This window comes from Aptenodytes patagonicus, chromosome 1 (genome assembly GCF_965638725.1).
Source record: "Aptenodytes patagonicus chromosome 1, bAptPat1.pri.cur, whole genome shotgun sequence".
Taxonomy (NCBI): domain Eukaryota; kingdom Metazoa; phylum Chordata; class Aves; order Sphenisciformes; family Spheniscidae; genus Aptenodytes; species Aptenodytes patagonicus.
In genome coordinates, this window is record NC_134949.1 from 79,731,049 (window position 1) to 79,875,227 (window position 144,179).

At 41.7% G+C, this 144,179-nt stretch overlaps 2 protein-coding genes across 4 annotated transcripts in view; one reads left to right on the forward strand and one right to left on the reverse strand.

Moving 5' to 3' along the window:
* The window catches only part of NUP50 (nucleoporin 50), a 17,566-nt gene extending 14,373 nt beyond the window's left edge, over positions 1–3,193 (forward strand). For both annotated transcript variants that reach the window (XM_076344157.1, XM_076344166.1), the window contains exon 8: positions 1–3,193. This exon is cut by the window's left edge and continues 935 nt beyond it. The gene's annotated coding sequence lies outside the window, so the exon portion shown is untranslated.
* A 6,180-nt stretch (positions 3,194–9,373) lies between these two features.
* On the reverse strand, positions 9,374–87,324 carry KIAA0930 (KIAA0930 ortholog). 2 transcript variants are annotated; one of them, XM_076344219.1, is made up of 10 exons: positions 86,905–87,324; positions 49,424–49,572; positions 28,393–28,497; positions 27,004–27,081; positions 24,130–24,231; positions 23,548–23,688; positions 21,441–21,635; positions 19,057–19,219; positions 16,100–16,255; positions 9,374–13,669 (listed from the first exon to the last, which is right to left on the reverse strand). In XM_076344219.1, the coding sequence occupies exons 1-10, from the start codon at positions 87,047–87,049 to the stop codon at positions 13,629–13,631; spliced, it is 1,275 nt and encodes a 424-aa protein (XP_076200334.1). In that variant the 5' UTR covers positions 87,050–87,324; the 3' UTR covers positions 9,374–13,628. The 2 variants fall into 2 exon arrangements, with proteins under 2 accessions (XP_076200334.1, XP_076200324.1); XM_076344209.1 differs by having other exon boundaries at positions 28,393–28,500.
* Between the last annotated feature and the right edge of the window lie 56,855 nt (positions 87,325–144,179).

The window sequence follows — 144,179 nt, forward strand, 5'->3', positions numbered from 1 at the left end:
AGCTGGCATTCGGCGACTTCTGACAAGTCAGAGGCAAAGGGTTGCCCTTCCATTATGGTCCCTCCGAGGTATTCTTCTCTAGTCCTGTGGGCTAAAACTGAAACCCAGCAGAGGCGGAGTCGTAAATGTTGTACTTGTCTCGCTACTAGTACTTTTCTGAAGAGAGCTCTTTTCACAAACAAATTTCAGGATTTTTATAGATCTTTATATTGCCTCTGGCCATTACCAAGAATACATGCGTAAGTGTGTGTGCGTGTCAGTAATTATTTTTCCCGTGTGCTAAAACTACAGTGCTTTACTGCATTACATTAAGTAAACCAGTAGTTTGCAGCTTTAGGACAAGCTTTCTGTGGCAAAAGTAGGGAGCACTGGGTTAATCTATAACTTGGCTTTCAGCTGTGTTAGAATTAACCACATGGCAATAATTTGTGGATCAGAACATCATTCTGTTCTTGGTTTCCATCTCAACTTTATCACACCTTGTTTGGTTATTTAATCCTTTTCTTTTGCAAATCTTGTTTGCTGGAAACTCCTTCCCTAATTGTTTTTCTGCTTCACTTCCAGCTCTGGAAACTATCCAAGAGCTAGATGTTAATATTAAACTTGAGCTGCTCCCTGAACTGTCTCACTGACCAGCTCTGGGGAGATGGAAGAAACATGGCAACCTCTCTCTGGCTGATGCGGCACAGAGGAAAAAATCCCGTTCTTTAAAAAAAGCAGCATGATGCAGTTCTCACAGGGGACCTGGAAATCCACAACAGCGGCATCCTGTGGGTGGGGAAAAAGTAGTAGCACCATTTGATTAGATGCAGCACATCCTACCTGCTGCTCTCTGGGGGGGGAACAAACGGCTGCCTTTGGTCCTCATTCACTGCACAATTCAGGTTATGGCCTTTTTTCTCCCTCTTAACTAAAAGGAGGAAAAACTTTATAGGATCTATAGCCCTCTTGACCAAAGTTCAAAAACAAAGGCCTTTGCTCACATCTCAGCTACACTGAGGTCACAGGAATTGCATTTTTAAGACTCAAGTGTAAAGGAAGCTTAGATACGATTTCAAATATTATTTGAAATACAAACTGGTGCCTTTTTTTTTTTTTTTTTTTGCATCTGGCTCAGTACTTAACCATTGAAAGTTGACGTTATGTTCCTCAAAATAATGTGCTTTTCTTTAAAAAAAAAAAAAAAAAAGTCTTGCCGATACCTAAATTGGAGGCCAAAAGCCGAAGGCTTGCATGTTAATTGTGTATGAATGAAAAGCAGAACATTGCCTGAAAGTTTATTACAGGCTTAGGTTTAATATCCAAGGGCTCAGTTAATTTTGCATTTGTCGTTTGACTGTAGTGTCTTAAACGTGTCTCTGTGCAGGAAGGGTTTATAGACTAGAGCGCTGGATGTGGTAAGCGCATTTGTTACGCATCCCACTTCAAGAGCAACTCTGGAGAGATTGTACCGGCGGTCTTGGGTTTGTGTGTGTGTGTTTACTTCCGAAAGCTCACCGATACGTAACTGTTTCTCCATCCATTGAAATGCGGACCAAGTAACTTAAACAAGTGGGAGACAAACTGAACTTCCTGTGGATCCTTAGGATTTGCCTCCGAAGGGAGGCGGCCTGGGGCTTTTGCACGCACGTATTTGGCCCGGTTCTAAAGCTGGCAAACTGAATAACGGCTAGTGCGCCCCCGTCATGTTTTCAAGGGTGGACATCCTGAGGGCGAGCACAGAGCGTAAGGAAAAATAAGTAGAATAATAATAAATTGTGTTGGAAAAACTAAACCTTAGAATACCCATGCTAGCAAGTAACCTCTTCGGTTAGCTGTGGGAAAGACTAATTGAGAGACACCTTAATTCTTTAGCAACGTACGTATTTATCAGTAAAGCTAGGGGAAGGTATGTAATTGGAATCTCGTGTTAATTAGAATGTCAAATATATGCATAAACATACAACTTCAAACATTTCACACGGGGAAAGCTGCCACTAAAAGAAGAGGGAAGAATTTTACTGCAAATTAGAGGTTTTAATCAACATCGTTCATAGTGACCCTGCAATTACCTGGACTATGAAGCAGGAAAAGTCAGCCAGTCATACACTTTTCACTTGGTGTTCAGTTATAAAGCACAACCCTTCTCCGGTACTGTTGCAAAAACAAGTTTTTGATGATGCTTCAGGTTCTAGTTAAGAAATATTAAAATACATAAATACTGTAAGAGGCCAGAGACTATTACATAGAAAAAAAGGCCTAAAATGAGTTCAAAAGTTAGCGGGGAGCATAGAAATCAATATACTAATGCCTTCATAACGAAGTGGCACATGCTATACAAGGAAGGAATTCTGATCAGAATTCCAACTCGATGAGGCGTTCGTTCCTGTATCGTGGTAGATACTGAATATATTTAACAGCTGGATATCAGATACCCGATGTTAAAGATGCAAGTTTCCTCCCTAATTTGAGTTAATGCCTTCACTGTTTCAGCTGTACATAGGTGCTGGAGTGTCTTATGGATCACGCGTTCTTCCCTCTGCTGTAATTTTGAAGTTTCAGCTGCTTAGAAATCTTTCCCTCTCACCTCCCCAAAACAGAAAATCAAGATCTCTGCTTCTTTTAATTATCAGAATCATCTGTAAGGGAGATTATTACAGTTGGTTTGAATTTTATTTTTAAATATTAAATTGCTATATGCAGGGGGTTTTTTTGTAATGTACTTAAAATTATCTTTTTGGGAACACAACAGCGTGTTCCTGTAATCCCTTTTGGTTGATGGATGTGAAAGTTTAAATTAAAATTTACAGTTCAAATGAACATGTTGTAGAACGTAAACCAATTAGGAGGTATGCTTCTCTATTAAGAACTTCAATTCAGCTCCCTTTGCAGCACTGTAACATTTAAAATGTCCTTAAAGACTTTTTTTCTGATGCCTTAACTTATTTGCATTTGCTAAAATTTTGTAGCTGGTGCCTGTGCGCAGAAATTAACTGACATTAAACAATTTAAAGTGGCATGAGCTAGTAAAAATCCAATGAAAATGCTGAATGTGACGATTTGTTAATTGTTAAGAGATTTCAAACTGCTCTGAATTTTTCAGTGGATACTTAAGTTTCACATAACTTGTCACGTAACAATGTTTTCATTAGTTCTAATACATTGAGGAAGTGTACAAAAATCCATGGAAAATGTGAATAAATGAATGGGAGATAAGCGTCTCGTGTGTATCACTTTCACTTTGAGCGTGTAACACTATTAATAAAATGAATTTTACAGTCAGTTGCTTGCAGGTGAACTCCTGCCTAGAAAATCCCGCGCACGGCCTCACTGCTGCTAGAAGGGGGAGTGCGCCTACTCCGCCCCTTCCTCCAGCCGGCTTTGAAGCCTGTCGCGTTGCTACCAGCCAGTTCAGCAAAAATGCTTTCTTCTTGCAAGGCCAGTGAGCTGAATCAGCTCAGAGGGAGGCGCTAGGGCTGCCTTTTACCAGAAAGAGAAGAGCTCGTTCTTACATGCTAAGAGAATGACTGTAGAGATTGATCTCTAAAAATCCCCCTCCACTTGAAAGATTTAAGAGCAGAAGTAATCTGTGTTTGCCTGATGACATATGTAGAACTTATTTTAGATCTAGCCTAAAAGCACTATCCTAAAGCCAGGCCACAAATCGATTCTTCTCTTCATTGGTTTGTGACAGTTTGGTAAATGGGGGGGGGGGAGAGAATAAAATCAAGACAGACTTGTCATGACAAGCGTAAATCATCTTTCCAATGCACCATGAACTGCTGAGATCATGAGAGCGCCTGTCATCCAACTACTTTCTGCTATCGGCCACTACCATGCTGTTTAGCCCTACCTTAATTCTGTTTATAGTTCTGGAGCTAGCCACTTTATGCGCACAAATGGGAGCTACTTCTTGCACGAGGATACAATTAATGGTTACCAAAAATCATCTCAACATCTCCCCATCACCACACCCCCCCAATTACAATGATTGAGAAAACCAAAAGCCTATGTTCCATTTTTAAGGATGCAGTTGCTATCAGTAGAGAGCCACATTTCTACCTAAATTTCCCAGTAATTTAAAAAAAAAAAAAAAAACCACACAACAGCATGCGCTTAGGATGTTGGCATTATTCCACATTTTGGACATCTCTTACTTCCTTCTACTTAAAAAGCCAGCACCGCTTACACAGTCTCCCTAGCTTCCGGCAGCCATAAAGAAAAGAAAGCAGAGTAACAGTTCTCAAGAGCAGAAACGAGCTTCTTTCTTACTCATTTCAGGCTGGGGCAATCGAGAACATCTAATGCTTAATGCTTTGTTAATCCCCAAAGATTTTACCACTTGCACAACGGGAAGGGGCAAAAGTAACAGTGCAGAAGACAGCAAGTCCTGAACATCCAAACGAAGAAAATGCAACGCTCCAAGAACAGTCTGCGTTAATCAAAATCGGTCTCCTTCCTAATCCAGCAGGAAAATGCCCCTCACGGCAGACTAGTTACAGCAACCAAGTCATACAGAAGTCAGAACTGATTCATCTGAAAAGCACATCAGGTGTAAGCTAAAGGCTATGTACACGTCATCGGCTAGAAAAATAGTGAAGATGACAAACGTCAACCATGATCCAAACGATGCATCGACAGACAGGTTACCTGCTGTAATCAATCTCCTGCTAAAGACAAAACTGAAAGCCAGACAAAGAGCAACAGCCAGCCAAGTAATTTTGAGTAACGTAGCCTTACACATGACACAGCATTTGAAGCTGTGAATGAGTTCAGACTCAAAGTTTGGTAAACAGCTTGCTTTGGTAAAATACTTGCGTCATGGAAAGGTCGTAAGACAGACAGACAACTGAAGTTCAGGCGGAGAAGAGCAACAAACTTCTTTGGATATTCAGTAGATGATGACTGGAGTACAAAGCTCTGCACTTCTGCGCAAGTTACAGTATGCGACTGCGTGAGCACCCGTAACTGACTGACCCGCATGAACTACAGGAGGAGAGGCACACAAGAACCAAAGGCTACACAAGTAGAAGAACAACGTACATTGTTTGAAGTAGCCATCAATACACTTACCCAAGTTTCTGTTAGGGTAGTATACCGCTCATTTTTAAGGCATCACACTCGTTTAGAAATTCTTATTTACATCTGAGCATCCTGAATAAGTATTATATTAAAAACAAATACTCACAATCATCAGTTTAGTGGGTATTACTATTAGGAACATCGTAACCTTTACTGAGAGGTAGCGCAGATATGAATCATCTCTGGAAGTCTGCAGAGGCTTCAAAGATATAAATAGAATTTGCCTGCTCAGGCAGTATCACCGAGTATAAAGTCTCTGACTTTGGTTTACTACCTTGTATCATAGATGACATAATACAGTACAAATTTTTTTGTCTAAATTATGGTCAATGCTAGTTTTGGAGCCCTACCTGAACTGGTAGGCACTCGGGGCATTCTTCTTACCTGCAAATGGCAACTCTGTTGACCGCAACTCCAGGGAAAACTTGCAGATGGTTTCTCCATTGTAAAAAGCAAATTCCTAACACTGAAGAGAAAGCGGTAGATCATATACCAAATTTAATTACTTTGGCAGTTTATGAAATAAGTGTTTCCTTACCTTTACAATGAAGTCAGAAATGACTACTGCGAACAATCGGCTATGCTGATCTTCTCCTTATGTGCTGGGCAGGTTAACCATGGAGGTACTTACTGGGAAACACGCAATTCAGAATTCTTGCCGAGAAGGAAACTTGAATAGTAACTCTTCTTGCTCCTTGATGCTACATCTATCACTCTCATTTTCAAAGCAAAACCTAGTCTGACACTTGCAGCGATGAGCAGGGATGGACGAGTGGGTTCTGCCAACCTTCTTGTCCTTCAGGAACAAAGGAATGCCTCTAGACTCGGTGCAGGCTTAAGGCATTCTCCATTTCTAAGTGACATAGGGTTTTGATGAACACAGTGGTTGCATCTGAATTAAAGGTTGAGTATGAGGCTTTGAACAGTCTGTAGATTAGTAAACTGCTTTTGCTGGATTTCCTCGGCAATATTGCTCCAGCAGGAAAAGCAGAACCATAAACATAAACAACACCCTTTTATGTCGGGGGAGATGGGAGGCGGAAGAGCATGGGTTGAGTAACCACATATTGTGAAATACAGTCATGAATCACCGGAATCAACCGAATGTTGGCATGAACAGATGACAGGGAAAACATTAAAGCAGCTGGAACTAACGCTTCGAGACAAAGCTTTTTTTAAATGCAGGTGGTCTCCACTGATCTGTGCAGGGTGACTTGGTCTTTTCGAAAATTATCAGCCAGCTCCATTCATTTCGATAGGGTTTTAAAACTTTATTCCCATCTTCATTTAACCAATTTCTTTGAAGTGAATTCAGAACCATGCGAGTTAACTACTTGCATACTTATTATTCACAAATTTACGTTATTGCCTGAAGTTCAGCATCTTCAGCCGCGCGCTCACACCTCCACAGGCAGCAGCTGCCCCAGTCAGCTTTGTTTCATAGGATGCCTCCTTGCCCTCTCCCACCCCTCATCCACCCTATGCTCCAACAAGGATGTTTTGCCAAAAGATCATTCTTTTTGTGTAGGTGCCATAGGGTATACATTGCATGCAGGTACAACGACAGCTATGTGGTTGGCCCATTTTATCTTCTGCGCTGGAAGTGCAGTAGAGGGAAGAAGTCCACACTCCTCACACATAAGTAAATCCAATTTGCGCGCACAAACACTTCTGTCTTGTCTGAACAAGAAAACGGATCATCTACCTTGGTTTTCACACCACCATCTCAATCCACATTAATCCTACTAGGAAAAGCCAACTAGTTTGACTTGGGGAAGAGTTTTCTGGCTTAACCAATCATAAATTACTTATTTCCCGTTACGAGATCACTAGATCCCATCCTTATCCCTGTGAGGAACCAAGCTGGGGACAGAACTTGAATTAACTCATATTTTCCTTGATATATTTTAATATGTTTTCTTTACTGAGTAGCATCTGCTGCTCCCAGATTCTCACCGACACTGCTAATGGAAAATCGGACCCACAGTCTTCCTGCATTTTACTCCTTTGCTCTCCGCAAACTTTTAATTACAAGCTTCAGGAACCACACTTCTGACAGGAGTACACAAGTAACTATTTGCTAGCAAAGACGCGTATTTTTTCTTCAAGCTCCGAAGTGTGATTTTACTTTGTAAAATCAGACCTTGACAATAGACTTGCGTGCAAAGCAGTATTACGGTATTTCTTGGGAGCGTCTCTCCAGATGAGGACAGGCAAGACACAAAACACTGCAGGACAAAAGGACATGACTTAACTTGGCTCCCCAAAGCAGGGACTCTATTGAACAAGCTATACTGCCACGCTGTTAGAACAGTATTTTTCTTTTAGCATATTCATGAAATTAATTAATTAAAGTTGTGAAAGCTTTTCAAAGATGTACGTGGCAGTCTTCTGTCCCACCAGCATTTGGATTAAAAAACACCACCAAAACAAGCACACCTTTTCCTGTCACTAACTCATGTTGAAAGACTAACTAACCAGGTGAGGTTTATGACCATGATTTGTAAGCTTCTGCTGCTCTTTGCCTTTTGTGCTGTTTTAAATAATGCCTTCTCCACTATGGCTGCTTTCAAAAGCTTTCAATTTAAAGCATTCAAGGAAAATCACACTGTTCCTAAGCCATATTTTAGTCTTTCCCAACCAGTTAAGATTCCTGTCCAGTCGCATTTGCAGGCACAGAACAACACTGCCAACAATCTGCTCAAATATCCATATAAAGAACTAAAACACCCTGTTCTCCTTCCTAAGCTCTGTTTTTAAATTTTGCCTACCATACCACACATCTCCAAGCTATCATGCATGGCTTAGCAGATATGTCGTTACACCACACGTGGGTTCGTAAAACAGTCCCGCTCTGGGATTCGTTGAAATTAAATCATCAGCAAGTCAACTCCTATCTATAGTTGGTAACATTTGTTTGATGAGTGTTTCATTTTAACTAATTTAGATAGAAAAATCCCCCGAAGAAGCCTACTGTGAAATGTTAGTCACAAAAATCAGGTGGAGAGGGAGGACGCAGTGCCTTGCGGGTCTTTAAACCAAAACCAATTCAATGTTGGTATGCACAATTTAAGGCAATATAAGCAGTTAAGAGCTAAAGGGCAGTCTCATTTTTACAACACTGCACAAACCCATAGTGAAGTTCTTCCTGAATTTATCAGGAAGAAATCATTACAGCCATCAGTCTCTCAATATTATACACTGCACAAACCTAAATGTTAATGACGACATAATTAAGTTTAAAACAAAACGCAGATCAGTTTAGAAGAGCTGTTTTGGGGTTTGGTTTTTTTAATGCTAGCGTCTAAAGGAAAAAACAAAAAGCCTTTTTAAACAAATTCAGGAGTACATTGACTTTTGCCTTCTTCCCCTTATACAACGTCAAGTTTTCAGAGGCTGATCATTGAAAGATTCAGCAAGCAGAGTCAGAAGTTGGGCTTCGCTCAAAGTGGAGTAAGAACAAAGAGTAAAGAGGCTACTTTGCCTCACGAGTGTCTATTTGGCAATGCTTAGTGCCACAGAGCATTATCCCGCTGTTCATGCTTGCCACCAGTAAGAAATACATTCAAACTCAAACACTACTAGGCACAGTAGAAAGAAAACACTATTAAGAAAATTCACGGTAGTTTAAGAGGTCTGTTTATTGGCCGCAGGGTCCAACACTTTCTGCGCTGCTGCCATACGCAAAGTCATCTCCATTTTTGGTGCACAAAGGTTCTCCTTGCTCTTTGTTCAAAGGGCTCAGTACAGCGCCAGCATGATTTTCAACCCATCATCTTTTAATCAACACTGATGATCCATGAGGCAAAAAAAGCCCAAACCATGCAACATGTGTTAGTCTGATAAAATTAGGCTGAGAATATTTATATATTTACACAGAGAACGTTCAACATTGTAACCTGCTTGCAGCCTTGTATTATCTTGACCAAGCATCCAAACAGCTACATTCTGGTGTAAAATACTCTTTCATTTAAGGTTCGGTGTAAAAGCTACTTATTTCACAATGCCTTTAATTGGATTCTACCGCACCTATTTTTGACACAGAATTTCTACACACCAGCACCACACACTTCCAGTCATACCTCACAAAACAAGATAAGGCATTCGCAGATATCTGACTGCTGTGATGACAAGAAATCCATTTTCCAGAGCTTTCAGCCACGACCTTAGGAGACCATTAGAGTCTTTCAAACACGAAGGGCGAGTCTGTAGGAGACAGCCAGTTCTTCCGAGAACTATAAACTTGTCATTTCTTGACGCTGCTACACACACCATAGATAGGAAATGAGTAAAGCAGTCTTAAATTCTAAATAAAAATTTGTTCTTAAACCCCACTGGATAACAACAGGGCTTAGGCACTTCTTAAGATTTTATCTTATAGCTATCTTTAATAAGGGGAAGCTTTAGACTACAAAATACAGGACAAGCAATCATCTGGAAAGGGAAAAATTAATGATTGGCAAGAAGCAGGTCAATAGTCTAAAAGTGGAGACTATTTATGTGGACTTCACATCCATACAGAACCTCAGTGACCAGATGGGATTCTGTACACGAGGGTCTGCCAGAAGAAACCTGTCTGCAGAGCCAAGGACTTCACTGTTTAAATTAAAATTTGGTGTAAGAATATACTTTGGGAAAACCATTTTACTGTGAAAAGTCACCCATGCAAACAATTCTCTTTTCAGGAAAGCACACCGTGCCCAGAAATGAAAAACTGAGTAACAGCAATCCAGAGCCCAACATGCTCAAGCCTTGTAAATGATGAAGACCAGGAGAACAAAAAGAGAAGGAACATGAACCCACACAAACTGGATTAGCCAAGACAGCCGAAAGATTTGTGGCGTTTCTAAAAATGGCTGCTTCTTTTACAAGGAGACTTGGAACCCGTCTTGTACTGGCTGGCAATGAGAGAACGCGATTTCACATACACGGTGGTCTCTAAGGCAGAGCAATAATCTGCTAATACAAAATAATTTATTTAAGAGCTTTCTTAAAAAGCAAAGGCTTTTTACTTGTTAAACTGATAGCAGTGAGAAACCTGTTAAGGGCAAAAAGGTTTACAACCTTGCATTTGACATCTATCAATATACATCATCTATGGAGAGTCCAAGCGTAAGCCTCGATCTCCAGAGGGAGTGAACGGGCAGAAGGATGGAAGAAGTTAACTGAGTAATGAGGTATGGTGGGATTCTGTAAATAAATAAAGCTCTTCTGCAAAGCTTCCCGAATTTGTTAACCGTGCTGCATTCTCAAGCATCAACATAACAACTGATGAAAACCACTGTGCTCCAACAGTTAAGACATCGACAGCCATACAGCCTTTATGGCATGCAGAACACGCCGGTTCATTCCTCAGCAATTATTTCAATGGCCAACAGAAGCTCAAAATGGTTTACTGCTTAGGAGCTACAGAATTAAAAACCCCTCCAAATTAAAAGGGTGAGAGGTTCCTATTAACATTCCCTTTCTTTTTTGGTATAGAGCAATAGCATGCTAAGGGCCCAGCTGTGCCATCTTGACCCAAGCAAAACTTTGATCATCTTCCCTGTCAATCTGTCTATACAAGGACAACAAATTACGATTTTCAGGGTTTGTTTAAAAGCAGAACAAAATGCAGAATTTGTTTTCCCCCACTTGATAACAGAAAGTGGGAACCAGGGGCCATACATAAGAAGTCTAAGTCAGTTGTTTAGAGAAGGAATAACTGGGAATCTGCCACATCTACTTGTTTCTGAAAAGCACTATTGACATTCAGTAGACTTTTTGACCTCTGTTTTCTATGGACATCCATCTGGGCATACCTGTAGTCCTTTTCTACTAAAAAAGGTGAGTCTTCAATGTACCTATAACATATCCACTAGCAAGACACAAGAAATAAACTGACTTTTTTTTTTAGGGTGTTTATATTGCAGCCCTTCAAAAACTAGACATTGAAATCCAGCCACATACATGTAACAAAGCAGATGATACCTCCTGCATAATAGCTGTGGGATCTGAACTGTACTTTCTGTAACATTGCCTTTATACTAATGTACTAATTTAGAATCATTCTTCGTTTGCTCTGAAATCTTACGCAGCAAGATTTGTTCAGTCTTTCAGATCACATGAAATTAAGCTACCTAAACGTAATACGTGATACCAAGAAAGCATTACAAATTGCTGTTGACTGAGAAGTATTCAGGCACCTACCACTCGGGTTCCAATCTGGATACATTTCCTTTTCACGTGTTATTCCTCTGGCTGTTTGACTGAAAAGTATCAATTGTCACTAGTAGTGCAAATATTAACCCTCTCTCCCTTCCCTCCCCAATGACTATTTAAAGGAAAACCGAGCACTGATTTGCCCAGCCCAGCAGTATGAACATGCAGAATAAGGAGCATCTTGAGAGGCTTCAGAGTAAGACTGGTCTTCTAGCTGAAGGGCGTTTTAATTCTCAGCATGGGCATAGGGAGAATACTTGTACCGACTGACATTAGGCACAACTACCTAGGGATCTCAGGTAAGCACCTCGGCTGCCTAGCAAGTTCCTTGAGAGGGCACTTCAGCTGCTGATTTAGGACTCCACCTCTCCCCCAGCTCAGGAAGAAAGCCTAGGCACCCAAGTTACATGCCTCAGCTTAGACGCTGCGAACACCCTCACATACACACAACGCACAACCACACGCTCCCACGGAGCAAAGGTCAAAGGCTGCAACATGAAAAGTGGCTGTGCTGGTAATGACAAAGTGAATGTTTTTCTGACACTGTTGCAACACATTTGAAGTAAACTAAAAACTGGTGAGCCGTCCCTGTCATGCACTCATGATGGCATTTCTAACAGCAGCAGCACTCTGCACTAATGCCATCACTTCTTCCAGGCCTAGCCTCAAATAAAAAAAGACCTCCTTAACATGCTGGATTCACCACGTTGGGTTGAATGATAAAGTTAGTCTACCTTTATGCTGAAGTGGAGCTATTCCCATGGAACCTGAACTGAGGAAAAAAAAGCAGAAAGTCCTATTTGAGAGGTTAAGTCACCAGATGCTATTGAGAGAATAACAACAAAGCACTTTGGGAAAGGCTGGGTATGAGGGAGACAAAGGTCCAGGCTCAGAGCACATGCCATTTGGAAACTGTGGCAACAGCATTAAGTTTAGGCGCTCAGAGTCTGAAAAGTGACAAAAATGGCATCTTCGCTCTCCCTCTATGCGTGTACTGGAGTCTCACATGCTCTAAGTGACACGCTACCCCCCCATTGCTGTGCCAGTTATGCAGTCATAAATAAACTGAAGTATCGACTGGCTCCCATATCAAGACAGTGAACCAGACTGCAGTAGTCTCAGTATTCAGTCATTTAGCTTTCAAATGTCAAGGACAGCAGAGTTTTGCTATTTAGAGAAAGCTGCACTTTACCTGTAAACATAAGGCTTTTTTCCTGAGAGCTCCTGACACACAATTTTCAAACCTCCCCCTATGCAATTTTTAGTCACTTTTCAGAGCAGAATTACATTTCAATCTTTTGTCTTTCAAGAAAACTCTCCGTGCTTTGGCATGTAACAGTACTGCGAAACGCCACCAGGAGACGAAGAATCTGGGCAAGCTGCCTGACCAGTAATCATCTCTCACACCCTCCTTGGCTACAAACGCTACTGCAAGGACGACTCTACGTACTCTGAAGTCCAGTGCATGCAGGAGGATGTTGGCTAGTGGTAAGGTTTTTAGGTTTTGGAGCCCGATTACGGCCTCCTGTTTTTCCACTTTAGACTCAAACTTGTATCGACTCAGCTAACAGAGAGATAAGCAGCATTAGTACTGGATATGAACCTCGGCTTTACTATAGCAGCACATTTTTAGCTTTCTTTTCGCTGGCTCATTTTCTTAGCCAGTTCTTGAGGATGAAAATGTTGCTGTTCTTTGGTAGATATGGAAATCTGTCAGCAGAGTTCACCTGTCCTAACACTGACACACGAACAAATGGGAACATTTTCAGCCTCTTTTAAGCTCTGCCCTGACCCGCTGCACATACCAAAATGGCGATGTATCTTTGTAGCATTTTCTTCCTTTTCCTCCCTCAGTAGGAAATTATTTTCCCATCCCTTCAATCCCCACATGCACGCACACGCGCTCACACACACATTAAGCCAAACCGACAAGGAGAGCGTATGGGCGAGAGTCTATGAAACGACGTTCATTAGTACATCATTATGAAATTCTCAGGTTGTTTCTCTCAAAGAATATAAAGTTTAACACATTTTGTACATATTGTTGGTTTCTTAGTTATAAAGTAAACACAGTAACAAACTGTCCATAAAGCGTTGACTCGTTTTAAAGACAGCCCCTTCTCGTTTTATCTTGCTGAAAGTCCTCTTCCAGTCAGAAACACTCAAGCGATGTACTGCAAGTGTGCATATGGTGTTTGACAGCAGAGGAAGGAAGAAAGAGGCACTTTTGATCGGCTGGTATTCTTGGACTTCCCTTTTTCCTGCGGAGGTTTATGTTCCTGACACTAGATGGTAGTGTTAGCACAGAAAACCGCTGTGGTTAGGCACACTTGGCAACAAGGCTCCAAGGCAGTGCCCGCTCTCTGCTATGTCATCAGAATTGGTTTCTGCCGCACTTCCAGGATATCTGGGCAAGGGAGAGAAAACAGAGATACAGCAAACTTAGGAGGCTCCTGAAAGTAGCCGCAGTACCAGAAAGCATGAAGAACCGGAGATGCACTTGTGGACTGCAGCGCAGTCCCCCTGTTACGCCGCTGGAGGAATTTAACACACGAGTATGCGACTTTGCCTATTGAAGTGCAATTTAATTCCTCCCCAGCTGCACCCTAGTTGAGAGATGGTGAGCCACAAATATATCCCATCACATAGAGATGACGGCTAATCTACTAAGTATCATTTATAGTGGAATGAAGCAACATGTGTCAGACACTGAGTGGAGTAATCTTCCAGAGAAACAAGTGGAAGTGCCATGACAGGAGATGCCAAGAGTTTTCCCGTTCTTGAAGGGAGAAACACACCATCCCCAAGACCCTTAAAGGGACTTTTGGCTCTGAAGATGTGGGTACAAATAATTCAACTGTTTCATCCATCCTATACGTCAAAGCCTACATTTCTGCACCCAAAAAGCTGCCACAAAAAACACTCCTTTTGTTGGCTCCTCAGCTCCATATTGTCCAACTGTGACAGAATATGAACCTGTAAAATATCTGTCATAAACATAGGCATCTTTCCAAATGTGGACAGTAAAACCAGCAGGCTGGCATGGCAGTACATAGAAATATCTGGAAACTGGGCTGCTAGGTCCTTTTCAAGGCTACACAGAGAAAAACGAACATGGGAAAAAGGAGCACATGCTTAATTAAGAGGCTGATCACATACAGCTGCACAAAGAGGATGACGTGAGTAAAAATTGATCCACAGCTCTAGAGAGCTCTAGCCACACTTGTAAAGAATGAAACAGTGGAGCGAATCCAGTGAAGGGCCACAAAGATGATTAAGGGATTGGAGCATCTGACATACGAGGAGAGGCTGAGAGAACTGGGATTATGTAGCATGGAGAGAAGGCCCAGTGCGAAGGAAGTCTTATCAGTATGTATAAGCTCCAGACATTTAAAAGTGTACTTTGATGACTATCACCAGGATTTTAATTTCTCAGTACAGGCTTCCTAAACTACCCAAGAGAGATGAGCATCTTTCCCCCTTTACCCTGCCCCACGTGTAATGCTCCCGCTTGCTGGAAAGCGGCCGCTGGCGCAAATGTATTAATTACAAAAAGGCACTGGAAAGGGGCTCCACCTGATGTGCCAAGCTAAAGCAAATGCACGTAGTGAAAAACTGCAGATTAAAATTCTGCCTTACAGCCCAGACATTTCATGTCCTATTTCTGTGCATCTCAATATACACACCGACTCCTGCAACCGTATGTTAAACAAATTAAGTCTCAGAAAGGATGTTCAAGCTCAAAGCAAATATTTGAGCATGGAGGCATTTATGCCACCCACTTGAGCGGGTATTAAATGCCAGCAGGAACAATACATCTTCTGTGAACTCCAAAATGCCTGTGGTGAGAGAGTGAGCGAGCTTGATAACTCCAGCTAACTAGCTGTAAGACTATCAACACAATTAGCATAAGGAATAATTACATATTTTGCCGAAACATTGTTCAAAATCCACCCTTAATTACACAGGATCAATTTTTACTGGAATCCGTAATTTCTTCTAAATTGTAATCAATCCCTATGTACAGTGAAAGGGCAAATGTCAAAACACCTCTTTGCTAAGTATAATTTCCACCTCTACCTTATCACCTACAATTTCCTTCTCTGTAGAGTAAGAGCCAGTGTACTTTTGCAACAGGCTCCGAGATCTCAGCCTGCAAATGAGAAGACTGCAGCTATTACTATTATACTAGCATTGTACAACTGATGACATTAATACCCATACTATCTTCTCATCTCTTTTAGCAGCAGATTAACCTGTTTAACAACAGATTTCCCAACTCCTTTCTTCTTGGCTACCTTTCAGGAAAAGTCTGGAAATAACCAGTGTAATAGATTGGTTTTGTTTTCAGGTGTGTTCTCTTTTTAGACCCAGACAAGAAAAAGCAGGCACTGATCAAAAGCCCACAATCCAGACAAACCTATTCAGAAGTCATCCCATCTGCTGGAGGGGAAGAGAAGAAAAAAGATTAAGTTCTTAGAGGAAGTAACAGTTACAAGAATCTTCCAAGGTTAGAGACAGGACTTTACATTGCTCTGAGATTGTAACTTTATTCTGGTCTAGATTTTGGAGTTGAGCAATAGTTTTGCCTAAGACACTGCTGTGCAGCTGGATCAAACTTTCTTTCTGCCCACCGGCCCAAAGCCAGAGAACAGGTTGACACTATTCCACTTATTCACACAGATTTGCTACTACAGTCAGCAACAAAGGTCTACGAAGTGATGTTCCCTTACAGAGAAATACTTGTTCCTTTATCTTAATAACAAAATCCCACAATGCAGAAGGCTGTTTGGGAACCAAAGGACTCTGTTCATGCGTAATACACATTAAAATTCACCTGTTAAAATTCGATGCAATGGCAAAGTGATGTAAGTTAAGTGTGCATAGAGTAGAAAGTTTTCATCTGTTCTGTTCAGCTTCAGCCACGAGCCCACCAGAGACCGTCCTGTTCCAGATAAGGACCGCGACCTCAGATTTGTCGCATTGTGCAGATCTGTAAAGGTAGAAGACAGCAAGCTTAAAGTGATTGTACCTTCTGCGTTTTATTGGAAGACTTCTCAAAGTCAAAAAAAGGAAAGCCTACTATTCATTGTCTAGAGATAAGTCACATGCAGGACGCTATTCTTACTATTTTTAAAATCAGTCAGATCTTGCCTAGCACATAATTCACTATTTACATTGAAGCTAATGAATTATATTCAGCAGCTGGCAGTAGTAGTAAACCATCATCTGCTACGAGACCAGCCAGGAGTGGGAATGAAGCCTTTGCTACCACACTGCACACGGAGAATCCTAACCCAGCCTTCCCTCATACAGAAAATAATAGAACATTCCTACAATTAAGCAGGTACTCATGCAGAAACGAACAAGTGTAACAGAAGAAAAATTGTGTCTTATGAAGAAAATTGACATCTGCAAGACAGAGGGAGAATCAGCATTAATAAGCCAGTTCACTGCAGATCTCCACACATTCCCCAAGCCCAACTGGGACCCTTCAGCAGTGTCATTCTTCCCATAATTAGAGGTCCACAAATAACTTAGAACAAAAGGATGCTGAATCCACTGTAGACTAGAGGAGGGTTTTATAGCTGCAGGTCTCTCCCACAGCCAGGAATGCATATTCCCCACTTTTTGAGTGTTTCTAAACTTTCCCTCTATTTCCCTATAAAACTCAGCCCTGTCCCACAGTGCTAAAAGCAAATGTTGAAGTGAACGTAACGATTCTGGACCGGACCAGAGTGATCCAAGCTCCGAGACTTACTTGTTTAATTAAAAGTGGGTCCCGATCCAAACAAAGAGGCCTTAGCAAATTAAAAGTAAGTAGCGGCAGCTACTCTAGCAAGATGCATAACAACGTGAGAAAAAAAAAAACCAACCACAAACCAACTTGTTTTCCCTTCTTCCATCTAAATGCGTATAGCCAAGCAGTCTATTCCCTCTCCCCACGCATTACCGCTATGCCAAGAGCACTGTGGTGATCAGGTCAGAAGGACCTGGCTCTGGTAGCTGGAGTAAGTACAATTCTCCTGCTGTGTCATGCTTGCACACAGCAAAAGCAAGTGAAATGGGCCCTCACGGGCTGTTCCTGTCCACAACAGGTCTGTCTGCACTAGGGGCAGGTCTGCAGCAGCACTGGCCAGACCAAGGACACTGCTGATCTTTGGACAACCAAGTTTTCCTCCACCCACAAAGCCAAGATGCACCCAAACATCTCTGCTTCTACAGTTCACACAGTAATGGGCTTTTCGAAGTCAGCTTTTTCCCTCAGAAACAAGAGAATTTCACCACTGCAGCTCCTGAGCAAACACTGGTAAGGATACTCAGGTTTCTGAAATTTGTAAATAAATCTCATTTTAGTTACTTCTCCTTGTAGAAATCTCATCTTTGAATAAATTAAACTTCCTAGCATAAGCTGTTAAAATTTTCCTCTATTTATTTTTAGGACCGGGAACAATAAGGTCAAAACATTTATAACTAAGTGAAACCACACTTCTTGGTATTTTATATGCGTGCTATAAAATGTCTGGAAAACCTGGAATTTGTTCACTTCCATAAATACAGAAGAAGGAAAAGAAAATGAAAATAAGAAAAATGTTCATCATTATGATTATGTATGCTACGATCAGACCCTGCAAAACAATACCGAGCAGACACTACCACCACCTACGAAGGCTGCTGGATAAATGCTTTGAAGTCCATTCTGTCCTGTGCAACCTCCAGGAGAAAGATATCGAAAGCAGGACTCCATCTGGGAAAGCTGCCCTTCTCCCCACACTACGTAGTAATTGACCCAAGCCCTACCCTTTGCCTAGTAAAACATGCTAGAACACATCTCATTTGAAATAACAGATGTTGTGACTAGGCAAATTAAGGAAGAAAGAGGTGAGGAAAGGTTTCTATTGATGGAACCTTGAATTAGTTACAACCAGTTTAAGTTGCACAGAATTTGAATTAAACATTTTTGCTTAAGCTTGCTTTATAATGTGCAATTCGTCATTAGCTAAGCTGATCCAGTACCGCTGATGGGTAATACCTTCACTACTACAAACAGAACTTGCGATCCGGAAATTACCTTTGTGTTTATCTATTAGCATGCCAACAGATAGTGAGATTTTTTGGCTTTTCTACTGAATTGTTTTTAAACATATGAAAAGCAGTTCGGACTTCGACATTTGTGAGTTTCCCGCCTACCTAAACTGCGATATGATTGGATTTATACACTATATTCTGAATCAGACTCAATTTTTTATCTTGTTGGTTGTTTCATACTGAGTAACTAGAATTCAAAGGAAGAGTTCCACAAGGCATTAAACCATTATATAAACAAATTCATTAGGTTTTCTTTTTAGAGAGTTCAAAACTGATCCAAAGCCAGTTGAAGTAAATGCCTTTTCACCAACTTTAACCAACTCTGGATCTAATCAAGGAATTCAGAGAACTTGTCCAAAAGAGCATGCTCTACCTCACTACACTGTGATATCTGGAAGAGTGCCACCTGAGAGTGCGGCATCTGTGAAAGGGGGAGCATCTTTCCTGCTCAAGTTTCTCTCAAATGGGTCTACATAAAAGGGGGAGATAAGTTTTAAACATATGTAGGAATTGTTGGTCTCCAGCCTTCAAAAAGATGCTAAGCCTGTCAATAACTCCATTTTCAGAGTGGCACTGGCGTTGGACTTTCTGTGGAGTTAGGTTTTTCACACTGCAAACCTTTTGGAAAATCCAGCATTGGGATCCCTTTCCACAGCTCTGTGCTCTCTCCAGACAAGTCTGTTTAGCTGATATTACTTCTCTCACCTCCACCACCATCATCTCTGAAAAACTCCTCGCTGTCATTTGCTGAGTGGGATTTTTTCATCTCAGCAATTCGATTTCGGGGCACTTTTCTCTTGAGGGATGGGGAGAAAAAGGATGGGCGATTGTTGCGTTCTGGGGTTGGCGGTGTGCTGAAAGAAGTGACCTGAAAGGGAAATAAAAAAAGCTAGAGAAAGTTTTGTTTAAAAAGTTCTATGCTTCTAGTAAGAAATCATCAGTCTCAAATATGTGCCACGAGGCAGTCATGTGTAAAAATCAGAACCCTGACTGGTGTCTAGCTCTAAGTTTTACCAGAGTGGCCAGAGAACATCTACTGAACAGTTATCTCAGCTTCAAGATGAAAATTTTTTGATATATCACCACCCTCAACTGTTACGTGAATAATGAAAAACGTCTCTCCTCAGCTGATCACTTTTAACAAGGATTTACAGTCATAAAGGAACAAAATACAGATTAATAATTTAAGGCACCAAGAATCTCAATCTTATTTTTGCATGTTGAAAGTCAGAAGACTTAATAGGCTAAGAATGTATTGTTCTGGACATACTAAAATTGTGCATCTTCATTTCTTTGGCAAACAGAAGGTAGTAGTCTCCCCGCTTTGAAGGATGCCACACGGGATTACTGTGAAAGGTCACGGTGTCTCTGTGAAGCAGGGTTACAAGGCAATTACTTAACCCAAGATGCTGACACAAAAGAAGTCAATGTACAATTATATTTATATCATATTTCAATAAGGGCTAGGGAAAAACAAGTTAAGAAGCCCCTGATGATTTGGTCAGTCTAAGTGACAACAAATACAAGGATATAATTGCCTATAGTGAAACACAGGTTAGGGATGAAACTATAGAGACACCCGTCCTTCAGAGCAGTAGTTGCTCTTGCGTAAACCACAATTACAGTCGACCATATCTATTTCAGAAAGAATTGAAATGCAGTGCTTATGTACTGTTTTTGCTAGTAATATTTTAATAGTTTCATTTCAAATGAAAAAAAAATAGGGATAACTACTTTGCTAATGGAGGTGAGCAACTTCTATCTCATCCTTCCTTCTTCACAAAGTTAATTTAATAATCCCATAACTGTTCCTGAGATAAAATCTGATATTGCTCACATCTGTCCATACAAATAAGGAGGGAGGTGACATGTGAGTGAGGATGACAGACAAGCCAGGTTGGTGTTGCACTGCAGAAACACTCACTGTTGTCCCTCTATCATTAATGTTTAAAAAACAAAACAAAACAGAACAGAAGCATTCTACCACCCAACTGATGCTCTCTTTAATGCACTTGATCTCTAATTTGTGCTCGTCTCTATTTTTAATTCTGAAGCCATTTCATATCACACCTGATGGGAAATCCAGAAACAGACAAATCACCATTAAAACCATTAGCAAAAAGCAATGATAATATATTATCACATGTGTTTTGACATTTTCCAGTTGGCACTGGAAGTCTCGGAGCCAAAAGATCAGGAAGTCCCTCTAGGCCTGATTTCTCCAGGCTGTTATCTCCATTGTAGAAAGCATGCACATCCAGTTAACAAGCTCTGTGCTGGCAGCTCATTTTGCCTTTTAGGAAGCCAGAAACAACAGTCACACGGCTCGTGTGGAGACCTTTAGATGCAGTCATGCAGACCTCTGAACTACAGAGGTCAGCTATGTTACACAGGAAACCAGACTAGAAACCATCTGGAACTTCCCAGCCCAGGTCAGGACTCATCTGTGCAGGTATTCTGAAGACATGCTGCCTAATGCCCATTAACTAGGTAAAATGCCTTAATGGAAAACAAGGCTCAGGACTGAGTAAGGGCCAAATCAGCATCTATGGACTGAATCTATTGGTATTTTACTGCACTTGCATTAAAATTAACCATATGCATAAATATGGTACTGCATCTAGATCCGTAATCTTTGCTTTAATATTATATAGGCTTCACGTTGGCAGCATTCATCAGTGGCAAAATCTCCCAACAGTACCATTTCCCACGAGGTTTAGCAAGCAACCTACATAATATACGAATTCCACGTTTCTAGGTAAATCCCATCTTGTACAGAAATGGAATCTATTGATTTTCATAGAAAACAGGCAGAATCATCATTATCCCTGGCATCAACACTGCTGTTGTTTCAACAAAACACTCCTCCAGAAGTATGAATCATCCAGTCATCTCTGTATTCAGTATTTGCTCAAGGCAAACTGTGCTAAAAATCCATCTGCATATACTGAGTATGTTCAAAATATACACAAGCAAACCTAAATTCAGAACCTTGATGTGAGTTAATCCCAGCTTCAGTCCGTCTGCTGGCTTTGGAACAAAACATGTTCATGCTTAACCATAAGTCAGTATTTCTGTCTGCTACTTACTCTCTCATGCACTGGGGAGTCTGGATTTGAATCTTCTTCTGTCCCATACGGTGAAGTGTCACCAGTAGAAACTCTACTCACTGCCATTTCCGCATGTCCTTTCCCTTGTGGCCCTTTCATTCGGACAAACTCCATGTTGTTATACTTATAAAAGCCAAAAGACATTCTTTGAGCCATCTTAGCTGCAACACTCACCTACAATGCATCAAGACAGGAGAGAAAACCATGTTATACCACCTCCATGTTTCAAAAAAATAACGTTCTCTGAAAGCAGTTATCTAAGAATAAGTCAGAAACATAATGATCGTTATCTTGATTCTTAAGAAGCATTTTAAGCCACAATCTGAAGTGATCTCCAAAAGGGAAGCAATTTTTCAGATACAAAAACAGAGGCTCAGAGAAGAATCAACTCCTTCAGCTATCCAAAAGGCAGAGTTACCCAACGGCACGCTGAGATAAAACAAAAGTTTTTTTATCCAGACCCACACAATGTGGCACACCACAGCACAAGCAGGCACGTGCACAACTCAACACAGCCTGTGCAGGGACACTTGTTTGAGTCCAAAAAGCAATAGACACACACGCACGAGATGCTTCAAACTAGCAAAGCGCACTGCACAATTCTGGCACTACTTTGTGGCAAGTCAATTTGGACATCTGTGTGTCCACGCTGTCAAGGCCAAAGCATAAAAGAACCAGCCCCCATGCACAACTAACCTGCATCACATTGCTCACCGCAAAACCCTGACAGCTTTTGAACCCTCTCAACAGACAGAAGGGCTCAATTTCCAGTTAACACAACTGAACTGAAAACTGAACTGAGAACTGAAAAAAGGAACAGACCAATATGAAAACAGTCAAGGTTTTGCCAAGTGAAATAAGTAGGACTTATCCATAAGTTTAAGTGGTTTATCACAACTTTCAGCAGTGATCACCTGAAAGGGCCAAGACGCTCATCATGTAACACAACTCGTATTGTGCTAAGAATTAATACAGACACAACTGAAATCAAGTAACCTTCAGAAGTATAGCGAGATTGCTTCTGTTCTGTTAAAAGGATGGTCAAATTTCAAGTTTTGCCTTCAGCCATCATTGAGTATTTGAAGAGCTAACAATTTTATTTCATCTAACAGATCAATGTAAAGTAGCTGTGTGGTCGAACAGGACGTTCCTATGACCTCCTAGGCTATGAGGTCACTTTACCACATCAAATCTTGTCTTTCCACTGCAAGGCTTTCTTCTTATGTTGTCTTTAGTGATTCTCCATTCCCATGTATTTTAATAACCCACCTGCTGCTTGTGTGAGGCCATAAGGTGATGGTGGGTCAGAAAAACAATCTCAGTTTCACGTTCTCTCGAAAAACTGCTAGAAGAGTATAACTACTCACATTTAAAACAGGGAGAAGGGAAATTATTCACGACCTCTCCTGACAAAAGTAGGAACAAAGGGAAATGAAGTTTACAGTCACAGCAGATAATGTGGGGATTTTTTTTGTTTGTTTTTTAAAATCTCTCAGTACTGTCTTCATAACAAACTGTTTGAGAAGTTTATTGGCTCTTGCACTCTCTTGACTTCAGCACTAAGTACTGAATTTGAAGCTGAAAGTGCTGGCTTTTCATGTTTCTGTAGGAAAGCAAAGAAAGCTGCTTTCTGTGGCAGTGAAACTACAGTGGTCTTTTGAAAATAGCCGTGAGTACAAAACACACTAAAGAAAAACATGTTTTACATATAGCAAGGTAGTTATCAGAGTTCAAGATCTCCCTGCAAAACATGCCTTCTCTGAAGTAACTAGAAATATCTATGACCTTTCAGGAAAATGAAGGGGCTCCCAGAACGCTGTTATTCAGATCCATTCCTGTGTCATGCTCTTGACTACTTATCAACTTCACTCCTTTTGGCAAACACCAGAGTAATATATCCTGATCTGAATATTCTAAACTGTCTGAGCCAAAAGCATTAGCTTTCAGGTAACTTTCAAAACCAAAAAAGACAGACTACGATGCAGATGATCTAACAGGACAAAAAGCTAACAGCCTCAGCAGCAAAGAAAAACTGTGGTCAGAGTATCATTGTTGCAAAGGATGTTGTCTTTCAGAAGCACCTTACCCTGTTGTCATAGACCTTCTTGAGTGCTTCATAGCGGATGGACCCCTGAAAAATCACCCCTTGGAAGGTGTTGCTTTTGTCACTGGCTACCAGCTCCACACAGACCATTTCTCCTTCTCCCACAGTCATGTCACTGAAAACCTGCCAAAGACACAAAATGAAACACTTCAAGGCAAACTGCAGCTGTTAAAGTTCAAATATATTCAGATTCCCATGATTCTCCTTAGGCCCAAGGCAGTTTCAACGTAAATGGCAGAAAGCAAGGGAGCTGTATGCTCCACCCCAGCCCTTCAAAAAAACCCCAGACTTTCAGTGCACACTGCAAATCATGTGTTGAGGTAAGCAGCTCTCACATGAGCCTGTCTTGCTTTAGCCCATCATAAAGACAGGTACCAAAATCCAGCTTTAAGCTCAGATTCCAAATATTAAAGAAAGAGGAAGGTCAAATAAAATAAAATAAAAACTACTAGAAGATAACCCTCAATTAGCCAAGAACATTTGTTCAAAAGGTACAAGAAAACAGCTGATCAGGACATAAGACTAGAACAGGACAGAACTCTACTGCTACAACAAGGAACTCACCTCTTCAAAACTGTCAATCATGAAGAATATGTTGGGGTAGCTGATCTTTGACTCCTCTCCTTTACTGTCCATTGGGTGTTTGCTAGGAGACGCAAACACTTGCTGAGAAAGATATTGGGGAAAAAAAAAAATCTTTGCAGTTAAATGTGCTCAGGAATGGATGCAATGAATACAAGGCAAGCAATACCAAAACACCACAGTCCAACACTGCTCTGTCAGCCAACAATTTCACTTATGCTAGAGATGCTGGACATCCTGCAGGCAAAAGCTGAGCTTGTTTCTGACTACAGCCTGTTTTGCAATAATGACAACACTTGTGAAATCCTTGAGTTTTCACATGCAAGTTATCAAATACTAGTTGCTCCACAGTAAATGTCCCTGTTGTGTACCTGACCTCTCAGCATCCTATGGTACAGCTAAGGTATCCTCCTTTTCATTAACAGAGAAAATCACCTTAAGCTGCCTTTAAGTTACTGCAATGCGCTGCAAAGTAAAAGCACACACAGCAAGAAAGTTACCATGGAGTAGCTGACCTAACACTATTTGCTTGTACAGTTAATTCCATTGTTGTTATTTGCTTAGTACCACGATAAGATCAATATCACTCAGTAATGAGAAGCACGGCCCTCAGGAGGGCAAGCACTTGGTTTCTCATCCTCATCTTCTGCTTCTGTTTCTTTCTCTATCCACTGTGCTTCCTCTTGCATGTTCCTCCCTCTGAAGCAGTTCCTGAATTACTTTGGTCACTTCACTCCTCAAAATGACCTATATTTAAATAGCTAAAGGCTTTAGATTTTATCATTCCAACAAGATTAACAAGCAGGTAAAGAGGGAGAAGAATTCATACCAAGTAGTTTTCTTTGCTTCCACCTCTGTTTACAAACAAAGCTTTGAATTAAAGAAACTTGTCAAATCTTAGCCCACTGTGAACGTGTTGAAAGCTCTGAATCTGCCCAGATTGTCAGGCTTGTGATACTCTTGCTACAAACCATTCAACACAAAACATGACTAAGGGTAGAATATTAGATAATTCATGAGAGGGCTGCTTTTCCTTATTTGTACATGCATGTTTAAATACAGATTATTAAAAAGAAACGTTGCTTCATGACAAGAAATGGCATTAGAAAGTAAGACGACTCCTCAAAGATGACATTTGCACCAATGCCTGAAACAAGGACATCTTCCAGGCATCCTTGTTCTCATGCCATCCAATGTAAAGCAAAAAAACCCCCAAACTCATCTCCAGTCAGACACACCTGAGGAAAATACAGTTTGTAGAGATCTTATTGTCAAGCCAGCAGAGAATCAATGTAGTCTGCAAAAAAATTTAAGGGAAAGTCAGCCGCCTTTACACTGGTTTCATGCCTTAGCTACTCTACTGGTATGAACACAATAGCTTTGTCATAGGTCTGGAGTAGTACAGCAAGTCCTATGCCTGAGCAGGGCTTCTACCTATTCAACATCTGGCTGCTCACTGACAGCAGAATATACGCTTTCTAAAGCAAGAACCATCAGAGCAGTAATACAGATCCAAAAAAGTTGGCTTCTGTTCACTGAAACCTAAGAGCCTCAATGGTGCATGTTACAATGAAATGCCCTACTGCAAGTATGCTTTCCACAGCATATAGAATTGCCTTTTCTCTCTCCATAGATCAATTTCATGATGTTAAAATGTCACTAGTATGTCCTGGTAAGTTTTAATGTGTGCTGAGTTTCTCCTAGAAAAGGGGAGACAAAGAAAAATTTATAAGCAGTCCCACAGTACAAACCTCTAGGAATGAGGGACAGAAAACCTCCTCCTTATTCCAAACACTGCTCACACACAGTGAAGGCAGGTCCCTCATCCTCATCTTCCTAGTTTTCAAATCTTCAAGTAACATTTACAGATTTTTCTCAAAAGAATTTTGCAGAAGTTAACTGGGGGTGAAACTTTGACTAGCAAACAGTGGAAAAAGCAATGAGAAATAAAAGGCTTACATCAGTGGTGTAATGTGGTGCCTCAGCTGCACCAGACGGGAATTATGCACCTAACTAATGCAAACTACAAATACAATAATCAGCGTTGCTAGTTTTGTTTGTAGGCAAAGCAACAATTGTTTTAAAACAGTAAAACAAAATTAGAGGATTAAAAAGCATTGGTTTATTTTAGGTAAAGCCACGCAAGCAGCTGATTGAGCTAAAGAAATGGAATTGCCTGGGAGAAACAGCCTTTTAAAGGCAATAGGAGCCTTTTAAAGAAGAATTTCTGCCAACTAGGAGAAATTGTTGCAAGATCTGCTGCAAATTGAGTGAAGAAGTCTGGGGTTTCTTGTTCCTATCCCCTCCATGCTTATTATTCAGTCTCCTCCACTATGCTAAACCCTGGATTAACTGTGCGCTGCACACAAGCAAGTGACAAAAGCCTTTGGTGTGGAGATGGAAGGAATGAGCAGTTTAAGAGAGAAAAAAAGAATCTCGTAAAACAATAAAAAGATAAATTGGTAATCAGTAAATTGTCTACCATTTAATAGCCCTACATTACAGATTTACCCTGAAGGCTTCTCATAACTCAGTTCTCATACAATTTCAGGTTTACTCTCAGACTGGTTAACAGTTGGGCATACCTCCCCCACCCCAATCCAGTAGGCAAAGATATAAATCTTGAAAGCATGCAGAGGTCTTTACAATTTTTTGAGAGGGGCTATAAAGGACATTTAGATCTCACATTTAGATGACTGGCAGGAAATGTCACTAGACGAAGACTTCAGATGCTTCACAGGGATGCATCTGTCAGACCACAGCCTGAGAACCACTGCCCTGGTTTTGATACAGTTTTTAGGATTAGTTAATACTGGAAGCCAACCTCTTATCCACAGTAATAACATGTAATCTCACCTGAGATTTCTTTTTGTGAATGTGAATATCTCCTCCATCGGAGCGTGTGCACACAGCACATGTCACCACATAATCCAGCTAAAACAGGACACCAGATAGAGAAATAAAGGTTTAGAGTTAGAAAAACAAAACATTCATGTGCATGAAGCAGAACACATCCTGTCTTAATTTTTTTAGCACTCTGGCTAAAAAGTAAGATGTTTTGGTATTGCCGTTTTCTTTATTCTCTTTACTATGCTAAAACGCCTACATTTTTCAAGCCTGTGTTTGTTTATTATCTCAGTAATACCAAAGTCTTTTGCACAGATGCTGAGATGCACAACCTATGGGTAAAGAAACTCCTGACAATATTGTTTAACCCTAGCCTACTGGTCAGCTGGGGGAATAAGCATGACACACACACATAAGCACACTTTAAGGTAGAAATGGAAGAGATATCCTGCCTTCAAAAACAGAAAAATAGAAACACTAATAAAACACAAGCAACACATTAGAAAGGTCAGAAGCCATTAACATAGCCTGCCAAACAACCTGAAAAAACTTGTAAGGAGCAAGCGTGATAGCTCTGGACAGCAATGTTCAGTGGTAACAGCGTCTCTGAATTCTGACTGTAGCAAACGGACTCTGGTTTTATTCAGCATCAAATAAAGGTGGAAACTGCTCTCTGCAGAGAAGTTCTGCAGTGAGACTTTTGGGAGGAAGGAGAGAGAATGAAAACAATTTATTTTCCAGGATGTGTGCAATGAGCCAGCAGTCTCTCATTCTGAGATCATAATCAACAAAACTTTTAAGGGATTTCAAATGACTATAGTAACGTTCAGCTTCCCTAAGCGCCCGTATAACTTACGCAATAACTAAACAACCTATGAGTTAATTAAACAAATAATTTGTGTTAGCTTCGTGTTTCCACCACCAACAACAAAAAAGTTTTATTAAAGTTCTCATGTCAAGAGCAGCAAACTCCCAGTGCAATACATTAACACTTTTACTGCATTTCCACTTAGCAGTTCCCTCTGTTAGCTGCACCAGTATGGTGAACTCTAACAGAAATGTTGTTTGTCTAACAGTCTTGTTCACTTTCAAAAACTATTAAACTCAACAAAGCCTTCCATTTTGCAAAACTTTGTTACAGAGCATAAAATTCAGACCAGCTTCACTAGATATATTTGAAGTTTTTTGAGGAAAGCTATTAGGACTCTACTGAAAAATAAACATCTCAGTTTATGTTCATTTAGACTCTGAAAGGCAAAATTAAAGCCACGTTTTCTTCATATCCTCCAGAAGCGTTCAAATCCCCCAAGCTAGGGAGGAAAGGGGACAGATCAAAGCCTACCCTGAAACCTCTCTAGCATAAATAGCCCATGAAAGTTAGATAAGCATCACTGTTACCTTCTGTAGGATGAGGTTTAAGTAGACGCTCTCTTCCCAGTCAATGTCAGGGTCTCCCAGGCCAGGAAGCTTCTTAGAATCTCTCCGGTAAACCTCAACTTCAACCTGCTAAGAAAATATCACATCTCTTTGAAAAATATTATCTAAAAGGTACCTACATGCATACATAAAACTGACACCAGAAGCTACATGTTGTGTAGCTTCCTGCTGTATTTTCCTGTCAGGTTTGGATTTTGCTGACTGTGGAAGGTCAGCCCTCGTGGAAGGTTTTGCATGGAAGTGAAGCTGGGGGGACAGGGGATGTGAAGGAGAATAGGTGAGAAAGGCAGGTCTATGCAGGGGAATCTTATTAGTTTTGGACAGCAGTTTCATTTATTCCTTATGATGGGTGTCTTTTAGCAAAAATGAAATAGTAAAATTTGCCATCCACTCATGTATATACTTCTCTTAACACAGTCCCTTGGAACCAAACATGTAACCAGACTAATGCTCAACATCGTCTAGCTGGTAGCTGTTGCTTGTTCCCAGGTGTGGTGGGAGACTCTGGGAAGATGAAGTTCACTAATTAATGCCTCACAGGGGACATTTTGGTAACCCCTCTTCTAAATGTTTCACACTGACAGTACTGACTGGACCTAACTACACGTGAGATTTTCAGTGTACTAAAAACAAGCAAATGAAAAATCCCAAATAATCCCAGAAAGCAGAAACAACTCTACCAATGCTAACATATTGAAGCAACTGAGATAAATATAAAGCTTGACTTGATGTAGTACACCGAGTTAAACAGTAGTTTGACACTTTACAAAAAAATCTGCAGCACAGCTTAATCTCTGAACTGGTGTGTAATACAAAATAGGGTGACAAGTCACACTTAACAGACGTCAAAGCTATGTACTACCTTGACAGAATACCTGGAAAAGCATTTGTTTTCTCTTTGTTTGTCAAGTATCTTTTTTTGTTAACACAGTAACAGACTTTAACAGATGTTTAAGAAATATCTGGAATATTGTGACCAGTTGACATCGCTGCAAGCAGGGCAATTCATGAACCTTTTTTTGCTTTGGTTGGGGCCAAGAAAGTAGGGTAGAGCTGATTTGTTAGAAAACAGATTGTCATAAACATCAGGATATGTAAATGAAATCGAACAAAGTAAGATTAAGCCCTATAGTAGCTGTATTTATTTCAACTCCTCTGGGAAGCATAAAGCTACAAGACTGAAATATAGCGAAGAACAGTGAAACAGTACAATATTTCAGGGTTGACACCATCATCAGATAACAGGAAAGCTGAGTGCACTGTTTTCTATCTTTTTTTTTTTTTTTTTTTACTTATAAATACCTTTTAAAAACGCCTATAGACTCATACATCATCATTCCCTTGTTTCGTTTTTATTTTTTCTAAAGCTCTTAACCATGAATTTTTCTACTGGCAATATAATCACACAAACTAATGAGAGTTACTGTAAAACACTAAGACGTTAGCAGCTGAGGGAAATAATCTAATTTAAATTCATCTCCAAATAAACGAAGGTGATATTTGCACTTTCGTGCCTAAAAGCACAGAAACATCACATTTGCAAGATTCCAGAAATACCCTGTGAAACAAAAGCCATCCTGTCTCTGAAGGAAAGATGCAGCGAGAGGACCGGGTGAAGGCAAGACTGAGTAATTGCAGGGTAAAACTCCAGCTCTAACGCACGCCAGGGTAAGCGAAACCAAGTGCTCAGCAGACACCACCTCAGTCTCTTCTGCCTCCATATCCATGGAGCCTTTATTTTAATCCAGGCAGAGTTTAATCATCTCTTAACAATAAAGTTTAAACCGCCCTTTGCAGAAGTCAGCCACTGATTTTTTTTCTGCTACTGAAATTAATTCACACACTGAACTACTTCTCCCCAGCAATCACAAAGCCATTGCACAACAACTTTTTCATGGAATGCCCCCCCAACATTGTCACAGATAACAACAGAAAAAGGGCTTTTCTTTAATCACTTTTCCCCTATGCACTAATTTAAGGTAAGATTCCTGAGCAGTGCAACCTGTGGGTTAGGGCACAGTGGATCACCGCCATGGCTGTTCCCCAAGCCAAGTGCTTAAGCCACACTGTATTCCAAAGGAAGTTAATTTAGGGAATTTAACGAATTAAATTTTTTGCCAGGCAAAAAACTGCACAGAGTATAGATCTCTGTTCAACAGGTCAAACCGGGCAGGACAGGGGCAACCTCCTCCCAGAGAGAAAGGAGCTGTCAGCAGCCAGAAGTGAAAGAGGCAGCACCCATCTGACCTCAGAAAGTGTCCTGGTTTCGGCAGGGGTAGAGTTAATTTCCTTCCTAGTAGCTGGTACAGTGCTGTGTTTTGGATTTAGGAGGAGAACAAAGTTGATAACACACCGATGTTTTAGTTGTTGCTAGGTAGTGCTTACACTAGCCAAGGACTTTTCAGCTTCCCATGCTCTGCCGACTGAGAAGGCTGGAGGTGCACAAGAAGCTGGGAGGGGGCACAGCCAGGACAGCTGACCCAAACTGGCCACAGGGACATTCCATACCATGTGATGTCATGCTCAGTACATAAACTGCGGGGAGTTGGCTGGGGGGCAGCGACCACTGCTCGGGTGGCGAGCAATTGCATTGTGCATCACTTACTTTGTATATTCTTTTATCATCATGATTATTTTCTGTTCCTTTTCTGTCCTATTAAACTGTCCTTATCTCAACCCATTAATTTTGCTTTTTTTTTTTCCTGATTCTCTCCCCCATCCCCTGTGGGTGGGGGAGTGAGTGAACGGCTTGTGTGGTGTTTAGCTACCTGCCAGATTAAACCACAACAGAAAGAGAGAAAATGGACTTCCAAATGCTCTCCACGACGCTGGCATCTGCTGGACATGTTTTGCAGCTCCTGCTTATGCCCAGGCAAGCGTCCTCGGTGAGTGTCAGGGGAATGAACCAGCCCTCCCCAGCGCTAGGGCAGTGGTTACACCAAGAAGCCAGCGTTTGCTACAGCAGCCAGTAGTTTTGGATGGATGCCTTACTTTCTGCACCACCGAAGGATCTGCTTTATAAAACGCAATGAGCCCTTGCCAGGGTGCTATAACAAGCAGCACCACCGCTCCCCGTCTGACTGGTAATACGCTTCACAGTGCGGGCACCCAAATTACAAGTCACTTTTGAAAAAAATCTCACCCCTTATCTCAAACACCTCTATCTGCAACATCTTTTACCCATTTCTAAACAATTCTTCCAGAAATAGCAAAAAGGCGTCCATAAGGCATCTCAGCATACATGGCCAAAATAGACAGCACTTTCAGGGGCTCAATTTCCCATGCAAGTGCTGTAGCTCACAGATTAATCTCAGCTACCCTCTACTGCCACGGTGCTGGACATGGGAAGATGGCCATGCAGTATTATGTGAAATAAATCAACAGGCTCAGTTCAACTCGTAGCAAATGATCTCGCAGTCACTGTGGAGTCTCAGGCAGGACCAAGGACGTAGGAAAAGACTGGGGCTGACTCCACTCAGACCCTGCAGCCACTTGTTCAAGCATTAGCTAATAAAGGAGGCATCCAAATAAATCATTAAAAAAAATTATAAAATTTTTAAAACCTCATACAAAGAACTTTAAACACAAATTTTCCATACATCTTAATCACTATTGTTTAAAATCAGCAATCTAAATTTCTTGGCAGGCTGACCTAATTTGTCCATGTGCCAAGGAAGCCTGCTCAGCATCTGTACGCTTATCTTCCTGGTACTATGTACAAATGGCATATATGACAAAAACGTAAAATCAAAACCTGAAGCCTCAGAAAGCCCCATTACTCAGGCTCCTTATGTGCAAAAGAACTGTAGTTGCAAGATCACATAAATACAGTAGAAGTAGCTACCTTAGCTGTCACCAAGGGATTTTCTTCATTTAAGTCTCAATCCAAAATTCAAGGGGTAAGTACTAACCTTTTATATTTAAGTGAATAATTTCAAGTGAATGTAGACATTTGGAATTGACAGCACGGGAAACAGAAGACCAACGTGTTCGCTGTTCTGACCTCTAAGTACTCAAACATCAACAAATAGGAGTGCTGTCAAAATGTCAATCAGTTCCCAGTAATAGAAACCGTTACGTGAGTTTAGGTAAGTCAGTGTTGCCAGTGCTGAGCACAGCACTTCCTAAATGAAGGGAAACACCTGCCTTACAGAAGTGTTGCCTTATATTTACATAGAAATCACATGGTAAATGTAAGCCTAATTTTATATATATATATAAAAAATAATATATATATAAAAATATATAAATAAAAATAAAATAAATAAAAATAAAAATAAAATTAAAAATAAAATTAATTTCTTCATATACCTTCATATACCTTATGCTTTTAATCAGAACACCATTTTGTGATATTCTAGGCTTGATTCATGTTGTCCTGTCTGGCCTTCCAGACTTAAGAAATGATACGGACTGGAGAACATGCTGGATTTCAGACAGCTGAGTCCTCCCAAGAAAACAAGTCTGTCTCAGCCGGGGATCCAGGAGACACTGGGTCTTTTTCCAGGTCTGCTGCTGATTCACTTGGCCATGCCTCACCTCTATGCTTGTTTATCTGGCTTTAGATTAGATGTGCCTTCCTGCAAGCGTGAAAATTTATTAATAGAATGAACTAAGTAAATACTAATTATTTATTCCCAGTGAAATCCAAAAGCCAAGCTGGATATTTCCTCATTCAAGTCAAGATGATGACCCTTCTACGGTTTCAGCAAACTGAAATCCATTATGCAACCTTTATAAGGTTTTCACAGGGTTACCGAGCTAAGGCTGTAAAGGAGAATTACATCAGCTAGGCTCACCTCCTACGTGTCACAAACATTTTACCCTGTTACTTCTTCACAAAACCCAGTTAATCACATTTGACTAGACAGTGCCTGGGAAAGTACCTTATTTTGAGAACTCATTCCAATGATTAATCATCTTCTTGGCTGAAAGTGTGCAACTTCATTTAATTCAGCTGCTTTCCTTTTGCCAGCCTCTGGTTCTTATCATGTCTATTTCCACTACATTAAGAAACTTGTTTAATACTCAGTTTTGGTTTGGGTGGTTTTTTTTTTTTTTGGTCATTTGTTAATCTTTCAGATAAACCAGACAAAATTCCTTTAGGAGGTCTCCATGCCTTTCAGCAGGGCACCTCTGCAGAACTTGTGCTCCTTTTCCACCCCCTCGGTATTTCACCAGTACTGGAGTTTTCTGGTACCGGCACAGTGCTGGTGTACACAATCTTACTACTCCCTCAGGACTGCACTACTTCTGCACAGCAACACGACTGCATGCTAAATAACTTGCACTCTGTGCCTCGCCTATCCTTTCCAGAGCCTGTGTGCACTCCTGGCACTGAAGTGTTGAACTGTACTAATAAATGGATCCACGTTTCCTACAGATCAGGCTGCGCAGTCCGATGGTCATGCCCTCAAAATTTATGCAGCACCAATATGTGTCATCTGCAAATCTGAATCCACTGTAATTTTATAATCCCTGTCACCGATCCCTGCAGAGCCCCCTTACAAACACCTGAGGTCACTGCCCCCTTCACCCACTCCATTTTACCACTCCTGCTAGCCAAGACCCCCACCATCATCCTGCTTTTCCTCAGCCCATTTCTTTTCCATGCTTGGCAAATGTTCTGGCTACCTTCTTGCACAGCTCTCGCGTACCAGTATGGCCCACCTCTGGGACTTCATGGGCTTCTGTGCCACAATGCTTGTGCCTACTGTGGAGTGACACCAGAGGTCCTGGAGAGCCTCACAGCTACCTCCAGCTGCAGTTACTCCCACCCGCAACACACAGTATCACCGAAACTGTTGTCAGGAGTTATCATCTGCACAAAAAGAACAACCTAAGCGCAAAGGAGCAAAGCGTCTATTAACACTGATGTATTTCAGTCACAGAAATATACCTTTCTGAGATCTATATATTATGGACTGGTTATCTTTACAAAAGAACTCAAGCCATACAAGTTCTTGTACTGGAAGCCAGTTAACACGTGTTAAGTTATACGCTTACAGACAGCTGGAACATTTTTATCACAAAGCCCAGAAAAACCCATCTAAGACACCAGTCTAGGTTTAAAATCTTTGTGTTAAACTGGATACTTTTTCCACCATGCCTATCTGCTCCCCAGAAGTTCTAGAATACGATCAATCTTTTAAATTTATATTAATAATATGAACACTGGGATATTTAGGCCATGTCCCCCCAAAAAAACCTCACTCAGGAGAGAATTAATTCTATATAGTTCCCAAGGCATTACAGTTATTTGATGAAATCCGTGTGAATTGAAAATCACCTTGTTTGCACAGCTTAGCACATAAGCCTTTGAAAAACTCCTGAAAAGAAACTACAATCAAAACCGATACCGGCTGTCAGTTGGGCAGCACGGAAAGCATGGGATAATAAGAATAGGGTTTACAAGAAGCACTATTTTGCTGGCATTCAGAAGCCATCCAAAAAAAGCAGATTCTGGTTTTCTGTTAAAAAGAAGCCTAATGGAATTACAGGTCTATCTAGTAGCAGCACCACTTTTCAGGTTTTTTTCAGACCACATTCACTAAAAAAAAAAATGAAGGGGAGGGGGTTGAACATGAAAAGGGAGAGGAAGAAGATACAGTGAACAAAATTCAAGACTTTTCCCACAGTACAAGTTCAGCGAGGAAATACTCCTACTGTCTCCAGAGCCAGCTGCAATACAGAGACTGAAATTTGATTTTTAGGATTTTACATTGACAGGTTTGGTTCAAAAGATCAGGAAAAACCAGCAAAAGAAAAAAGGTTTCTTTCAAAAACTGGTCCGTCTTCTACAAAAGCAGAATTATCCCCCAGCGTGTGCTCACCAGTGCACAGTTCTAAAAGCCCCCATCAGACAGTGCATCCCACTATTGTGAAGCCTGGTGGCTTTCAACATTAGAAGCATCTTTCTCACATTTATCCAAGTATTTCCTTTTACTAGTCTTCCCTGTAGCAAAAAGGTGTAATTCCAAAACGGTATCTTAAATACTAACAAAATTAAATGGTCTTTCTAAATTCACTGACCAAAGAAACTAATGTCCTTCTCTCCTAAACACAGTCCTAGTTTGTTCTGCTCTTTTCTTGTGTATTATCTGCCAGCCACTTGTTTTACTTCCTCCCACTTTAAGAATCTGTTTTCAGCACTGAGGTACCTTTAAGTAAACAGCGTAACCCAGATGGACATTAACAGAGCAAACTGGTATTACCAGCAGCACAGCACGTCTCCATTTTCTAGACAACACTTTACTCTTGGACACCTAATATTTTGTACCTCCACAGGCACTTATTTAAGCACTAATTACATAGCTGGGATTTTTGTGTGGCATCCTGTCCCCTCACCCCAGCAACCAAACCTACATCAGTAGGAAACCAGATAGCTCTGATAGCAGTACCTATGTAGCTGCAACAGCACGAGCCTGGCACAAGCCAGCAACTGTCAGGCTTTCATGTTCCATTTAAGCAGCTTCACGTGCAGCAGCACCACTACCACGGCGTGAAGTTGGAAGTAAGGAGTTGTTTCACAGTCTGCAGGCAGTCACAGACACACACGTACGCCATCCAGACCCTCTCCGAGCAGATGTGTTGGTTCTCCAGGATTCAGGGCATCAGAAGAGTCCCTCCGTGCAGGTGCGATAATCAGCTGCTTTCCTATCAGACTCGTATATGATTGGTACATACGACGCTTCACACAGCACAAGGCATTTAGTTATAAATTTGGACTGTGAAAAAAAGATTACATTTTTACCAGTATAAACAATCACGATAACATTTTTCTCTTAGGGGAGAAAGATATCTTAAAAAAAAAAATCAGAGAAAATATTTAAAGTACAACAAAGAAGTGGTGCTAAATGCTAAACGCCAGCCATCGAGCAATGTCAGGACAAAAAAAATCAGATTATATTTAACTATAACTGCAATGTTAATATAAGTTCTAGTTATATTCCCAAGCTGGGCAGAACATTAAAACCCCATTTCTTTCTGGATCCTTTGAACACACACATTACAAGTAACTTTAAACACTTCCTATAGCACCAGTAGTGCTACTATAGCAAGACAGTTTATGGATGTGAAGGAGAGAGAATTTGTGACTACAGCAGCTTTTTATAACCAACTGGTTAGACAGCAAGAACAAACCTTAGGGCAGAAGCAGTCATCTTTGGCTCCTTCCGCCACAAAAACTAATCTATTTTTCCCCAACCTATGCAAAGACATCAGTTCTCACTCCCAAACCTCAGCTCTCCAGTAACCTGAAAATACAGTACCTTCAATGGATTCTCAAAATGCAATATACTTGTGAACTTCTGCATCATCTCCATGACTAATGTCACCAAGGCTATCATTGATACAAATGCATTTTGGAGGCAGCAATCAAGCTGTAATAAGCTATTGGAATGCTTAGAAGAGTCCTAAAAAAGGCATTAAAAGAAAAATCCACGTCCTCTGATAGAAGTGGACCTCCATTAGAATGCAAATGACAAAGGGCATTCACTTCCTGTTTTACTTTCACTGTAGCTCTGAAACACTTCAAATCCCAGTAGGCTTGCTCCTAACAATGTTAACTAAAAGAAAAAAAATACATGCACACCCCCTTATAACTTTCAGAATATTATTTAATTTAAAGATGTAGCAACCCTAAGTTTTGAATCAGCCTCACAAATGTTTCAAGCTAATTTAATACACTGGTGATGGGAAAAGGAAGGGTTATATTGATTTCTGCATCTAAAAAAAAAAAATTAAAAAAAAAATCAAATCAATAAGCTCCATGACCCTGATTTAATGCAGAGCACTCTACCCTGGTCTGAACACTTTATGGTATTTTTACCAGAAGGTGTCAGGTCTGAGATTAGCAGATATTAGAAGGTAGATTCAGTCTGAGCCAAAGCTACCCGGTACGAGAAGAGAGGGTTTGTGTGCAGTGATTGCTGTTCAGCTTGCTCTTGGGGAGGGGGTGGAGGTAATTCATAAAAAAAGGAAATGTGGAAAATAAGACTGCTGCCTGAAACCCAGGGGCAATACAGATCTGTGTGACAAATGCTGACATCTTTGCAATGTCTCTGTCTTTAGCACCTCCTCTAGCTCATGAGACCAAGGCTGGCTGCACCAAGACTGACCTGCCAAAAATCTGCCAAAACACGTCCAAACTTTCCCTACAGCGTGGAGCTGCCGTTACAGCAGCGTTTGCTTCTTTGGGCAAAAACTCCCCACCTCCAGACCACCAAGACGCAGGTCACTCCTTGCTTCCTTGCCTATGTACTAGAACATATCAACAACACGATGCAGTTCAGAAGGAAAAGACAGTATCCCAGGAGCTGCCAGGACTCTTGGCACAGAAATAGGGCATTTTCTCAGAACAAGAAATCACCATGAATGGCATGGAGGTCACTACTCTAATCTCCAAAGACTTTGGCCTCACGCGTATTTAACAAGCTGGGAGAAGTCGCAGTAACACAGACCTGTATATGAAGCAGTGTTTTTGTGTTTTGTAACAGGCTGCCAAGCATCATTGTAGAATATACACCCAGTAAGACAACATGAACCGATCCGACCAAGTCACCCATGAATATCCATCTGCTCGCTCATCCGCTCAGCATCGACAGACCTGTCTCTATTAAATGGGAAGAAAATCAAAGAAGTCTGGTATTTTCTGGAGCATGCAGAGAAGCCCGATGGGAAAGGTGCATCCCCAGTCCTGTCACACAGAGAAGGTGCAGAAGGGACAATGACATTGACAACAGATTATGTTATAAGCCTTCCCTAGAATATTTATATCCAAGATAGTATTTAAAAGGGGACAACTGTATTTAACAATGCAACAATGTACTAAAATGAAAAAGAGAGATTCTTTCCGATGTCATACAGAGCTTTCTTCTTAGGATTACAGCTACTGTAATTTTCACTGGCAGTAACTGTAGAGGACAACGAGAAGAAAGCCCTCCAAAACAAAATTCCAATTCCCTTTCCCCGGATACTATTAATTATTTAGAAGTTGCACCTGATCCTCCAGAAACACACTCTGGAACCCACATAAAGGCAGCATAATGCGTAGTAGCTATGGCAACTCGACACCCACCTTAGCTATAAAGCTGAAACAAAGCCCACTGCAATAAAGCGACTGTAAACTGTTTTGTGCAAGAGGCAAAGTTCAGCTACAGACAAAACCATCCATTTTCTAAAAATTTGCTTCAATATTAATTACTTTGAATTCTCTCCCCACAACCACTTTATATCATCAAAAGCCAAACCAACAGAAAGGGCAGTAAATGATCTAAAAAGCTGACTGTAATTTCTAATGTCTTTGAATAAATCAGCACAGCAAGAAGGTATCTCAGACTCCAGTCTTGCAGAGGCTCCTTCAAAGGTCCAAATGGGACAAGATGCGTGCCCAACAGCAGTTGCTCATCTTTTCTGTGATGCAATTACCCAGGAGAGTCTATTCATAGCTTTGGACTCGCTCTTCCATTTGTTGGCATGAGAAATGCTGGGTGACTGTAACTTCTGCTACTCCTTCATGACCTGCAGGTGGGAAACTCTGCAGCCCAGGTCATCCCAAAAGGCAGTATTTATGCCCTACCTCTGCCAACACCATGTTGACGTTTAGCTTCAACATTCAACTTGGAAGATTTACTGCAAATGCTATGTGTATTTGTAGGCAAGGACACGGTAGGGTGTTTGCAGGTGGAATAGGAGCCTTGGAGAATGGCAGTGGATTATCCTCTTTCATCACCCAAGTTGCAGGATGGCTGATGACGCGTGAAAGGTGTTGCTGCTACAGACACCGTTGCTGCAAGAGACACTGCTCCTATGCCAGTCCATGCTAATCAGGAACTGGGGGTTCACAGGTGGTTACCAGCAAACATGCTTTTTAAATTGAAATGTAAACAAACAATTCACTCTGTTTTGTCACACTTACCTGTAAATGGGAGACCCATTTACAGGGTCAAAGTCATCCAGACTAGGTTGCAAGAATAGCTGCAATATTTCCTATCCTAGAGAAGCCGTGTTAGTTTAAAGAAGCAGCTGAACTTGTTGCAAAATGTCTTCTCCCTCCCTGTCCTCTTTCTCACATCTCTTGCATGTATTTAGGACTTCACAACAGCAGGACATCCCAACAGAATGTGGGATTACCAGACAGATGTCATCTTAGAGCAAACTGGCTATATGTATGAAAAGCTGTAGGGTTACTGACGTAATGGTGCACATAATGGAGAAAAAAAATACAACATCTGGTTTAAGAAAACGGGACTTACACAACTGAGTTCCTTCCCACTCCCACCCATCTTTCAAATGCATTGGCCAACTTCAGACAAACCTGACAGAGGTCTCACGGATTGTATCATCGTGACAATCGGCATTCAGACACCTCCACGTTACTACTACTGCTGAAGAAGGGCCAGGGAAGCTCCATCTTTCTCAGACATCATTTGCCATAAACCACCCACAGCACCTTTTGCCTTGGTAGCAACCAAAATGACAGAAAAGGACTACACAGGTTAAGAGGCATGGGACGTTGCCGGAGGGACACTGGGGACAGGGCGGGGAGATGAGCTGTACTTTGGAAGGGCCCAGGGAATACTGCAGGAATGGAGTCACAGCAGACGAGAAGAGAAGCAAGATTAGTCGAAGGGGATTTTTACAAGAGATCAGACATATCCATAGGCCTCCTGGCTGTATTATTCTGCAACTCAGTTTATTTTACCCTCTATATTTAATGAGAATTTAATTTCTTGTCCACTGAAGTGAATGGCAAATTTCTCAGCAACTTCAGAGGAGCTGGGATTTCGCCTCAAGATTTTCCAAGTATTTGTAACTTATACACACATACCTCAAGGTAAATTTGACATTGGTGTATCTACAACAGTCTAGATTGAAATGTTTAAAAACCAGGCAAACCACTGTAACTATGATCAGATTCCAAAGAGGAATAATTACATATAACGTTCATTAATATGAAGATTCACCACACAGGACCTTTTCTTTTGGACCAAAGTAATTTGCTGGATTTATAGACCTATTTGCAGTCCTATCACTAAAAGCCACAGACCTTGTAAGGTTTATTAGTCTTCATGTAAGAAATATATAAAGCAACAATAATGATTATAAACAAAGGTAATGAGTGCTGGGAAAGCTAAAAAGAAAATGTAATTGTATGAAACATTTCTATTTGGTACAAAAATACAAAGGGCAGTAAAATATTGCAGTATAAAAATTTAATTTATATTTTGTTTTCACTTAAAGACTCCACTTGCAATTATGAAACTGCACAGATATGTTTGGGAAAGACAGACATTACAAGGAGAATCATTAGCATGATTTACATGATATGTACTATTATTTTTTTATTCCTGAGGATTGATATTAGTTAAGGAGGTTAAAACAGGGAGTGATTTCACCATATTTGATAAGGTTCAGCATGGCTGCCAATCACTTAAGTTTTAACTTTTATCAGGCAAAGAGCTAGAAGTATGCTTTCTTTTCATAGTTAATTTGGGATTTTAAAGAGACTAAGATGACTAGACTGACTGCTCTCCCTTCTAACAATCAAACAGGACTTAAATCCTTAAGGGAACAAGGCGATCATGAACTAGATGGCTTGGGAACTTTTGCCTGTGCTAACCAAGAGCTTTTAGGGAGAAAGCCTCATACACCTGTGAAAGAGAGCAAAGCAGGGCTTTGTTCCTTGAACAAAGCTTGGAGCAAGATACGCTAAAATTCTAATCTTAGAATCACAGAATCATTAAGGTTGGAAAAGACCTCTAAGATCATCGAGTCCAACCGTCAACCCAACACCACCATGCCCACTAAACCATGTCCCTAAGCGCCTCATCTACACGTCTTTTAAATACCTCCAGGGATGGGGACTCCACCACTTCCCTGGGCAGCCTGTTCCAATGTTTCACCACTCTTTCAGTAAAGACATTTTTCCTCACGTCCAATCTAAACCTCCCCTGGTGCAACTTGAGGCCATTTCCTCTCGTGCTATCGCTAGTTACTTGGGAGAAGAGACCGACACCCACCTCGCTACAACCTCCTTTCAGGTAGTTGTAGAGAGCGATGAGGTCTCCCCTCAGCCTCCTTTTCTCCAGGCTAAACAGCCCCAGTTCCCTCAGCTGCTCCCCATCAGACTTGTGCTCCAGACCCTTCACTGGCTTTGCTGCCCTTCTCTGGACACGCTCCAGCACCTCAACATCCTTCTTGTAGTGAGGGGCCCAAAACTGAACACAGTATTTGAGGTGCGGCCTCACCAGTGCCGAGTACAGGGGCACGATCACTTCCCTGCTCCTGCTGGCCACACTATTTCTGATACAGGCCAGGATGCCATTGGCCTTCTTGGCCGCCTGGGGACACTGCCAGCAATCTTGCACCACTTCATTATACAACCCTCCTGTACCTTCCACAGACTAACGTGCGGTAACGCTGAAAGGCTCAGGCTGGGGCTAAAAGAGGTAACCGTACCCACAGACCGGTTGACACATTGCCCGTTCACTGAACAAGCGCAGTTACAGTCTAAGCTTGAAAACAGCAAAGCCAACTCACACGTGGCCTTTATTCCCTCCCATTTCTTTTCCTCTTGATATTCAGTTCTACAAAGCTATTCCCACTACTCACATGGGTTTCAGTGCTGCTGTAATTCCTTACAACCTAATCTATGTCATCTATTGATCTAGTTGCAGATGACAGCTTAATGACATAAGACTGCCCTAAAGTCAACGTTTTAGTCTACCTTAGAGTGAGAAGTGCTCTGATTTGTGAAGTCCAGCCCCTGAAATTCAAGGTTAGTTATGCTGCTCATCATTCCAACCCCTTTCAGAAAAGATGAGGCATCACTGCAAACATCCCCCAACTTCGATCCGTTGGCATCCTCTCCTTCCACCCAACTGCGCTTTTGGGGGAAGAACACACTTTGGTCTATTGACTAGGTCTGAACTGAATGGTAAACTTTAAGAAGTCAGGCCCCATTTATCTCTAATGAGACAAGAGTAAAAGACACGCAAGGCAATCTATAGCATCAGTTGGCAGCTAGAAACAGCAGCTTCCTCCCTCTTCAAAGATAGAAAACACCCTCCTGTAACCTTTGCACTTCATCAATCTGTAGCAGAAAATACTGTTTGCCCCCTTCATTTGAGGGCACACACCAAACACTAGTTTTTTAGATCCTGCACTGCCTTGAGATTGTGTTTTCTCACTGAATTCTCATTTTCTTTCTTCATTATTACATAAGTTTATATCTCAGTATTAAGGAAATCACCTTAAAATTAATTATAGCTCTTGCAAACGTAATTCTTAATCACAAGGAATTCCTACCAAACGTATTCTGTTTTCTTCTTTTCAATAAGCACAAGACATTCCTTCTGGATCAGCAAGTCACAGTCATAGAAAACAAAGATTTAACAAGCCTACACATCTAACTGTTTCCAGTATCTGCATATTGTACATGAAGAAGCAGAATCTGAAGCGATAAGAAAAACGAGCAAATTATAAGACTGAGAAAAGCTAATGGGACTCTCAGAGTTAAAAGCTGATTTCATCCAACCATAACTGAAATTACTTATGTGAAAAGAAACCAAAAAAGTCTAGTTCTGTCTTTGCAATTCTAGCAATAGCAGAAGAGGTATAAAAGATTAAAAATAAGAAAAATCCAAGTTGTTCCAATTATTGGAACAGTCTGAATGCTTGATGATGCTCAAACAACAAATGAGGGGAAAGCAACAACATGCAAATCATAAAAAACACAGGCTGTGGAAACTTTTCCCCCAGCATAGCTCTGGCACCAAGAACGCCACTGTAACTGTGGCTAAGCAAGACAAGGCTGGGAGTTAAAACATGCTGATCAGTATCAGCAAGGCAAGAAATCACTGTATTTGACAAAGTAATCCTAGCTGCTGCCTGACACTTGTACTCTGTGAATCGCATCAACTTTCATTCCCCAATTCAAATGCTCCAGAAATCTGCTAAATCAGCTTTCAAAAATTGAAAGGATAGATACATGTGTGACTATTTAAGCATTCTCAAACGTGGCCCCAGACCACGGAGTAATCAATATTTTCAGATGTAACAGGTTGCTTACTGTTACCTTATTCCTGTAATATTATTTCTCAGCCTTTCTGATGTCCTCTCTAGAAATCACAAGTGCCTGAAGCAACACGTAGTATGCCTCCTGCAGAATACAGTCAGAAAAACAAGGGGAGGCATGCTACACCAGTAATGAAGGCAGCCGACAAACACATGGGAGAAAAGATTACAGAACGTTAAATCATCGTATTTCAAACCATCTCTGTTGGATGTGGAAATGCATAAACTGGGTTACTGACCAGAAAACGTGGGGGGAAAAAAAACAACTGGTGGATAGACTAGACATTTAAGTTCTAATTACTAGTGTTATTAGAGACTTGATTACGATATTCCAGAGCTTCAATTCAATTGCATATTAATTTCAACACTGAAAACAGACATTTTCATACCTCTAATGAGCAAGCTGACACTGTGTAACCCATAGATCAAACACACAAAGTGCTCTGCTGAACTAGTAGCCTGATGAGGCTTTTAGGGAGCTCCAAGCAGGCACTTTTACCTTTTCCAGGGTGCAAAGCCCAGCCTAGCAGTGCTCTTCTGTCCCTCAACCCCCTCACCCCCCTAACCCCAGTGACTCAGATATGCTGCATTTGCGATACTGAATTATTCATTAGAATTCTATCAGATGGGGGAACTGGGTCTGGGCTTCTTTTCTTCCCAATGAAGTTTCTCTCTGCTGCAGAGAATAGAGCATCTCCGCAGCCACATGACTCAGGGCTGCCATGTTTCAGTGCAATTCATCTTAAATTCACTTCTGATCCTGGCTTTCTTATCACCCTATCTGACTGCTTAAGAAGAGTTCTTCAGAGATTGGAAGCAATAAAAAGCAATTCATTAAAAATGCCCCCGCAGCCCACTGCCCCTTCCCGAGTCAGGAGTTTATCACCTGTGACACCACGAGGATATTTCAGCTGCATGCTCGCTTTGCTTCAGATATGAATTTACTCTGGAAATAGGACAGGATATGAAAGCATCTCCACCCTGAATGTTCGTTAGCCTGCCAGGTGTGTCAAAAGCATATTCCAGGTCACAGACAGCCGGATCCAGTTCTGTGTCGGAAGGAGATGTTCTTGTCACACCTGTGGCAGTATTCTTCTCTTCACTTTTGCCAAGCAGTCTGTCACAGCACACATAGGAAATGGAGATGTTCTTGCAAAAGATGCACCACGAGCAGAGGCTATCAAGTAGCAGCTCCTTTATGTTCATGTATTTAGACAACCAAAGATCAGCAAAATAGCATGAGCACAGGAATTTCTGAGAAGGATAACTGTAAAAGAAAAGCCAAATCTTTGCATTTAAGATGTTGAGCTCCTTACAGAAAATCATAATATCCATCTGATAATGCCAGCGTTCCTTTTTCATGTTTCAAAACGAGAGCAATGTGTTGATGCTGTCCTCTTCTGCAGAAGCCACTGTTCCTACTCACTGCAACACCTCCACAAACTTAGCACAACGGAACAGTTGAGGCAGAACAGCTGTCTCTCTGTACCGACTTGCACATGTTGCAATCATGATTTGTTCCCACATACTATCCATGTACCAGGAGAGAATTTATTTGGCAAAAAAAGATGCATTTTTTGGCCATTTGTTTCTCTCTTGCATTCAGACAGCGATGTGGAACTGCCATGAAGTATACCAAACAGCTCTTCTGGAGACATCCTGTTGGCTTACAATGTTCAAAAAAAAAAAAAAAGCAAAAAAAAAAAAAGCACTGCTCTGAAAGGTACAACAGAGACAGCAACATAAGATTTTTAAAACTTGCATTTCTGCTAGATGCTGAATTCAGGCTGTCAAATCTTCCAGCCAGACAGATGGTGACAGTGAATTAGAGATTCAGCTATGAAAATCCTGAGGTTTTCAGTGGGAGTCACGTGCCTAAAGTCATTTAGCTTTGGAAACTAACTGGTCTCCCACCACAGCCAGTATTTGTTGTGTCACAGGTCCAGATGCACATAAACGTGTAAACCATGGCTCCTGTTCAGTTCTGTTTCTGAAGCTGCAGCCACAACATCAGTAGCTTAAGCTTTTTGAAGACTTTTGAATGACTACCCCATGCATTCGGCAGCAACTCTACTCCTCCACATTTATAGGATGCTGAAGAAAACAGGACCTACTCCAAAATCCAGGCAAGCTCAGAACATATACCAACAGTGTCTTAAATTTATTTTTTTAATTGCTTTGCCCTATAAATACAGCACCCTTTTCAGGTGACAAAGCATGATGCAAGGCTGAAGGGGTTAATACAACCTAGCTCAGCTGGTCTGTCACTGAGGTTTTACCTTAGTTTCCCTACTCGGCAGTTGTCTCTGTTAACACCATACTAGCATCTTCCGTAGTCCCATGAGAAAGTAAAGCTTCTCTCTACAGAAAGATCAGAAACTTGCAGCTGTAACAAAGCATAATCCTTTATAAATGCCTTTTGCACTGGGAAGAGCCAGAGATACTAAATCTTGATCTAATACCATTTTAAAATCAGAATCCCAAGTCCAACCACCTTAGCCTTTTAAAGCTGTAGGTTTTGGCAATGTACAGGACCCTTTGTAAGTGAGGATCAGGGCTTACATTTTCCAGTAGGTCACATCAGCTGGTGTGTGAGGCAGCAGCGAAGGAGTTTTTTGAGTCTTGACTTAACGGTGCATAAAGAGCGACAAGTCAAAGGGATTCCACCTTAAAAAAGCCTTCTAAATCCCTTAACCTTGAGAAAAGCTATGCTCCACAGTTCCCTGCCTGCACAGATCCTGACAGATGGGGAATGTGGTTTCGCTTAAAGACACTGAGAGAAGAAGTATCTTCAAAACTCGCAAGAAAAACTGCAAGAGTGTTATTGTGACATGCCAAGGAAACATGGAGTTGATTGCACTTCTCTGGTATCCAAGAGTCTGTGTAATGGATATAGCCCAGAATTCGATATAGCAGTTCTGCCCTGGCATAGACCGTATTAGCTGTAGTTGCTGTTTCACCCATACATGCGCAGTTTCGAAATTGGTGGGGTGGAAAAGAGAAGCAAATGGAAAGTCGCTTAGACCATGGGGTCTACAGAGTAGATAATTTAAAAGGCCTTTTAAACTAACATTTATGATGGTAGAGAAGTTTACCATCATCACCTACTGATACACCAAATTGTGAGATTTATTACTTCAAGCTGTTGTGACTAAGCTGCATCCAAAGGCCTTCTCATTCAGCCTTAAAATTGAACAGAACCTCTAATCTTGATCCTATCAGTTTTTTTCTGCTTATCCTCTATTACACTTCAACTTAAAATCAAATGCTATTGCTGACACTCTTCAGCTCCAGTAAGCAAAGAAAAAACCCACAAGCAAGAATGACTTTTAATCACACAGGACAGGCTTCAAAACCTGAAAACCGTTTGATAAATTGACACTTGTTTCTCGCTGACATGAATCATCATCACACCATGGCATGCAAATGATGCGAACATGCCACGTGAGCTCATCATCTCAGAAAACAAGCATCACCATTGTCAGCATTCAGAAAAACAGCCCCTCCCCACCCAATCCGTTTTTGTTGTCGTTGTCATCAGTCCTACAGAAGATTACTGTGCTCAAAGCTGTGCAGACCTTATTTTCATGAATATAAACTAATGCTCTGAGATGTCACAGGACAACGATTCACCTCACACGTCACTGCCAGCGTTCTTCAGTCAAAACCTACAATTGCCAGGCAAATGCAGAGCACATATATAGTGTCTATGGAAGAACTACAATGAACTTGCTTCGCTGTATACCCAAGCGACAAAGAGACCCACTTCTACGGTTACCTAATAGTCAACTTCTGCGTGGCCCACGGAGAAATCATCACCAGACTGTTCAGCACAGCCTGGGCACTAGGCAGGAGCCAACAGTGCAGCTCCAGTTCTAGCCCTTCGTGGTCTCAAACAACTCTGAACCTCTCCCCTTCATCCGCCTTTTCAGTCTACCTCTGGGGACGTAAATGAGAGCACACAGTTTGGTGGGTGGCAGGGATGCTTGAAGTTATATTTGGCTTCTATAAATATAAGTCTCTAGCTTCTTCCCCTTTTAATGATATGACTTTGGTATTTTGACACCATCTTTCAAGAAAGAATGGCCAAAACAACAAAGTAAAATAAAAACCCGTCTAGTCATAATTCAAAGAGTAAGGGTAGTTGTTTGGTGTCTCGCTGCATAGGACAGGCTCAAAAATTAGATAGAAGAGGAGCTGGAACTGCAAAGCAGTCAGCTAAAATCAAACAGGAGGAGAGCTGCACAGATACCAAAGAAATCACCAAATTATGAAGTTTCACAAAGCATCTGAAGTACTTCAAAGTCACAGGAAAGGTTCATTTCTCAGAGGCTGAGCGAAAGGCAAACAGTGAAGGGGGAGTTGTAAAATACTGTGTGCGCTATAAGGCACACTCCCCATCTTAGTTGTTACGGCAAGCGATTCACTAATGCTGATTTTGTAATAACTACCACTTACGAAAGCCCCTCACAAATAAAAATTATTTATGATGCTTTTAGGAGGTTTAAATAAAGCTCTGAGAGCAAATGCAAGGGTTTATTTCACTGTCTCCTCTCCATGAGTGGTTCAAACACTTTGAACTGATTAATAAGTTAAACAGAGATTGATCAGGTGTCTGTGAATGAATTGAAGCAACCAGGCTTCCTTGTTGGGAAGGGAAGGACAAGAGGTTAAACCACCCATGCTTTTATTAGGCTGAACAAAGCCACAATATTGTTTGATGTGAAACAGGAATGCAGTTATAGTCATTTAAACAACGATTAGGATGAAAGTTTCCTCCAGAAGTCTTAAAGCTCCAAGTACACTGGTTGAAGACTACTAAACCACTAATCTGACAGAGAAAGAACGGTATTTTGCCATCTTCTCCTTAGTGTCATGATGGAACTTGGAGGGGTGGGGGGGAAGAGAGAAGATAATTCTGCCTGTTTCCTGTATCTCCAACAAAAACGTAGGAAAATCGTCTGGGATCCTCTTCTCAAGTGAGTTGACAACTATGGTTCTTTACGTCACCACATTTAAACCCAAAGAACTCTGCTATACCTGGTTAAAAACACTCTCACATACACCATGCGGGTATATCTGTGATTCAACAACAGTGTAAATTATTTACATATGTCAGGAAGTTAATCCCAGTCTTTTCTTCCTCCATTTATGTTCCTGCTTTTGATCCTCTGCAGCCATCTCCTTAATTCCCAATAAAAGCATCATTCCTCTTGCTTCTGTTTCCCCCACCTAAGATGAAAACTGCCATGAAATGCTGGGAAGTTTCTCAAATCTCTAATGGGAAAATACCTGTGCAGCAGCACTAGGCTCCCAACTATGTGTTTTCAAGAAACAGTCCTTCTATAGGAGGGCATATTGTCTTAAATGTAGATTATGAGAATACAGTCGTTTCTTCACTGTTTGTCACTACTGTATCCCAGATCCAGGAGGCTGCATGTATTCTGCTACTGAGCACCCAATAGGTGTTCATTCTTGATACTCTGGTATCTCAGGAAGGATTCCTCTAGAAGTACTGGAGTGATCATCTTCCTCCGTGTTTTTCCTCCCTTTCTACAAATTTAAACTTTCGATTTATAAAGTATCATCATTGAAAAACAAAACAAAAATCAGCATGGATGTCCTCCCTTTCCCCCTAAATGCAGGCTGACCAACATAAAAGCTTCCCAAAAAAGCATACAAACTCTATGATCTCCTCAAGTCTGTGATAACAAAGCTCACTTATACTGCTGATGATGTTCACAGAGTTAACCACGGTATTTCTCTATGGGCCAATTTTGCGTAACTTCTTGTGGTGGGCAGAGCTGGAGATTCCTTATCCTTGGTTTGTAGTTCCTCAGATGTGTCAGGTACTCCAGAACACCATATCCCACGTTACCTTAAATTTCCCAGGTTAAAATATATCATTACTCACCTTTTTCCCCTCTGTACTATCACCACTGACATAGGACAGTTTTCGACGGACATAGAAGAGCATATCATCTTGCCGGGGGGCCCATTTCTCCATAAAATATGTTGAAAACATCCAAGTCCAGAACACAATACGGTCATCTTTGAAACACCCTAAGAGGCATAAGAGAAAGGAGAAATAAGAGTTGTGGAATCAGCATGTCACATTTGATTGTGCTTAACAAGACACCCAAAGTCTTTGCCACACATGGTGCAGTCAAGCCCAACTGTAGCAGAAATATTCTTGCAGAGCTCAGAGTAAGTTTTTCTACAGTGTAGAGCATAGCCACCATTCCACACGAACCCACAGCCTGTCTTTGGCCATCGCCAACCAAAACCACCTTCTGGCAACCAATCTGCCCCGTGCACAAGCACAGATTAGGGCCCATGAATATACCCTGGCTATGCCTGTGCCACGGAGGAGGACAGGACCAGCACACTGAGCAATAATACGTCAAAGCAGCACTCAAGGAGTAATTTCCAAGGCATGCAGTGCCAATATACGCTCCAGTTAATGATGTGAAGCCATCAACTGCCAACAGGTTTATTATATGCTCTCAGGGAGTATAGCCACTCCTTCAGAAACGAGCAGCTGATACCTTCCTTAAATCAATACACTGGAACAAGAATGTACCTGTGCAGGGGCGACTGTAATTCACCCTCTCTCTGACAAGGAACAAAACCCAGCTCTTCCTCAAGAAAATGAGGAGTTTTGAAGTCCTGAATCCAAATTAAACAAGAAAAAGTAGGGGGAGAAGGGGAAAAATGAGAAGAGGAAGATGCAACAAAGTCTTGTTCAAGGAGACAGACAAATTACATCAGCATCAGCAACAGCATGGCAGTTGGCCTCTCACCAGGAAAAGGAGGCACAGTAGAAGTGACATCACATTTTGTGAACCTCTTCAAAGCACTTAACTATAATAAAACAGCAAAAGGTGCTGCATCTCTTCTGTGCTGTAATGCCTGCACACTGTTAAAGACCAAAATTTATACAGACAAGGAGAGAAGTCACTACTGTGCCTGGTGACAAGGAAGCTGAATTTCTCCACTGCTGCTCAGTCCTACTGGAGGCTCCTTAATGGAGTAATTGCATCCCATCCCCGAAGCCCTACTGTGAGGTAACTGTGGCTGTTAGCCACAGTCTAGCTGTTTTAAAACCTGTGAAGAAAGAAACACTAAAAAATTATATTGCTGAGAAACAGCAAAAACCTGAAACAGATGATGGATAGTAGTGTTATGTACAGGACAGCGAGACAGGTGGGGGGGTGTACGTACACACATGCAGCTGACAACCCGTCCTCCAGAACATCTATCCTTTACAGTGGCTTATTTCCCTAAAAGCTATACATTGGCTGACAGATGGTTACACATGTCGCTCCCCAGCCCTCGGCTACCATTCAGGTTGGTGTGTTTCCCTCCCAGCGGTACACTGCACGTATGAAACAGTTCTGCAGAGAGAAGAATCTTGCATGAGACAGAAGTGACATTTATTTACAGCGATACCTGGATTAAGCTTTAGAAGATTTTCCAGTCAATTGCCAAGAAAGCTGACACATACCATAACAATGAACACGATTTTTCTTAGGCACCGGTGGCTAACTTCAGGGCTTCATAAAGCAATCAATCTTTTAATCCGTAAGTGTAACTCAGCACATTTTCCTACTTCACTGTGTGTGCGATATTTGCAAGACAAATCTTTCTTCCAATCTTTAATTACTGTGGTGGGCAGGAGATTAGACTTTCAAATTTTTTAGCAGACAAATGGGTGACCGAAATCAAAATCTTAGGTCTCTCCAACTAAATCCAAAAGTAATATTGAAAATAAAATGAAATTCCACTGATGGAGTGTGCACAGAATACGTTAATCAACATCAAGTCGGATGGTATTTGAAAATATGTATATAGCTGATTATATTTAAAAAAAAAAAAAATAATGAAAAGGCTGAGAGAGAACAGAAAAAGGCCAAGGTAGTTAGTTCCCAGTGCAGGTTAATTCCAGGCCACGCTGCAATTGCTTTATTTGCATGGCTGCAGAGAAGTCATTTCAATTACTTAAGGCGTCATAGAACATAATGTGCAGTCATGAATAAAATCTGCAATGCACTTAAGTACTATCCAGTTTTTCCAGCAGAGAAAGGGAATCAAGCACTGGGGAGATCAGATACAGGATGCTGGGCATCTGTACCATCTGAACCCCTCCCTCGGGCACAGGTGAACAGCTATATCTGAGAGCCTACCACATAGGAGGGGATTCAAGTGTGTTCAGACTCCCAAAACCAGGCCGAGAAAGGACAGGATTATCATCAGTCAGTATATTCACAGATAAACACCGAGAAGAGAAAAAGAACTACTCAGGTGTAAGGATATAACGCTGGCACAAGGACAAATGGCTCTAAACTACCCACCAACACATATATAGGCTGGAAATTCAAAGCCGATTCCTAAGCATTCAAGCCATGAAGTTCAGGAGCAGCCCCCTCAGTTGGAATAGTGAAGGCAAAAATCTCTACAGCTGTAAAGATAGAGTTCAGCTTGGTTAAGAAGGTTCATGTGGTACTAGTGACAGCGGAGGACACCATGACCCAGTCCCGCCTCTGTATTTAGCAAAGGGTAGAAAACAGGGCATGCATTCATGGTGATTCATTAATGGTCTCAAAGAAGCTTATTAAATCTCATGGGTTTTGAGTACCTGAATTCCCAGCCTTAATTAAATGGGGAGGGGGGAGGAAAGGGGGAAAGAGGATTGACCTGGGTTCATCTGGAGTTCTAGGAAAATCAAAGGAAAAAGAAAAAAAGAATCTATGTTCTGTAAGAAACATCTCTGAAAAAGTTCTAGTGTTCAGAAGGACATCACTTTGGTTTTGCTTCATAAATGAGTAAACAAAATAACCCTAGCCAAGCCGCGCCTGAATTTATATAAGAATGTTTTTCTATCGGGCGGGGGGAAATATTTTTCCCTTATAAAGCAAAAATCATCAAGTTATCTAAACCCATCATTACAAACAAGGCTTAAACCATTTTTAGATTCTGGCAGTACCTGCAAAAAATCTGAGAAGCTGTCATATGAGCTGCTTACACCATCAGATAAGTTTTATGCAATAAAGCACAGGAGTTAATACGCTCTTCTGAGCTACTGATGGGTGGTTATAACAGAGCATTAATACATGCAGGAGAACAGCAGAATGGGGTAAGGTACCAGGACTTTGTGTGTGCTTTTACCCATGCTGGGGAACACAAGACAAACTGATTCAATGTATTCAACATTAGTCTAAACAGAAAACCAGAGGACAGAAGTGCTGCGGCAGTGAAGCTACTTCAGCACTGCAGCATAGTGCAGGGGAGAAAAAAAACCTGAAAACCCTTATAGCAATGTTGGATGGCCATCAATTCAAAACCCCACCTGCAACAGATTAGATGTGAAATTGTCCTCCAAGCTTCAGGGATACTTGCAGACATTGCTGTAATTAAAACCAGCCTGAGGACATTCTAACTGTTCTGACTGCAGTGGCGAAAGGACACTTCTTGAAGCCAAAAAGAGCCAAATCACTGCAACACAGCTGCTTTTATTAAATTTTAGTAGAAGCAGGAAGGATGGGGAACAGCATACAAGATGAATTAGCCTTTAAAATCTACTATTAAATAGAATTAACTTGGAAAGGAGACAAGAAAATTTGTAATTGTAATCCAGACTTCTTAAAACTTGAGAGGGGGAAAAATCTATTCCAATTTCAAGCCAGAAACTGTCAGATCCAATATGTCCACTCAAGCTTGCCTTCAACTACTAGATCCCCAAAAGCACGGCGTACCCTTACAGTTATTTTGCTGGTTTACAGCATCTCACGGGAAGCCTTCCAGCTTTGCCAAGAAGAAACTTGGAAACTGCTTTTAAAATTGTTTTGGGTAATGGTTTTGAAACTGTCAGGCTAACAGCCCAGCAGACAAAGTTATTCTTTTCAACAGACAGAACAAAGCACAAAGCCTTAATTCCTCAGACTTTGCCACAGCACCCTATTGAGGGGCCTCAGCTGCGCTCAAGATGGTAGGGCTCAGAGAGCAGTTCTGTCCCCATTACATGCCACCCACCAAAGAAGCGGACAGACTCAGCTCGCAGTTGGATTGTTGATGACCTTTACCCTCTGCTATTGTACTCCATACTGCTTCTATCCACCTGGCAAGGACTGAGATCAAAAACAGAAGCCAATTTTTCATAACCTGGACAATCATGAGTTGGCAGCAGCTTTCTATCACATTGGTCCATCGCCGTTTGCACAACACTCAGAAGATGTGCACATATACACTACTGTTAAGTTGGAAGGCCCTTAACAAAACACCTGGCACTTAAAAGCCCTTGAAGCTTTGACTTCAGCATTTGGGGAGACCTTTTAAAATGCTAACAGTTTTATTTTTGCCAGAGGAGAATTTGAGCCTTCTGCAACACCAGAATTAGATGATATTTGCAAAGGAATCAAATTCCATCTATAGTTGAGAGCGTGTAGCAAGACAGCTTCCTGAAAACATTCCTCCCCTAGCAAATTCTGCTTCTAAATGAAAAAAATGGAATTAAGAGTTCAGACTATAAATCTTAATACACTAAAAGTTGATTATATAATTATGAGACCTTTGTCATGAATAAATCCTAATTACAACAATTTACTATAATGATTCATTTACATGGATTTTATCCTCATTAGAAGCAAGATTTATGCCAGCTGCTATGTAATAAATGTCTTTCTTTTTACCTATTAGATTTTTATATTGAGCATTCATTTCAGGGAACTGACTCCAGATCTACATAAGAAGTTGTAATTTTTTTTTTTTAATTAATGCTTTCCAAAAAATCAGTGGATAAAGAGAAGTGTCAGCATATTATTTTGCTTCAAAGGAATAGAAGAAAAGATTTCCCATTTGGTGTATAATAATCTTTTCAGCATGTACCACTCAAGCTTAGAGGAACAATAATTTCAGCTAGACAGGGTTTATTCCTGCACTTTTATTCTTCTAGCCTGCCATGAGCTACTCTTAACTGTGAAACATCATAAAACTCATTTCATCCAATTGTGCCACAGTGCTATCGTGTAAAATGAGCATCCTTAGATGTTTGGGGGTTAATTAAATGCTTATGAAGGTCTTTACAGCCTCAACATGGAAAGCAAACTAGAGTTCTGAGCGATTCACACTGTATTTAATTTTTGTTTTGAGTTTAGCAAGTATTCTGCAAGGACAATATGAGAAGGGCTTCACACAGATTAAAGCTACCTTTGCTATTAAAAAGTTATAATTATGACTGTATAAAAGCTGAATGGACATTCCCTGTCCAGTGATAGTTGCCAGCTAGCCAGATCATTAGGAATCTGAAGTTCAGTCTTCATCCCACACCTACATAAAAGGACACCATTTAATCGCTTCAGTTTGACCTTATACAAACACGGGACTTCACCAAACTTTCAGAAGTTCACTGGCAACCAACAATTCGAGAGCAGGCAACACAGAGGGAATGCATTACCAAACGAGAAGCCCTCAGAGCATATCCTCACAGCACATTCCTCTCTCATAAATACCGGGGCTGGGAAAGGAGCACCTCCACTGATGCCAGCTGTAATGACAGAGCACAGCGAGAAGTGTACTTTCGCAAGCACGCAAGTCCTAAATCTGTCAGAAAAGACAACATATACTTTCAACCTAAGTTTTCCTGGCAGAACTCTAGCTAGAAAAGGAAGGCATCATGATAACAGCAGTGACAGGGACAAGACAGATGCCACGGATTAAACATCCTACTCTGCCACAGACACAACCCTCCTCTTTTCCTCGCCCTAAAATGGAGGTAACTGTTCCCCTACCCCATCATGTGTTGCATGCACACATCCATTAACATAACATGAAGAGGATAAGTAGAATACAATTAAAGATGAGAGAACAATTTTATAACAAATGCAGCACACACTTCTTCACTAACAGTAATTTACAAGGAGGATGGATGGAAGCTCATTTGAAGTTGAATGAAGAACAGTCTAAACCAAATAGAAATGTTGCTGCTCTTCCCTTTCTTTTGTGGGCATTTTAAGAATGTGTCCTCTATCATGCTTTCAAACTTGCACACATATATTAGACTTTTTTATAGCAATATAACTGATTTAAACCTTGGCTTCATAGCATATCTATAAAGGAGTCGACAAAGTTTGAGCTTCAAGCATTGAGTCATCAATGTTAAAAAGCCAAGAAAAACATTAGGCCAATTACTCTTACAGCTGCTGTGCCATATTTACTCATTTGCCAACAGATGATACAACCTCTCTCATATTTATCACCTTCCCTAAGCACAACTAAATGGTAGGCACCATCACTAACCCCAGAATCAATATGCAGTTTCAGTACACACCTTAAATTTAAAGCCTGTTCACGCCAGATAATTGACTCACAAAGGCCCAAAATAACATGAGACAGAAGCTGCCGCTTGGATCAAAGACAAATGCGGTCCTCTGTGTGGAGAGGGAAAGATAAACACTTTTCTACGTTCAGGAATAAAGTCTTCCATGAAGGCATGTGAACAATTCCATTAAATAGGTCCAAAACACTTAAGATTCAGAGAAACTGAGCTCATTTTCAACTGATAACTTCCATTTCCTAAAACACAGAAATTACTCAGGGCTGACTAAACAGAAGTTGTGCTTAAGCCTTATGCTGAACTGAACAACAGCGGATAAAATGTAATTCTGTTCTAAAGATCACAGTTTACCCCACCCAGTAATAGTTTCCCTCCTATACCACAGGGCTTTAACTTTGAAACTCTGTGTAAAAGTCAAGCCACAGTTGTAGCTATGCAACTTCATGGTCCGTACTTGTAAAGCACCTGTCAATCACATCACATACCTATCCTCTACTTGCAAAGTGATGGAACTGTATCACTCTGGAAAAAAAGAAGGAAAATGCCACAACGTAAAAACTTTTGATTCTGAGGACCAAAGTATAACCTTCAAGTATATTTGACATTCACTAGTGATGGCTCTCCACGGCCCCATGCTCCTCCTGACCCCTCAGACTGTCCTCTAACCCTAATACAATGCATTTTCATTCGTATAATTAGATACAGACTTTGCCTAGATTCTGAAGTTTTCTCTTTTATCCACAGAGGCTATACAATTAGGGTCAAGGCTGATACATTAAGGGACATCTGTTGCAGAGACGGCTTCTAGGAGGTATAGATTCCCTGCACCATAACCATAGCCCTATCTAGCCACTTGCTCTTTCATGGGATGGGATAGATTTGTGCCATAAATGTTAGACAGAAGGCTTTGGTTCCAATATAGCACAATTTCCAAACATCTAAACAGCAGACACTTCACAGTTTATCTTTGTCACCACGATTTACTACCTTCTTCAACATAGCATGCACATCAACTACGTTGAGTTTCCTGTCTCCCTGGAAAATACGAAATAGTTAATTTATATTGCAGCATCACTTTGGGTATCATAAACAAGCTCTTCTTTTCTGCCTAGGAGAGAAAATTCATGTAAATTAAACTTTCCCAATACCTCCCAAGGTTGTTAGGAGTGCATATTCTTCCCAAGTAAGAATCATCCACGAATAACTTCGATGCCACAAAATGTACCTTATCAAAATATCCAATAGAATGGAGATAGACAAGAATCAGACAACAAAATTTACATCCATCTATCATTTAGTTAAAAGTTCCTTCTTTTGTGAAGGGTCTGCAGAAAATAGTACAAGGTGTATTATACACAGAAGACGTTTCTAATATTGACTGTGTTTGCTTGCATTCCAACAGCAAGAAAAGACAAGGATAACAATTTCCAGAGAAATAATCTGTCCCAAAAATGACACATACTTTGGCCTAAAAGTTAGAGCAACATCCTCCCCATACGACAAACAAAAAGAAAATAGTTTTGTTTCTTTTCTGAACTTTTTTTTTTTTTAGGAAAATATAGTAGTTCCACCATCATCATGTTTCTGGAAAGGGCCTACAGAAACCCATTTTTTAATAGGTATAAATTGAAGGCCAAATCCTGAATTCACTGAACTTAACCACTAAGCTTGTAAGGGTGCAAACTTAGTACTAGTGGTCATTCAGTGCCTTGGCTCTTACCCGTACCAGTAGGACGGGGAAGAAATTCTGCATGTTGAGGGATCAGTTCTCAGTGCTCTAATGCTACTAATTACCCCCGACTGTAAAAAGGAACAATTAACATTATACACACCAACAATCACCAGATGTTCTACACATTTTGGTAAGAAACACTTACTGAAATTAGGCTTCAAAGTGGTACTTTCTGAGCTTTTCAGGTCAAATATTACAATGATGAATTTAGCAGCATACACAGGATGTACATACTGAAGTTACATGATGAAGAGTGATTACTTTATGGATAAGGACCTACAGGTCCAATTAAATAAGTCACTTGAAGATGACAGTGACCAACTTCTCTTACATTACAAAAAATTCTAAAGAAATTCAGATGTTTCAAGACGAATATCACGTAATAATGCACTCCTTTCAGTGAAACCAAAGATACTACTTTTCATACTAGTGTTAAAAAGTGTTTGCCCTCTTGCCAGCAGTATAAAAATAGTATCTGTTAACATGAACAATAACATAAACCACCAGCTCTCCATGTGGGGCATTTGCTTACTGAAGATGAAAAATACTTGCCAATGAAGGAAAAAGAAAAAAAAGGTATCTTGAACCTGAAGAGATCATAGGGAAATACTGTTAAGGAAACACGTGAAGGATAAAATATAAGAACTGCCATTCCAGCTCATGCCTGGCAGACCATGGAGTGCGACATCTTGTTTCTAACAGGGACCAGGAGCCTCAGAAAAAGCGAGAATCATTTCACAACAGGTAGGTGTGGGATAACCTACTGCACACCCAAGTCTCACCCTAACGCTTAGCACCTGGAGCTTGTGCTGCACCTTAAAATACGAAGATTTTTGTCCTTTCCAGAACCTTCGAATTACCCTAATTGGCCTCAATAACTTGGGAAAAAAATCTTATGAATATAGTAACTCCTCTCTGAAACTCAGCAAGTTCTCAGACTTGATTAATTAATTTTGATATAAAAGAGTGGTGTAGTTTTGGTTTGTTGGTTTGGGTTTTTTTTGGGGGTGTGTGTCTTTTGTTGTGGTTTGGGTTTTTTGGGGTTTTTTTGTTTTTTTTTTTTAATATTTCATAACATGCAGAACTAATTTTGATGAGGGGAGTAATAGAAAAAGTGATACTGCTCATGTCAAAACTTCAACTTTGCCACTTCTGGAAAAAACATATTGCAAAACAGCCAGCTAGAGTGTTCCTAGAGGAAGATAAAACTCCTCTTGCAGCTTACAGGAGACGAGTGTATTAGGAATGGATTAGCAATACTAGCTCCTGGTTACTAGTAGCAGGTGATAAATGTATAATTTCCAGGGCAATGACCATGGGCAAACACAACAAATTTTAGAGTACAGCCAAAATACTCTCCAGGTGGTTTTGCTACAGATAGCCATTTCCATATTGACACAAGCAAGTACAATCCGAGCACATACTAGGCTTCTCAGAGACAACAAAATGCACTTAACACAGGAAATAGTAGTATTTTAAAAACACATCTAATTTAGAAATCCAGATCCCATTTCCAAGGAACTGCAAGCACTTGAAGTGTAAGTTCCATGGAAAGTCAAAGGTATTGGGTTTCTAAGTGCCACTTTATGATGTGACATTATTATTGTTATTAATATTATACACATTTCCCTCTGCTCTATCGCCTGGCTTTATTTCAAAATTCCCATTGTATGTTTCCTTCTCCCTGAGAAGATACACAACAAATAGAATAAAATCAGGATATCAAAACAGCTAAGAGACAGTAGATAAATGCATAGAATCTTTTAAAACCTGAATACATTCATGCATGGAATCTGGAAATTAATACTTGCTCCCCTTCCAAAGCCCTGAATTTCTCCATTAAATATGATTTATTTTAAGCTTTTTTCCATAAAAAGAAATGAACAGATTTTTTCTTTTTTTAAATGCAAACAAAAGCATCTGGGATGAAAATGAAGGACTAAATCAAGAGAAAGGAAAGGTTACTGGAAATGCTAACAGATCTACTGAGCCAAGACAAAGCCTACCACAAATGATGCCAGATTTTGCAAGCTGCCATCATTACCAGAATTGGTGTAAATTCTAGCCCTATTCTAGTAGCTACATACTTAAAATATATGTCACTTAAGAACACAAGATAATGACAACTTATCAATATAACAAAAAATAATGCATTTTGAATGCATTACATTTAATATACCTCCTCTGGCTACAAAACAGGAATTTTAAATGGACTGTGATTTGTTGCAAGTGTACATGGAGACTGGGAGTGACGACTGAACGGTAAATACCTACATCACAAGATCAAACTAGAGTTAAGAAATCTTGAATGTTTTATAAAATGTAATGCAAAAGATATGCATGAAATAGCTCTTTCAGTAAACAGGAGTATTTCTTTAAAAAAAAAAAGCACTCACAGGTAGCAAGCAGTAAGAACAGAGAGATATAAACATCCGGGTAGAATAGGATTATATCTTAAAAATCCTTACATTCATACACTCCAGGAGAAAGAAAGGCTAGTTTTAAAGCAAACAGCTAGCTGAAGGCAGCAATTACAATTTTGCTCTCCAATGCTAACAAGAGACCACACAATCTACTTTCAGATGCTAACCTTCAAATCTTACTTTCCTGTTAAAACCAACCATGCAGAAGGAAATAAGCAAGAGCACTTCAAAGCAATAGATGGCACAAAGGAGGACTGCCATCACAGCCAGGACTGCATCACTCACCGATGCTTTGCTTTTGCTTCTGTTGCAGGCTATTTTGGCTACCCTGGGAAGCTGCCCAGTTTCATTTCAGGAGAACGAGGTAAGGGATGCTTTCTCTTGTGGTTGGCTTTGCTTCTTTAAGTTGCAAAAATGCATACAGCTTTTTTTTAATTTTGGTTTTCCTTTTCAAGGCTTTGTATTTCTCCAATGGTCTCTGCATGTATTATTATACTAGTGGAGAATTCAATGAAAGCTATGCTGACTAAAAAACCAAGACGAAACTGAAACGCACCCCATCCCTACTTTGGTCCCATTCTGTAAGCTTTAAGATACTATTTCAAGACCTTATCCAGCCCTTTCTGCTTGACACTTGCATAGATGTGCAGCATCCCCATGTACGCACCCCTTACCTTGGCATGCTTGCATGCTCTGCCATTGGTTGCTGGGACATGTCAGTACTGTTTTCCATTCACAGCATAACAGCGATACCAGAATTACATGCCAGCTCTTCACAGGCTGAAAATACAAAATTCCTTACACTCCGGCTGCAAAGGATAAGAAAGGATATCCTTCCTGACTGTTTTTTTCTTTTTTTTTTTCTTTCTTTCTTCTTTTTAGTATTCGAGCTGTGAGACTGAGCCAGAACCAAGCTTCTTTTCCAAAATTAGTATGAGTAACTGGTCCAACATCTAAATCGTACCGAGATTTTACTGAACACTGCTTGAATGTTACCTGGGCACATTTGAAGCAGGTTATGAATAAAATACAAACTGTGATGACATCATCAACAAGCAGGCAACTGACAGGGAGAGCCCTCAACACAAGCCTGTTTGCCAAGTAGCCAAAGTAGACTACACAGTGCACAGCAACATCTATTTTGTTGATAAGTTGCCCTACAGCCAGTGTAACTTACCCTCAGTGAAAGAAGCAAGATAGGGGTACAACAGAAACAATAAAAAGGAAGGGGAACATGATTAATCTTACGTCTTCTAACTTCATTTTGTTGGTTTTCTCCCCATAAAGCCCAGATTTATGGCACCATCGCAAAGTGAAAACTGCATCCGTTTACCCTCCATGCATACCAACATCCAGCTTCCTCTGCTATTTTTATCACCTGAGACCATGGACCAAACCATGGATGTTCCTGCATGTTTTGGGGAAAATACTGAATCTACCATCAGGCTTTGAACGCCATTTTGACACAAATACTTCTGGCTACATGGAATGAATGAATTTCTTGAGTCAATTATACTTAGCCAAACACCACCAAGATTCAGAACATCTGGAACATCAAAGCAAGAAAAATAACTTAAGGAAGGGAGAATTTAGTATTAAAAGCCATAAATACATAACAATTATTCTACAGCCTTTCAACATAGTTTAGAAATGCCAGGCATTTCCCTGAAAGGCTCGTGCTGAGCAGACAAGAGAAATGAAATATTTCTGGTTTTACTAACAAGGACCCCAACCTTTCCTGCTTCTGGTGAAACAAGAACTTCATTCCATTAGAGAATACAGCTAAGCAAATGTAACTGAGTAAGTGGCTGGTGTTTTGGGCATGTAGGGCAATTGGAAGAAAGAAAAGGAGTATGACAGAGTAGGGATAAAGAGCTTCCGATTTGCTAAAGGGGGAAGAGAGAGAAAAAAGAGTTACCGCTGAGACCCAGCATTTGTACTTCACCAATTAAAAACCTCAATTCATATCTGCTCCCCCATCCAGCTTTCTCTTGTGTAGGAAATCTGACATCTTGATACCTTTGACATATGCATTTCTTTCTGCAGGAAAAAACTGAGGTTTCATCACAGTGTATCAGTTGTCAAGCTGTCAGGATGACTAACGTTCACATCACTGCCACATCACTATTGTTGTCCTGTTTAAGCGCTAAAAGCATTTGTCAGAAATTTTCTGTCAAATTAAAATACAAAAAAGAAAATAGCAGAAATCATTGTGAAAGAGGATTCCCAGCTGGAGAAAGAAAAAAATAAAATCACAAGCTAAATACTAAATTATCTCTCCTCCAAATATTAACATGGATAATTGTAATACCTGGAATAAAAAGTTATTCCTAAACCTGATGTATCAGGACAATAAATTGCCATGAGGAAGACACTTCTGTATGTTAGAATTTTGTACAGTTAGATGAATCTCTTGATTAAAATGTGTAATGAAGAAAAGTGGAAGAAAAACCACAGCCTTCCTCTAGCACAGCACTTACTGAAAATAGCCTAGTGCACTCTATGGATCACAAATTTTCTCCTGAGATGAACTCAAGTTCAAATCCTGAACACTAGCACAAGCAGCCTGGAGATAGGAGGGAACACATGAAAGTATCACCTTTCCACCATGGATGCGCACAAGGCAACTCCAAATACATTTATAGAAAAAATTCAAATGATGTCATCTGTGGCTGACGGTTCCTTCTTCCACCATAAATTGCTGCCCTTGGAGCGGGGACAGCAGAACAGGTGTTGAATTTGTACCTCAACAGCTGTAGTTCAGAGTATTAACATGAACTAACATCGGTTTTTTTTTTTTTTTTTCCCAGTCTGCCAGGCTGTGAGCACCTGAGGAACAGACCCAGTGACCATTCTGCAACCTCTGCTATGGAGGCAATCATCTCCAGCAGACAGCAGGGTGGACACAGCTGGGGCTGGCAGCCTCTCAAATCCTCTCAGCATGAGTCTGCTGATCATCTACTACATGTCTTTCCACATTAATTCCACGTATTTGTTCTCTAGAAGCCTAAGCCAGTAATCTCACAGATAAGTAGTGCTTACAGGGGAGAACTGCCTTCTAGAGCTCATAGAAAAGACAGCAAATTAAACCCACTAAGCTAATAAAATAATTAGACTCAATATTATCCCAGCAAGAAAAACTGAGATCTCTAGCTTAACGCTCATCCAGAAACCAGCTGTAGATGAGCCAAGAAATCCATAAAAGGGTGTGTAACCTGGCTGCAGTCAAGCAACTATTGATTTCAAGGAAATCCACACCTACACACTGTGCTATAGAGCTGTGTAGTTACAAATTCGGGAAGTCACCCCACAGTGTCAGTGATCTCTTGCCAAGTTTGTCGCTCAATACCAATCAAATTATCTGGAGAGAATTAGAATGGGATGAAGCTGTCCCCTCTCTCCTAACAAAAGTGAGAAAGCAATCCGCCCCTCTTCCTCCACTTGAGTCTGGGAAGATGAGCTTCTTTCCTCCTTTTCATTAGCTTCAGAGACAAAAGAACCTCATGGAGGTAAACAGAAAGGAGACTGGCAGAAAGTACCACTACAGAGAAGCAGATACTGAAGAACTCAAAGGGTTCTTCTTATGTTGCTCCACCCAGCAGTAAAAAGACTAAGTGTCTGAAAAAGTAGAAATTGCCTAACCAAAAAGTGTATCAATTGTCTTTCCTTCAGCCTTCAGGTGATTTTCAACGTCCCCCCCATCACCTCCTCTTTGAGATCAGATTCTTTTACTCATCTCCTAGACATCACATCAGAAGCCCTGCCAGATCCCTCTAGCCTCCCAAAACTCCACAAGAACGGCCACAAACTGGCATGTTTGAGCACACACGTTCCTCTCAGATCTATGCATCCACTGTCACCAAAGATTTTCCAGCGCTCTGCCCCACCAGACAGGAATGATACAGTGTCATATGATGCCACCTACATCTTTTCCTGCTCAGGCTGCCAATCCTCTCTCTCCCTGTGGTTCGAGGCATCATAGGCACTTAGGTTCTCAACAATAACGGCAAAACTGTTTCAAAACCTGAGATAAGTTGCATTAAAAGCTTCATAAACAATTGCATGAAATCACTGTAGAAAACACAGATGACATAGCAATGAGGAGCGTACTATACAACAGTTTAAAGTAAATTTACCATCATCATCTGTACTTGAACAAAACAGTTCAGAAAATGTATCATCTCCCCTTTGCCACACCCTTCTCACTAAACACTTTATCCTCAGGTAAGAGAGGAGGTAGGAAAGCCAAGCACTAAAAAAATCTACTTGAAAAGTGGTGGGGTACCCCCGGGGCCTCCCCTGCGCGCCAGAACCAGGGACAGCGGCACCACCCCCGCCCCGCGGCTCCGGCTCCTGCCCGCGCCCCGGGTGACCCCCGGGGGTCAGGGAACCGGCTCCGGCTCTGGTTGGTGCCCCGGGTGACCCCCGGGGGTCAGGGAACCGGCTCCGGCTCTGGCTGGTGCCCCGGGTGACCCCCGGGGGTCAGGGAACCGGCTCCGGCTCCTGCCGGCGCCCCGGGTGACCCCTGGGTTAGGGAAACTTCAAAGCGTCCTGGGCTGAACTCAAAAGGAACCACGCGAAGCACACCGAGCTCGATGTAACATCCCAAGGACGCTGGTTATGTGGCATCTCTAAATGTATCACAAAGCATGAAAAAGCCATACGTTTTCAAAAGAAAAAAGTAACAGTTGGAGCCCACGCATGTTGACTTATAACCCATATATATTAATTTCAATCAATAGCTGTATAAGCAAACTGGGTTATCAAGGATACTGCACTTAGCTGAGTTGTAACATTTTACAGACCTCTTGAAGTCGAAATGCACATTGGAAACTGTTTTAGTACCGTATCTGAAACACAGCACCGTGCAGAAGAAAGTTAACTCCACCCGAGCCAGACCCAGTACACGGGCCTATCTGGTGAGATGACCCATGTGACATCTAGGCCAGAGACCTCCAATATAAGCACAACCGGCAGCAAGCCAGGCTGGGGAAAGGTCCTCCAAAGACACCAGAGGAGACCCACTGGTCGACTCAAGCGCTCAGGGGAGAGAAGTTCAGGAAGCCCCTGCCTTCACCAAGTGCCTGAGGCAGACAACCTGCATGTGGGGGGGGGACTCTGGACCAGAGCCACAGGACAGTCCCACCTGGCCCGCCCCAACAGCGGCAGGACCTCCCCCGCTCACCAGTGGGACCCAGCACAGGAACGCTCCCCTCCTCCTTCCTGCCCCTGCAGCACAGGCCATGCCCAAGAGCCGGAAGCACAGCTACCACGCTGCTGGTCCCTACTTGGGCTGTCATCCTTCTCTTCCACCCACCACCATCAACTCATCGCTCATTGGTTTTACCAGTTAAGCATTAAAAAGCCATTTCTCCACTACTGTGGCAGTACACATCAACTCAGAACCACCACTTAAAATGATCAGTTGCCCAAAGTGCTGCCCAAAGGTAGACCTGCAAATTAGTTAAAAACAAGAGTGCTGTTCTAAAATTCTCGTTTTGAATATGACAGCGACTGAATTACTGCAAATAAGATTGGACTTTCCTGAAGACTGATGTTCACAAAACTCCCTTCAAAACCAAACTAGGGTTATTCCCACCACTTTGTCTTACAGCTCCTCCCTAAGACTGCATCTGAAAAAGCTCTGCTCCCAGTAGATGGGCTGCCACCTTCCCCCCCCACCCCCATGCTGATTTTAAAGATTTACTTGGCCAAGCTTTTGGCTGGGAAATTTCTTTTACTGGTTATTTAACAAACAGATGAATACAACAGGTACCACAAGAACGGTTTCACAGAAAGCAAAGAAGCATTTGTCTATTCATGTCACATAACAAAGAAAATGCACTCTTTTTTTTTTTTTTAAGGTGAAATTAGATACATTCAAAAACTAGACACAAAGAAAAGAAATCGAAGCTAGAATAAACAGGCTCTGCAAAAGGCATTTCCTTCGTCCAGGGGGCTGTCTTCGCCAGGGGGGTTGTATGCGCCAGAGGGGCTGTCTTCACTGTACAGGGCTTGTTCCATCCACGCAGATGAGTGAGAAGTCTCCTCCACCAATTGTCCCTGACGGGTGGCCGGCAATCCTTGCCAATCCACCCATGCTCCACCAAGACACACGGGGAAGCAGTCAATGGACCCGCTGGGGCCGAGAGCTCGGCGGCAGCAGCCTCTCTCCTCTCCCACTCGCGCTCCTCCCGCCAGTCCTTGGTGGGGAGCTGGAACCGGACTTGCTTGGGGCGGCTGTTCCTCTGCCCTTCCCTACGCAGCATGCCTACCAAGGCCACTCGGAGACGCAGATGCCATGCCACAGGACGCGTGGAAGGCGTGGAAGTGCTCCTCCAGCTCCTGGGGTGGGGGAACCGGAGAGCTGCCTCTCCCGCCTCCTCCCACCTCCGCGGTCGCTCCAGGAGGGCGGACAACTGCCAGCCCAGGCCCCTGTGACACACCAGCCCCGCCGATGATGCGCCAGGGAGCAAAGGCTCCTGGGCAATGCCGCAAGCAGCCAATGGGCTTCCACATGCAAATGGGCACGGTGACACCGGCCACCGGCATGGCCTCAGGCCCTGGGCACGGGGCCCCAAGGCCGCCAGCCGGCCCCTTCTCCACGGCCTCTCCTTGCAGAGCCCTCTGCTTCCACGGCCCCCAGACAGGCTCCCAGGAGCACACATCTCCCACCATAACCCCCCCGGCTCCTTCTGAACACTGGGCCCGTTCCAACCACGTCTGGCCGGGGAAGGGAAGGCCCACGGCCAACGCCTACCCGGAAGCACCACGGAAACAGAGGGGCAACGAAGGAACTCTCTGTTCAAGGCCTCTGGTGCACGGCCAGGATGAAGCTTGAACTCACCTTTACAATCCACAGAATCCACCTGGAAAAACAAACACAAAGTACCCACAAGCCCGATTCCCCAAAAGCTAGTCCTGCCTCACCAGTCAAGAGACAAGGGAAGGACCTGGCAGGTGGCATCCCTTCTCCTCTGTGTCACACACAAGTGATCCCTGCCTCGGCCACAGTGCCACTGACTATGGGAGCCTAACACACGAGTGCATGAAACAAAACTGATGAGAGATTATGGTAAAGCAGCACTGTCACTCAAATCCTTGCCCCCAGGGTTGCCTTCCCATACTCAAGCATTACACAAGGGTTTTGTGTAAATCTGCCTTGATTAACAAGAAGCTTGGCTGCAGAACTGAATTACCAAAATCAAATAATTAAAGACAAGGATAGCTGGTGCTAATTGAACACATGTACACAGACTTCCTAATAAATGTAATTATAGTATTTCTGTAACGCACTTTGGGTCTTTCTTTCTTTCTACCTCCTAATTAGCCACTGGCAAGCCGGAAGAGGAGTGCAGACACAATCAATGCCAAGAGATTGGAGAAGGGTTCCTCCGTGAAGCTGCTTTCATCTGACTCAGTACCGCATTAGCAGAAAGGAGACATTTAGGTTTTTGATCTGTCAGTTATTTCTGATTTATTAACAGTATCAGTAATGACCTACCAAATGCAGAGAAAGCACTGACCTCTTCCTCTTTGCAGACTTTTGCAAAAGAAATACTTTGTACAAAGAACAGAAAAAGTGGTAGTACATTTATTCCACCACTTTCTGTTGATTTTGTATAAAAGTGCTTAAGTATAGTCCAGGCACCTAACTATACATGACTATTACTGGGTATAACTAGCTATTATCCTGACTTCCAGAGCAAATTTTTTTGAGAGGTTGTCGTAATTGTTCCATTTAAATGTTTATCACTAGAAAAGTAATTCCTATATTCATCTCATACATCAGGTGCTGTCTTTTGAGTTACTTTGTCTTTTATGTTTAAATAATGTTTTTACCAAAGTTAAAAGAAGTTGGTCTTGCTATCCTACAACCATCTCTAAAACCTACAATCTGTTTTACGATCTCCTACTGTTTTAACCTCTTCTCCTCCTCCTAACAGAAACTGCCTTCTTTCTGTGCCTCTAGACAAAAGTGATACCAGACCACAGCTTCTAGATTCATTAATATAATACCATGCAGTCTTTCTAGATGCTGTATGTTAATACTGTGCATAAGAAGAAAGTGATAGCACTTCTAGTCAAAGATACAAACAGTTAATGCATGCCTAATCCATTCAAGGACTTAATTCAGCCCCAATATTACTACTAGGCTCAAAGACTTTTAGAAAGGGAAGAGGAGGGCACAGGGCAAAGAAAATCCTCAGACACAAGCACCAATTCTACCGTTTGCAGCACTCAGTCTGGGAAAGGGAAGGTCTCGGCAGGTTTTCAACAACAAAATACAGTACTTTGGGATTAAAAAAAAAAGTGTAAGATGTGGCTCTAGCTCACCTGGGAAAGGCCCCAAGGAAGAAAAAAAAGCAACCAAAAGAGGTTCTGGCCTTGCAAACCTCCTGAGGGAGGGAACACAAAGTAGAGGGCAAAGCAGAGAGCAGGGCTTAACAACTCAGCAACTGAAGGGTCTTTTTCAACATTTATTTTAGGGCCCAAAAGTTTAAGTACTTCCTCAGTAGCAAAGTGGGGGGGGGAAAAAGGCACAACACTTCGGCACACCTAAATCATAAGAGAAAAGAGTCTAATCAGAAGGAGATAAAACAGTGGGGAGCAGAGTCAGATAGCTATAAACATAGCACCTGACCATTTCGGGGGAGCTCTTTCACGTATTTAGACACTAAGTTCAAAAAGAAGCATTCCCAAATGATCCTGTTTTGTACAGGAGGCATGAAAACTTAGATGTCCTCACTTTCAGGATTGCCTGCATAACATTACTGAAGATTCAACTTTTGCAAAGTTGACCAAAAAAAAAAATAATCATCCATGGACTTCAAACAAACCTCAAACACGTTAACGGAGGCACTGAATGCAGTATGCTGCCCTTTATATGAATCCAAGATTTTACTGAAAAAGTTAGCATTCCAGAAAAAAGCTCAAGTCAAAAACCACCAGAATAGGGTTGTCTCCCCCCATCACCAACTCTTTTGGTTTGAGTAAGTCACTTAGCAGCTCTCCTTGACTCTATTCCATCTGTCAGGATGAGGCAGTATTTTCATCCTGTCACAGAGACAGATCAGTTCATAAAAAAAAAAATCCTCCAAATATTTCATTTGTAGTTAAAGAAAGATGTGCTTTAAGCTATTATTTGTCAGAAATGCTCTCGGTTTTGTAGATTATCACTCCAAAGTAGCATAAGCATAGATGAGCCTAAGAGCATCAATGGAAACACAGGAAAGATACCAAAGATCTATTTAGGCACCGGTTAGCAACATAATTGTCATCAACTGCCTAGAACTACCACTTTGGGTGTACTGACAAGACACCACAAAATTGCAGTTTAACCTCTTCCTAAACCAACTCCATGCCAGTACCTTGATCTGCCTTGGTTAATTAAACAGTGACACAAAGGGGCTTATTTTTCTTATCTCTTATTAGCTGCCTGGGATTAACACTGGGGTATTATTCTGCAGCACAATTTCTTACATTGGGTTTAATGATCAAAGTTACATATCCAGTAACTCTACAGAGTTACTACAAGAACAGCATAGAAACAGCACAAAGAAGCTAAATTCAGATAACTGAGAACTGTGAAGTATGAAATTAAAGAAAAAATATTTCAAATTCTTTCTGTAGTAAGCCATTACCTAGTGAAATGCTATTACAGGGCATTCCTGATAAGGAAATCACTTGGAGAACATTTTCCTTTCAATTCCAATGACTACAAAACCAGCACGTAAGAACTGTGAGTCAAGACCAAAGGTTGTTTATCCCAGTATTGTGCCTTAAACAGCAAGCAACGTAGATGGACAGGGAGGAGTAGATGATGTAGGTAGGAGCACATTACCTTTCTCCTCAGGACCCTCACAGCCCCCCGTGATTAGCAGGTCAGTGACCTTCTGTGCCAGAGACCTGTGTATGTGGCAGTTCCCATTAGATCTCTGTTCTACTCACCTGTTCATGCTCTCCTTGGACCCACGTAAGCTTTTACAGCCTACAACTGTCTGTCACCATGAACCCCACAGCTTTTACCATACATTGCATGTTTTGAGTTGGGTTTTTTTTTTACTTACCAATTTTATGCAATGGCTTTCTTCACAGGAAGACACAGTGAGCAATTACTGCCTATACACTGTATTCGTGCCACCCACTTTACAAGTCTCCATCACACACAAGACCTGAAGCATCCTTTTTCCAGGTTGAAAAGTCTTAGCCTACCAGTTAACATCCCCTGTATGGAAGCCATCCCCATAGCACCTCTGCTGCCCTTCTTTGAACCTTTTCCAGTCTATAGTATTAAAGATGAGCCTGTGCCATGGAATCATTCTGTGGCAAACCACTGATTTCTACCCCTTCCCTCATAACTTCTAACACCTGACTTCCTCTTTTGACTGCACTGAACAGAGGAACTATTATGGAACTATTACAGCTCCAAAACCAGGTAATACCAACTTGTTCTGTGAACACGATGTTTGTAAATCAGCTAAACCCAGTGGCAGAGTTTCTAATGCAACCAGTTTTTGGGCACGTACATGGCTTTCCACAAAACTATCTCCTCTTCTTCCCTGCTCTTCAAATCTTCTCATTGCAGAGCTCTAGCACGACTAGAAGAAAAGATCTACCCTCACGCACAGCCAGGAACAACGATCAAGATTTCAAACGTGCTCTTGTACAAGAGGACATATTAGCAAGACTAGAAGAGGGTATAATACAGCCCTCAAAGGCAACACTTAAAATACAACCACAGTATGAAATTGCACAGCTTTGTATTAAGGAAATTCAGCCCAGAGCTCTCTGGTTTGAATGCCTCTATCAACAATATGCAACGCAGGAAAAGAGCCCTAACAAAAAGGAAAGCTCAATATTTAATATGTTTTAATTTTTCAAGATTAAATTCATAAAAGCCCACTGCATCAGCAATGGAAACAATTCCACCCACCTGAGGAACACCCTTGGAACTGAAAAGCAAATCAACCAACACACCATGTTTCTCAGTTGCCTTCTTACTCTTAAGATCTTATACAGCTCTTTCTGAATTCAAACGATTCTTTTCTGTTATTTTCTGTTTTATTGAATTTCACCCAAGAGAGAAGTGATTCACAGAAGTTATCCTGAGTGTGGCTTTAGGCATGACTGTAATGTACAATGAAAGGAGAACAATACACAAAGAGAAGTTCTTTCACAGACTGAATTGCTTTTTCTAGGTCAAATTGAGCACCTCCTTATACAGAAAACAGCTAAAACCCAGTAGAACAACTCCCATGAAGAGCTGTTACCTTGTAGGAGAAAGGACATCGTGGTTCAAGTACTAGATTTGGTAAGCGTCCTCTTGTAGTTTTGGGTTTGGGCTTTTTTCCCTTCTTAATTTCTTAACAAACTAAGATTTTTCTGCCCAGTACTCACCTCACCATTCTAGACACCAATAACGCATCTTAGCTACGCCCTCGACTGCTTTCTAAAGTACTTCTGGTCACCTCAGAAAACTTCAGTTTCTGGAACACCAATTTCCGCTTTCTAAACTTCGCATATCACCTGCCACTTTGATCACCTTTATCATATTTTTTTTCTCCCACTGAGAGGAACGCAGAATGACTTTGTAGAGGTCTAGCACAAGTTAATGTATTATTTAACTCCAACTCCTCAAAACATTTTTGTGGAAGTTATGTGAAGAGAATAACTCAGCTGGATCCTGCAACTCATGCTAAAGTATATCCTAAGCATATGAATACCTGTACTTAGCAACACAAACATTAAGGTGAATGCTTATTTTTACATGACAGCCACATAATATCATATATTACAGTGCTGTAATGCATTTTGGAAGCCAGCATCAAATGTAACGGACATACAAATCTTTGTGCAGTATTTCGAAAGACCACTAAAAGTGACAGGGAAAGATGTAACCGAACACGCCTGAGTTTGAACACTAGCCACAAAGTTTGGCTGGGGTTTTAGAGCTTCCTCAAATTTGGACCCTCTTTTGATTCCTCCCATCCTGAAAAAAAAAAATTTTGCTTATTTGTTACTTCATTTCATGCAGGTAATGAGAATATCAAAGAAAAACAACTGTTCGCTTACACAAAAGCATCAAGAAGTCTCAGTGCTTGGACCTTGGGCACTGTGGTTTTCTCCTTTATTTTCCTTGGGATGGTTTCTGTATTACTCAGAAGGGGAAGGTGGGGGAGACCTTACTTTCTTTCATCCACATTTGTTTCAGTTCTCCATTTCCATTTGCACTTGTTCTTCTTCCACTGCAGAAGATTGCTGCATGTCATCATGGCTGAGAACACAAACACAACCTCCTCTAGAAAAAAAGTTGTAAAATGTATTCTTAAAGTTCACACCTCTTCCTGTCAGTCTTCTCTCTTCTATTACTACATACGCTGTAGAAACCATCATTTTAGTTAACACTTGACATTGAATCAAAGCCCACAGGATTTAAAAGCATGAACTACCGTGCACCATCTACAGATATTCACTTTGAAAAAGCGGAATTCAACCTGAACCATAAATAATTTGAGAAATATTTTCCAAGATAGAGCAATCCTAGATGTTAAATTTAGAGACAAATAATTAAATATCCTATGTCAGTATGAAATACCAAATCAAGACAGCATCTTACAGGCATCTGCCAGTTTACTTTAAATATCTAATCATAGCAAGGGTCAACACAATTTACAGGATGCAGTTATCTGCTACTGAACTTCAGTGCACAGAAGTAATAAACTCATTTTCATCCAACAGTCATCAGCTACTTTGTGGTACTTCAGCTTCCCATAGCACATGGTAGTTCAGTTCCTCAGAAGCTGCATCCAAACCTCGCTCAAACCCATGTGCAATTCCATGAGGGACTGAAGCATCACTTCCACAGCTTTAATTTATTCATTAGGATAACACCAGAGGAATCGCCTAGTTATGCCTTTCACATAAGAAACCAGTGCAAAAAGCTTCTGTGTTTCCTAACTGACATAACTGTGGGAATTTAGCGCACGTGTAACCATCCTCCCTTAACAGAGGCAACCTTGATTCCACTGGATGCAATCACTTTAAACCCAGTGGAAGAGGGACAAATGGTTACATGTTCCCTACTGCTGCTTCCAGGACCTACCAGCAACAGTCCCAAACTTTCCAAGACCTAAATCCAATCTGGGAAGATCACTTGGTAACTTATGAAGCATGCTGGCACAGCTGGACTGCAGAAATCTGTCTGTAACAGGACAAGCATGCATTTTCAACACTGTATATACATGCTATTTCTGTTCTCTGCCAAAGCAATCACTCTGATTAAAGACTGCTAGTCCTGTAAATTTATGACATCCAGTGTCTCTATTTTCACACTTAATCAATACCACTGTCAAAGCACTATCTGAGACTATTGTGGTAGATCAGGTACAACCAGCAAATCGCATTTTGGAAGAACTCCAGCCTTACAAAACTACCTAGACTGTGGTTGTTACTGATGTTTTCATGTATATACCTCCCCTAGCAACTTATCTTTGCTGCGGGCTGCTACTTAGCATCACCCTGTCAAGGCAGAAGGAAGGAGTAATTATTGCAACAGCTGTTTGCAGGGAAGCAGAGATATTTCCTACACATGCCTACTATCACACACTGGTGTTTTCCAAATTGAGTTTCTTTGTTCTAAGTAGAAACATTGGCGGCAGCTTTCCGAGCGAGCACTTGGCAACTTCACACTGGAAGCTGTAATTCTCACCTACCTTCTAGACCACAAACCCACTCACTTTTAGAAGCTGACAACCAACACTTTCACCCATCTTGCGGCCAAGATTTAAAAAAAAAAAAACCACACAACAAAAAAACCCCCACCAAAACAAAACTGTTTGACACTGCATCTCTCAACTGGGTGTCCAACTTGACATGCATACATAAGACAACTAATCTACAGAAGGAGGTACTTCTTAAAAAAACAAGCCCTTTAAAAAATCCCACTTCAGGTTGCTTTGCTTTAGCCTGGAGACTTTCGAAAGCGGTACTTAATGTTATATCCAACAAATTGAATGTCTTTGCCAGTGCCTAGATATTTCAGTTAATTAGGCAGCACTCCCTTTAGCATTTCCATTATTATTAACACAGGCTTCTAAGATAACAAATGTAGCTGTTTAGCTAAAAATAAAAATGAAGAGTGTCTGCCCACTCACATACATCCCAGTGAAACCTCCCAGGCCCCTCTCTTTAAACAAACCACATTCATACAAGGAAGAAAAATGTTTCTTCTAACAGCTTATCACTTCACTGTGAAACCATCAAAGGGGCAAGAAACCAGTCCAAAGCCGGCCTGTAGGCACTGCATGGAGCTTGCAGAACTGTAGATCTGGAGACCATCAATCCCCTTGACAGCACACCAGCCTTTTGTGCTGCAGGCATCTCGTATGTGTGAGGAAAGGTATCGTTCCTTGACTGCCTCAAGTAAAGCACAAGATTTTAATTTAGTCCACAACAGAACAACTGAAAACAAGAAAAAATGGCTCTCTGGGGAAACGGTCGTTATTGGTTAAAAGAGAGAAAGGAGGAAAAAAATGAGGAATTTTAGTAACATCCGTGACTTAGTAACTTCAGTCAGAAAGAATCCAAAACAACTGCCCTAAAGCCAGCAGCACCCTACTCCTTAAGACAGAGAACAACTACTGCAAAGCTACTATTCGGTTTAATAAATAGAGGTTTAGCCTACCATTAACATGTTAGCTGCTGAAAACATGCCATCCCTTTCCATTTGTAACCAGCATCACTACTCCCATTTCTCCTCCAAAGAAGAGACTTGCACAGCTACGAATCCCTACAGATCTGGAAGGCTCGCACATGGGTGTACTACAGTGAAGTGGCCCAGGGAACATGATATTGGACAAAATATTTAAGAGACTTCCTGGCATTTTGCCCCCAACCTGCAACCCGACTATGGTTTGACACTTCAGCTCTGTTTCTTCTGCCCTCCCTCCCTCCCTCCCTGGGTCTCTCTCCTACCCACCACAAACACCCTCAACCAGCCACTCTCTCCAGACTAAAAAATCGTTACACAATATGGTTTATAAAACCAGAAACAGTCACAGCCTTTATCTGTTGAGAAATCACTACCCCTATCTCATGACGGTTACAAGGTCTCAAGTAGGAACATGTGAGTTGGTAGAGAAAGGTCTTATTTAGAAAATTCCCCAGCAAAAGCACAGGAAGGCAATGTCTTTTTCTACTTTTCCCCACCATTGGGCTTATAAACACCCTCCCCTGTGATTTTGATCACATAGATTACTACCTTTTGATGTTGCCACTAGAGTGTTGAAGTAAAGAATATAAATCTTAATATTCTTCCATTCAATCATCAAAGCACTGAGGCATAGATCTTACATTTGAAGAGACACATAAAGGCTTCAGATACAGTCACAGAAACTCCGATTTCCCCTCTGTCCTTTTGTTTTCTGTAAATTTTAGAAAATGCCCTCAACCTCAGGTTTCAGAGACAGTGACAAACAAGTACAAGGTAAGCATTAAATTTTTAATTGCTGCATTTTTCACAGCATTTTGCTGAGGAAGAAACATTTGTGACTCCTTTTAAAGTTTCTTGCCAGGAAAGTGGAATGATTGATTTCCCCCTTTTGCCCCACTCAGAACAATACAAGATGAAAAATTTAAACCTGGAGTTTTCTTCATCTCTGGCAGGTACATAGGTACATGGAATAATTCAGGTTGGAAAGGACCTCAGAATTCAAGTTTTGACCCAAAAAACCCACAGACAACTCTGTGTTTACGGTTTTTGTTAATAAAGCAGAATTTATGTTATTTACAGGCATTGCTTTTGTTCAGACAGGGAACAAAGCCATTAAATCACTTAATATTGCAATATATGAACTGTCAGTCTTCTGCTTCCCTTGCTATTCTCATTTGCTCAATCTTTCTGCCAAACCAGCGAGCTCAGGACTGAAGAGGACAGTCCGTGCTGGACGGACCCACGCTTTCTCTGGTGCACTCCACTGTGGCTATGCTATTCCACTCTTCTGGGATGTTGCTTACAGAGGGAACTCTCAGCTCCCACTCACCCTTTGTCCCTAAGATATTAGTTGAGTTTTTAACCATAGGAGAGTTTTCCCTCTGAGGTAACAGCTTATTATTTCCCAATACCAGATGGGGAACACAGGTGCATAGAGTCCCAGCAACTTGCCCAAAATCACAAAAGAAATCCACAGAAGAACAGACACTAAATCCAGATCTCTGAAGTTCAGCATTAATGGTTGGTACATTCCTCCCTCAGTGCGTGCATGCAGGGTTATAGACTTCAACTGTGTTCCAGTTTAGAGAGTGACTCATTCCTCCCCCTTCTTCTGTAGTGCCAGGAACATCCAGTAAAAAGAACTATGAACGGTAAAACCTCAGGTTGACAAAAGTCTCAAGCAAGCATCAGATGGATGACAGCCTTCTATACCTTGGCAACACCTGAAAATTTTCGTGACAGTACAATATCACCAGCTGAAGGTGGTGCTCCTGGCCGTGCTACAGTACGGATGCAAGGCAGACTGCCTCTCGTGCAGAGGATTGCAGAGCTTCCAGAAACGGGACACCAGTCTTCTCAGAGTGCAACACCTACATTGCTAGTACCATCTACAAAAGTCAAATCATAAAGCCTCAGAGCAAAACATTAGAGTGAGCTTCAAGACAGGATTCCAAGCAAGTCCAAACTTTTTAATCTCTTTATATTGGCGATACCTAGAGATGTTGTTTTAGAAATAAATGCAAAACAGCAAAATTTTAAAAGTAGCCAACAGCATACTTTGGATCTTACATTTTGCTTGCTTTTTTACTTTTTCATGTTAGGCTCACAATCACTTTTTCCCCATTGGCTTCTAGGAGCAACTGGGCACACTCAAACATGGAACAAGTACTAAAGGCATCATTCTTCCATTAAAAAAAGTTTTATCTTGTCATAGGATCAATACATTGGATTAAATATATATAGATGTGTGTGTGTATATATATATAAAAACAAATGAGTTAGCCTGACATTGTTGAGCAGAAGAAAGTGAAAAATTTCACGATAACTATTCTGATCCTAGAACATTTTTAAAGCACCTGCATCCCCAAAGCACCTCATGTACACCTTTACATCTGTTTCTTTTTTAACTGAAAGGAAAAAAAGTCGCTTAAGAAACACAATCCAGTATGAATCTGAGTCAGACTAAAGAACACTGCATAATGTAATCTATGCTTGCAATATCAAAGATCAAAGAGGATGAAATTAGTTCCCCTTTATTCACGTAAAACATGGCCTACTAACAATTCACATGACGCTTTGACTAGAGTTTAGTCACCCTTGTTATGAAAGACATGGGTCATCCATTCAGATCTTCATTATTTAGGCAGAATTAAACTTCTCATTAAAAACAAGAAAAAAAAAGTATTTAAGCATTCCTATGAAGTAAATAAAAAGCTAGATCATGACTATTTAGGAAGCCACTGGGCTTACACAGAGCTTTACCTCCAAGCGATGAGCTTACTGCTTTGTTTCTGAAAAGATGAGCTCAGGCAATAACTAAGCAGAAGTGACCCTTACGAGGCAATAAACTCATCTCCTCAGGACCGATTACTTAAATCACACTAAACATCCTGTGTATTATTATGGAGCGCTGAGTTTTATGGAAATTTAAAATCCACCTCTTAAGGTCCTTCAAGGCAGGTAAGTAAACATGCTCCTTATTGAAAATACAGCATTGCTAGACATTCAAGAAACCCTGTATTTGTTCTCTGAAAAAGCAGAGGAATAAATTTCTGGTGAAATCTTTCACAGCTCTTAGCAGAATACTATAAATCCATTTCAAAACACTTCCCTCACCTTGATGATGTTTCAGCATCTCAAGGCAATTAAATCAAACTCTTCACAGTGCAAAGACAGCTCAAGTTTCACTGGTATTTTAATCCATCTCTCAAGTTCCTGCTGATCACACGAAGCCCTGTGAGACAGGACCAAGAACTCCCCACTCACTCCTTTTTATCCAAGCTTGGTAGTCAGACATGCAAACAGAGATTGGAGCTACAAGTACCTCTATTACTTCCAGATATAGATAATCAGAAGTAATACATCTTCCACATCCATTTGATCACGGGAAACACCATCCAAGTGTTCAAAGGCTAAGTGCTGCCAATCTTCCTACAGAAGACCCTACACGCTGCAGCCCCAATGGATTGACAAAGTGGTAGCAACACCTAATGCAAATTTCCTGAAACTGAGAATCCAGGCATGGAGGCAGCCTCTGGCAATTACTGAATAGAGGGCCTCTCTCCTCTGCATCATAGCTTACAAAAAGCTAGGTCGCTATTGAGCCATAAAGATTTTCATCACCCCAACACTAACATCAAAACCAGGGGCAGCCTTAGCCCGACTCACTGAGCACATCCTGATTAAAGAGGAGAGACAAAGTCCAGCGATGCAATTTCTCACGAGGGAAACCAGACACAGTACAACAGATTAGGTGGCCTCAAATGCACTTCTGAATGTCCAGCACACCGTTGTACCTGGAAACAGCCTGGAATGCTTCGAAGTTGGTCCTAACATGAAGGACTATTGACTGCCTGCCATGTGCTATGTCTTCTGACAGATCCAGTTGTAAGAAAGAAAATTATGCAAAGAATATTTTCTAACACCGGATACAGCCTAAATACCAGCACCAGTAGCCGTTTCCTCATTCTGCAGTGGCAGGAAGGACATGGCCCCAAAAGGAATCGCTCTTCGTGTCACAACACCCCATCTGCCTGCAAAACAATACATTCACCTCAAAGGGATTCAACTTTGAGACCCCTAATGAAATATGTTTAAGGAACCCCCAGAGAAGGAAGATAAAGAATATTACTGTTTTCAGGGTTCAACTTCTGCGTAGTACTAGCACACAGTCAGCACTACAGTACTAGAGATCAGGCAAACCAAAATGACAAGAACTTCAGTTTTAAAGCCTTGTTTCTAAAATGGGATTGCAGAAAACCCTATAAATCCTTACATGTAGTATTCATGCCTTAAACAGTAAGAATTCAGGGAAAAAATTACTTAGGACTGTTGCTGCATCTGATTAACTTCAGTCAACAGAACTGCTGTTGAAGTGTGCCCAGGTTACCGCAACTCCTCTACAGGAGCGGTATGATGCTGTATCTGGTGTTTCTGTATTCTGACTGTATTTTATTTCCTGCATCGAGAAAAGTAATCAATACATTCTTTGGGATCACACACACGGAAAAAGAGCAACTTTGACTCTTTGACATTCACCCTGTTTAGCCCAAGGGGCTGCAAACAGACCAAAAGCAGTTTGTTTCACGTTCTTTTGAATATCGACTGGAAGAAAGTAGCTTCACTATTCAGTGGGCTCCTGAGACCATGAATTGATTTTGTACAGACTTTTTCCTTACACCTTATCATTCACTTCATGGTAATACTTTCAATGTCAGTGAGCTGCTACCCTGATCCTACTTAGCCCATTTACAAGGATAAGTAGATGCAACAATCATTACTAACTACTTAATTGCAGGGTTTTGTTTTTCCCCAAAATGTAGCTGGAACACAAAACACACCGTATTTCAACTGTTGAAAAGTTTGCATCCTCTGAGCTTTTTCTATTGATCAACATCCTGAACACAGACGGTGAGAGTGGAAACCAACATACTTCATACTTCAGGAAATTCAATTTTTCATTTCTTTGGAAAGAATCCAACCAGATATACTGTTAAACCCTTAGAAGATCCATCCTGAACTGTAAAGGTAAGCTGTATTTTTATTCCTAAGACAGACCTCCCATCCATCTTAAAGTTCAAAACAGAACCCAGACTTCAAAATGGATTTGCGACTAGTACCCTATTAAAGATTTAGAGAGTATACTGCTAGAACAACAAAACCAACCAAACAGTTAAGGTATCAACTAGAACTACAGTATTACATACATAAGAGATGGGTGTTTTAAAATACCCTGACTATTTCCCATTGTCAGGCTTACAGATTCATAATTCAGCCCTGAGGGACTCTCATTTTCAAAAAATTGGGTATACAGCAACTTCTGCTAGCATCCAACAATGAACAGCAGCATGCCTCCTTTTAAAAACTAAACTGCTTATTTAGTTGAGGCAACAATGTTCTGAAGGGTATTTGGGTTTTTTTTTTTGTTGGGGTGGGGTTTTGGGGTTTTTTCTGTTGTTTTTTAAAAAAATCTTGCCTCGTTACTTTGACATGTCCAGTCTGACTCTTATAATTTGAACATGAATACTCTTCAGCAGGACATGAAAATCCCGTAAAGCTTCATCTCCATTAAAAAGAAAGAATAAACTAATAACCTAGCTGCTCAAAAAACATGTAAAAGCTGTAATAAAAGAAAGACCACATTGTATTATCGATCTGGGATGATGTCTGTCAAGCTCCTGACAGAAGTTAACCTTTATAGCCAAATTACAAATCCCCTGAAAACACTGGTGTGTAATGGAAAGCCTGACAGGCCATTAGTGACAGCAGCATGAACAAGGTTCTAATAAACAACGAAAATGGAAATTTAAATGAACGACCATAAAAAAAAAAAGGTATTTACCCTGGAGGGCTGCAGCCTTAGAGTTTACCCCAGGTTGCCATTCTCCATGACTTGATCCTACACAGATATTCCTACATATCCTATGCTTGACTGCAGAAGTGGCAGGATGGGATCCTAGGGCAAAAGATCTCAATGCTCCTTCTGACACCAGTTATTTTCTCTTCAGCCTTAACATTAAAGATCATTATTTGCCTCTGGCTGTAATCCTACACAATCCTATCCCAACCTCACAAGGTCTCCCAGTCCCAGTGTGAGATTCTCATTTGTCCCCCCGCTCAGTTCCTACCACCACAGCACAGAAACACACCACAGCAAAATCACAGCCTCTCTTCTGCTCTGTCATACCAACAGAAAGAAATCTCATCAACAAAAAGCATGCCATCTAGCACAGCCCTGCCAGAAAGGAAGTTTCCTAGCAGCCGCCTTCAACTACTTTGTTCTCACTGATGCATTACAGCAAGAGACATTACCTTAAAAATTGGCGTGGCACCCTGGTTTTAAGATTACCCGCTCCAGCCCCGATACAAGCATCCAAAATTACCCTCCATCGGACTTGCCTGAGCCTGTTGTCCTTGGAGTACAAACAGTACTCCTTGCATGAGTACTGTTTGCTGAGGCCCAGACCAGCACCGCAAGCTCCTCTCTCCCACCCAGCTCTCTAGCACGGCCAGCCCTGCTCCTTGCCCCTGGGCCTTGCTGGGATAGAAAGCAAAACAGATCCCTCACAGGACCTAGTGAGCACGTTCCTCAACCCCATCGGTCCCACACACAGGGCTGCTGGACAAGCAGAAACACATTCCCATCCCATGACCAAACCCACTGGGTCTCAGAATTGGCTCCAGCTGCCCTTTCTCCTACACCTGTGGTTTCTCCAGCACCACCCTATCCAAGCACTCAACTACGCATCAAATGTCTATACGCACGCTTGATTTCAGAAATTTCTCCCAGGTAGTTTTCCATGCCAGGCAAAAAAAAAAAAGCAGCTTTAAAATCATCTTCCCCTTCTACCTCTAAAAAAAAAAAAAAAAAAAAATGATGTTATACCCATTTTCACACTGGAATTGCTTTGCTATTTGCTCATCTTTTTCCAACACAAATCTGAGGTTCGATACCCAGGGTGAGCTGGTTAAACCACTTTGACTTCAAAGTACCTACTTCAACTCTGATTTAAATAATCTGTTCTGATCTTGCTTTGCAGTTGTACTTTCTAGAACTTTTCCTGGAAAGAAATACAGATTCTTCCTGGCTGGAACGCTGTGATTTTTTTTTACTGATTAGGAAGCTACTCTATAAACATTTTTTTTATTTTACTATAAGTTACTTATATTAGTATCTTTTTTTTCCTCTTCAGTATTTGACTATTCATTTTTTATTAAACATTTCATATTCATTAGCTGTAAAACGTTTTATAAATAGGACAAAAGTACTTGTACAAATATTAAGGCACAAGTAATAAAACCTGTATTTTAAACTCAAATTAAATCCTTCTAAATGTGTTGAATGAAAAGAAAGTAAATTTATCAACATATTTTTATATTAAACTAACTCATTACAGGGGACATTACCTGTAGTTAGTGAATTCGGTTGTATATGTTCCTCAAGTTTTTGTTAGGACAGACGTGATTTTTGTACCTTCTTGTTATTCATAGATTGAAAGAAAACAAAGCTTCCCAGCTTCTGTAGTTTCTCACCTTTGACTGAGCACTCAGTGAACCAGCTCCAGGAAGAACCACAAAAGAAGAATATGTTTTCTTTCTGCATGAAAGCTACTCCTGTCAAACCAGTTCTGTACTGCAGCAAATATCAGCAGACACTTCCACCTACTCAGTGGCTACACTTTCTTCAAAGTTTCAGAAGCAAATATATCCTTCTTGAATATTATAATTTAATTAAAAGTTATTACACTATGATAGAGTTAAGGCCTGAATCTAGTACTTTCAAATCCAAATTATTCATTCTTCTTTTTAATTCTTCATCTCAACCTCTTTTGCTTTCCAAAAATTTCTTCCACCGTTCTTCATACTTCTACCTACGTTTTCCCACTTGGATCTTTATGTTTCCATCATATTTTAACAACACGCACGAGCACTTACTGTATGCCACCTTACCTTTCCTTCTCTCAGGAGGCCTAGAGACCTATTTATTTCCAGGCTTTATTCATCAAGATAATTTGGCACATGAATCATCCCACTGTCTTTACTCACATGACAAGCCCTGAGGTGCACTGCTGCGCAAACAAGTCCAAGCAATCTTCAGACTTTGAGGATGAATGTTCCTCCTTCTGCTGTCCCTATGCCAAGTACACCCTCCTCTGTCCTCCTCTCATCAACAGTCGGTCAAATATGAGAACACCTCCTCTACCACCAGGAAACCAAACAGAAGAGACATTTCATTACTGATAAGGCTATCAGGCCTTCTGCAGGGTCCGACCTCTCCATCAGCACCTGTGACCACCACCATAACAAGACCTTCAGTGCCTGGTGGCAGCAGTTTTCCACTGCTTGTTTACTCCTGATTTCCTGCAGCCCACAGGGCAGCCACCTGCTTCTCAGGATCCTTATGACTTCTCCACCTTTCGCCTGGCTACGCATCTCCATTACCGATCAGCCACAGTTCAAGACATTATTCAGCTCTACCTATTTATTTTTTCTTACTCATTATAATTCCAGTATGCACAAAGTCACACCTCCACCCAAGCACTAAAGGCAGGGCAATTTGTTACTGGAGGACAGAAGGACACAGGGAAATTAAGCATCTGACAACATTACACGGCAGTTTCAGGCACAACCGAAAAGAAAACCCTCCCAGTTCAGGGCTTTGGCCAAAAAGGTAACTTCAGAGCCTTATGCGCAGCCTGGCTGAGGAGACATACAGCAAGTCTGTCATTCCCCCACACAGGAGAACTATTTTGCCAGAGAAACATTCTAACAAACAGCATTTCAGAGCAAGCTTTGCGCACAACACCAGTGTAATACTCTGCACACAATTGGATGACACTAACATCCAGCCAAGACTTCTTCTCAGAGAAGCATCATCCTTCCTCCTAAGCAGCTTGGTAAGGAGTCACACATGAGTCATTATTTTGAAGCACGATGTCAGATTTGCTATATTTTCTACATTACACAAACAGGACAATACGGAAAATCCCATGCAAGGGGATTTCTATTTTTGGACAATACTTGTCCAAATGCTCATGTGATATTCCTGAAATAAAGCAATTCCTCTCACCAAAACCCAGTGTCAGCAAAAATAGCAATTTCCTCCTTAGGCTAGGGACTAGGGGCTCATTTAAAGGAAATACACAAAAGGAGAGAGGCTGGCCAAATTATGACCCAGTGAGTCCCATTTTACTGTTGAGGGGTTAACAGCACTCAGGGAAAAACCAGAATTGAGCGTGGTCAAAGTCTTTGCCAGCTGATTTCAAGAGAACTCAGAAAAACTCACAACAGGTTTAACCTACTGACACAGCTGAAAAGGATTTGGCCATTACAAAAAGAAACACCACTAATATAAAACCAGCTGTGGGTATGCTCCTCCTGCAGCCCAATGGGTGACATGCCACAGGTTGCATCATTGGGACTGTTTTGAATAACAGCACCCAGGCACAAAGAGCAGGCAAAACCTCTGTGTTAGCCAACCCAAACCCATACGGGACTGTGACTACTTCCGTGAGTACTCAACTCAAGGAAAAGCCTTTACATCTGTTGTGCTGCTAGTGCCCAGCATAGCTGGATTACGGCTATTCCGATCTATGCTGCGTGCCCTGCCACAGCATTTGCTACTGCAGTCCAGACATGCATAAATTTAAGCTGTGGGATTACACCTGATAACCTTCTGTCCATCTACAATACAATTTCTAGTGAGCACCACTCCAAAAGCTCAGTGTTTTTCCTAAGAGAAGTATTTAAACTATTTACTTCCCTAGTAATAAATCACAAAATAGGGAAAAAAAGCACTCATTCACTGGGAGTGACAATGTTATATATCAAGTAACATGCAGCACTCAATGAAATGAAGATCTTAGAAAATCCTTCAATATACAAAAGTGGAGATTTATAGCACAGTGAAATTCTCTGTCTCCTAGGCCTTAAGGAAGCTTCCCAATATGTTCCTCCCAAACTTTAAGTAATAATATGTATAGATTTTAAAAAAACGGTCAGATGCTGTGACAATTTAAATGTCCCTATGGCAACCTGAGTTTGCAATCTCTAATCCTGAGAGGGGTCCCACTTTGTGACTCTGCAATGCTTGGGGATTAGCAAGGGGAGTGCCAGCAGGAACTGATACTCAGCAACTGCGCTCAGAAATAGCCACCGTAAAACAGATTCTCGCTGCATTAAAATCTCCATGCTGTCCCACAACCACCGCAGCTGAAGGTCCATCACACCCGTAGCTGCCCTGGGCAGAGAGATCTATGGCACTTCTCCACCTGCAGGACACTGCACTCGTGGGAAAGGCATAACAGCTTGGCAAACTGCAGTGTTTTCAGCTAAAAGTTCAGCTCCGTTCCCTGGATATAAAAACTGAATATCCGAGGCACTCCTGTGGTGACCTACAACCCATTTCCACACAGGTACAGACATACACAGGCAAATCTCCACAGCCAGGATCAGCCCCTCAGTGCAACAAGCTGAGCAGTTCTCCTGAGGTTTTCCTTTCAGCCTTCATCTGGTAGAAGAGAGGTGCAATGCTGTCCTATTACTTGCGCGTTTATCCCAAAGTTACACAGCAGGACTTCTCGTGATGAGCTATTGTGGATGTGTTCAAACACAAGTGGAGAGGAAGCATTTCTACATTCTTACCAGCCAACACAGTTTTTCCCTCTTCCAATTCCTGTGAGTCTTTATTTTCATTCAAACATGATATGGCCAAACATGAGCTGACAACAGCTTTTCAATGAGTGCAATCTCACAGGCATTGAGATTTTGTGGGTTTTTTCTGTTTTGTTTACAGTTTCTTTGCCACAAAACTTTATTTGGCCCTGTAATGTTTTTACACTACAGTAAAACCCAGAGATCCAATTCCATTAGAAAAAAGCATAAAGAAACAAGAAAGACTCATCATTTCTCTTTGTTTGCACAAGCTTTCATTATATGCAAGGCAAAAATAAAGAAGGGAGAGCCCATTCCTCCCTGTGGAGACCACAGTAAGCACTGGCAGACAAACTGATGCACAAAGGTCAGACAGAACTGGAGAGATTTCCCATGCCACCACATCACAAAACCAGTAAAACTCGAATAAAAAGTCATTCTGAGTTTTTAAGGAAGACTCAGAAACAAAGACTTTTAGGACCTTATAAATGAGCTGAGGAAGGATGAGCCATTAATAAAGGCCACATGGAAGAAACAAGAGAAGCACTGCACATCAATTTTCACAATTTAATGGCCTGACCCTACAAAGACTTCTGGGCATTCATCCCCTTAGAGGACAGGTCCAGTCCAGGATATACAGAAGTTTTGAATAAGGTAGAAACCACTCCTCACATCAAAAACTTCTATCTATGATCTCTACTGTTGCACATAAAAATGCATTATTTCTATTCATTAGCCTAGCCAGCAAAGTTTCCTGATGTGAAGGATTTTGGTTAAGGGAGATATCGTACCACTCTGCCACCCAAAGTCAACTGCATTTCAACTTCAAACTTTTACTTTGCAATGCATAGACCTTGCCAAAAGCTAAATAAAGATGTCGTGTAAAATTTGCACCAATCAAGATGTAAATAAACAAGATAGCCAGAAAGCGGAAGAAAACCTCCACAATTTAAAAAACCAACTGACCACCAAGAGCCACAACGTTATCTGTTTACTAGAGCATGGCAAGCAGCGTGAAGTCATTTACTCAGAGAAGGGAGGTGTCTGACTCAGAAGAGGGAAAAAATCTACAGACATCATTTGAAAGCCATATGACTGCACGCACTGGCAAGAGTAACAAAAAATTTGTTCTGTTTGTATTCCAAAACACACGATACATAGCTTATACTTCAAAGAAATATCGCCTTATACGCGTGGTGCCTTCTGACCGTTTTTCTCCAAGGGCATTTCAGACAATGGAGCAGACAGCTGCTCTCTCCGGTTCTGGGGGACTTCGGAAGGAAAAAGGGCCCACCCCCGCGACAGCAGCACAGCCCGGCGGCACCCAACAGGTTTCCAGGCCACCGCCACCGGCTGCACACGGCGAACCGGGAGACTGAACCCGGGGAACCGGGAGACTGAACCCGGCGAACCAGCCCGCAGCCGCGGAGGGGCGAGGGGGTTCCCGCTCCCGCCGAGGGCCGCCCGGCCCCGGGGCTCCGCGCCCGCCCCTCCGCTCCCCCTCCCGCCCAGCCCGGCGGGGAGGCCCCGGCCGCCGACTCACCGAGGCCGCTGATCTCCTGGCGGAGGCCGGCGCGGCTCCGCTCCTCCGCTATCGCCCGCAGCATCTGCTGCAGGGAGCGGTCCAGGTCGCCGTTGGCCTCCTCGTCCCTCGGCCCGGCGCGGACGCCGCTCCTGGCAGAGGCCATGCTGCCGCTGCCGCCGCCGGCGATGATCTCATGTCAGGCCGCCCCGCGGAGGCGGCCGCGGCACCCGGCGCTGCCGCCCCCGCCGCCCGCACGGCTCTCCCGGCAGCGGCGGGCGGAGCCGGGGGCTGCCCGGTGGCGACGACGAGAAACCCTCCCGCCCCGCTTCACTCCGGTTCGGCGAGGGGCGCGACCCTACCCGGTTCCCCCTACAGAAAGTTTCACCGGGCGTCGCCGGCAGCCCCCCGGGACGCCGCGATCGTTTCCACAGGCGCTGCCCGGCCGCGCTCCGCCGCTTCCTGCTACAGCGGCCACGGGGGCGGCCCCGCCGGCTCCTGGCCCCGCCCCCGCCCCGCCCCTAAGGGCGGGGCGGGGGCGGGGCCAGGAGCCGGCGGGGCCGCCCCTTTTCCCACGGCGGGCGCCTCGTTGTCCCCTAAGCAGGGTTTTCCTGGCGGTAACTGGATATAAACCTAAAATATTTATGCGGGCCTTTTGCGACTCAAACCTGCTGGAGAGCTGGCTCCTTGCTGCACAAACACACCTTCGGCTGTAGGGGTTAGGAAGGAAAAACTTCCTCTGGAAGCTGTAAACAGAGTAAGAAAAAACAGAGCGGTACCATCTTTGGGTTGGTCTTCTGAGGACATCAGCAAGAGCCCTCTCACCCAGGATAAACCCCCTGCTCGTTCCCCCATGCTCCCACCCACAAGTATTGCTTTTCACGTGCTACGTTGGTGAAAAATACCTTTTCCTGTAGGAAGAACCGAGCATGTCCAAGCAGAAAATGCAAAACAGTATTCCAGGTGGTCTGTAACCCCACCAGGACAAGCAGAAAGATAAGAAAATCCACCGGCAGGCAAGCTCTGCGAGGAGAGCAGAGCCACATGCTTGACTGTCATCCAGGGCAGCCCACGCACTTCTGCGTCCCTCTCATCTAAAGACCTTCTGTTTCCCGTCAGGCTGTCTGGACACCTTCTTTCCCATCCTTCCCTCTCACTGTGTCCCACAGATTTGCCCCCAGATTCTTGCCACTGCACGCAGAGCTCTCCTGCCTGCCCCACTGACGCCAAATCTCCTGAGTTGCTCCTTCCTTCTTGCTCGCTTGTCCCCCGCCAGCTGTAACCAGACGTGTACAGCACTATGGGGACAAAACCCAACCTAAGGCATCCCCCGAAGCATCTACCAAGAGCTGGGTCACCCCTCCCTTAGCATTGGCACGTCTTGCTAGTGAGGTCTAATGTAAATCAGGAATGGGTGATCTCAGGGAATAAACCAGCTTGTGCTGCAGAGATTGGACCTCAAGCCCCGCTGCTGTTGCTGCTGGTTGTCCCCAGCAGATGCCAACAATGGCCAAACCTTCCTCAGCTCATAAATTAAGGATTTGCTAAGCCACAGATGGAGAGCAATACAACTGCATGCCCAGTTCTTCTGCAAACAATTTGCTCAACATTTTTTTGTTTATAATATTACTTTATGCTCTTCTCAGTTCCTAAAAATTAGGTTTATGCAGCCTTCTCTCTGAAGTCCTATTTGAAACTTAGCAGGCCTTCAAGGTGGTGATGGGAATGAGAGAAGGGGACAGAGGACTTAAGACTTGAGTTGACATCATTTGAGAGCTGGACTTTTTGCTATGGCTTAATAAGAAAGAAAAGTTTTCAAATGCTTCATGATCATTCTGCAAAATAGCATACATTTACACTGTGTTTCCAATTTCTGTTTCATGTCAACTTCTGACACCGATAAACTAACAATCAGACATCTGCTGAATGCTATTTACGACCATATACTGATTTCCCATTACAGAGGAATAGACAAGAATATTTTTTATGGAAGGCCCCTGTGCTGAATTGGATGCATGAGAGAAATTTGAAGTCGACGCAGCATTTTGCTAGTAAAATATCTAGTTTTTTACAAAGCAATGGAAAGTGTGGACATACAATCACAGGACTTAAGCACCTCTGACAGTTAAACCTGATAGTTCTGTTTCTCGGAGGGAAGGAAGGCTTGCAGTCACATGCTGGCCGTGTAAATGCATGCTTTAGAGTTATTTATCCCACAGGCTTACAAAGGGGAAGAGCAGCAGAAGACTGTCCTGTGCTGTTAGCCTCCAAGTTATTCCTGACATTGCCAAGATATGACACTTGAGACAGGAGGAAGGAATCTCTCTGCTGCCAGAGGAGCTCGTGGTCTCATTTACCTCGCGTCATGCTGTACTAGCTAAGGATCGGGCATTTTTCACCAGTAGATTACTGCTTGATCCCAACACCACTATCATGTTAGGGGTACGTGGAAATACTTGACACTTGTTGTGTGACCAGCCAGTAGACATCCCTGCAGTTTCTCCAGAGCCTCCAGCAGTTCAGCCCCTCTGCTGAGCCCTGAACACTCACCCTAAAGTTCCAGCAACCCTGCTTAAAAAAAGCAATTAAGCAAACCTTCTGCTGCCCCATCCAGGCCTTTTGTATAACAAAATGATATTCCCGCCCCTATTCAGTTCCTAGCCCTACCTTCAACTTTCTCTGGCTTCTACCAAAACAGGCCCACGGACGAAATCCTCAGTTGTTTTTCTTCTCGTAGGCCTCCCTAGCCAAGCGCACCTCCTAGTAAATCACAGCTCTTGATCAAAAGATAGAAGGATAAAGTCTGTTTTCTTAAAGGGGCTATTGATTAAGTACCCTTAGGATTGGTTAGAAATCTGAAATGCTAATTGATTTTGGTTTTCGAATATCCCATGGCACATTTTAAAACAACAAACCCCTCTGTCTAGCCAAACTCTCGATGGAGAGGGGGGATTGTATTCTATCTTTACGTACTGCTCCTAAAGGTCTTCTTCACCGACACTTAGCACCATGTTATCACTATAATGGGTATCAGGAGCCCTATCCTCCCATGTGTGCTCTCACTGAACTCAGTTACATACAAAATAATAAATTCTTTATCTTGCAAAGGGGTAATGGGTGTTAGGGCCCTGGGGGCACTCATAGGCCTTAATGGCCCTGACCAGCCTCACCTGCGGCCTCCACACACACTCAGGCTGGGGACTATTTAATCTCAGCTCTGAGGCTCTGCCTGAGCTATGGTGAAGGAGTGTTGGTCTTTGGTTCTGCTACAGCTGTGTCTATGTTTGGCTATGGATGCTGTTGATCTGGACCCTGACCTACAGGCTGACTTCTCAGCTTGGCCATGCCTCGTGACCGTGGAGGTGCCTTTTGGCCTAGGCTCTGATTCACCCTGTTCTTTTGCTTGGGTTCTGTAGTGCCGAGCTGTGGCCCTGCCAATCTGGGAGTCTCCCCCAGTTCCCTGGCCCCCAGGGAGCTTCCAGCCTGCATGGTGCCCTGACAATAGATCCCTGTGCTTTCTTATATAATAATGCACTTTGTGTCCTGATGTAAAATATGTATATTGATCAACAGGATGGATAGGCTGTGGATCAGAGGATAGGCTGGATGTATCTTTTTAGCTTAGGATGTGTTCTACACAGCAGAAACCTGAAACAATACAAAAGCTCAAGTTTGTTGTAAGTAACCATCTGACTTAACGTTGTGAGGTATGTCTTTTGAATTAGTAAATAACCTTTGCTACGCTTAAACAAAAGTCAATCAAGTTATTTATAAAAGGTTATATTTTCCCTACTATATTTATTTTGGTAGCAGCTAATAGTGATAGTCTGCAGTGCATGTTTATAAGACCACATTTACATGGCGTGTAAATATCTAACAATTAAAATGAGTTTGCAAGGTAGCAGATACGAGCTTATTTAATGCATTTGAATGTATTTCTAATGGATGAGTCCTATACTGTATATGCCTCACAGTAGTGACCCTATCAAAACTTGTGTAGCTACTTATAGTCTGTCAGAGAACAGCATTACTTATATGCTTCTGTATGTGCATAAACTTTTGCAGGAATAGACTTTGTAATTCTGAAGCTTTGAAAGTCCTTTTCTACCCATTACAAGCATGCAAAGTACCCTCATTTTTTTAATGTCTTTCTTTACTGATAATAATGGATTCAGATTTATAACAGCTACACGTGGCAAATGAAAGTTATATCCACTTTAAAGATACAGGGCATGAAATGCAGTTTTGTGCCGAAGAGATTAAGCAATTTGCTTAAAAAAATCTAATCATATTTTTGCCATAAATCGGGCTATCTCCATCTTCAGCAGTCTGCTGCTTTCTGCTGAAGGCATGCTCATGGGTCAGTGGGTCATCTGGTGAATTTATATGCAAAAATTAATTCTGCAATTTTTACTTAATTGCCTCCCTAACTGCATCAAGGCATTTTGACTTAGGACACAGCAGTTTTTGGCCTCTCGTTATAAACTGTGTTAAATTGGTCAGCTTGAAAGATAATTCAAAGTTACTTCTGGAACTTTCCAGTGTTCAGCACAGGACTAATTCTCCTCCCAAGATTAAACCTACAATTAAAGCTTCTGAAAATTCTATCTCTAGAACGTTACAAGATTTTTTCAACTAAAATTATCCTTTGTAGTTACTCAAGGCACAGCAGAGTACTTAAGGTCATGTATTTCTGAAGTTAGAGGTGTTCTTCCTGTTTAGCTTTCTTCTGTCCTTCCCCCTTTCTTTGTACTACTCTTGTCATCCCTGTCACTACTTTCATCAGTCAATTGCCATGGGATATGCTGAATGGAAGCCAGAGATGCTCAGTCTTGCATTGTAGGAGTAGAAACGTATGTCTGAACTTGTATGAATAGCTTTCAGTCCAGCCTGATCCCTCTCTTCTGCAGCCAAAACCACTGAGCCTTCTGCACCTGAGCCTTTTATCCTAGGTTGCTCCTGTGCTGTTCCTGAAAGTGCAATTATCTTAATAGGATTGAGATGTGAGCTGCAGCCTTTGTGGTAACAGGTTCCTGGGTTTTATAAGCCACTTGCACAGAACCCATGTTTCATTGTTTTCTTTGAACTGTACTTGTATTGTATCCAGAAACACCTAACCACTTATGAACCCACCCCAAGCCCTCCATCAGCTCAGCAAATTTGAAGTCCAAGTAGGAATTCTTTTTTTTTTATTATATAGCTAAGCTCTTGCCTAAGAGGAAATTGAGCAGTCCCTTGGTAAAGGCAAGCCCATTGCAGGAAGGCAGCCCCTGCCAGTCTGGGTATGGCTTTGCATTCAGGGTCCAAGATTTTGCTGAAAAAACAGAACTGGCTGGGAAGCTGTCAGTAATTTCAGCAGTAATTTCTAAATACCTATATTGGAATTTGGAAATGAGATTTTAAACTCCTGAATTTTTGTGTACACTTGTAGAAATGTAGGGGCAAAATGAAATTTGAGAATGAGTAACAATTGTATGAATGCAAGTAGTAATGACTGAATCTTTTATTTTTTAGAAATATCTAACCAAAAGGGTATTTGAAAAGCTTACAATTTTTGTAATAGAATAGTCTTTTTATTTTACTGTTTTTAATATTATGTTCATTATACTATATTGTATAGTTACGTTAGTATTTCAGTATTAATTTTAATGAACATTAGTTAATATTTTAAATAACAGGCAAAATAAGAAAGAACCTGTGAGCAGAGAGCAAAAGAAATCGTACTCTCCAGGAGATTTGCTTTTATAGGCTGCGTTGCTCTAATAAATGGCACAAGCAGCAGCTCTAGATAAAGAACTCAGTATGGTGGGTTTTCTTTGGATTCATAGTTACTTAAGCAAACATTCAGATTGGGTCAACCACATTCAAGACAATTCAGGTAATTTTCAACACTTTACCTCTAGGACAAAGGTTTTCTCTACAGATCACTTGGCTGAACTCTGCTCAGACCCTCTTCTTTCACTGACATCTAATCAGAATATTTCTTCACCTTTGCAAAATATTCTGGTACTCATACGAATATATGTAATATAATATAATACATCAATTAGGGAAATCAAGTTTCAAATTAGGGAAATTCTTTCCTGCTTGGAAAAAATGATTTTATTGTCAGGAAGATCTTGGGTAAAATTTGGCCTTACTGACTCAAGTTTGTAAAAGGAAGATGCCAGTGGGTGTCAGTGAGGTTGGGACTTCATCTTGTGATTTTTAAGCTTACTCAATACTTTTTCTCTATGCCTCTGTAGAATGTAGATAGTAAATGTCTCTTACAAAAGCATCAAGTCATTTATGTGTGCAAGGAGCTCAATCTCTAATTTTGTGATGGAGAAGTTGTGTTCAACTTGTAAAGCAAAACAAAGAAGCTGAAGGCTCAAGGTACTATTAATGCTTAAAGGAAAGTGTATGAAATGTTGCCTTTTTCTCTCAAGAGTGAAAACATAGTGATCTTTATTTTGGTCAGAGGTGGGGGGAAGGAAACCTGTGACAACAGGAATTTTTTTTTTAAGATGGATCTCCAACTGTTACGGTATGTTGGTGATTTTGAGTATCTTATTCATGATGACATTATGCATTTTTCTCCACACTAGCTCAAGGTCAGATGCTAAGGTATTAAGCCCACTCAGTTGTCTCCACGAGATCTTCCTTTTCCACCAGTGCTAATGACTCAGCAGTGGTGAACTGAGGAAATGCAGTTAGCTAGGGTAGCTCTAGCCTTAAGCTGTGAAAATGGTCTCAATCGTTTAGTGGCTTGTAAAGCATTTATTAGTGCCCAGAGTGTTTATTACTTCTGAGAACTCTTAGCCATACTCCTTTCAATAAATGTTTTTATAAATCATGGGATCTGCTATTCTTGCAGAAAATTATAGAAATTATACCTGTGTGTATTTCTTAAACTGGTACCCATCTAGTGAGTTCACAACAACAATTGTGACCACTTCAAATAATCCTAACTTTTGTTCATCCAGTTTCATTACAATTACCTCCTAAGTTTCAGACTATATATCTTGACAGTCACACATTGTACTTTTAGTGTATTATACAGTAAGTTTTATGTACAGCAATGCCTGGAAAATTATGCCTTGTATTTGAATCAACTGTACCTCTGAAAATGAACATATATTTAACAAAATTAAGCAAGTTCATCCTCACAAGGTGAAACATAAGAAAATAGATAAATAAGACTTAAATGCTGGTAAGGCCTGGATATTTCAAGAAGCCTTGTACCTTACTAACCCAAGCAGAGTATACACCTGCAAAAAGCTGGTCCTTACTAAACACAACACTTAACAGAGTGAGAAGGGAAACTGCAGCAGAGGGAAGGACAGTGACTTTTTGAGGCCAGGGAAGGTCCAGAACCAAGAACTTGCTTTGCCAGAAGGCCAGCACCTAGCCTCCCAGATCAGTACATTTCACAAATGTGTCTCTAATGAGACCATGCGCTAGTTCTTAAATTATTGCTTAGCCAAGCCTCTAGCTGGTATAATTTTGGTTTTTTACATGGACACAGGAATTGGTATGTCACTTAAACTATCGTATTAGTCTGGATTACTTTAGACTAATTTTGCCTCAGTGATTGGCACTAAATCCATAAGGTGTGAAAGTGCAAGAAGCTTTATGCTGGCCTCAGTGGCACAAATTGCCTATCAGTTTGGCTTATTCTGAGGCAGAAAGATAACTTATTTCGATGGAAAAATATTCTGAAATTCTAGTAATGGCTATAAAAGAAACCTTGACTAAAAGTTAAGTCAGCCTTTATGAAGACCACCTACATATAGTAAAAAGAATCTGAAGAGTAGTCGGTGTATTTCAGCATAGACCTTAGTTATTTACACAGGTGTAATTAGTGACACTGAAGGACATAAGCTGTATGAAAGAGCTAGAACGGTGGACTGGAAGGCAAAAAGTATAAGGACTCTTGCATTTTGTCACTGACATACCACATGTCTGCACAAATCATAATGACAAGAGTGTTTAGTGCTACCCACCTTTTTTGGAGCCCTGAGTTCCCCATCCATGTAAGTGTGTGGTGTTACTAATTGAATACTTCATTAACAGTTGCTGGCATTTTGAAATTCTCATCAGAAGCAGGCTATTGAGAGAAATGAAATATTTGAAAAAAAAAAATAATTCTGAACTTAGCAGAAGCAAACAGTCAGTGTCAATTGAACTAGATTTGCATGACCTGTTGCATGACCTCTTAACTTTTCCTAGCCTATTGATATGAACGGATTAAGCTAAGTTCCTAGTATTTCCTATCAGCCTGGTATTTACAGCTGGGGGCAACACCAAGCTCAGATTTTCTGAAACAGCTTATCTTTAAATGTATGCTGCGTACGCAGCCAAACTTCTCAGTGGAGTTGGAGTGGAACTAATGCTTTCAGGATCTATTAAAATGTCTGGTTTTCAACATTTTCACATTCAATAAATGTCCAGACTGCTAAAGTTGCTATCCTAAATCATGAAAGTTAGAGTAATGAAATTAATGGCTGGCTTATATCTTTGTCACCTTTCTTTGTCTACTGATGTTCCAGAGGAACCTACAGGAAAGTGTTTTTAAATATAAAGATAATCTTTGGTTTCATTTCTTCCTCTCACTCCCTGTGCTTCTCTCAAGCCATCACTGAAATCCATCTTCCTTATGGTCTCCATTTTACTTCTTTTACCCTGGCCTTTTACTCTTCAGTAATATTGCTCCCTCTTTTGAAAGCCACATGCTTCCAACTCCTCAAACCCCGCATCTTCTATCAGTGCATCATTTCTTTCTTTCTTTCCAAGACACTGTTCTTTTCTCACTCCCTCTTCTTGAACGTGACTGTCCTGGGTCCCTTTGCCCTAGGGCCCCTGTTCTGCATACGCTTTCCCAGGTGCTTAACTTTAGTCATCAAGTACTAAACAATGACCAGGCTAAAGTGACAAATTTTGAGTAATATTGGCTTATTTCATCTACATATGGTGCACATGAGCATGGTCACTTGATTGGTAAACGTGTTCACCACAAGGATGCTTTGATGGGTAGGACAGGCTAAAACTGGAGATATAAATAACGGGTATCTGCTGAACAGGCAGAGAACTTGCTCTTCTTCTTTGTTCACCTTGCTGTTCTATAGTTATAGGTTTAGCAACATACAGAGGTTTAAGGACAAAATGGTCCAATAGTTCATCTCATTGTATTGTCTACACATCAGAGGCCATTACGCTTCATGCAATAAACACTGCACTAAGCTCAATAAAACCAAAGGAGGATGCTAATCGTTTCAATAGACTTTTTAAAAGCATGTTGATAAAAGCATAAGTCTGGAATATATAATGTCTCATCCAAGGGTCCACCAATCTGAACTGTAGTGGAATTAGTTTAGTTTTCCATTTTTCTATAGGCATGTTGGTAGTTTACATAAACCACAAGTTATTTGAAATACAGTAGGGCTTTCTGTGGCTGGACACTATGGTTTTACTTCTGAAGGGTGTATGTGTGTTTTCCTATGTTGTTTAGACATTGCCTCCTGTTAAAGGCAATTTATATATACGTATAAATCTTAACTGGGCTTGTAGCCTCCTTTCACAATGCATAAAGAATTCCCCAAATGATATTTTAGAGGGATTGTGTGTCTTAGAAGTAAAAGTTTCTTTACTGTTTGTAGACAAGCTTACTCTCTGCTGTAAGGCATCTGGATCATACCAGGAGTAAAGAGTTGAAACATTTGAAGACTTGAGGTGTCTAGTGCTCTTTCTGTTAGTGGCAGGTTGTGCACTGGCCAGCTGCACACTCCCAGACTTCCCTAGGGAATGCTGGACTTGAACGAGTTATCCTATTCTAGGAATTATGTGTCAAGATTATTTTGCCAGGGTTAATAGCAAAAGCAAATAACTACAAGTTAATTGTTATCAGAGATGAGATGCCCTGCTTTCCCACAGCCATGACTGTTGTGAAACTTTAACACTTTGTGTCCATCTCTGCTTGCTACTAGTGCTGAGGAGCAAGGCTGATGTCAGACCGAAGCAGTCAGAACAGGAAGAAATGGTTGACATCATCAGCAGAGTCTAAGGCCATTCATAGTTTTCTGGGTTTCCCCCAGCACACTACTCTTTCATGTAGTGGTGTTCTTCCTTAGCCAAATATTTTAGATTAAAAAAAAGTGCTCCTGAGATCAGCTTAAAAGGTAGAGACACCTGTTAGATTTAGGGAGCCGCTTACGCGCTTATCAGGCAGAAGGCTATGGGATTTCTTTTCCTGATGCAGTGTAATGGAAAAACAGGCAGTTAAGGAGCTTCAGGAGGCAAGATGCCTCCTTCCACTGAAAAAAGGCTTCTCTTAGCATATTTAACGTAAATAAGCTGAAGAACATCAATTTGAATTTCACAGTTCTAATTACTTGTAGAGCATTGAATGATTACTTGATGTCATGAATTCAGGCAGAAACTTTTCACTCTTGAAACATGAATTTGATTCCTAAGGCCAAAAGCAACAGTGTATTTCAAATGTCTCTTCCTCTTTCACAGATGTGTTTTTCAATCCACCCAAAGTGTGGTTGTCAGCTTCTCTCCTGGAAAATCCTTTATTTAATGTGTTGCATGTCAGGAGCGCCAAGGGGTGCTGCTATGGCTGCTTTGAGTCGAAGACTTTACTATGCATGCCAGCTCTTACGTCTAGTCCTAGCTGCTTACAGGGACTGCTGAAGCTTTATGAATGTCAGATGCCAAACGAACAGAAGTATTTCCTGTGTCTTACTAGCTCTTTGTGGAAACGTTAGGGGAGAAAAGCAATTTCCTGTCAGGAAGAGCTAATGTCTCTAAGTGCAAGCATTAAGTCCCTGCAGAACGGTGGCTTCACATGCTGTATCTACTTGCCAAACTCAATCAAGTAAATGGAAAGACTTGGTGGGTAATTAGCTAGTGTTTCATTGTCTGTTCATGGATGCCCGGCTGTATATTAGCTCTGACAAATGCTTTCATTCAACAGTGTAATTGATAACTGCCAGAGTTTCTCTCAATGAGCTGGTTTGATGTCATGCTTTATTATAGTGGCTTGCTTGCACCTTTGCAGATAAGCTTGGGCCAGGACTCCCATTGTAAGGCCCATATCTTCAGAGGTGTAAACGCAGCTGTAGATGTTTGCAATAGGTAGAAAGGGACAATTCCACTTAGGAAGATCATATTCATTTGTTGGGCAGTATGAAAAGAATAAGGGTAATATTTTCAAATTAAAAGAAAAATGTCATGCATACAGCTTTGAATGCTCCAGTCTCCCATGCAACATCTAGACCCACTACCTAGCACGTAATATTTGAGAGCAAAGAAAGTACTGATAATTCTAGTGCAGTTATGTTCAGGAAACAGTGTGGTAGTGGAATTAATTTGTCCTAACAGGCCTATGAAGATACAGCATCTTTAACGCATAGTATCTACTATATTTAAGAAATCAAGCCAGTCATAGGACTACTTTAAAGGTGACATTAAACAACAGAGAATTTAATGTGGCTCCTGAGCCCATAAAGTTCTGTAGATAGCAGAAATGGTCCTCAGCCCTTACCTTGTCAAATGTACATTGCTATAATCAACTGGGTCTAAGTAGAATGATGCTAGACGTAGAACTTCTAACAGTCATTGTAGTGTTTTCAATTACATGCTTCAGTGTTTTAAATGAGTGATTGAACCTGTGACAAATCCTGAAAGTTCAAGGGATAGAAAGAGGCTAAGAACAGGAGAGCTTGTTGACTGTGCAAATATGAAATCAGAAAAGCTGAGTGACTTGAATCCATCAGTAGGATGAGTAATTAGAAGAAAGTGGCAGAAAAACCCACTGAAGAGCAGTCATTTATTTTTCCCTCATACAGGAAAAAGCAGCAAGGACTAGAGTTCACCTGGCTCTGACCAAAGAAAAGTGAAACAGCTCCTTTTGTGCCCTTCAGAGATCCAACCCAAAGTCCCTTGTTAGTGATGGTGATAGTCTGAATAGAGCCTCTAGTGCACAACCACACAAAATTACCATTCAAACACCTGTGAATTTAGCGGTGTTTAAGGACATTGGTTTCATGGTTTCCTCATGAAAAGGGCCAGAGAATATATGCAATACCACAGTGTGACTCCTGAAAGCGAGCAAAAATCCTCCTGTGCTTCTAACTTCAAATGCTTGGTTTGTATCAAGAAAAAGAAACATACCATGAAATATTTGTCTTGCCATTCAAACATGGGCACTTCCAAATTTCCCTGCTAGGAATAATGTCCGAGCTGCGTTAACTTGCTTGTGATGTCCGAGGGATCACTGTTGGTCTGGGCTGAAAGCATACAAATGACTGTGCTAACAATTTAATTGTACGGACAATTGTGTGCCAGTGCTCGGGGCTATATCCTCATCCTATATACATACTGTCCATATGAATGTTACTGTTCCTAGCCAGTCCAGGCTATGGATTTCTGTGCCTGTTCAGTATGTTTCTGTGGAAATATGAGGTGTAGAAGGAGAAGATAGAATTACGTAGGACGATCAACATCCTAAACTTGGGAGGAAATCAAGTTTCTGACTGGTTGTGATTTGTACATGAAGTTTACACCAGTACAGCCAGGCATTGCACAGCACACTGCTTAAACCATCGTTTGGGCAGGATGTTCAAGGTAGCTCAATGCCCACAGCTAAGTGGGGTTTTCAAAAGTACTCCATACATCTGGCAGTGATTTGTTTTGAAAAAATGATGACAAGTATCATAAGTGTTAGTTGTGATTGCTGAACTCTGAAAAATGTAAAGAGTTGCTGGTGTTGGTCAGATAAAACTCTGATCTTTCAGCATTTTTGAAAATCTGGTTACATTTTGAAGGGCTTACTGAGACTTCTACTGATTCATAGACATAAGAACCTTTCTACAGAGAAGTAAATATCCTGTGTGCAAAAATATGAAGTAATTGGTTTTCTGTTCTTCAGTGAAATGGTACAGTAGATATAGAATCATAGAATCATTGAGGTTGGAAAAGACCTCTAAGATCATCGAGTCCAACCATCAACCCAACACCACCATGTCCACTCAACCATGTCCCTAAGTGCCGCATCTACACGTCTTTTAAATACTTCCAGGGATGGTGACTCAACCACTTCCCTGGGCAGCCTGTTCCAATGTTTAACCACTCTTTCAGTAAAGAAATTTTTCCTCACGTCCAATCTAAACCTCCCCTGGTGCAACTTGAGGCCATTTCCTCTCGTCCTATCGCTAGTTACTTGGGAGAAGAGACCGACACCCACCTCGCTACAACCTCCTTTCAGGTAGTTGTAGAGAGCGATGAGGTCTCCCCTCAGCCTCCTTTTCTCCAGGCTAAACAACCCCAGTTCCCTCAGCTGCTCCCCATCAGACTTGTTCTCCAGACCCCTCACCAGCCTCGTTGCCCTTCTCTGGACACGCTCCAGCACCTCAACGTCCTTCTTGTAGTGAGGGGCCCAAAACTGAACACAGTAGTCGAGGTGCGGCCTCACCAGGGCCGAGTACAGGGGCACGATCACTTCCGTGCTCCTGCTGGCCACACTATTTCTGATACAGGCCAGGATGCCATTGGCCTTCTTGGCCGCCTGGGCACACTGCCGGCTCATGTTCAGCCGGCTGTCGACCGACACCCCCAGGTCCTTTTCCGCTGGGCATCTTTCCAGCCACTCTTCCCCAAGCCTGTAGCACTGCATGGGGTTGTTGTGACCCAAGTGCAGGACCCGGCACTTGGCCTTGTTGAATCTCATACAGTTGGCCTGAGCCCATCGATCCAGCCTGTCCAGGTCCCTCTGCAGAGCCTTCCTACCCTCGAGCAGATCAACACTCCTGCCCAACTTGGTGTCGTCTGCAAACTGACTGAGGGTGCACTCGATCCCCTCATCCAGATCATTGATAAAGATATTGAACAAGACTGGCCCCAAAACTGAGCCCTGGGGAACACCGCTCGTGACCGGCCGCCAACTGGATTTAACTCCATTCACCACAACTCTCTGGGCCCAGCCGTCCAGCCAGTTTTTTACCCAGTGAAGAGTACACCTGTCTAAGCTGTGAGCTGCCAGCTTCTCTAGGAGAATGCTGTGGGAGACGGTGTCAAAGGCCTTGCTGAAGTCCCGGTAGACCACATCCACAGCCTTTCCCTCATCCACTAGGCGGGTCACCTGGTCATAGAAGGAGATCAGGTTGGTCAAGCAGGACCTGCCTCTCATGAACCCGTGCTGGCTGGGCCTGATCCTCTGGTTGTCCTGCATGTTTTTCCTTAGTCTCTATGCTATAATATACTCATGTATTTTATTATGGTAATGAAATAAATTAGAAAGATGCTAATAGCTGCCATTAGGTGAATCTGATGCAAAGATTATAGCAAACCTAATCAAAGTAAATGGATATACTAAGAGGCAAAAAGAAAGAAAAAATATTTCCTTCTCCATGGAAGACTGTTGCACACAGTGGAAGGTCTGCTGAAGACAGTGTTGTGTGGATTGTAGAAAATGTTAAGATATTTTATATACGCGCTGCTATAAAGTAGGCTATGAAAGTCAGCAGAAATCAGCAGAAAGCTTGGGAAAGTATTGATAAGAGCATGAGAAAACACGGAGAAGCACATTTGATGTTCTTCCTGATCAAAGAAATGTTTATCTATTGTTTTCTTTCACAGACTTTTAGATGAATTTTGGTGAATAAACAAAATTCCTCAAAAAATATACATTCCTTATGACATCAATATTTGATTCAAATGGAAATAAACCTGCAATTCTGAATTTTGGTTAACTATTTGGGAAACAGTAATTTCCTGTATGTGGAGAGACAAATGTATGATGGTTTGTGGTTTCCAAACAACTGAAAGAATCCAAGACATAACTTATCATCTCTTTGCATGTTTTTTCATTATGGAAGGTTGACAGAAAATAGCAACAAATCAAAATGGCTGCATTATTTATTTTGCACTGGTTAAGTAACTATACAAGAACAGTGCTGAACCTGGCTTATAGTTCTAGCTCCAAGAATTTCATGTCTACAATGTATAATGTGTAGAAATATCACAAGTAGCTTGAAATAAGCTAGTTCAGACTTGACGGCATTAGCAGGAAACTCTGCCTAGGCAAGTTCACCCAAACTTTATGCTAGGTTGGAAGCTGCTCTGCCACGTGTTTCACTGAAAAACGTAGCCAGACCTGTACAACTGAGAACTGTTCAGACTCAGACAGCATTTATTTTGCTAAAGGGGACAATGGCTCTGCACGTTTTCTCATATTAGCTGCTTATCAAACCAGAATTTACAACGTGGCAAGATTACCAAGAATTGAGATCCTGAGTTGACCAAATTTATTCTCTGGATAAGTACATTTTACAGGGATAATTTTCATCTTTTCCTACTCTGTATCAGTCAAAGAAAACTGAAGTTAACGGCTCTCTTGGCACTGAAGTTGAAGTCAGAACGCTAACTCTTCCACTGTCATCTGTATCCAGCTTCAATCTGTGGCTGCCTTCCAGTGATGGTTCAGCATTTGTCTCACATCTTAACAGGATATTATAAGCTTAGCCTGTGGGCAGCGCAGGAAGTGCTTCTTCCTGCTCTGATATCATGGGTATGATAAGCAGCCCAGAGCAGTATATAATTGCCTAATGATATGCATACTGCACTCTAAGCATGGCTTTAAAGGAATTACAGTACATAGCTCTGCAGCAGTTCAGCTATTACTAGCCTGACACAATTAAGGCAGAAAATTAGTCATGCTGGGCTTTGGTTTTGTGTTGTTTTTTTTACATCTGTCTCTGCAACACAATGAACCTTAACAACAAAGCCAGAGCTTTTCATTTTAGAGGTATTAAAATTGTTCAGTGGCAAGATGCCATATGTATTCCTGTACCTTCTTTTTATTGACATTGGTTTTAATTTTAGAACAGTCAATATCTTAGCTGGACAGCAGAAAAAAGGTAAATTATTTAATGCAATGTCTTTGAAATGATTGCTTTAAAGTTATAATGTAACGTGTAGAATGACTGAGTTTTAGGAAAAGTCAATGAAAAGATACAAAAATCTTTTAAACATACACTCAGACATGTACATGCACACATGCATACTCACTCCTTGTTGTCTTTGTTATCCAGCTTAAGATTTCTCTCCTGCTTCTGCTTGGTTTCCTGGTTATATACGCATTTTGTTAGTAGTAAATGACTCTCAAAAACTTTAGCTGTTCAGTTTGGGTGACAACCCTAAAGGCGGGATGATGCTTTTATTTAAAGGCTACATCAATTTTCCTAAGCTTTGGAAAGTGGGCTGCAGTTTGAGTAGTGACAGACCTTAGTCTGACCAGGGTTCCACCGAAGTACCAAAATGGACTTGAAGGTACAGAAATCACACAGATGTAGCAATTGTCATTATCTTTGCCTGTTAGCAAATTATAAGGAATATCTTTCTGCTGGTCTTGAGCAACTGGAGGAACAAAATGAGAAATGCCAGGATTGCTGAATGAACATGAGCAGACGGGCTGCCTGTGATTGCAAGGGCATATTGTCTTCCATGTGGGTCCTACTCCTTTCATTCCTTTTGTTCCACTGTCTGTCAACAAATACTGTTGAACCTACCATGAAAGAGCAGTATTATCCTGCCGACTGCAGGTCTGTATGAGGGGTGGCCACTGACTACAGTGGTGATCCTCCTTCCAGGTGAAGTGGCAGAGCACTTTGCAGCATATCAAGATGTTCTAAACCTGATGATGACTTGTGAGTATAAAAACTATGTAGTTATATTGATGGGTTTTGGTCATCGTTTTAAATCATTTTGGTGAACATTTCTAAAATGTTGGGGATGATAGCATAAAAAAAGGCATGAGAAAAAACAAAGTAGCACAACTCAAGTGCTCAGAAGTTCTGCAATGCCTGTGTTAACACAATTTGTACAACCTGAAAGTAGCCTTTGTCACTTTATGCATCTATTTCTAACACTTGACCCCCAACCTGGAGCTGCTCTTGGGTTGATTTAGGATTGTCTAAAGAACTAGCTTGTCTACAATATCTCTGCTTCAGATGTTGCAGAAACTAAGAATGCATCTAGTAAATATGGTCTCCTGAATATCAGCTCGGTTGAAACTGAAGTCCATGCTTTTTGTGCCTAGAACAAATGACACAAAATGCAATAGAGATGAAAAAACATATAGTTCTTGCTTTCTCATATGGGGTACTCCAGACGAGTGTAATTTTTTACTTGATTATTTCTGTGCTTTGACCTTCCAATGTTAAATGAATATTTATCACTCTCACATAAATTGTATGAAAATGCAGTTATTGGTTTTGAAATAATCAGATACAGTTATGATGAAAACTGAAAGAATATCTGTAAGATTATTGATTATTCCATGGTAGAATGAGTTAGAATTCATCATAGTAAGACAGAGGGTCAGGCAATGATTACTGAAGATACAACAAGGTATCAGTAGTCATTCCATTTACTGGTCATAATCCATCTTCTATGAATTAACTTAGGACCCAAGTTAAAATGAAAATAAGATATAATGAAAGACTGACTTTGCAATCTGAACATTTCTGTATATTTTTGCAATTAAAATGCATTCTCCTGCTATAAATAAACTTTGAGAATGCAACTATAATAAACTAATCAAATGCAAAACCATCACATACATTTTGTTTCATACAAAAACACATAAAAGGAGGGCTTTCCCTTTGATAAAAAAATAGGCAAAAAAATGACAGGAAGAAGAAACAAACCTTCTTTAAATTTATAGCAACTGTTCTATGACTGTTCTTGGGATAAGATTTTGAAGGTTGGCTTCTCAGCTGGGATGTATTGCCTATGTACCAGTGGAGCTGTGCCAGTCTACAAGTGCTAAGGATATGGCCATGTGTTGGTAATATTAAAGATTTATGATATTTACTATCTTGGATAGACTATCTGCTTTTCATAGCATGCAGTGTACTTGGGTTTTGGTTGTTAATGAAAGTGGAGTGAAATTTCACAGCTGATTTTCTAAGAGGCTTATGAAAGTCAAAACTGAAAGGACAGCTATAAAATAATACACTATTTCAGAAATGAAGCTCACATTCTACTGTAATTGCCTTTTTCTTTTTGTGGTTTTCTGATCTATATCATTCCTAATAGGATCCCCTACACTGTAATACTATACTGCAGTGGTCTGCCTGTACCATAGTAAAACTCAGCAAATATACTCATAAATCAAAGTAATGTCTACTGAGGAGTGCACATATACACACACACAAACACAATGGTTTTGAAAACTAGGTGAGGTCATTTCTCTCAGCCAGTCCCTTGCTTTACATTTCCCCAAAAAGATCATGCAGGACTTGGCTTTTGAAGTGCTTTCCAATCAGCAAAGTGGTTTGTATAATTCTGCCTTCCCACAGGCTGATGCACTCAGTGTGGGAAGCCCTCCCCTCCCTGTTGGCTCAGAGCTGGTGGTGCTGCAGGATGGCTAAGGACAGCCAGGTCTCATGGTGCAGCTTGTCCCACTGGTTACTCGTTCACAGGTCGCAGCAGAACGGGGCTTCTAAGCTGTGAAGCAGTTTGAGATTGTCTGAAATGGATGTGGCTAGGGAGCTGCACAGACTCCTTCTGGTCTGTATGAGGATCCAGCAGCCCAGTATGTATCCTTGTACTGTGTTTTTTTATTGTCACAGTCTAGGCTCATTAATGACCAAGAGAAATGCTTCCTTATAGTTGTCACCCTACATGGCCGTCTCATCTCCTTTGTGTATCAGGGAATCTGTGACTGAGAGAGAGACTTAAGCCATTGAACACCAGAGCAGCGCTTCATCTTCTTGCCCCTTTACTGCAAGTAAAGACCTTCACAGACCTTCAACACATCTCACTCCCCACCCCCTCCAGTCCCACTTACACCAAGTATTAAAATCCTGTTTGATCCCTACCCTCTGAACTGGCATGGGGAAGCACCAGGGTCTGGTGAACTAGATACCAGACTGCCAGTCTGGGGAGCTAGACCTGAGCTCTGGCCGCCACTGATGCAACATGTGGTGTTGGTCAAATGACTTCACTTCTCTGTGAGCTTTCACTAAGCTTTAAGGACTGTTTCCTCTCTGCCAGGCAAAGCTACAGTGTATCAAACCAGTCAAAGACAAACCTCACGATGTATTCAGTTCTTGCATGAAACTACTAAACCTTTGCTAAAATTAGGAACCGCAAGAAAAGCTGATTCTAGCATGACTTACACTAAGCAATGCAAGGTACAGAACAGTCGGGAAAAAAGTGACGTTGCTCAGCTTTCACAATGTGTGGTTAAATGTAGGCATCACTTTGATTTATGGATACACCTGTGGTACTCTAATCTTGGAATACATTCTTGGAGTTTTTACAGGGGGCGAGCCATGACTGAACATGCCCTGTGACGTTATCATCACTATTGCAGGAATCCCAGTTCTGGCCTCTGCCTGGCCATGCTCGACCCACTAATGACTCAGACTGTATGAGTATGTCTGTGTTTGTGTCTATACAAGAGTCTACGTGTGTGCTTGCATGGGGGGCAAGGTCTTTTTTATGAACAATATTCACTCTTTTTCTTATGTGCCTATCTGATAATGAACAGTATTAGGGTGGGATACTTTCCTATGTGGGCTTTATTGCTTTTTCTTGATGACCAGTAAGAACTCCATAACTGCAACAGATTTTTCCTTTCTGAGATGAGATTCAAAGTGTTATAGTGATTTCTCAGTCATACCCAGTGGAAGAAGAAAGACTTGGTTTTCACTTTCATGACTGTAAGGATGGAATTAAATGACTGGAGAAGTGATAACATAAAACCAGTCAAACCCTCAGTTCTCTCCAAGAAATAAAAGCAGTGTCTAGGAGTCATATTTCAAGATAAGATCTGGCTGGGTATGTGCTCCCTTTTCATTTGGAAAGAAATTCCCAGATAGTGCTCTTTCCATGCAGCTTGAGAAATGCACTCAGCCTGCTGCTGTTCAGCTTTTTGGATGATTTCAGTTTCTATAAAAAGAAGATGATCTCATCTTCAGTACTTAAAGATGTATCACCCTATATTTTCCCCTTGCCCAGCACGAAGGGGGAATTTGAATTTATGAAGCCTGAAGCCTGGTGTAACTATAAAAGGATTGACCTGAATGACAGAAAGGCATTAGCTTTAAGCCCTTCCCCACTTCCAGCCTATACATGCTTGTGTCCTGGCAGGAATAACAGTCACTTAAAGCAGCCGGGAATTGAGATTCACGCAAAGTTTGTATGGTGGGCTGCAGAGATGCTGCATTTCTCCATTGCAGACAGCATTGCTCCCTCTAAGCTACAGTATCGCTGACCTGTGGCAATACCTGGATACAGACAGTGTGCAGCGTGCTCAGCTCTAGAAAAGGAGATTGGGATAGATCACCCAGTGCATTCCCTGGATGGACTGTGAGAGCACTGGTAGCCTCCCAGAAAAGAGATATTCTATATTACAGGTATTTATCAACATTTTCAAAAACAGGAATGTACAGTTTGAACCCTGAAGTCATATTTTGGCATGCCCACTATGATTTGATTTTTCAAAGGACCTATGGCACATATTTAAGTCAGTGAGAAATGCTTAAGGTGCTTAGGGCTTCAAGGACCAAGCTATTCATTCAGGGGCCAGATACTAAAAGGTCTTTAGGCTCCAGAAACTTCTTGATGCTAACTTTAAACTAAGGATTTAAGAACCTAACTCAAAACATTTTGGCCTGGGGGGGTGGGTTGGCCCATATGTATGCAACCAGGCTGATTGCAGAGTAGCCATTTCACCTTAGCTACCTGCTTGCATGTTCGTAACACAAGGGTGCTTTTTTGCAGGGTCATTTAGTAAACTTAGTCTAATTCCAAAAAGAATTTTAAAAAAAGTAGAAGGGACATATAACTGTGTTGACAAAAAATTTTGCACAGAATACCTCTTGCATCCAATGTTCAGACCTTTGTGCATTCTACAGTAGTTTCCCATGAAGACAAGGCGCAAGAGGAGGTGGACTGTAATGCAGAAATGGTCAACCGTACTGTACTCATTGCATTTCCCAGCTAAATATTCAACTCTTCATATCTTATCATTACTTTGTTCCTGGCTATCACCGACAGCACATACCTCAAACTGCAATCCAGCCCTATGTTTACATTTCAATTCCTTCTATTGCATTGCTTCTTAAGAAACTCCTTAATAACTTCATCCAGTAGTTTTAAAATAGGCCAAAACAGATGCTGAATTGTCCTGAACACAATAGGTGTACTAACAAGAAAGAAAGTTTCCAATATCCTGAAGTGTCTTTTTTTTCTTTGTTTTTCCCCTGAAAAACATGAATCTTTCAAACTGGTTCTGATCAATACAGTTTAGTCATCTCAATTTACCTCAGTCAGCACCACGCACAGAAAGGTTGCTCTATATCAAAATGCATTTTCTACTGCCTTCAAGCCAAGGCTCAGATCCATGTGCAGCACTTCTCATTAGTGGTATCACTGTTAATTTATTACGACAGAAGAGACAGCTTACATGGAAGCACTGTAAAAAAGGGTGATTTCAAAATAATTTATTTTATACTGTGAGCAGTAGATGTTGATGTTATGATTTTGTTTGGAGGGGAAAGAGAGAGCAGCTGTGGATCGCGCTTGCACAAAGCCCGCTTTCCCTTAGGTTTCTTATTACCCATTCCTCAGTCCTGTCACAAACACGGTTCAGAAGCTTTTCAAGCACTCTATAAATGATTGCATTTCACATACTAGAGAAATACATAGAGCAATAAAAAGGTACTCAAACAATAACAATTATGAATAAAAATACTTAATGTTTGTGTAATGTCTTTCAACAAGACCTTTCAAAAAACCTTTTTTAGCATTAATGAAGCCTTGAATATCTCTTAAAGGAAAATGAAAACTGTATCACCAGTATGTGGTTACTGGTAAAATACAGCTGCTGTCAGGGTGCAAAAAACCAGCGATGTAATAACTTACTGTAACATTACAGTTCAGAAAGGGAGGTGTAAGGATTCTGCAACTGAAAACATAGGCTGAATTACTAGGAGCAAAATACAGAATGATCTCAGCTGAAAGTTGGCCAGAGCTCCAGAAATTACAGTTCTGTGAGGTCTTCAGTGACTGACAACAGTGAGCAGGCAGGAGTCTTGTTCTGTGTTACAGCCTAACTGGGACATTGCTAACACTATAGTAAAACAATAGATCCCTTCAGATTCTGAGTAAGGTGATCCTACTGAACCCTTTCTAACAACAGTACTATCACCAGAAGGGAACAGATACTTTATTAAAACATAGCTACACATTTCCTTTTATGACAAAAAAAGTATGTTTACAGAGAATAAACCCACTATTAGACCCTACTTTTGGGCTTGAAGTCTTGAAGTTTGGATTTTTACATGACTTCTGCTACAAACACCAAAATCCAAACTAAAAGTGGATTCTTCCCTGACAAGCATCCTAGAAAGTTTGCTTTGGGAGTGTCTGGCAAAAAATTTACTAAGAAATAAACTCTGAAGCAGCAAACTTTGTTCAAGTTTGAAAAAAGATATAGAAATAAGTGAAAAAAACCCAATGAATAGTCAAAAGTTGAATTTGCAGTAAACTGTCCAAATTAGAATGCTATATTACTTAAATATTATTCATTGAATGTTGTTTTGTCAAGAGATGCTTGGACCTATGAAGAATTTGGACTTCATCTGCAAATGGATCTTCTCCTTTTATACTAAAGCCAAAACCTCTGTTCAGAGCACTTCCCATTTATGGATTGCTAAAAATCTAGATGTAGATACCTTGAGACAGGATGCCCCTTAAAACTGGCATCTCATTTTACTGTGCAAATGTGGTCCCCCTGAAATGTCAGTAAACCAGAGGGCAACTGAAACTGCTACACAATAAAAAACCCCCACATTTATCATGTGATTTGTGAAATATATTAGAGTAAGTCTATTACTCAGAAGGCTTCCTAAAAGAAAAGATAAACATGAGGAGAGGAATGGGCTTCCTGAATTATCCCTCTACCATTCAAAGGCAGTCATTCTCAGGTAAGCTTAAGGGCATTCTGGCAGCAATCTCTCAGATGTCTAAGGCAGCACCTCAGGAGAGGTCCTCTGCAAACAGGGGATTTTTGTGGTGGACTTTGAAACATCATTGACATTCAAGAGCAATCGGGAAACCTGGCATATAAATGGAGATGGGAAGGTAGCCTTGGGCAGCACCCTCAAGGCTGAGTTCTGTTGGGTCAAGCCCTGGTGACTGCAGCTAAGAGGTGCCTTGGACAACCCCAGACCAAAGCCTAAGGCTATGCATACTCAAAGCCTATCTTTCTTGCTTTTATGCTTTTATTTCCAGTTTTAAATGAAAATTTAACTCTGTCTTGTTTGAATAAACCTCATTGTTTTAATTTTGTGTTTCTTTGCCATTTAAAATGTATTCCACTGATCCTGACAAATTAGGGATGCTTTCAATTTCTCTAGAGATACATACTCAAATGAAGTCAAAGCAATGCTGCAGATAAATGAGGTGGGCATTCGAGGAACTGGGGTATACCTTCACCAAAGCTGAAATGCCAGTGTGAGGCAGGTAGTGTCAAGGGCTGGAGGGAAGAAGTCATCCCCATGAACTAGGAGAAAGACAACCAACAGCTTCAGAAAATCTCAGATTATTTAATGCAGTTTGCAGTTGACCCTGAATCAGCATTATTATTATTGGCAGTATTTGTTTGCCATGAACAAAAAAAAAGGGTTCTTTTCCCCCTTTCTTCTCAGCTTTTTCTCCTTTATCACAAAGAAAGAATGATACTGATGCATTTTTGAAACTCATTATTACCTTGTGAGCTAGAATCCCCAGATGAGGCTGCTGGAAGTATGCAGCCTAAGGATCAATGAACTAAAGTGAAAGACACTAACACAGAGTTATTCAAGTGACATTTTAGTGGTAGCAGTTTTCTCTAATTGCAGAATCTCTAGAATACATTATGTTACATTACCTGAACAATGATTTTTTTTAATAATTGTGAGTCACACCATAAAAATATGAGTACATAATAAGTCTGTTCTATTGCCAGTTGAATAGAGAGCATGAAATGGCATGAAATACACAGAAGTTTTAAAGAGAAAGAACTATTTAGATCCATGAGAAGTACAGTTTTAAGTAGTCATGAGCTCTCACTTATATTAACTGAAAATACAGCTACCCCACACTTCTGAGAATTAGTTCTTAGTCATCTAGTTCTGATCAAAAGTAATCCATTATCAAAACAATATTTGCAAATATTTACCTAGTTTTCATTTCATGAAAGAAGACTATCGTCAGAAATTTGATGGATAGAAAAATACATTTAGTATAGTAATAAGTCTAGCATCTCTGTGTTTAATGTCTCCATTAATGATCTGGATGATGGGGCAGAGTGAACCCTTGGCAAGTTTGCAGATGACATGAAACTGGGAGGAATGGCTGATACACTACAGGGTCATGCTGCCATCCAGAGGGACCTTGACAGGCTGCGGAAATGGGCCAACAGGAACCTCATGAAGTTCAACAAGAAGTGCAAAGTCCTGCACCTGGGGAGGAAGAAGCCCAGGCACCAGTACATGCTGGGGGCCAGCCAGCTGGGAAGCAGCTTGGCAGAAAAGGACCTCCTGTGTGTCCCGGTGGACACCAGGTTGAACATGAGCCAGCAGTGTGCCCTTGCAGCAAGGCAGGTGAATGGCATGCTGGGCTGCATTAGACAAAGTATTGCCAGCAGGTCGAGGGAGGTGATCCTTTCCCTCTACTCGGCCCTGGTGAGGCCACACCCAGAGTGGTGTGTCCATGAATGTGCTGAAGGGACTGAAGCATCTCTCCTATGAGGCGAGGCTGAGAGATCTGGGACTGTTTAGCCTGGAGAAGAGAAGATTTGGGGGGATCTTTATCAATGGATAGAAGTACCTGAAGAGGGGAGGGTGCAAAGAGGATGGAGCCAGGGTCTTTTCAGTGGTGCCCAGTGCCCGGACCAGAGGCAATGGGTACAACCTGGAACACAGGAGGTTCCCTCTGAACATCAGGAAACACTTTTTTTTCCCTGTGAGGGTGACGGAGCACTGGCAGAGGTTGCCCAGGGAGGTTGTGGAGTCTCCCTTCTTGGAGATACTCAAAAGTCATCTGGACGTGGTCCTGGGCAACTGGCTTTAGGTGGTCCTTCTCGAGCAGGGGGGTAGGACCAGATGACTTCCAGAGGTCCCTTCCAACCTCCACCATTCTGTGATTCAGTGATCACTTTTAGCAGCCCTCCCCTTTCTTGGCCTTTGCACTCGTACAGTGTTGCTTGAGGTTTTTTTGCCTGCTCTAGGTTCTAAAGAGTGCCTGTGTGTGTCTAAGTTCTGCTGAAGCCTTTACAGCTACACCTTCCCCATCCCAAGCACGTTTAGGCAGTCCTGCTGAGAGGAAGGTGTTTGCCCTGAAAAGCCAAGAAACTGTACCTGCTGTACCTGACCCTTGTTTCACCACCAGTAACCTAACGCTTATGTCTCGTAAACCTTGATCCTTTTTCTTAAACTCCATGACGCAAGGGAAATCCAGCTCCTGTTGAGTGAGGACAGTCACTGGCTCTTCCCCAGTGGCTAATCCTGCTGTAGACAGCACAGGCAGGCTGAGCTGACAGTCCTGGGAAGGAGTTTCCAAGCGCAATTCCTCACTTTAATCCAGGCTCCCCCTCTGCTTCCTTGCCCAGCTGTTGGATGGTGTGCTTTTTACACGTCGGGTTGTTTTGGACTGTGCAGTTATGACTTGTTTCTGAGGTTGACTTAATTTGTGATGCCACTGATGGGGACAGAGGTTGCGTGCATGAGGGCTCTGCAAGGAGAGGCCGTGGAGAAGGGGCCGGCTGGCGGCCTTGGGGCCCCGTGCCCAGGGCCTGAGGCCATGCCGGTGGCCGGTGTCACCGTGCCCATTTGCATGTGGAAGCCCATTGGCTGCTTGCGGCATTGCCCAGGAGCCTTTGCTCCCTGGCGCATCATCGGCGGGGCTGGTGTGTCACAGGGGCCTGGGCTGGCAGTTGTCCGCCCTCCTGGAGCGACCGCGGAGGTGGGAGGAGGCGGGAGAGGCAGCTCTCCGGTTCCCCCACCCCAGGAGCTGGAGGAGCACTTCCACGCCTTCCACGCGTCCTGTGGCATGGCATCTGCGTCTCCGAGTGGCCTTGGTAGGCATGCTGCGTAGGGAAGGGCAGAGGAACAGCCGCCCCAAGCAAGTCCGGTTCCAGCTCCCCACCAAGGACTGGCGGGAGGAGCGCGAGTGGGAGAGGAGAGAGGCTGCTGCCGCCGAGCTCTCGGCCCCAGCGGGTCCATTGACTGCTTCCCCGTGTGTCTTGGTGGAGCATGGGTGGATTGGCAAGGATGGCCGGCCACCCGTCAGGTGGAGTTGGAGGAGGAGGCGGCTTCTCGCTCGTCTGCATGGATGGGATGAACCCTGTAGAGCAAAGGCAGATCCCCCGATGCAGGCAGGTCCCCCGACGCAGGCAGATCCCCTGGAGCCGACAGATTCCCCGGAGCAGACAGATCCCCCGGCGAAGGAAACGCCGTTTGCACAGCCTGTTAATTCTTACTTTGTTTTGACTTGTGTTTGTCTAGTTCTCTAATGTTTGTAATTTCACCCTTAAAAAAAACGGTAGTTCTGTTGCTGTCATGTTCAAAGCAAGCATTTTAAAACTCCCCTCTGTTGTGTTTTTTGAAAGTAAAAGGCAAGCCTACCTACCAAATGTGTGTCGCTTTGTTTTTTGGTGATGAAACTGGATGATTGCCAGTCATCCTCGGTTTTGGTGGGTAATGGGTGGGTATAAGGGTGCAACCTTCAGAGAATGCCTGTTTGTTCACACTGTTTCTGCTTTCGGGAAAGCAGCCTATGCTCTTCAGCATTGGAAGGAGACAACGGGTAGAGCATCATCTTTCCAATGGGTTAGTCCTCCAAGTCTGTAGCTGCTTAGTGTTGAATTGGAAAGAAACCAAGGTGTCCGAAGAAAAAACTCAGAGCTGTTTTTAAGATGGGTTAGAAACAAGGGGAGTCTTGTAGGCTTCATTTCTCGTAGTATCTGGTAGGATCTGATGCTGCCATTTCTCCCCGTCCCCAGAGGTTCTGCTTTCAAGAGCATCTTCCCCCTGCTCTCCTTTTCCACCGTTTCTGCTTGCCAGAGCAGTAGCAGGATTTTGTGTGTTGCCCGAGGATGGTGAAAGACTTTGAACCTTCTGTGGAGTGTGGCTTGTGTTTGGAGTTGGTGGAGTTTCACCAAGGACGATTTTCTGGTACCCGGAAGTGAAATAAAAGAAAATGGGCAACTTTGAGAGACAAGGATTAGCTTGGTGTGTGGCAGGAAAACTCTGACTCCAGTTCCAGTGCTGATGGATTCATTTTGTGAGGAGCTTTGAAGGGCAATAAACTTGTGCATGGCTAATGGCACATGCCCAGGGACCGGACTTGGTTTTCTTAACGTGGCTTTTGCTTCCCTACAGAAAGCTGAGCTTGACCATTGCAAACGTGCATGAGGCAGGGGGAGGTGGGAAGTGAATCTGCATGAATGAGGTAATAGGTGTCAAGAGAAGTCCCAGTGTTGTTCTCAGCTGGCTTTGTGGTGTGAAAGCCTCCAAGTTCAGGGTTGGATTGGAGAGGACTTTTCCAGGGTTTTGGTCCCCACTTGGGCTTTACTGCTCTCTGTCAAGTGTTTGGTTCTGCCCACTACCTTTCTCACATCTTGGCCGTGCATAAGTCGAAGAGAGTCATGTTTTCTGAAAGTGTATTTTGGTACACTTGACTATCTCTCTTTCTGGCAAAGTAGCACTGTTGGGCTTCTGTGACTGGTGCCAAGGGATTTGAAGAGGTACTTAATGGTCTCTGCCTCCAAAGTTTAAAGCCTAAGGCTCTCTAAGACCTCTTTGTTGGACCTGCCTTTTGTCTGATGCTTTTGCTCCAAGCAAAAATTGAGGCACAAACCAGTAAGAAAAATGTAGATCTGCCAGTATGGATCCTCTGGGAAATACGGTTGAGGAACCAGGACCTTTGTTCTGATTTGCAAGGTGCGTAAGGAAGGTTAGCTGGTGTCCCACAGTGTTAGTGACCCTGTTTCTACTTGCTGTTACATCATTTTGTTTGTTTGTTTGTTTTTCTCTTAGCCTGGCATTTCCTGGAGTTGATTTCATCTTGCAGCATCCCTGCTGTTGTGGTAGATGAAGTGTTTTGGTGGTTTCTTGGAGGCAGTGATGGTAGTTCCATCCTGCTTGAATAGTGGGTCTAGCTGGACTTCAGTAGGGCCTTTGACATAGTCTCTTGCAAGATCCTCATAGAGAAGCTATTGATGTACAAGCTGGATGAGCAGAGAGTGAGGAGGATTGGAAACGGGCTGAATGTCCAGGCCCAGAGGGTGGTGATTATCAGTGCAGAGTCATCTAGTTGGAGGCCAGTAACTAGTGGTGTAGCCCAGGGGTGAGTCCTGGGCCCAGTCCTGTTTAAGATCTTCCTTAATGATCTGGATGATGGGGCAGAGTGGACCCTCAGCAAGTTTGCTGATGACACCCAACTGGCTGATATGGCGGTGGGCCTCAACAGGCTGGAGACACGGGCGAACAGGAACCTTGTGAAATTCAACAAGTGCATGAAGTGCAAAGTCCTGCACCTGGGGAGGAAGAAGCCCAGGCACCAGTACATGCTGGGGGCCAGCCAGCTAGGAAGAAGCTTGGCAGAAAAGGACCTCCTGTGTGTCCCGGTGGACACCAGGTTGAACATGAGCCAGCAGCGTGCCCTTGCAGCAAAGGCAGCCAATGGTATCCTGGGCTGCATTAGACAAAGTATTGCTGGCAGGTCGAGGGAGGTGATCCTTTCCCTCTACTCAGCCCTGGTGAGGCCACACCTGGAGTGCTGTGTCCAGTTCTGGGCTCCCATTACAAGAGAGACATGGACATACTGGAGAGAGTCCAATGAAGGGCCACAGGGATGATGCAGGGACTGGAGCACCTCACATGTGTGGAAAGGCTGAGAGAGCTGGGACTGTTTAGCCTAGGGAAGAGATGGCCTGGGGGGATCTTATTAATGTATATAAATACCTGAAGGGAGGGTGCAAAGAGGAGGGAGCCAGGGTCTTTTCAGTGGTGCCCAGTGCCCGGACCAGAGGCAATGGGCACAAACTGAAACACAGGACATTCCCTCTGAACATCAGGAAACATTTTTTACTGTGAGGCTGACTGAGCACTGGCAGAGGTTGTCCAGGAAGGTTGTGGAGTCTCCATCCTTGGAGATATTAAAAACATATCTGGGCACGGTCCTGGGTAACCAGGTCGAGGTGGCCCTGCTTGAGCAGGGGGATTGGACAAGATGATCTCCAGAGGTCCCTGCCAACCTCAACCATTCTGTGATTCTGTGTTAATGTTGGGCAGAGAGTTTAAAAAAAAAAGCTTTCACATGTCAAGCCTACTGACTGGTAGTGATTAATTCCATGAATCCCATAGAACTGATTCCCTATTTGTGAGCTGGCTGAGTTCATCTTGGATAGCCAGCAGAATTAGGAGAAGCTATTCTGAGTTTGTCTGCTGTGGAGAAACTATGGGGCAACCCTTTCTTGAAAGTCTTTTGCTTATTTTCTACACTGCAAAATTGAAGTCTACACTCATCACGTAGTGATGTTGACCTAGAAAAAATATTAGTCCACTTTATTTTCACATTCAAGGCTTGATTTCTCTTCTGTTAAAATCAGAAGCAGTAAGGAGTACCATGAGTACCCTAATCTGACACTTAAGTGTGAGGTCCAAGGCTGTTCTTAGTCCAACTCTCCAATTACCCACACTGTTTGCATGGAGAAGTCCAAGTATGTTTAGCACATATTGGAGGCCTAACCTCTCCTTCATGTAGTCTCAACAGTTGTGTTCATATGTTCACATAAATACCAAGGGAACAGCTGATGTTTTGGTTTTAAAGTATATTGTAGACCTAGCTATGGGAATGTGTATATATTGCATTATTAAACAAATAAGTAATTATTTGCTCAGCAAATTAAGGGACATTCCTAAGATAATCAGGTTGAAAAGTATCTTGCCTCCCAGGTCCTCCTCTCTAGCCCTTTCTCAATTTCATTTAGCTCAGGTTACTCAGGAAGCCAATGTGTGACTTTTCAGGTGGAATGTATTTCTCAAGCCTGTAAATATATTATTTCACTGTAATGAATATGAAATGCAAGTTCATCATTCAGTATGCAATGTACACATCATAAGTGTTACCCAGGGATGAATAGGTTTTATTGAGCAGATAGAGCTCTGAATGGATACTGCTTTTGATATGCCCACAAATCCAAACAGTATTAAGCTGTAAGTGTTTAAGCCGGGGAAAGCTGTTGTTGTCTTGCCTAATTAAACCTCTTCTGGTAACACCTTTATCACTGTTGATGACATCTTTCAGAAAATTTGAACTGAAAGTTGGTGAGTTCTCCCTAGATTTTTGTCATTGCTAATTATTAAGGCTGTCTTTTTGCTTACTGTTGGACAAGCTCTTTTATAACGATGATGGTAGGTTGGTCACAGTATCATCAGCAAAATCTAAATCAAGCTTACTGTTGTTAAGCTATCTGGTGCTATATAAAACAAATGTTAAATACTTTCTCATATAATTACCCATTCTAAGAATGAAGCAAGTGATTCCATAAAGGTGAAACAAGAGAAGACATTTTCATTTGTCACTGAGTTCTATGTTAAACTGTTCACTGAAGCTATGTTTGCTTAAAATATAAAGCTAAGTCTTGCTATAAAAGTTTTGATGTCTATTATTTTCATTGGATATCATAACACTTCAAGATGTTCCAGAATGACATTGATGATGAAGCCTGTCAAAAGCTTTCTTAAAATATGTGAAGTTTGTGAGTGGCTTTTGCTATTCAATTATCTCTTTGATGACTATTCTCAGGGTAAAAATCTGGTGGGCACATGGTTTTCTGGAAAGAAATATGTCTTGCTCTTTCTTTACTTTTTCCTTAGCTCTTTAATTCTGTTTAAGTCAGTACTGTCTTTGTCTGTGGAAGACTGAAGGGACCCTAAAGCCTGCATAGTTGTTGCATACGCTTAGGTCATCTTTGGCATTTTGAATGAAATGCTGTTTTCACATTGATGTAAAAGCTTCTCCTGATCTCATAGGTTTTTTTAACAGTTTGGTGATTTTACTGACAACCTTACCAATTCCAACTTTTTGTGACTGGTTTCTTTTAAAGCTTCTACCTGAAACTGCATTGGGTTTACTTTTTACATAGCTTTTTCACAGCTTGCTTTGTGATGTGAAATGATTTGGGGTTTGGCTCTGTTTAATCTCTTTGTCAACATCATTGGTTTTCTGTGCTACTTGCCAGTGTTCCTTCTTAAGTATGATTTGTCCATAGGCTTGGGTTTTTTCTGTTTCTAAAATTTTCCTCTGTTTATTTGTAACAGGTCTTCCAGTTGATATAAACTTGCCAGTCAGATCTGCTTTCCTTAATTAAGTGATTTACATTGTTGCCTTTCAGAAGCCTTTTCAGCTTTTGTGATAATGTTGATTCACATACTTGCTCATTTCTCCTAGCACTGCTTTTTCCCAATGTATGTTATACAGGGTTTTTTTGCAGTTTCTTTTTCCGGAGGCATTTTTGAGACATGGATGCTAGCTTCAGCTTTCAGTTCTTCTTTCACACAGCTTTATGTGTCTTCACTCATCAAACTTCAGATTTGCTTGTCTGGAAAACAATTGCAATTGTTAAGGCTTCCTCAGTATTGGCACAGCAAAGATGCCATGCCGATTTCTTGTACTGGTCTAACCATCTCAAAACTTATCTCATTCTTTGGTTCAATTTTATATTCCTTTTGTTATGCTTCTCTGTTAACATTTTGCCCTCTGTAAAATGTTACATCTTTGAGGATTTATATATTTTTTAAATTAAATCTCAAATTTTACCATACATTAACTACTTCTGCTTTCCATGTCAGCACCTGTATATGCTCAGACATTCCTGGAGGGTTTCTGCAATGAACCTTTCCACAGAATTTCTTTGGATCAGTTACAGTCTTTTGTTTTCAGGGGGTTGATTTTAACCAGAACCAATCCACTGTTCACCTTCACAAACGTTTGTACAGTCACAAAAGACGATAGGTGTGCAGTGACAGGAACAGATAGCATGTAGGGTGGGAACACCTCTTTAAGCTACAACACTGGTTTATGCTAGCTTGAACTGTTAGTGGAGCTCCAGTGTGAGGAGATGATCCTCTCAGCAGTGCTGTCAGTCAGGATCTGAAGGCAACTCTACCACTGAGCATTTACCTCAGCTGCACCCTCTGTGAGTGCTCACCACTGCACAATTCGTCTTGCGTGTGTCATGGCTGGTGTTTCATGTGGGTCTAATCAGCTGTGGGCTGGTTTTGGCTGGGGTAGAGTTAATTTTCTTCCTAGTAGCTAGGATGGGGCTATGTTTTGGATTTGTGTTGGAAACAGTGTTGATAACACAGGGATGTTTTCGTTACTGCTGAGCAGTGCTGACACAGAGTCCAGGCCTTTTCTGCTTCTCACACCACCCCACCAGCCAGTAGGCTGGGGGTGCACAAGAAGTTGGAGGGGACACAGCCGGGACAGCTGACCCCAACTGACCAAAGGCATATTCCACACCATATAACGTCATGCTCAGCATATAAAGCTGGGGGAAGAAGGAGGAAGGGGGGGACGTTTGGAGTTACCGTGTTTGTCTTCCCAAGTAACGGTTACGCGTGATGGAGCCCTGCTTTCCTGGGGGTGGCTGAACACCTGCCTGCCGATGGGAAATAGTGAATGAATTCCTTGTTTTGCTTTGCTTGTGCACGTGGCTTTTGCTTTCCCTATTAAACTGTCTTTATCTCAACCCATGAGTTTTCTCACTTTTACCCTTCTGATTCTCTCCCCCATCCCACCGGGGGGGAGTGAGTGAGCGGCTGTGGGGTGTTTAGCTGCCTGCCAGATTAAACCACAACAAGCTGTTAGCTGGTTTCTGGATCAGAAACACTTCTCTGTTCTGAAAGTCATAATTAACGCTAGTCCTACTGAGTTTTGCTTCCCTTAAAATTTACAACTTTATCATCACCTGCCAATGACTTTTATCAGCTCCTGAACACTGATGTTAGCTTCCTCCAACAATCTTGAAATGACATTTGTACCTTTTTTGCCACCTCATGACTTTCACTGTTGCACCCAGTTTTCTAAATGCCTCAAATCTATTTTGCTTTGTCTTTAAAATGAAGGATTCTCAACACTGCAGTTACCTAGTAGCTTTTTCAGGCTTATCAAGCCTGCCAAGAGAAAATCCATTATTTTAGCGGGCTGCTTGCCAGAATGGCTATCTTATTGTGTTCCTGAATCTTAATTTGTTTCTACATCTTAATTTGTTTCTACTGGGATAGCCTGTGAGCTTATAATTGAGCTTATGACCTTGACAATCACTGCATTTGTGGTCCCTAGTCTCAAATTATCCAGTTTGTATGACTCTGTCCAAGCTAAATGTCCTGCTATCACAGAAACTGGTAAGCATTTTCACCGTGATAGCACATAGTCCAAAGAAGGAACAGTATGTCTTGAGCAGTGTGACTCCTCTCCTAGAAGGAAATGAGAAGGTTACAGCCCTTTTCTAGCACTCTGTCCCATCTGTTTGGACTAAAGGAACAAAATTTAAATTCTTGTAATTTCCTTTAATTAGCAGAGACAGTTTGGGCAAAGTTAAAAAACACTTGTTAGGCTTTACAAGTCAGACCCAGATCTGCTGAGAGGTACTGGAAGTATTAAACATATTTGTGTAGATTAGCCCACCTCCAGCTATGTCCCACTTTCTCTTCCCAGAGTCAGTGATACACTCTACAGTTTCCAACTTCCAACACAATACAAACTTTTCCACATTTTCTTTCTAGAAAATGCATACATTTAATTCATATAGTAAGCGCAGTCAAATTCCTTATCAAATACGAAAACTAGAGGTGCTCATAAAAATAGCTTGGGAAGTCTTTTGAAGAAAAATTACTTTCCATCCACCCTGCACACAGACAATCTAAGAAGCTCTGTGACTTGTCAACAAAAAAGTACCTTATCTTAAAAAAAAAAATACACCAAACAAATACTTTTCCATGAAAAACAATTTTGACAGGAAATGTTCAGCAGCCTTTGTGTAGGCAAGTGACTCTCTTGTTACAACTCCCACCTTCTGCCCACTGCCTCATCTGCTGCCTGCTCGCATGGGAGCCTGCTACGACCCTGTTCAGAGCACAGAATGCAAAGGGAAGGCAGTAGAGGACAAGGGAGCAACACAGAATTCTTCCTCCTTAGGAGAGGTCTTACTTTACCTTGACAATTGTATTGCTTCAGAAAGTAGAAAGGTGTCAGTGAGGCTTAGTTTAGAAGACTGTCTAATGCCCTCCTGTCCGTCGTTCTGGCATTAAAGAGGCTCATCTCACACACAAAATACAGAAACACAGTAGGAGCAGTTAGTCTGGAGTTACAGTACATTGAAAAACTTCCAAGAAAGGGCTGTTTATGGGAGCTGTTGAAACTGAGATACTCTGATTTCCACAGTGAACCTTTATATGCTGCATGAAACAATGAGCTACTTTATAGCTTTATAACCACTTGAGATGAGAATATCCCCAAAGAGCAACCTGCTCATGGGCCTCTTCCCTCAGGCTTTCTCAGAGGAATTTGTTGGCAAATAGCTATAGACAAAGTCATAAGCAAGAGACCGCTCAGGAAAACGCTTACCAGGAAAAGGTATGTAGTGGTAGTACGGGTGGCTGAAACCTCCTTACAAACCAAACTCAGTCATTACTCTTGACACTGCAGTATATCAAGTAAGTGAAGAGGGCAGCCTCCGTGGCAGATACACCTCCCTGCAATGACAACACATTTCATCAGCCACTTCAGGGATTAGAGGACAAGAACAGTTTGGCAAGGCACATCATACACAAAATAATTACCAAATGCTGACTCAGGCATGAAAACAAGGCAAAAAACCCCTCCCTGAATGCTTTGGGAGAAGCTGACAGAAATATTGTAACGGCTGTTTTGAGCAACAGTTCAGTCATCCAGCTGTGCCAGAAATATGTGTCTCCATAACAAGATGTGAAAGGGCTGAGATGTTCCATTACTGAGATTCCAATTAGATAAAATGGGGATAAAACTGGTTAATATTTAAGCTGATTCAATCAGCCATCTTTAAATTTAAAAGCCAGAATAGTAATCATTTCAAGCATGTTCTCAGCCACGTGATCATGACAGCCTGAGGATGAGCCAATTCAGAAGATACATCCAGTGAAGCTTATCAAGAGCTGGTTGACACACATAATTTGATTTCTATTTTGGCTTCTCTCTTTTGAGTCAATCATTTTTATGTTGAGAATTTACAGTGATATACCCATCAAAGCACTGACTAACTACCATTAACACACATAAAGATATATAAATCTCTTAAATACCAATAGCAAAACCCTCTTATTTTCATTTTGGTAGGGCACTAGAAATCTAGGCATGTGGCCTCTCTTCTAGTTTTTGTAGCTAGCTCACTGTGGTTATGAACATATATAGCTGTGTGGTTTTTAACCTCCTCTCCAAGTCACCCAGAAGATGAGCCAGCTCCCGTCTGGCAGCCAATTCACAGTATTAACATGACACAATCCCTGAGCTCATCTGCCTGGTTCTCTGCAAAACCTCTCCTTAAACTCAGCATTGCATTAACAGAAACTTCTTTGGATATCAGTCATTTGTTGAACGCAAACAATTTCCTTGTTCTGAACACAAACTAGAAATATTTCCCACTCTTTACATTTGTGTGTGAGGCGTTTGGAGCACCTCAGACAGTCAGCACACCCACTAGGAATTGTCCACTCAGTTCACACCACTAGTGTCCTTACTTATTTAGTCTGGCTTTACAGGACCAGTATGAAGAAACTGGGAAAAAGCCCATTGAGAAAAATTACAAATAACCTGTCCATCAGAAGACTTTCTCTCTAAACCAACTGGCTAGTGATTGCTTTGTGTCTTTCACTTCCCAATTCAGTTGCTGCTGTTTCATTGTGCAGTTTATAGCTGTGAGAGGGGAAAAAAGAATAAAATTTGCAGACTGACAAAACAGTTTCTTCATCCCTAAAATAATAGAAATCCTCCTTTTCAAAATATCCCTTAGCTGCTTACTACAGATGGTTTGTACATTAAGAAGAACGTGTATTGTGTTCTCAGTACTATCTTTGACATCTTCCTGTGGTTAGCATCTGTGTTTACTTTTTTGACCAATTGATGTTTTATAGAAATGCACTGAATCTTTTGAATGTGCCACTACCATTGAGAAATATTTCATGTTTATTGGTATGCAGCCCAATTAAGCTTTGAGAAATGATTAGAGGTGCCATACGTTAGTTTCTTGTTCAATTTCTCAACAACTATTCTTCACTCATCTGAAATCATGGCATGCTGTGGCACATGTATACCTGCTCTAGAAGCTGTTAGATCTATTTTAAGAAGTATATATGTCATTTTTTGGCAACATGCAAAGCACTAGCTATTATGTTTCCACCGCTATTTTCATTTATGTATTCATCTATGTGTTCATTCTGAGGTTTCAAATCCATGAGTAATATCCCTGTGGTATTGCGCAATACTATCAAACATAGATCAAGTACCTTTCATTCTACATTATCTGACTGTTCTCCAATGCATCTTCCTAAATTCTCTTTAAACTAGAAAGCGTCAGGTACAACATGGAAGATGAAGCTTCTCTCGGTCTGCCAGAGCACATTGAGCAATTCCCTTGAGCAAATCACTTATCAAAAGCCATTTCCTGGTTTTTCATTTAATTACATTCGCTTTCTCTATTAAGGATAAAATGTCCCATTTTAAAGAGATATCCAGTGCAGTGCAGAGAATACTTTGCTGGAGGGCCTGCAGTCCTGAATCCGGTGTCTGACTCTTCTACTGACTTCCTTTGTACGTTGGTATATTTTTTTCTTTTTCAGGTCTTACTGAGTCACTTTCTTCTCCCACCTTCTCTCTGTGATCTCAGCTCAGACTGTATGTTAAAATAGACTCTTAATCTGTTGATAATGATAATTAAAAATAGGTTCTCGGGAAGTGATGAGCAAAAAAGACCTTTGCATGCTTTACATGCACTGAAAGACAGAAGAACACAACCAGTACTACACAACATCACCATATAAAATCTGACTATTCTGTTCCTTCTTCACCCCCTCACATGATCCTGTGGCACATAGAAATAGATGTTTTAATTTTATTTCACAAACCAACCAAGTTTGACCTGCATTAATAAATTTTGCTTGTCCTTTGGAAAATCTGGACACTGTGTTCACTTCTGTTAGTTCCTTCTGTGTTTTGCTATTAAAAGATTTCTCCATGGCAGAAATCAGACTGCTACTCTTCAGACTTCTATTACAAAGTCAATTTGCATTTCCCTGAAACACCCCTGATCATTTTAATAGGCCAAATTACAGTAAAATGTATGATTTTCCTAACCCAGATGCTTCACATTATCATGTGACTTCTGGGAGCAACAGCTTGGGAAGTGTCAGAGCTGAGTAAGAACATGTGAAAACAAAGGGATAAAAATAAAGCAGGACAGGAAGAAAACTAGAAAAAAAGAAAATACTTGGTTTTTTTAATCACAAAGAAATAAAAGGCAAAGTAATACAGCAATGACTACAGACTCACTCTTTTCAATATGGTTTCCCTTATAACCACAACTCATCCATATTACACACAATTTTAAGATGTAAAAGTTAGCAATACAGAAATACCAGCTAAAGTACCAGTCAAAAACTACAACTGGTTAGGCTGCATAAGATGAATATATGTGAAGTTATTATGATGTGCAAAGCACCCACATCCATAACTAAACATCAAGGAGCAACTGAGCTGCACCCGGCTATTTGCAAAAACAAGATAGCCGTTACAAATTTCCTCTTGTATTGCCAGTTGTGGAGATGGTTTGAGGTACTGCTGGAGGCAGGATGGACTACTACAGGAAGCTCTAGAGAAAGTACTCAACATTACTTCGAATCTGAATCTGAATGATCAAGTAGTTTTTCTCAATGTCACCTCTAATCATTCCTATTGGAAATAATTTCCCCAGATAATGCCTTCGTAATTCAAAATCAAAATCAAAGTTATTGAAGATCTCTGCGTGTTGAAATGTGGTCAGTAAAACTGGGGCACTATTAGTTCACTTCTCTGCAGCCTGATGAACATTGCTGAGGTCGTGAACAAGGTTCTTCTATCCCTGTTAATCTCAGGCCATGCTTTACATCTTTTCTAGATTAAAATCCATACACTTTCCCTTCCTCAGTATTGTTCAGCAGAGGAATTCTTTTAATTGACCTCTTCCCTTTTATTCTCGGGCATGCTTGTCACAGCAGATACTTTGGATTCGCTTCCTTTGTGTCTCACGTAGTTATCTATCTTCTCTGGATAAAGCTGATGGGTTATGTGACAATCTTGACACTTAGTAAGAATTCATTATATACATTAACAAATGTTTTCCTGAGGTACTTGCTTTCAAAAGGCATTCTGAGATTTTTCAGAACATAGGTGGATTTCCAGGTTTCATAGTCAAAGATAAAGGGCGAAAATAATGTTTTAGTTGAGGATTTCTAATTCAGTTTTTCATTTGCAGACTCTGTAGTCTTTTTGAAGTTGATGACAACACCCCTTGCTTTGCCTGCTCATAAAATGATTTATTTCCTTCCTCATTAGCTTTAATGCAAGCTAGTTTACTACCCAATTCAAGGGAAAAGATGTTACTGTGCATATGCACTAAGAATATGACCAAGCTTATGGTGGATTTAACTCACTCCTAGTTTAGCATTAACTGTAATACAGACCAACACTTTCTGGAATCTCAGCTCTCGGATTCCCTTCCACCACTCCCAGATGTCTTCCCCATCCCACAGTGGGTAAGGCAGCCCAGGAAACTTTAATTTTCAGCCTGCTTAATTCTATCCAATGCCACACAGGAAGGATATGTGAATCTTGCTATATGCCCATAGTCACATTCACACTCCAAATTGTGCAACACTTATGAAAGATGGCCATAAAATCATTTGTTGAACAGTGCTTGTCGGCAGTAAAGACATTTATACCTCTCTCTCGGAGGAATCTCAGAATTACGTTGTTAATCTAAGACATCACAGGAATTAAGTTGGAGGAATATTATTTCCAGTTCAGCTACTGTCTCATTCTGTTCCACAGTCAGGGGAAACTTGCTTTCCATGACTGCTTTACATGGAGCGTGTCATTCAGCACCTTGCAGGCTGCAATCTTGATTAATTAATATCAATTCAGAAGGGAAAAGCAATAAAATAACTAGGTGACAAGAAAACACTTCTGTATTTATAGCTGCACTAAAAGCTTTTGCAAAGGATTTATGCAGCACAAATAGTAATAACCATGAAGACACAGTTCACATCTCAATGTTCAGAATAACTGGTGATTCCTTTCAGGAGTTTGTTTTATCTTGAAGGACAAACAGAAACACCAGTTGTCTGTTGTTACTGTTGTACCTGTCATTTGCAGAAATGGAGTGAAAGGAGAGAGATGAGGCTCAGGGCTTGGAAAGAGACAGAGAAAAAAGATACAATGTTAGCTGGCATGAGAGAAGAGAACAGGTTGTGCACTTGAAATGAACAATCTGAAAGGCAGAGGAGTACTTAAGATGCTGATGGTTAGGCATGACAGTTTGACAGTCTCTGCTAAAAACCTTTTCCTCCATACTTCTTAGAACTCCTGTTTCTCCTTCTCCTTGACAGGGAAGGAGAACTGGAAACTGAGGTCCCTTGGACCTGACCCTCTGTTGTTTGTGAGGAAGGGCGAAATAGGAGCTTAACTGGAGCACCCGCAGACTCCTTCTCAAGCCCGTTCTTATCAGCGTAAGTCCAAGGAGCCCAATGGTTTCTCATCCTGGCTGTAGGAGAACAGTTTGGTTGACTGGCCTGGTGCAGAATATGGACTACAGCTTCATATAGTTAGATACAGATGCATTTTAAGCTTCTCTAAAGTCCCAGGGATTTAGATCTGAGTGGTTCGTTTTGCAATTAGTATGTGATAGTACTGAACCTGAAAAAGAGTTTTGGGGATGTTCTGGCAGAAAAAATAGGAGTCCCGCTGGTTGCACACCTGCGTGTCTGTCGGCGTGCAATTCACTAGAGGGAGCCATTGCCATTTCAGTTCAGTTAGCAGCGCCTTCACCAAAACCAACCGGCCGAGACAGAAAGTTCCCGGTACAGAACAGTAACTGCCTTCCGATGTCCTCTCAGTCCCGAATTTTCTTCTATACGACATACAGTTCCCCTGCTCTTGAAAGAAAGCTAGGCTAAAAGGCAGAAAGATTTTCTGAGAGGCTGGCAGTCCACTGAATACTGGATACAAGGGTAACAGCTAGGCTTTTCCATACTTGTATTGTTCACCTCACTCCCATTTGAGACTTCGACTCTTCTATTCTCTTTCCATCTAATTTAAGTCCATTTTTACATGTAATGCATTCAAGATGCAGGGTATTCCCTTTCTTCCTATAAAAATACATTACAACCTTGTCTAGAAGAACTGTCCTACAATCAAAGGCAGTATCTCTTGAAAACTGAGATGAACAGTAATTTATTTTGTAAGGCAATATCGAAACCTCAAAAAATTCTTAATCAGTGGAAAATAAAAAAGACTGTAATTAAAGTCCAACTATTGCCTACCTGAGAAGTAACTCAGTTACAGTAACTGATGTGAAATAAAGTGAAATAAATTCCCTAAGTAAAAAAGAGAATCGTATCCTATATTATGAGAGAATAAAATCTGAATATTAATGTTTAAAGCGCGAAGAATAATATCGATACTAGTATAAATTCTACTTTTGTAACTCTTCCAACACAGGGAAATGGCTGGAAAAGAGATGACACTGGTTTAGATGCTACTGTTCTCAGGAAATCTGAAAATCATTCTTGTTCAGAATGTGCAATTTAAACCTAGAAGGAAGCAGTAAATGATTCAGTCTCATGCCTGCATGTCACAGAACATGGCTTTTGAACCACTGCTGCATTATCCATGTAACTTCTGCTTTCTACCTTACAGTTATCCAATAAAGATTTGAATTCACCAGTGATTCATTAGTGCATCATTTGTCATGGCTTGTTCAATTAGTTCATGTTTATGTTTAAAAAGTTACTCTCAGTTTTTCATAGACAAGGCTTTGCCAGGCTTTGTGTTTGCCAGGCTTCCTTTTCCTTCCTCGCTTCTTCCTGCCTTTCTCTTAGCTGAAAGTAAGAGATTAGAGTTACCTGGTCTTTTCTTCCTGCAGAGGCTCTCACATGCTGTAACCAAGTTCTCTCTTTGTGCATTGTTTTTGGACAAACTGAAGTCTTTGTCATAAGAAATTTATGGAATTTTATGCAGACATCATTGCTTCCAGTGATCTTCATCATGTTGTCTTAATGTTTTAGTAAAAGTATCTCCCAATTTCCACTCACAAAGAATGACATGAGTCATTTTTATCTCAGCATCCCAATGGCAGTTTTCTCTCTTGGATCAGTTCATTGTGATTTTTCAGTCCTTCTCAGAGTGACTGATTTGAAGCTTCGTGTTCCCCTATCCATAGATAAGGTTTACATTCCTTGTTCAGATGTGTAATATTTGCATCTGGCTATGCATTTTACTAGGTCAGTTTGTGTGTTGCTTTACCTCATACATCTTTTTGCCAATTTTAGTGTCACCTGCAATTTTATCAGCAGTGTCCATTCCCTGTCATAAATGACAGTTTTCTGCTACTTTCCTTTATGCTACTGTCAGCAGTACTTAGGTGGCACTGGGGAAGAAATTCTTATGTGCAAATGAAATTATAGAACTATTATATACTTCTTGATAATAACTACCTACACATAACTGGAATGCTCCTATATATAGGATGTCCTTGGTGTGCACCAAAGATACGTAAGTTCTTACCTTACAGACCTTTTTTTTGAAGCTGAACGTGTTCGGGGATGTTTTTATATGTAATAGTGACACAACCATGTGTAAGTATTGAGTTTGGAAATCTTCAGCTGTAAAATGCCTTGGAACTGCAAAGTTGAAAACCACCTATTAATTTTCTGACCTCAGCTAATAAGTTCTCTTGATCTTAGATACTATTCCAGAAAGACTATTCTCCTAAAATAAATGTGTGGTTTCTTTGAGGAAAATGATCTTTTAATTCTACTGGCTTTTCTAATCAGCAGGTCTTCTGCAATTTATAAATGAAGCACCTGTGCAGCGAAACATTTCCCCTCCAAAAATACAGTTAAATCAATGTTTGCCATTTCGAAGGGGCGATTACTTTTGCTTCTGAGACTTTCAGGTGTTTCACTCCCATAATTTATTGCTTCATTTAGTATTAAACTGAACAAGGGATGTTTATTTGAGGCATTACCTTGTTGAGATCTTTCTTTTGTTGATCAAATTACTAATGTGTAAAATGCAATGTTTCTGCAAGAATCTCTTAGGCGCTGATGCAAATCAATAATGTTGCTATTTGCAACAGCAATGTTGTCAAACTATGATGAGTCTATTAATTCTTACTTTACTACGGAGCAGAAATGAAGAGGTTTTTTACTTACTCTGTACTCCATATTGCCCTTGAGTACTTCAAAGTATAAGGAAAATAGCAGAATAAATGAGGGAAGGCCAGCCAGATGGCAACAAAGGCACAGGGAAATCAACCAAGCTTTGCTTTAGTGCAGAGGGGTGAATGTTATATATCAGATACTATGATAGTCTCTATCTGTTGACAAGTTTTGTGATGTCTGTTTTATGTTGCCACATTTTTTAATAATACAAGCAGACTCACAATGCAAAGCATAAAGACCAGGGGCATTCTCAGGATAGAGCAGTTGAGGCACATGACAATTAAGTGACTTGCCAAAGTCACACAAAAAGCTAGAAGAGATTCAGGAACTGGAGTCCCCAAGGCCCAGTTTAGCATCTTTGCCAGAAGTTCTCCTTGTATCACCCCTTTTCTGATGTTTCAGGGGCCAAGACAGGGGACAGAATTAGAACCGATCAGAAGAGAATTTAATTTCTACTGCCAAAACATATGACAGCGACTGAAGGAGATACTTCCCAAACACAACATGGAGAAGGTGTCTTGCTTATAGTAAGGGAGAGTGGGAGGGAGGCAGCATGAAGACCAAGATGTGCAAGGACAGGGGGAATAGAAGTGGAGAGGAAGAAGAAAGAAGCCAAAACGAGCAAGGGGCATGGGCTGATGAGGAGGAAGCTTGTTGTTGCAGTGGGAGAATAAGAAGCAACAACATATCCTACTGTAATGGTGAGGTACCAGGCAACCAATCTGCACTTAGAGAAACGTGAGTAAAAATTTATGAGCCTGGGAGCTTATGAGAGCTTTCCTGTGTTTGCATGTGTTTGGCCATATAGCAGAATATCAGATCTGAAAATGTGCCAGAAAAGGCTCTCTCCACTCCTTCCCTGCAATGGTTACATTTTCTAGGCTTCCCTTTTATTTTGTTTTTTGCCTCAGAAAACAAAATAACCAAAAATCTCAAAGTGGGGGGAGAAACAACAAAAAAACCCAAATGCAGAGCAGGCATGAAATCACCTTTGCATTCACTAGGTGGCAACACGGAGTAAGAAATCAGCACTAGAGTCTTCAACCGGAACATCTGGTTGGACCTTCACAGCCCCCCCGCCCCTTCATCCCCACCAAACGAACTCAAGTTCTGGTTGATCAAATGACCGCCTTCTAAACACTAAATAAAATACACTCCCTGCAGATGTATAAATATTGTCTCAGTTGGTCAGTGCTCATGCTGACTGACTATCACCGCATTTATCTGGTTTCACTCACAGCCACCTTTGTGTGGCTTTGATGTGGCATTGAGGCTACCAGCTTTGACGTAAGCCTTGGATCTGTAACTCTCTTTGCCTCCTGAAAACAGAGCAATTACTTTCCAATCAAGCAGCTTAGGAGTGGGGAGGAAAAAAATCATTCATTTTCTGGAAGTATAAATCAAATACATGTGTTGAAATGTTCCCACTTTACTGAATACGGGTTTCCAAGGGAGACATGGGCTTTCTCTTCCCTTTTTCTCCTAGATTAATGGCAGCTTTAAGTCAGTAAACAAAGTGGCACACGATTAAAATGTATATTTTTCTTTCAGTTAAAATATACAGATTTTGTCTTCTGCTGTGTAAACCTCTAAATTGAGCCGTTTATAAAAAGAAATAATATCAGCATGACATCTTTCAAACTTAATGCTCTTTCATTGCCTTGTAAATGGAGGCAATTCTACAGAAGTGTTAAAGCCCTGAGGGCACCAATAGGCCTTAATGTCCCTGACCAGCCTTACCTGGGGCCTCCACCACACCCCTGTCCACGGGCCCAGGGATCTATTTAAGCCCAGCCTTGTAACATGGTCCCTGCCTGAGCTCTGTAGTTGGAGTGCTGGTCTTCAGCCTAGCTGTGCCCTTGCCTGACAATGGACCCTGTTGATCTGGAGCTGTGGGTTGACTTTCTGGCTTGACCTCATGCCTGCCTTGTCACTATAGACCTGCCTGGTGGTCACTGGGATCTGCCTGACCCTGGTTACCGTCGCTGGACCTGATCCTGGCTTGTGGTTTGGTTTCCTGTCTTGATGTTGGACCTGCTTCATCACCATGACCTTGCCCAATGGCCTGGACCCCGTGCTTTCCCTGCACCCACAGGCCTGCCCTGCTTGCCTGGGGCCATGGGGTGACCCCTGCCTGGTGAGGACCCTGCCCTGCTGGCTGTGGCACCCCCTTGGCTCCTGGCCCAAGGGAGCAGCTGGCCTGCACTGTGCCCTGATGTGAAGTCTAGAGTTAGCAACAGTACAAAGACTGCTGCTGTGAAAGCAAGTAAGAATAGAAAAAGCAGCTGGGTGTGGGAGTACCCCCAGCCTCTATGCATGCTGCAACTCATCCTGCCCCTATTGAGTAGGCAGAGATGAGGGGCAGAAGTCCCTTTGAAATCTGCTGCTGATGGCAGTCTGCTCCAAACATCAGCTCTCTCATGGACCTTGCAGCCTTCTCTCCAGCTGTCCCAGTTATGCAGATTCAAACCAGGAAAGGGTGCCACCTTTCTAGTGAAGGGCTTGGGATCTTCTGGCCTCAATACCAAACTTGGCACACAGCTGACTTTTGGATGTCACAATGTAGCCACTGCAGGCCTAGGCCCAGGTACCTGCAATATCTTGAAAGAGGTACCAGTGAAGTTAATGGCTGTGAGCTCTTGTTTCCCCTTGAGTTTCCAACTCTGCTGAAGTTACTGCCTCCTACGGAGGCAAGCTGTCACCTCTCATCTGAACAGCTTGGGAGCATCTCGGAGCCCCTCTGGGCTTCTAGCAGCATGCCAGCCACTCATCTGAGGCAGAAAGATATACTCTGGCATGACACCCTCTCTCCAAGCTGTCAGCCTACTCAATGCACAACTGATGAAAGATGGAAGAGAAACGTGTTCAGTTCCTTTGCTGGCCCCCTCCTTGCTGTTCAGTCCTCCCATACACCTGTCAACTTACCCTGCTCCAGCTCTACAGCTGTAAAATGGGAACAGCACTTATCAGCCTCAGACAGCTGGGATACAAGCCCACCCCTGGCTCTGGGACTTCCAGGCAATACTATCTGTGGAGTGTGTAGCTGGGTACATCAGCAGCTGGGTTCTTATGGTGAGTGATACTGGAAACTGCGTACCAAAATGTCTTTTTCAGATGTAGATCTGTATGCAATGTTTATTTAGTCAACCATTCCTAATCACATTTTAAAATGTCAGCTTCCTTTACCATGGACTCAGTAATGGCATTGCAATTTAAAAGTGCAAGTACAGTACAGGTAGGTGTCTCATGCTAGATTAACTCTAAGCCAGAGAAAGATGGGTTCATTCTTGGGTGGTAACAGTGCTCTTTATCTATATTTCTTCTTTACCTTCACTAGATAAATTTTTAGTCCTCCCTTTCTAGAATTGCTAGTGCTATTAATGTCATGGACATCCTACTCACAAACTGCTTATAATGTCAGTAAACATTTTATTGGTTTCACTCCCAGCTCTCTGATCTGGAGAGTGAGTATGTGCTGCATTTCTTTCTTCCCTTCAACCATGAGTAAGCACAATGACTTATTTTTTTTCTGTAGGGTATCTTGAAAAATATTCACATAGGCCCAATCAATCAGCCATGGAAAGACTACACATTGACTTCAGTGGGCATAAATCATATCATACAAAATGTTGCACAAACACAATAGTAGTTACAGCAGAATATCAATTAGTAATATAGTATTATATCAGGGTTTACACTTAGACAGAACTATAAGACACTTAAATGCAGTGATCAGGCAATGTTGAAACAGCCCTGGTTGTTAGGATCTTCTGATTTATGTTTTTTAGTGCTTTGCTTCCTAGTTCTTAGCCAGATATTCATTATCTGAAGACAATTCCTCTTCCAAGTTTTTGCTCCATATCTCTTAAATGTATTATGTCTGAAACTCTATAAGGAACACTAAGAAGCTTGAAGTGCTTTGTTTCCACAAGTGCAACTTTAACAAGCAGACTGTTCATTAGCTGTGACCACATAGTCACTGTGTATGGCTTTAAGTATGCACCTGTGGACTGAAAGGACACTGCTGATGGAAAAATGGCAATTTAGAAACACCTGTTCTCAGAATCCTGGCACCATAATTAATCTCCTTCTCTGTTGTTTGGTTTTTATCTTGGCAATAACAGCAATTGCAAGTACTACCTTCTAAGCTAGATCACTGCCATCTGCAGGGTTTATTCAGAAGGACTGGAGAGATGGGTCCTCAGGAAGAGAGAGATTAAAAAGGTCAGGCCTGAAATCAGGGGTTGGGTCAATAAAATAGCTCTTGTGCACAAAAAGGAGACTATGAACCCTGTGTGTTTCTCTCCATGCATGGTGTAAAGCCATTCTGTGCTAACATGAGTAACTCAAGCTTGAGCTGGAGTGAAAGCATTTCTGGGGAAAAGGAGAAAATACCCTGTCTTCCTATGGGGCATAATGGAGTTGGACTGCATGAAAGGAGAGGCATGCTGCCTGCACAGTTCCCCCACAGACACAGACCATACTACCATGGGGAAGGAGGAGCATGGGTCAAACTGTTCAGAAATAGGTATGTAAAGCAAACTATAAATCTGAGAGGTCATTTGGAAAGCAAATCTCACTTTGTGAAATTCAGGGCTTTCCTGGTAGTGTCACTAATGGGACAATGGTATTTCAAAGAATGATGTTCTTGGTAGCAACTACACTCTGTGCATGTCTCTTTCCCTCCTCACTTACCTATTTGTACTGCAAGCTTTTCAAGGTGAAAACTATTCTGTGTTTGTACAGAGACTTGCAGTGTAAAGACAGCGTCTCTCATGGGATTTCAATGTCCAGCTGAAATATAATAGAAAAATAAATATTAATTGTAGCAACTTATGATATACATAATGGAGAAGTGCATGCAGTTTATTTTATTCAATGTATTTTTTTTTCCTCCATGGTACTTGGGAGGATATTTGTATTCTGTGACATATGTCTTTCTCACAAACACTATTTCGTTCCAAGAAGACTTTCATCCTAAAATTCAAGGCTTGTCTAATTCTCATTCAATGTCCAAAATAGAATTCTAGTAAAGACAGATTAAAAATTCTCTGGCTTAGATAACTAAGCCTTACATGTGAAGTGAATTTTTTTACCCATTTAACTCATGCTACAAATATAATTATTGTATTTCATTAAAATAGTGTAAATATAGATTTAGCCCAGGTTTCAATGACTTCAGATGTCAGTCAAAGAGCTGGAAGATTGAAAGGAGCTATAGAGCCAGCCAGCAGAACTGTTCTTGCAGGTCAGGTTGAAGTGTAAGAGCAAATAAGCATGTATACACCTGATCACACACAAATGCGCTCTTAAATTAGGACTGACAGAAACAATTCTCTTTAAGCCACTGTAACCTTGATTACTTTCAAGAGCTCTGAACTAGCTTGCAAAGCAAGCTGGCTTTAGTGCCCAGTTTCATCTGGATGAGAAAGTGCTATATAAAGGTGAGAGATTGCTATCACTAAGCCCCGTGTCTTCAGCCCTCAAGCTATCACTTCATCCATCATCCAGTATTTTGGTGCAAGGGGGGAAAAGAATATTAAATGTTAATGGGGATGTTTACTTTGCTCATAAATATTTCAGTGGATGAAAAAATGTTTAAAAAAGGGCCAGTGCAGATAATATGCTCTATAAAACCAAGAATCTGTACTTCCTCAGACTATTTTTTTTCTTTAGATGAGGCTTTTCATGCTGGTAAGATGAATTACAGTTCACCTTTTATAGTACATTTCTTTCAAATCATTATAGACTCTAATCTCTTTAAAGATGCATGACTCTTCATTTTAGCAGGCTTTGGATCAGATGTCACTAGTTCAATCAAAGAAAAGATTTTTTTGGAAGACAATGTGATTTTTCCTGGGATATACTAGCCTATTCTGCAATTGCAGTGTAGAGTAAATTTCAGCGTGAAATGCTTCATTAGTTTTATATCCCTGGATGCCTATAAGACAGAAGAGTATCAAACAAGGGCCACTTCTCAGCAGACTGAGATGCAGAAGCAAAAGGTCAAATTCTGATATATAGCTTCACAAAATGTATGTTTACATCCCTGACAATGTCGAATTCACCCTTACACTGACAAAACTATAAGTACAAACTGCCCTGAGATTATATTCTTTGGTTATCAGCTAACCAATGTCAGAGATTCTCCCCAAATCCTGACTTTCAGACTGCTACTCAGATCACTGGACCAGAGCACGGTACATTCATGCACAAATGTCAGTGAACAACATCCATGCAAAGTCATAAACATGTACAATGCAAGACTCTTTGGGCAACTGTTAGGGAAACTAAGCTATACATAAAAAACAGGCTTCAGAAGAGATTCTGATGACCTGTGGATTTCTGTGGGTTCATTTCAAAAGGCGATGAATTTAAGAGCTACAAACCAATACCCTATTTCAGAGAACTCGTATTTCTTCTTAAACACACGCATCTAACCCAGCATTCCCAAACAGTTATAAAAGGAAGGAGCAGGGTGGCTGGAGAGGAAATAATTTTATAAAGAGACTCAAAACCAGTTTATTTCTGTTTACAGATAATGTAATGCAACTCATTAGATTAATATTGCCATTGTCTCGACATTTAATAGTGATCTCTAATGTAATTAAATAATTAGTCTAGCACTTATTATTCCATGAAATTATTTAGATGTTGGAATAACAATTTAAATTATTGCACACTGCCTTAGGATTTAATATTACTTTGAATCTGTTTTATTAACACATCTTAATGTCTCTATGCATATTGTGTGGAATAAGGGAGCTTTGCTTAAAGGATGGACAATACAACGGAGCCCTCCATTCTACCTTAGCTTTTGCTCAAACAAATGTCTGCCTGAAGTCAATTGTAGTTTAGCTTGTGATAAGATTAAGTGTGGGGGGAAAAAAGGTCTGGATCTATAATAATAATGATAAATAGCACCCACAAAGCACTTACTCATCATTAGTAAATTATTCTGTTAAAAATTGTGTGGTATCATTTCTCAACTATTAACAACATAGTTTGAATTCCCTATTGTTACAAATTAATTGGAACATCATTTGCAGCCAGCAGAAAAGACTGTTCTTTACCCTGTTTACCAGTGTTATACTTTGTAATCCATTCCCTCCTGTCACCATCACAGGATGATGCCACCATTTGTACTTAAGGGTGAGATCAGTGCTCTTTCAACCCATTTTAACCCTAGGTTTTTCTCCAGAAACCTTTTTTTGATTACTTTTTTCATAAACTACTCCATTTAAAATGAACTAAAGCCGATCTCAAAGCTGAGGACTTGGAAAGAAGCATTGGCATTGTTCTTGTCCTTCCTCCAGGGCACTCCTGCCTCAGCCCTTTGGACACACCTGGGCCTCAGACTTGCAGTGCCAGCTGGTGGGTAAATGCTGAGACATGGTGGGAGTACAGGCAGACAGCAGAGAGGATGGCCATGAGGCACCTAGAAGTCATCTCTGAACTATGTGGTAGATAGAGGGGGCGGGCAATGTCTCTGGATGACGTACAACATTTGGGAACACTGCACAGAGAATAAAATTTCCAATAACTTTTTATGTTTTTGTTTCTATTCTATTACTGTTCTATTACTATTCAAGCTAAAAGCTTAGATAATTCCAAACTCTTGTCCTTGGCTATGAATGCACTTGCAAGTTGCTTTGCTGTGAGCTGGAATATTTTCTAGAATTCAGTACTTATGTGTAGATTACCGTTCTGACTTTCTCCTTTTTTGTTTCAGAAAAGCCCTTTCTCCTTTACCATCTTACCAGCTTGTAAGTTTGAAATGCTTCTTACAGCAGCACTGTTTTTATTCAGCACCACCTGAGATGCGTCATGTTCCCACAGCCTGGCTGAAGGCTCAGCACCGTTTTAGTGTTACCTACTCTCTGCTCCCTGGCAGTGGAAAGGGGCATGGGGGATCCGCACTGCCAGCCACAGGCATGTGGCTTAGGAGGTCTTTGCTGCTCCTCTGCTTTCTACTTGTTGCATCAGGAGCAAGTCCCTGTGTTTGGGACGTATAAGGTAATTTGTTGACAAATAGGTAGAGAAAAACTGTTTGACTTTGTATGTTCTGGCTTTCTTTTCACGTTGGTCATGGAGAGCTTTGTGTCTTTTTTGTTTCTGACATCATGGAACTTTTTGCTGTAGTTCTCATCTTTGTCTTCAAAATCTTCATTCCACCACTTCCTCTCCCCCAGTTCTCTTCAGCAAGTTCTGGTCTGTTCTCTCCTCTTCTTCAACAGTCCTTTTTAAAGAATAATTGGCAGCATCAAGGAACACAAGGAACATCTGGCATGTGCAGTTCATTCACTTTTTCACCCCTTCCCCAAGGAAAGGTTTGTACATGCAGAGTAACACTTCATTTCAGGAAGGCTTTGCTTGCATTTCTTATATATGTGGTGCTGTATATGCTGTGTTCTTGGATGGAAGGAGGTTCACTTTCTGACAGTCATTAGTTTTCATGGAAGTCTATTATGCAGGCTGAGAAATCTGTCTCCCTCACGTATGTGCTGTACCATGTCTTTCATCAAACCTTTCTCCTTAGAGGAAACACAGCTCTGCCTTCCCCTTCCCTGTGTCTTTCCCTCTCATTGTTTGCAGAACACTTAAGAAAGACTATGGTCAATTAAGAGGGATTACTGCTTGGAGGAGACTACAGATAAATATTTGGTATAAATCTATGTAGCTCCATGGGGTTCAGCTCATTTTGGATTTTTAAGTGGTATTCACATTTATGATGTTGGATTTATGATGCTATCTTCCTGGATGATAGATGTGTATTGCTATGTGATAATACAGCTGGGATGGTGGCAATGACTTGTTATAAAACTAGATGGATTATATACTTTAAAATTTATTTTTGCTGCCCTGATTAGTGAGGTACTTTAGCATTTAATGTAGAAAGCCATGCATTATAACATTAGGCCTGTGTTACAAATGTTCTCCAAATTCCGGCGTGCCAGTATCACTAGTCAGCTTTTAGTAGAAAAACTGCTTTGACCAAGCAGGATTATGGCTGTGTAATACAGCTGCAAATGCCTGAGCTGCTGGATGGTTCTCATTAAATATCTACACTGCATCCCATACATCCATTGCCTTTAGGAAAACTGACCCTAAAGAGGAGACTTCAGGCCTATGTGGGCTATAAATGCACTTACGGAAAGCTTGACAGAATAAATATCTTTAACAAGCAATCTTCCTTGGGATGTGCCATTCTTTGTTAATAGAAGAATTGAGATTAATGGAAAGTAGAGCAAGAAATGTGTAAATAACAGGAGCCGAAATGCAGCCCTCTGGTAGGTGAACAAATAAAAGGGTTGCCATGTGAGATAAGTATCAAGACATAAATTAAGCTTTGCCTGATCAAGATCTGAGTACAAGTTTGGAGCTTTTCTTTGGGTTTTTTTGTAGCTGCCTAAGTCTTGCCACTGCTAGACAGGGCACTGAAATAACAGAGCTATTGATAGGAGGTTGTCCGGTTGGATGAGTGCTAAGCTAAATGTAATCCTTTTTTAAGCTACAAGAACTAGGAAATTAATTAAGCTTGCTCAAACTTTTCTCTTCAGGCCACCAGTGAGATTGATGTGTGAGCCATAAGTATAGATAGTTGCAAATGATCAAATTTCCCCATTTTAATGCTCTACTATTCATCAAATAATACACAATAATTGGCAGTGTAATGTGCTCTTACACTGCTGCAGCTGTGTAATGAAACATGACAGGTTAAGTGGTTTAAGTTAACTCATTTTACTCCACAATTGCAAAGGCCTGGGAGATCACATACATCCAGCTCACGTGGCTCAGCTGACAAGCTGGAAGCTGGTAAATCACAGCAACTTACTGATTACTTGTGATTACCTCTATGCAGTCACCAGTAATACATCTGTCATACCAGTTGCTGTGAAAGAAGAAATTGGGTCTATTTCATTCCCCATTTTAAAAGTATTTGAGGCTGGAATAGCACATTGTTCCTTAATGTTTATAATGACCTGGGATGATGGATGTCTAGAATCGCCTCTGCTGAAATTTAGTAATTCCACCAAACAGGAATGGCCTCTTGGACCTGTGCTTTTCTCTTGAATGTTTAACAACAAAGATAGGGGAAAATATCATAAAAATGTAAAATGCAGAAGACAGCAATGAATCATTCTGGCCTGTCTGGTAGAACAAGAATTACAGCCAGAGTGAAAGAGGGTGAAAAGTTCTAATGCATTTGACAAAGTATTTAGTACCTTTTCATTCTCATTTTCAGGACTTTTGTACCAGGGATACACTTTAGCAGGCACTGCGTATGAATGTTTGGTATTAATCCCAAAACCAGCATAGCAAATGAGGTGCAGAAGTCATCTGCTTTTATTTTATCACCAAAAGCAGCACAAAGGATCTGACTTCATTCTTGTCTTTGCGTGAGGGACAAGGATGAGCGAAGATGTGTTCTCAAATAAAATTGTACACGCTCTATTACTGAGACTACTCAAGGTAGTCTGCTTGATCTCTGGCCTCGATTACAGCAGTTTTGGCCCACGTAGGTTCACATGGGCATTTTCTAATCCAACTTGTTTGATCATCCTGACTGCAGTATACTTAAAAATAAATTCACATCATGCTGCATTGTAGCCTTCCTGACAAAGCATTTCTAAAGCATTTGAATGAGTTTGAGAGAAAGCTTTTTCTTAGTTAGTTGATTGTTTATACTGCTGATGGGCACCCCTCTGTACAGAGTCCAGTAACTCCATTTGGTTCTATCTTTCCATGTGCTTCTTCCTTTGGCTACCTTCTTGTTAGAGGCCCCCTCCCATCAGGAATTTATATGCACTGATCAGGTCATCCCTGAGCTTTCTCTTTTCAAGGCTAAAAAAACGACAGTGCTCTCAGCTGCTTCTGTTATGTCATAGAATCATAGAATCATAGAATCATTGAGGTTGGAAAAGACCTCTAAGATCATCGAGTCCAACCATCAACCCAACACCACCACGCCCACTCAACCATGTCCCTAAGTGCCGCATCTACACGTCTTTTAAATACCTCCAGGGATGGGCACTCAACCACTTCCCTGGGCAGCCTGTTCCAATGTTTAACCACTCTTTCAGTAAAGAAATTTTTCCTCACGTCCAATCTAAACCTCCCCTGGCGCAACTTGAGGCCATTTCCTCTCGTCCTATCACTTGTTACTTCGGAGAAGAGACCGACACCCACCTCGCTACAACCTCCTTTCAGGTAGTTGTAGGGAGCGATGAGGTCTCCCCTCAGCCTCCTTTTCTCCAGGCTAAACAACCCCAGTTCCCTCAGCCGCTCCCCATCAGACTTGTTCTCCAGACCCTTCACCAGCCTCGTTGCCGTTCTCTGGACACGCTCTAACACCTCGACGTCCTTCTTGTAGTGAGGGGCCCAAAACTGAACACAGTAGTCGAGGTGCGGCCTCACCAGTGCCGAGTACAGGGGCACGATCACTTCCCTACTCCTGCTGGCCACACTATTTCTGATACAGGCCAGGATGCCATTGGCCTTCTTGGCTGCCTGGGCACACTGCCGGCTCATGGTCAGCCGGCTGTCAGCCAGCACCCCCAGGTCCTTTTCCGCTGGGCATCTTTCCAGCCACTCTTCCCCAAGCCTGTAGCGCTGCATGGGGTTGTTGTGGCCGAAGTGCAGGACCTGGCACTTGGCCTTGTTGAATCTCATACAGTTGGCCTTGGCCCATCGGTCCAGCCTGTCCAGGTCCCTCTGCAGAGCCTTCCTACCCTCGAGCAGATCAACACTCCCGCCCAACTTGGTGTCGTCTGCAAACTGACTGAGGGTGCACTCGATCCCCTCATCCAGATCATCGATAAAGATATTGAACAAGACCGGCCCCAAAACTGAGCCCTGGGGAACACCGCTCGTGACCGGTCACCAACTGGATTTAACTCCATTCACCACAACTCTCTGGGCCCGGCCATCCAGCCAGTTTTTGACCCAGCGAAGAGTACACCTGTCTAAGCCGTGAGCTGCCAGCTTCTCTAGGAGAATGCTGTGGGAGACGGTGTCAAAGGCCTTACTGAGGTCCAGGTAGACCACATCCACAGCCTTTCCCTCATCCACTAGGCGGGTCACCTGGTCATAGAAGGAGATCAGGTTGGTCAAGCAGGACCTGCCTTTCATGAATCCGTGCTGGCTGGGCCTGATCCCCTGGTTGTCCCGCTCATGCCTTGTGAGCGCCCTCAAGATGAACCGCTCCATAATCTTCCCCGGCACCGAGGTCAGGCTGACAGGCCTGTAGTTCCCTGGATCCTCCTTCCAGCCCTTCTTGTAGATGGGCGTCACATTGGCAAGCCTCCAGTTGTCCGGGACCTCCCCCGTTAACCAGGACTGCTGATAAATGATGGAAAGCGGCTTGGCGAGCACCTCCGCCAGCTCCCTCAGCACTCTTGGGTGGATCCCATCCGGCCCCATAGACTTGTGAGCATCCAGGCAGTGTAGCAGGTCGTTGACTGCTTCCTCTTGGATTATGGGGGGTTCATCCTGCTCGCCATCCCTGTATTCCAGCTCGGGGGGCCGAGTACCCTGAGGATAACTGGTCTGCCTGTTAAAGACTGAGGCAAAGAAGGCATTGAGTACCTCAGCCTTTTCCTCATCCTCGGTGATGATGTTCCCCCCCGCATCCAATAAAGGATGGAGATTCTCCTTGGCTCTCTTCTTGTCAATAATATATTTGTAAAACCTTTTTTGCTGTCTTTAACGACAGTGGCCAGACGCTCCAATCCTTTAATTATCTTAGTTGCCCTTCCCTGAATACATGCCAGTAGCTCCATCTCTCTCCTGTACTAGAGAGCCCAGAACTGGACACAGCACTCCAGCTGTGGTCTCACCAGGGCTGAGGAGAGGGGAAGGATCACCTCCCTTGACCTGCTGGCAATGATCTTAATGCAGCCCGGAGTACTGTTGGCCACCTTTGCCACAAGGGCACATTGCTTGCTTGTGGTTAACTTTTTGTCCACCAGGAGCCCAGCTCCTCTTCTGCAAAGCTGCTTTCCAGCCAACTGGCCCCATTGTGTACTGGTGTATAAGGTTATTCCTTCCCAGGTGCAGGACTTTGCACTTCTGTTTGTTCAATTTCATGAGATTCCTGTTCCACCATGTCAAGGTGCCTCTGGATGGCAGCGCAACCCTCTGGTGTATCAGCCACTCCTCCCAATTTTGTATCATCTGCAAACCTGCTGAGGGTGCACTCTGGTCTATCACCTATGTCATTACTGAAGATGTTAAGACAGTATTGGTCCTAGTATCGACTCCTGGAGTACACCGTTAGTGACTGGCCTCCAGCTGGACTTCATGCTGCTGATCACAATTCCTTGAGCCCAGCCATTCAGTCCACCTTGCTGTCTGCTTATCTGGTCTGCTTTTCATCAGCTTGTCTATGAGGATGTGCATATCCATATTATACATAGCTTAAACCTTGAGTTTCAGAGTTTGAGCTCTCGGTATGTGGTGATACCGAAACCAAATTGCTCAAGAATCAAGCCCTGTCATGCAACAAAATGTTGCATCTATTAAAAAAAACCAGCTGGGTCAGCTCCTGAGCAGGAATATCTGTTTAGACTGTGTTCATATGAAATTCACTCTTGGAAGGCAAATGTATTTAAATTATTTCAACAGCTTGTACATATGGCAAGCCGTATAGTGAGGACTTTCTTTCCAGAGGTTCTGTGCATGAATGCTTGGAAACTGAAAGTGAGTTTGAGGGTTGTAGTCTATGTCTGCCCAAAATTGACCAGTGAACTGTATTACACAATTCTTCTTCTAAAGGCTAAAATAACCAATCACAGGTGTAGCTAATAAAGAATAATCTTTCCCAAAATACATATAGTCTGAACAGACAACACCAAAAGCTGAGAGTGGAGTAATTTTTATTCCTGTTTTACAAGTGGGCAGCTGAAAAACAGAGATTAAATAGGTTGCTTTCAGAGGGAGCCACTAACTATGCATAATCTTTTGGATCCTCATCCAAGTCCTAATCACAAAACAACTCTTCCTTAAGGGAGTAATTAACAACTGAGAGCTGAGACAAGTGCACTGCAGTGGTAGGCAGGCTGGAGACAAGATTGGAACTGAAGCTGCTTAGAAAACAGGTTTCAACAAAATGTCTCTCACTGAGTCCCACTAAAAAGTGCATTGAGAGGAGAAAGAGAAGGTTTAAATAGCTTTATATAAGAAAAAACAAGTTTCTGCCTACCAGGTAGGTGTCGCAGACGACACCAAGTTGGGCGGGAGTGTTGATCTGCTCGAGGATAGGAAGGCTCTGCAGAGGGACCTGGACAGGCTGGACCGATGGGCCAAGGCCAACTGTATGAGATTCAACAAGGCCAAGTGCCGGGTCCTGCACTTCGGCCACAACAACCCCATGCAGCGCTACAGGCTTGGGGAAGAGTGGCTGGAAAGATGCCCAGCGGAAAAGGACCTGGGGGTGCTGGCTGACAGCCGGCTGAACATGAGCCGGCAGTGTGCCCAGGCAGCCAAGAAGGCCAATGGCATCCTGGCCTGTATCAGAAATAGTGTGGCCAGCAGGAGTAGGGAAGTGATAGTGCCCCTGTACTCAGCACTGGTGAGGCCGCACCTCAAATACTGTGTTCAGTTTTGGGCCCCTCACTACAAGAAGGACGTCGAGGTGTTAGAGCGTGTCCAGAGAACGGCAACGAGGCTGGTGAAGGGTCTGGAGAACAAGTCTGATGGGGAGCGGCTGAGGGAACTGGGGTTGTTTAGTCTGGAGAA

Bases quoted from the DNA above. Each gene is read 5' to 3' on its own strand.
- KIAA0930 (XM_076344209.1), bottom strand. From the start codon at position 87,049: ATGGCCTCTGCCAGGAGCGGCGTCCGCGCCGGGCCGAGGGACGAGGAG. The intron at 24,232-27,003 runs GTGAGATTACAT...TATCTTTCTCAG, and splicing joins TTCACAAAAAGAAATCTCAG to CAAGTGTTTGCGTCTCCTAG. The intron at 21,636-23,547 runs GTAAGGTGCTTC...GATGCATTGTAG, and splicing joins AGAAGGTCTATGACAACAGG to GTGAGTGTTGCAGCTAAGAT.